This window comes from Pipistrellus hanaki (assembly GCF_964339955.1).
Source record: "Pipistrellus hanaki genome assembly, chromosome: 7".
In the NCBI taxonomy this organism is placed as follows: domain Eukaryota; kingdom Metazoa; phylum Chordata; class Mammalia; order Chiroptera; family Vespertilionidae; genus Pipistrellus; species Pipistrellus hanaki.
In genome coordinates this window covers 38,331,513-38,475,691 of record NC_140509.1, presented here as the reverse complement: position 1 = coordinate 38,475,691, position 144,179 = coordinate 38,331,513, and the positions used below count along the sequence as shown (strand labels likewise).

The 144,179-nt window shown below is 38.1% G+C and overlaps 1 protein-coding gene across 13 annotated transcripts; it reads left to right on the top strand.

Annotated features, from left to right (window-relative positions):
* The first annotated feature begins 23,094 nt into the window (after nt 1-23,094).
* On the top strand, nt 23,095-140,556 carry SNAP91 (synaptosome associated protein 91). Of its 13 annotated transcripts, XM_084890616.1 has the most exons (30): nt 23,474-23,648; nt 23,710-23,729; nt 24,660-24,819; nt 54,479-54,621; nt 55,330-55,405; nt 56,308-56,410; nt 58,086-58,179; nt 59,747-59,858; nt 69,214-69,320; nt 79,861-79,902; nt 85,150-85,220; nt 90,838-90,865; nt 92,412-92,521; nt 94,792-94,910; nt 100,623-100,637; nt 100,786-100,953; nt 106,614-106,715; nt 107,367-107,636; nt 107,879-107,962; nt 108,126-108,197; nt 108,660-108,743; nt 109,959-110,042; nt 116,465-116,599; nt 118,286-118,435; nt 122,014-122,044; nt 123,622-123,733; nt 132,653-132,736; nt 133,329-133,433; nt 137,205-137,307; nt 139,172-140,556. In XM_084890616.1, exons 3-29 carry the CDS (start codon nt 24,690-24,692, stop codon nt 137,295-137,297), a joined length of 2,724 nt encoding a protein of 907 aa, XP_084746742.1. In that variant the 5' UTR covers nt 23,474-23,648; nt 23,710-23,729; nt 24,660-24,689; the 3' UTR covers nt 137,298-137,307; nt 139,172-140,556. The 13 variants fall into 13 exon arrangements, with proteins under 13 accessions (XP_084746743.1, XP_084746746.1, XP_084746747.1 ...); XM_084890617.1 differs by lacking the exons at nt 23,474-23,648; nt 23,710-23,729 and adding an exon at nt 23,095-23,197; XM_084890620.1 differs by lacking the exons at nt 23,474-23,648; nt 23,710-23,729 and adding an exon at nt 23,126-23,197 and having other exon boundaries at nt 24,663-24,819.
* The last annotated feature ends 3,623 nt before the right edge of the window (nt 140,557-144,179 follow it).

Sequence of the window (144,179 nt, the reverse complement as noted above, 5' to 3'; positions counted from 1 at the left end):
GACTGTACCTGCCACGGAGAACTTCCCACTGCTTTGTCCCAACTACCAGACAAAACCCTTAGTGACAATAAAAGGTTTCCTTCGGGCCTGAGTCCACCTCACTTTTGGAGTGTCATGATCTTAAACTGGTGCTTCTGCCCACAGAAGCATTCCTCAGAGTGTTAATGAGGACCCCCACTCTCCAAAGCACGGCACAGGTGGATACAAGCTTATGCTCCCAGTCAGGGTCCTGGGACACCCTCTGGCTTAGTTTTCATTGCCCAAAGATCCCCTGTGGGATTCCAGTCTGCCTGGCTGTATGAGAGAATCTATGGTCTTTTTTCTTCATTGTTTTGTTTTCTTATTTCAAAGTTTAGGAAGCTGTCAAAACCTTGAAAGACATTGGGACTGGAAGGCAAGTATCATGCTCTTTCTTTAAAGTTTGATCTCATTAACGTTGACCCATTAATCTACCTTTTAGAAGTCTTCTGAATATGAATTATTTTTCTCAATATATTCACGTTGGAAAATTCATCATCTAAAACTTGATTTAAAAAAAGAAGACAGATGTCATACTTTCAACAATAAAGGATTGAAAAATAATAATATAGAACTTGATAAAAATGTCTCTTGTATTTTCATTAAAACTGTTGTCAAATACAAGACTATTTATATACTAGAGGCCCAGTGCATGAAAATTCATGCACTAGAAGTGGGGGTCCCTCAGCCCGGCCTGCCCCCTCTCACAGTCTGGGAACCCTCAGGAGCGGGAGGCAACACAGCGATCAGGGGAAGGTGATGCCCCCATTACACCTCTGCTGCTGTCACTATTGGCAGCGCAAGCCTTGGCTGGCCCTGGTTACCTGAGCCTCAGGTGGCCCTGGGCAGCTGGACAGCCACCATCCGAGGCTGGCCTGCACCTTGGGCCAGCCCTGGGAGGCTGGGGGCAGAGGGGACTGGGTGCTGCCATCTTGTGGCTACAGGCACTGCCATCTTTGAGGGTCAATTAGCATATTCCCTCCTTATTGGCTGTGGGCACAGCCATCTTTGTGAGGGTGTGACAGTCAGTTAGCATATTCACTCTTTATTACATAGGATACTCAGAGTCTCCTGTCTCATTTGAATACCTAAGGATCCATACAGCTGTACTCTAACCCCAGTCCACATTTCTCTCTCTTGACCTTGAGACTGCCTGAAGAGACTGGAAAATGCAGTCCAGAAACCCACATAAGATTTTAGGCCAATCTTATAATCTTTAGGCCATAAGATTTTTCAGGCCAATCTTATAATTGTTTATAAGATTGGCCTGAAAAAATCCCACACACAATGTATTTGTGTTAAGAAAGGAAAATACATCCCTAGAGATTCTATGGTATCTCTCTCTCTCTCTCTCTCTCTCTCTCTCTCTCTCTCTCTCTCTCTCTCTCTTTTAACATTAATTGTAGACCCTCCATTCTTAGAAGTTGTAGAGTTGATGTGAGAGATCTCTAAATGGCTATTAATATTCATTCCATCCAAATAGTCCCTGCAGTTTTCAGAAGTAAGGCTATCTTCTCTTATGGTTCCTAGTTTTATAGTTTCCCTAAGTCTGGTAAATTTTTTAGGAGAACCATAAATATTTCAGAAGGTAGAATTGACTCTTACTTTATTTGGCTCATCAGATATTTCTTGATCACTAGATTTGCAAAAAAAAAAAAAAAAAAAAAAATTGCTTCCCAGTAAGTATGATAAGTAAGCAGATTATTTCTTTAAAGTCATCAAGATATTATAGGTATTATTTTGAGGAAAATACAATGTAGGCTATTCTTTTTTATTTAAAAAAAATACCTTTGCTGTTTTTATAATTAACTATTTTCTTTATCTGTAATGATATATCTCTTTCCACTTTATCAGAATCTGACTTCCATCTTCACATGAATGACCCTAAACACGTCTAGTCTATCATTTCATTGACCTGTTTAAAATCAATTTCAGGTGAAACTGGAAGCACAAAGTTCCAGATACATTTATGTAACTAACAGTTCAGTGATCTAATCATTTACAGAATTCAACTTCTGCCTCAGATGTTACTTTGTAATTACAAAATAATTTTTCAATAGCTCAGATATAAGAAAGCGGTTTCACAGCTATGATCATAAAGCTGGCAATGGAAGTCCTAAGGGATTGTGTGTCATAAATTCCATCCTGTCTAATGTTAGCCCTAACAACAGGGCAAGCATAATAGCAATAAAAATCTTTTACCTCCCCTCTGAAATTCTTGACATTTTCCCATTGTTATGGGGATTTTCTTAGTTGAAAAACACACAACTTTAAATTAGTACTTGTCCTTAGCAAGCTCTCATGATATTTTTCTCTAGTGTTCCAGAGCTAGAATTATTAGTTTAACCCCTCACCATTCAGAAAGCAGAATCTAATAGATTTGTGTTTTCAGGTTTATGTGTTGCTAGGGCAATGTTTATCCTATTCATCCTGACTTTCGGTAATCTTTCATTCCAGAGAACAAGACTGAGAAGAATGAAAATCTTATAATTAGAAAATTCAGTAACTACCCCATTGAATACTAGAAAGCATAAAATGAGAAAAGCTAGCACTGGCTTTAGTTCCCTACATGCAGTGTTTTCTTTGGTGTCTTTTAAATGCTTCACTGGCAACACCACGCACGCAACTGTCTCCTGGGATGAGAGGTATCTTTTTACTTTAACATGTCATCAGGAGTGACATGTGCAAAACCTCCTCCTCAGTTTGTGTCTTTTAGCCTACTGTGTGGAATCTTGGCCACTTTCCCTCAAAATCCAATCACACACATAAACTAGCAACATCTATGACTACGCCTGTAGTCACACAAATTTAAGTTCAGTTTAGTAATGCTTATAAATGGGCAATTAGCACCTTTGCAAACTCAGCCAAAGAGCCAGTTTGTGATGTTAATCATCTATCTTTTGTCATGATTAATTTTATTTCAATCTAGGCAGAAAGCAATAAAATGAGAACATGTTGTCAAAAATATATTTATGGGCACTAGAGAACATTAATGGTTTCATTTATATGTATTACAGAATAATGAGAGCAATGGAAAATCTTAAACCCCCATGTGGCAGTGGTGAGTAAATTTTGCCCTGTGGCAATGCAAATAACTGAATAAAACAAATTTGCCCTTTGCTGTGTGCTAACAGAATCACCGCGGTCATACACCATAATTAGTGACACTTTACATTCTCAGGAATCTTTGGAGTGTATAAAGCAAGTGGACAAAAGAATATTATCTAATACACCAACAATTCAAATGCGCATGTGATAAAAGGGTTCCTTTTAGCATAGCATGCATGGAATGAGATCTTCAGAATTTCTCAGTAGCAGGTGTCAGATATATAAATATACAGGGTGTCCCCAAACAGCTGATTGCTAAATTTTGAAAATGGAATGTATTTTTAAAAACACTGCCTTTATAATTATTCAAAGTGTGTGTATATATTTTTGGGGGGACACCCTATGTATCTAGAGCTGTCCATCGGGCCTCTCTCTGTTTCTCCTTCTCTGTTACTCCTCTTTTTCATGCCACTGACCTTATTGCTTATTCAAGAACAAGTTACCTCAAGTGACTATGCTCTCCGGATTAGAATAACAAATGTATATTATTTTATGTTACTCTGAAATCCACTTGGGTGCCTTTCAAGATGGATGAATTGTTTATTCTAAAATAGATGGCTTCTCAGTTGTAAGAGCTTTATCTATGTGATTATTTTTTATATAGAATTCATTGCCTCCTACACAATCTTCTGATTAAAAACTATAAAAAATATGTCTTGTGCAGTGCACTTTTTATAAGATTGCTTATTGAATCCTGAGGGTCATCAGCTGCTCATAAGTAGGATATATTTTGCAAGGTTTTAGAAATGACATATGACATACAATCAAATAAACATGTCCTCATTTGTTTCATTATGAAGATTAGGAGTATTACTTTATAATCTGTCCTGTCATATGGCATGTCTAGTGTTGGTAAGATTCACTCCAATAATTTAACACTGCATAGAAACTTCCAGTAAATGTTGGTTCACATGCTCCAGGAAAGCTGTCCATAGTTGGACAGGAGTTCTATGTAACTGCTTTAGCCTACCTGCAAGATCACCTTAGGACTTTTCCAGCTGCATCGCGTGGAGCCTTTTGCCTACAAACAAAAGGTGCAAGTAGGAAATAGGGTGTCACCACACTCAGCCAGTGCCCCAGGAGCCATAAGGGCTTGTCAGGCTCCAAGGAGCTTCCCCAAACTACCCAGCACATAAAGTCTACAGAGAGGTTGCTTCTTTGCAAGACCACTTTTGGTACAACAAAACAGAGAGAGACTATCGGGAGAAGACTGGAGAATCCAAGGAGCTCTTGGCGAGCTCCTGTGGACTACAGGAATTCTCCAGAGTCCGAGGGGCCCCATTGTTTATGTCCTCCTCTACCTCTATATCCATCTGCTTTGGCCTACCTGCAAGGTTGCTGCAGAGCATTCCTGAATACATCCTGTAAGCCCATTTTCACCCAAAGAAAGGGAGCAAACAGGAGCAACACTCAGAGCTACTCCAGCTTGGTAGACCAGTGCCCCTCACACCTTAGGCAAAGGCTCAGCTCCTACCAACTTGCCAAAATTACCCAACACACATAGCCTATGCAGAGGCCACTTATACATAAGACCACTTTTTTAAGATTGGGAAAGATAGCTAGTTTGTCTAATTCATATAAATTAATATAGAGCCTCTAATAAAAGAAAAAGACCAAAGAATAGCTCTCAAATGAAGGAACCAGAAAAATCCTCAGAGGGGAAAATAAATTCTAAGGTTAAGGACAAAAGTAATTTGGTTATTAAAGAATTCAAATAAGGGTCATAAGGATGCTCACCAAACTTGATAGTGGAATAGAGGAACCTAGGGAGAACTTTTTTTAACAAAGAGTTAGAAAGTAGCCCAGCCAGAGTAGTTCAGTGGTTGAGCACCAACCTATAAACTAGGAGGTCACTGTTCAATTCCCAGTCAGGACACATTCCTGGGTTGTGAGCTTCATTCCCAGTAGGGTATGTACAGGAAGTAGCCGATCAATGATTCTCTCTCATCACTGATGTTTCTTTCTCTCTCTCTATCCTTGCCTCTCTAAAATAAATAAAAACTTATTTTTTTTAAAAGGGTTATTATGTATAATAAAGAGCCAAGCAGACCTGAATAATACAATTACTTACATGAAAAACACATTAGAAGGAATCAACAATAGATTAACTAACACAAATCACAAGAATGGATCAGTGACCTGAAAGACAGATATTGGAAATCAACCAATCAGAACAGCAAAAAGAATAAAGAATTTTTAAAAAAATGAGAATTGCTTAAAGGACCTCTGGGATAACATCAAGTACTCAAACATTTGCATTGTTGGATCGCAGAAGGAGAAAAAAAAGAAAAAGAAACAGAAACTTTATTTAAAGAAATAATGACTGAAAACTTTTCTAATCTGGGAAAGAAAAGAGGCACCAAGGTCTAGGAAGCACAGGGAATTTCAAACAAGGTGAACCCAAAAAGAGCCAAGACATAATTCTACCTAATAAAAGAATAATATGCAAATAAACCATCACTCCGCTAAACCCACCAGCCACGCCCACCAGCCATGTCCACCAGTCAATCAGAGCAAGTAAGCAAATAAACCCAACCAAGATGGCTACAGAGAGCAGGAGGGAGGCCTGGGTTTCCAAGGCAATGGAAGAAGTCAAGCTTTCCACCTGCCCTTGCTGGCCTAGGTCTCTACTCAAGACTATAAAGTTTCAATTATAGAAGGTAAACAAATCTAAACAGAAATGGCTGCTGGCCATGGAGCAATCAGGAGGCTTGGCTCCACTCAAGGCTACAAAGTTTCAATTATAGAAGGTAAATAAATTTCAGATACCAAGGCCTCCATTTGGGTCACCAGGGGACATGGCTGGCCTGCAAACCAACACATGCCCCTCACTCAGGCCACCCCATGCCACAAGGGAACCCCCACCCTGATTTGGGACATCCTTTAGGGCAAACCAGCTGGCCCCCACCCGTGCACCAGGCCTCTATCCTATCTAATAAAAGAGTAATATGCAGATTGACCATCACTCCAACACACAAGATGACTGCCCCCATGTGATCAAAGATGGCTGCCCCCATGTGGACATAAGATGGCCACCACAAGATGGCCAGCAGGGGAGGGCAGTTAGGAGGGACCAGACCTGGAAGGGAGTGCAGTTGGGGGTGATCAACCTGCAGGGTAGGTCAGTTAGGGGTGACCAGGCCAGCAGAAGAGGGACATTGGGGGCAAACAGGCTGGCAGGGGAGCAGTTAGACATCAATCAGACTGGCATGGGTGTAGTTAGGGGGTGATCAGGCTGGTAGGCAGAAGCGGATAGGGGCAATCAGGAAGGCAGGCAGGCGAGCAGTTGGGAGTCAGCAGTCCTGGATTGTCAGAGGGATGTTTGACTGCTTGTTTAGGCCAGATCCCATGGGCAGTTGGACATCCCTTGAGGGGTCCCATATTGGGAGAGTGCAGGCTGGGCTGAGGAACACCATTACCCCCTCCCCTCAACCCCCGTGCATGAATTTCAGGCACCGGGCCTCTAGCTGTAATTAAAATGGCAAAAGTTAAAGATAAAGAGAGAATATTGAAGTAAGCAAAAGGAAAACAGCTAGTTACATACAAAGGAAACCCCATAAAGCTATCAGCTGATTTCTCACAGCAACTTTATAAGACAGAAGGGAGTGGCAGGACATCTTTAAACTGCTGAAAGAAAGGTATCTACAATCTAGAATGATTTACACAGCAAGGTTATCATTCAAAAATGGAGAGGAAAGAGTTTTCCCAAATAAGCAAAAATTAAGGGAGTTCATACCCTGGCCTGTTTGGCTCAGTGGATAGAGGTGTCCTGGGTTCGATTCTGGTCAAGGGCACATGCCCGGGTTGCAGGCTTGAACCTCAGTGTGGGGCATGTAGGAGGCAGCTGGTTAATGATTCTCTCATAGGTGTTTCTCTCTCTTTCTCACTCTCCCTTCCTCTCTAAATCAATAAGAAAATTTATATATATATATATATATATATATATATATATATATATATATATATATATATAAACCAAGGGAGTTCATCACCATTAAATCAACTTTACAATAAATGTTAAAGGGTCTTCTTTAAGTAGGAAAGAAGAATAGAGTGTAAAAAAAGGGAAGAGTGAAAATGTAGTACTAATAAATTATATTTCAAGTTAAACATATATCAGCTTAAAATAGATTGCTATAAATTGCTATATATATAGAATTATATGCATAAACCTCATGCGTATATTATAAAATATATTAAAAAAATAAACAAAGAGAAAGGAACTCAAACAAAACACTAAAGTAAAACAGTAAACCATGAAGGAAGAGATCAAGTGAAGAAGAAAGGAACAGAGAAGTAAGAAATTACAAAAAACAATTAACAAAATGGCAGTAAGTATACACTTACCAATAATTACTTTAAATGTAAATGTATTAAATACTCCAATAAAAAAGACATAGGGTGGCTTAATGGATTAAGAAACATGAACCACCTATACGCTAGTTACAAGAGTCTCACTTCAAACCAAAACATATATAGACTGCAAGTGAAGGGATGGAAAAGATATTTCATGCAAACAGAAATGAAAAGAAAGCTGAAATAGTAATACTCATGTCAGACAAAATAAACTTTAAAACAATACATGTTAAAAAAAAAAAAAGACAAAGAAGAACATTACATTATTATAATGGGATCAATTCAAGAAGAGACTATAACTATGGTAAATATCTATGCACCCAACATAGAAGCATCTATACTAATAAAAGGGTAATAAGTTAATTAGACCAGGTCAACTGGCCATTTTCTGGATGTCCAACTTCCTTCTGGACAAAGCTATGGTGGTAGGGGCTGAGGCAGGGGCAGTTAGGGGCGAGATCAGGCTGGCAGAGGGTTAGGGCCAATCAGGCTGGCAGGGGAGGGCAGTTGGGGGCAATCAGGCCAATAAAGGAGGGCAGCTGGGGCCGAGATCAGGCCAGCAGGGGAGGGCAGTTGGGGGTGAGAACAGGCCAACAAGGGAAGGAAGTTGGGAGTGACCAGGCCGGCAAGGGAGGGCAGTTGGGGGTGACTAGGCAAGCAGGGGAGGGCAGTTGGGGGTGACCAGGTTGGCAGGGGAGGGCAGTTGGGGGCATTAGGCAGGCAGGCAGGTGAGTGGTTAGGAGCCAGTGGTCCTAGATTGCAAGAGGGATGGGATCGGGGCTAAATCAGCAATCAGACATCCTCTAAGCGGGTTCTAAATTGGAGAGGGTGCAGGCCAGGCTGAGGGGCATACCCCCACACACGAATTTCATGCACCAGGTCTCTAGTCTAAATATATAAGGCAACTATTAAAGGACATAAAGGGAGAAATCTACAGTAATAATATTAGGGTATATTAACACCCCATCCGCATCAATGGACAGATCATCTAGACAGAAAATTAATAAGGAAATAATGCCCTCAAGTGCCACATTACAGCAGATTGAATTAATAACATTGATAAAAGACTTCATACAAAAACTGCAGAATACTTTTTTTTCAAATGCACATGGAACATTCTCCAAGATAGATCACATATTAGGTCACAAAAGAAGCTTAAAAAAGAGACTTTGTCTGTTAGAGGAAATCAATGAACTAGTCAATTGTAGTTATGATTGAATCATTTAGCAATCCCATCATTAGATGTCCTTCTAATGATAATCTTTATTGGCCTATAAAAGACATGAACCAAGGGTTCCACCCCATATTCCACCTGAAATGAAAGGCAAACCATATCATTTGCTCTGTAGCTTTAACTGGTTTTTGAAAGATCCAGTCTCCTACTAATGATATAGTAAATCAGAGTGATATAGTAATCAGATTACAATAGAACCTTCAGTTCTGACAAAACTATGTGTTCTATATTGACCTGTACAAACACGGCTTATAACTACCTCAGAAATTAAAAAGGTCACCACAGACTCAATAATAATACTATTTTGTGATAATCAAAATAATATTTATAAATCATTTTTAATGATTCATAGGAAACTGGTTTCATTTTAAACATGAGAAAATTAGGATATTATATGATCATAATCATTTTTTTAATTATTAGAAAAACATACTAGGAAGAAAGATACCAAAATAACAGGTGGTTATCTCTGGGAGGTGGGATTATTGATAAGTATTTTTCTTATTTTTACTTTTCCCTATCTTCTAACAGGTACCAGATATGTAATTTTAAAACTTTTGTGCTTAAAATATTACCAAATCACTATTCACTTTTCACTTATTTCAGCTCTAGATAATTGTTTAAATCGCCTCTGCAGCTTAATTAAGATCTATACTTTCACAAATGCCTGAAATAAGAACATCATTTTATTTGCTTGAATATGTGTCAATACTGTTCTGAAAATAGAAAGGCCTGTCTTAGAACTTGTCACAAAAAGAAAAATAAATATGCATTTAGAATTGTCAATCTATTTCTCTAAGCTTTTTATTTTAAAAAGAATTCTGTGTGTTTTCCCATGTTAACCTGAATTCATGGTGACATCAACTACAACTTAGTGTGTAGTGCCTGGGGAAGGAGCCTAAAAATTACTTTTATTATTATTTATTTATTTTATTTTTTTAGAAAAGGAACTGCCAGTTGAAGTTGCTGAAAATTTCATTTTCTAGGGTCAGAAATATCAATTAAGTTTTGTAACAAAATTCCTTTTTTTGGGGAAATACACCAGGATGGAACTTATAATTCCATAAAAGTACCTACCATTGTTCCTAGAGAGAACTGTGAAGTCACGTAAATCTGAGTGTAGTTGCTATAGAGCAATCCTTGTTCAGTTGGGTAATGCCAATGGTTACATTGTTTGGGCAAACTGTGCCTTTGCAGTTAGAGAACCGTTTTCCAAAAGTATGGATTTATACCAAATGTTAGTGGCCTTCACATATCAAGATCAAATCATATGAAAATTTTGGAAATACAGTGTCAACTGCCGAGATTGTATTATCTGAGTCTTCTGCTAAAGGAATGGGAGTTTCCAACGTGAATCCAGCAATGGCAGGAATGGGTGGGCCGGGGTCTTGGGGAAGGAGGGAAATCTTTTCTGCAATATGGAACTAAAGAAGTGGAGCCCGGAAGTAAAGGAACATGGAGATTTGGTCTTAACTGGAGTCATGAAGTGGCTTCCAGACACACAGGAATCTATGCGGGGCTACACTACAACCCTGACACTGGGTTCAATGTCCAGGGTAAATCACTTGGACATCAGATACTATTTTCCAAAAATTCAGTAAAGCCTTACTAAGCCACATTATTCTTCACCTCAAAGGGACTTCGAAGGGATATGAGAAAACATGTGTAGCATGCACAGGTACAAGTCTTACAAAAAAAAAAAATAAAAAAATTGCAATAGGACGCCCTAGCTGGTTTGCTCAGTGGTTAGAGTGTCGCCCGTGCACCAAAGGGTCTTGGGTTCAATTTCCCAAGGGTATATACCTTGGTTGCAGGTTCGATCCCTGGTCCTGGTTGGGTGCAAGTAGGAAGCAAGCAATCAATGTGTCTCATGTTGATGTCTCTCTCTCTTTCCCCATCCCCTCCTCCCTTCTAAAGTGGCCACCAGGATGGGTGTGGAAGCATTCCCTACCAAGTCCCAGGAATACCTGAGGAGAGGAATCCTAGGGAAAAGACTGCAGTTTTAAACAGCCAGGGAAAGTCAGAGTCACTAATGTTCATGGCTTGAATAGTAAAAATAAATGTGACCCCAAGCTAGAGAAGAAAGATTTATCACCTAGTCATATATAACCTAGTCTTTATAATGTTTTAAAATATAGAGTTTGAGACTTTTAGTCAATCAGATGACCCATTTTGAGTTCTCAGTTTTACTTGTTAAAATATATCTAACAAATGCTTCACTAAAAAGAAAAACATTTTCCACATGTGCTTTCAGTTCTACCTAATTCCTGATATTTTCTGTGAGGTTTCACCAAGAGATTGCCATTCCATTCTTGTAAGTTTCTTACCATTGAAAAGGTTTTTCTTATGCATTCTTCCCCTCCATGCTAATGCTCTCTGCTATTTCTAAAGAGAACATTGTGCCCTCTGCTTCAAGAACACACAAATTGCTTCAAGTAATAAGATAAAGTCAGCCTTAACTTCCTGATGGGCTGTAAGAGTTCATAAATTATCAAAATCCTATTAATACTAGCAGTTTCAGCGAGCACACTTCTGAAGAAAGTGGCCTGAATACGTATTACAGCTCCTTCCACATGATTTCGGTGAAAAACACCCTGGTCACCACCCACAGGAGAGTCTAGCCTTTTATATATATAGATAGGACTGAAATGTGATGGAGATACACTAACTGTAATGAAGATACACTTAAATTTTTATTTTGTTCAGGTTCCCATAGCAATAAATCCTAAGAAGGCAATGTCCAATGATAAAAACAAAAACAAAAAAACAAACAAACAAACAAAACAAAACAAAAAAAAACACTGGGAAAAAGGATTTGTTATTCACAATAGGAAACATACATATCAATAAAGAACAGACTGACTATGTTCAATATAACTAAAATATACAAATATTTTCTCTTATTAAGAGAAGGAGAAAATAAATCAGAGCGCGGAAATATGTGCCTGGCTGTTTCCATTGCCAGCATGGTGCATCGTCTCTTCTGCTCACTCGCTTGTCTGTGAGTACAAACAAATTGCAGGGCTGGGGAGGTGCCACCCTGCAGAGCCACTGCAACCCTTGTGGCCCAATGTGATGCAGCCCCAGAGCTGAGAAGGGGTGGCTGTGAGAGGGCAATATATTGTAAAAGCATGAATGCAGGAGTAGGTGTAGGTCATTGTGGGCATATGGAGGATGGGAATCCAAGTGAGCCTGTGAAGGGACCTGGGCAGGGGCTGAGGATCTCAAATGTTCTGCTTCAATTCATTCTGTTGAAGATTTGGGGTTAATCCTGAAGTTAATGAAAATTTCCCTGCAGAATTTTAAAGAAGAGTATGGTTAGAGCTCTCTTTTAGAAAAACCACTGTAGCAACCACACAGGAGATAAAGGAGAGAGGAGAAAAAGGGGCAACAGGGATAGGAATTGAGAGGCTGTCCAGGAGAGAAGTGGTAAGGCCTGAGATAGAGACAGATGGAAAGTGAAATGTGTGAAGGAGGGACTGTATTCAGTAGGCATTCACCTGGTAGGTTGCCTGTGGGGAGCAAGGGAAGGGCAGGAATCCAGAAATTAGTCATCTGCTCTGCTTTGAACCACTGGTTTCCTTTGGGTCAGTGGTCTTATGGAGACACCAGTTTAGGAGGAGAAATGATGAGTTCAGTTTTCCATCTCAGTACTGGTGCTTGAATTTTTTTTGTACAACTGAGCCCCCAAACCTACTTATGTGTTAGTCGAGACAGACTGGATAATTCTGTGAAAACAAATCACCCAAGTTTCAGAGGACCTGCTACCTGAAGCAAGGCCAGGCAAACAGAAAGAGAAAGGTAGCCATTGTGTGGTGACTCTAAAGCTTCTTGCCAGAGTGACCTATCTTTATCCACTCAGTTCATGAGTCAAAGAAGGTCCAATGGCCACACCCAACTTCAGGGTGGGGAACTGGAATGTTTGGAGAAGAAAAATAATTGCTACACTTCCTAGTTTAGTGGTCGGCAAACTGCAGCTCTCGAGCTGCCGTTTGCTGCTCTGTTGACTAATGAGTTAGCCGACCACTGCTCTAGACTCAGGATTCCAATAATTACATGCTGTTATTGTTCCTTGTGATTAAGCCCCTATTGTCTAAGGAGACTCATTGCTAGCTACATATGGGTCCATAAGAAGAATATACCCTAAAAGAGTTGCCTGAAGCCCTTAATTGTCTTTCCATTTAGGCCATTTAGTGGGAAGAGATAAACCAATGAACTTGTATGCATATGTGGACACAGACAATGGGGTGGTGAGGGCCTAGGGGTTGGGGGAATAGAAGTGGGCTGCAAGAAGCTTAATGGTGAAAAAGGAAGACCTATATAATACTTTCAAGAATCAAGATTTTTAAAAATATAATATATTAAGTTCATTCAAGGAAACAAAACTTTTCATTATTATTTTACTGTCCTAACCTGATACATTCTCTCTCCCTAGCCCAACATAAATCCCTCCATTTCAGGTGTGCTTTATTCATTCAACAAATACTGAGCATTCACCATGTGTCAGGCACTGGCAATATAGTAATGAATAGGGCATCCCTATTATCAATTTACTTAAGTCTGTGAGGAAAATAGAAATTAAATAAATAATTATAGAATGATTATTTACTTATGATTGCAATAAGGGCTAGGAGGGCAAATATGGTATGCAATGAGAATTTAAGAACAGGGGTCAGCTACAGGCAGAGAGAAATGCTTATGGGAGACCGAAAAGTGGAAAAGCCATTGGCACTGCAGAGGGAGCTGAACTAAAACCAGATGGATGAAGCAGGAAAAGCAAGAGGAAGAGGCAGGGGGCTGGAGGATGAGCCAGGGGTGAGATCACAGAGGTTGTCATAGAACAAATTAAGGACACTGCACATTATGCTAAAGCAATAGGGAGTCATCGATGTTTTAGGCAGGAGAATGACATCATCCATACACACGAGGGCTATTCTAAAGGAAATTTGCCAGAGTGATGATCAATGTATTATCTGCAACAGTGGCTCATTCATGTTCTTTAGGTCTTTGTTCAAATGTCCCTTCTCCACAAACCACCCCATATATTTGACCATCCTACCTAATATTACATTGTCACTCTTCCCATACTAGCCTTCTCTACTTTTTTTTCTATAGTACTTGTCACTCTAATATTTTAGCTAATGAATTTATTAATTTATTGTCTGTCTTCTCTTGCTAAAATGTAAGTTCCATTGAGGCAATATATATCCTGTTTCCCTGAAAATAAGACAGTGTCTTATATTAATTTTTGCTCCCTGAGATGCACTAGGTCTTATTTTCAGGGGATGTCTTATTTTTCCATGAAGAAGAATACGGTACACATTTATTGTTAAATGAAAATAAAGGAAATTTATCACCTGTATATGGTACGGTAGTACGGTAGTTGTCAACACAAACCAGACAAACTATGAATCCTACAGTATCAAGAATTTACTCATTCATTCAATGACAATCATGTCATTATCTTCTGGAGCATTATCATAACAATCCAATTCCTGAATTTCCTGGTGAATTTCTTGTGACTCCATTTCTTTCAGAATCAGTGGACCAAATCTCTCATGTTTAGCCTAGGGGGGCCTTATTTTCGGGGGGGGATGCCTTATATTTCACTCAGAAGGAAACTTGTAAGTAGGTCTTATTTTCGGAGGATGTCTTATTTTCGGGATATATATATATATATATATATATATATATATATATATATATGCATTAAACACATCAGGATTTTTTTTTTCCTAGAAAGTGCTTGGCATATGGGTTCTTAACAAAATTTGTGTAATTCTTGTAATATCACATTATTATTTAAAGCTATCTTGTAAGATGGTATACCTATCAATATTTATGATTCAATATACTTAGTTTAAAATAACTATATCCTAACTATGGAGAACCCTAGGCAAAGCATGTACTATGATTTAATTCTTAAGTATGAAAACTGCTGCTCCAGCAGAAATTCATCATCTACTTATTAAAGTTTAAGGGAAATGTTTTTAGCTGATAAAATATGACATATACGTACAATTTAGTTGCTAAGAAAACATTGAACACATTTTAGGAAGAAAAGATGATGAGAGTTGGTCAGAAATCATGAGTCACAGGGACAGCTTAGCTATTTTACAGTGTTGCTACGTGTACCTATCAACATGTACTTCTGTGCTAACAAAATTACAGTATTTCCACAACACAGCAGTGACTAACCCTCTAAACCTACTCTTGAGGGATTGTAGCCTTACTTGAAGGTGTTTTAAGGACTAATACGCAGTTGGCAAGTTGTAGCTTGTGACAATGTCTAGAATTCCTTGGAGAAAAGCCAGTTGATTTGTAAAGAGTGCCAGACAATCTTCTTTTAATTTCTCTGTGTATCTGACCTCATAGGTCTCCAAAAGGACCTTAAGTGTCTATTTTATTTTATAAATTAATTTTTTTCAGAGAAATCAACTCCTATTGCCAATGATTTCCCATTCATCCATTCATTAAACTCATTTATTGAGCATTTATTGGGTACTGTGTGAGAAACTGATGCTTTTATTCATTAGCTCAGTCATCAAACATTTGTTTATTTGTATTGAGGGGAAACACGTTTTAAGAGATAAAATGGGAAATTACATAGGCAGGAAATTAATTTATCTGTAAAAAAGAGAGAAGGCTTAAATCAATGGAGGAAGACACATTTGATTTTTATGAAAAGAAAACATTCACGTGGGTCCAGTTTTAAATGTTATTTTACCTGTTAGTAAGGGTGAAAGTAAGAAGATGCGATTATAAGAGAAAATATTTGCATTAAACACATATGTATATTAAACCAAATAGAAATACCAAAAAGTAATTATGTTACATTGATGATATGTTTAGCACTGTGAGGAAGTGTGTTTGAATCTTATTTATATTCATTTTCTAAACTACTTAAAGTCAACTTACACACGAGACTAGAGTAAAAGATAATACGACTAAAACAGGGCAGTGTTCTTGCTGAGTTTAATCTCTCGTCCCTGCACTCATAATTAGGAATGGGGCTACTTTACCCACATTTACATCATTGGTGTTCCAAGTCTGGACCAAGCCAGGTAGTATTTAAGAATGATTTTTTAATTCCTGTTCTTCATTTTCTTTCTTATCAGCATCCTACCATCGCTGGAGTGCTGCCCCTGGCCCTGGACTCTGCTTCCCATGGCTCCCTCACCTGGATAACCAAGTACTGCCTGCCTGGTCCTCAGCTCACACCATATAAGCAATTTGGATTTAAGCACCTGTGCCTAAATCCCTAGAGATGGGCTGAAGCCCATAACTCCTTTACTTTTTCAAGCTTCTGTTGCTGACCCAGCCTAAAGAAAGCACCAGAATGTATGTGTTTAGTAACAGTTAAAACAATCTATTCTACATAAACTTGCTCATCATTAATTAAAATAGACACAGATTATGGAGGAATAATATTCTTCCACACATGTAAGAAAATCATTCCATTAGCCCAAGGTTATCTTTCAGAATTATGAAAGTAGCTCATGTTATTTTGTTTCTCAAATAATTCTGCTAATGACTGCTCTTCTTGAAGTCTCTATGTAGGAAGATATTTGTTCACCATGGAATGAGCACATCTCTATTGATTTCAGCCATGCCTCTGAAAAGCAGCCCCACACCATCAGGACCTTCCATCTGTGTGTGGGGCTGGAAGACAGTGCACTGTTTGACGATAGGTACTTTGGTTTCCTGAATCGAGGAGGTCCAGGAGAAACTGACAAAGTTTAGAATCAGTACCAAGCTCCAGACATGTGTGTAAACTTCCAGATGACAGTGACACTTACTGGCAAACCTATCAGAAATGTCACATCCAGCCTTTGAGATGGTCACTGTGGGGCACAAAGTGGCACCAGATACTCTAGCAGAGAGTTCCTTGACCGTGGCCAGAACACTGTGGTTAAAATTTCTCCTACACACAGCTGAGTGAAATGAAGCGGATGAAGATGAGGACATGGAAACGCCTCCCTTACAGCCAGCTAAAGCTCAGACAACTACAACTACAAAAAGCACAAAAGGTATTTTAAGGACTTACAAATGCCTAGCGAGTTGCAAAGCTGTGGGCCACTACGGGATCATAGCCCCTGAAAGATGATGTCCTTAAGCAGATGTAACCACCATTAAGGGTTTATAAGCAGGAGACTGTATTTGAGGTAGGTCTAAAACAGAGGCAGCTACACAAAACATTACTATAGTTGGAAATCAATTAACAATATTAATATACACAGTTCAGAAAGGTCTTTGACTTCCAAATAGGAACCATGTGGTAATGGCAATCAATAACATGTCCAAATGCAAAGGGCAGCATCCAACAATAAACCATGTATTGAATAGTTGCCAAACAATGTCCCTCACTGGGTAGCACCAAACAAAGCCCCCAATAAAACGTAAAAGAGGCAAACAACAATATATATTATCTCAGAACTATGAACACCTCCAAATTTTGTATGCTATTAGTGAGAAATATTTTCATATCCCTAGAAAACAATGCTACAAAAATGCTAAGTTTATTGACTTACTTATGTGACCCATCTTTTGTTGCCATGGCCCACAAAATGGAAACTTTAGGGCTTTCTTGTAAAGTCAATGTTTGTTATTTCTTATCAGCAAAATCCTGAGTAAACTTGAAGGGGGCTGTAGAATGAAGTCAGTAACAATGGAAACAAATTGGCTTTCTCTCTACATTTAGATAGTAGAGATGCACCGCTGACACTGATTGAGATATCATGAAGCCAAATGCACATCTCTGATAATGCCCATGTAGAAACATCTGATACAAAGACATAATAGGCACCCAAGTCTATGAGTGACGAGAATTTCTTGAGTTTTGTTTTTATACCTACACGTGTTTCCCCGAAAATAAGACATCCTCCGAAAATAAGACCTAGCGCATGGAAAGATAAGACATGCCCTGAAAATAAGACCTAGCGCAACTTTGGGAGAAAAAATTAATATAAGACACTGTCTTATTTTCGGGGAAACAGGGTACATCTAAAATCAATCCCAATTACAACAGAATTAATCCAGTTTTAGTTTGAGGAAGGCAAAATTTTAAGGTCAAGATAGTAAAACAATCAACTCATTCTTTAGTTTCTCCATGGGGGAAAAAATTGGCACTCTGGCATTATTTTAAAAAAAATCATTTTCCTACTTAAAAATGAAAATGTGATCCTTCATGGAAAACTTGGTTCTCTAACACTTTTAGAAAATAAAAATATATATTTTGTATCATTATACTTTCTAACATGAGGCTAATATGAACATTTGAATAAACATTAAATGTAGAGTTTTCTAATTTTCTAGACCTAGTGTAATAATGCCCTGTCCTATGAAACGACTCCCAAATATCCGAAGCATTTGTTCTTGGACAAAGGAAAGTACTTGAGATGAATGGAAAAGAAACTCAATACTGTTATATGCATTATGCTCTAGGAAGAGTCCATGATCTTACTTGTTTGAGACAAAGTTAATTTACATAGTAACACAGCATTTCATTCTCATCTGGTTGTACTGAATGAGCATTAAATACCCTAAGCTTTCCATTTCTCTTTAAATGAAGAGTTACCTGGTTAACTGGTATAATTATAGCTGATAATTATGTAATTAAAATTATAGTTCATCTCTATAATTAATTTTGCACAAGAACTTTTAAACTAACCAGTACATGTGTATGTTCAGCTGCACAATGTGAGGGAGAGTGAGAATATCAGACCTCCCAGGAACAGCAGACCGCTGCTGTTTGCTGGAGCTGTACGAAGACAAATGCATGCTTTCCCAGAGTACTCAGGCAATGAATTGCCAAGTGGAACCCCATCATTTGCCCTAAGCAACTGAGAATGCAAACTGAGCTGTACACAAATAGAAACAACAGCCAAGAATTGAGGAGAAAGTAAAATGACAAGAGGAAAACTTACAGAGCTACGTACAGGACGGTGAGGCACACCAGCGGAGCCCTCCTATGTGTTTAAGTGAGAAGTTTATTTGGGAAACTTCCTTTTCCAGACAGACTTTCCTAATTAATCCTCTCCTTTCTCAAAGAAAAATCTTCTCGCTCCCAAGAATTTCCTTGAAATCATATCACTGGATTGAAAAAAGAAATGACTGCTATTTGCAACTGCATTTCTGTACAATGACTATTTTTTATATGCATATGTTTTCTACTTCAATTTTCTGGGAATCGCAGGAGCTCAATCCAACCCATGATGATATTGGAAGTTATCTGGTTTTCACACCTCGGAAACTAGGTAATTTATTAGTTTATTTTCTCACTTTAGAAACGAAACTAGTAGAATATTTATCAAATAACTATATAAACTTGAATTGTAGTCCAAATGATAAAATAAAATAGAAAAATAGAATGTAATATAACTTTATGTCAATAAAATAATAAAATCAATTACTCTATAAAATTATCGAGTACTATCACCCACATTCATTGGGATTTTACTGTGTTTCATACACTGTGCTATTGGCTTTATAAGCCATTATCTTATTTGATGGTAATAATAATCCTTCAAAGTGCATATTGTTATCATGCCCATTTTACAGATGAGAAAATTGAGCCTTGGAAGCTACAGAATCTGTCCAGGTCACACAGCTAATGAGGGCCAATGCTAGTGACTCAAACCAGGGTTTGTCCTATTACATAACCTAAGATATTAGCTACCATGCTTTCTAGGCCATGAATTTTTCAAAAGGACTTTTCTAAATAAAGAGCTAGTTGACATTATGAAATGAAATTCTATCCTAATACTATCATATCTTTATCAGAAGCAATAAAAAAAAAGAAGCAATGAGTGCAATAAAAAGAACACTGGGTTGGAAGTTTGACAACTGGAATTTAGGACTGGTTATGCCATAATCTCACTGTGTAATAGAGGAAAATTCACTTAAACTCTCCAGTCTTAAATTTCCTCACCTGTAAAAAGAAGGACTAAAATAGAGGATTTTGGAAATATTCACAGATCATATACAACTGAATTTGGGGTCTCCAAGGATGAGTAAGAGTTTACTTGATATGTGAGAGAGGATATTCAAATCAAGGGAAATAACTCGCCGTAATTTAATTTATCCTCAAGTAAATTTTTGATCAGTTGCCAATTATTTGGGGGATAGTTCCCAATGAATCTTAATTGAATCACTTAATCTCATATTTCTGAGAATACAGGTTTCTCTCTATAGGATCTTCATAAGGGTTTATTTTTGTGTGTCACTGTGGTAGATGGTGCCCCAAAGAATCTGCCATAGTCTCCTCATATTGCATCTGCACCGTCTTTGTAACTGCTTTTTTTTTTTTTTTTTTTTTTCAATAGACTACAACAGAACTGATGCTCTATAACCTTGGAGTTAGGTCACAAGAAACCTCTCAACTTCCACCTATGTTTCTCAGAATACTCCATCTTTTTTAAAAAATATATATTTTATTGATTTTTTACAGAGAGGAAGGGAGAGGGATAGAAAGTTAGAAACATCAATGAGAGAGGAACATCTATCAGCTGCCTCCTACACACCCCCCACTGGGGATGTGCCCGCAACCAAGGGAAATGCCCTTGACTGCAATTGAACCCAGGACCCTTCAGTCCGCAGGCTGACGTTCTATCCACTGATACTCCATCTTAAGATATTCCTGCCACCAGGAAAGGAATGTGACTACCTGGACCACTCTGCCATAAGGAGCCCAAGCCACGTAAAATGCCCTGTATCAGTGCTCTGGTCAAACCTTAGTTGAGCTCTCAGTGAAAGCCAGCATCACTGCCAGACAGGTGGGTGAATAAGCCATCTTGGAAAGCCCAGTAGACACTCCCAATGACTACAGCCCCTGCTTTCATCTGATTGCAACTACATGAAAGATTTCAAAAGAGAACTACCTGAAAGAGTCCTATTAATTCATATAACTATGAGAAAGACTTTTAAAAACGTGTTTATTTTTATTATTATTATTTATTTATTTCAAAGAGGAAGGGAGAGGGAGAGAGAGATAGAAACATCAATGATGAGAGAGAATCATTGATAAGCTGCCTCCAGCAAGTCCCCTACTGGAGATCCAGCCTGCAACCTCGGCAGGTGCCCTGACTGGGAATCCAGTGTCATCTCCTGGTTCCTAGGTCAACACTCAACCATCAAGCCACACTAGTGAGGCTAAATATTGTTGTTGTTTTTTAAGTCAAAGTTTGTTGTATTGTAGGTAGACACATTAGGTTTAAAATAGGGAGGAAAAATTAAAATGTCATATTAAAATCGTTTTTAAGTATTACCATGCATGTAAAACATGCTAGTTGCTATGCAATTAATTTCTAACCTGAATGTTGGGCAGATATGTTTGTCCTGTCTGGGAATATACTTTTTCTCCATTTACTTTCATTCTTGAGTAACTTGAATGGTTTCCTGGATAAAATGTTGTACTTCCCTAAAATGATCTACTCGTTTGAATCTCAATTTTACCAATACTTTGTATAACCTACTATTTTCTTGCTACATTAGAATGATCATCGGTTTTATGGTCTATTTCTATGTCTCTTTATAAAAGTGAAGCAATCTTTTTATGTCTACACAAGTGCTTTTAGATATCAAAATTATCTTTTTTTGTTGCCAGTTGCTTTTGAGTTTGGACAGACATGTCACATTTGTGTGTGTGTGTGGATATATCCCAATACAGTTATTCCTGCACCTCACTTTTTTTTTAGACAGAAAAGCACCTCTGGAATGAAATCATCCTACAGTTTTACCTTAAAAACATTGTAGTTTTTAGAGAAAAATGTGAATTTTTCAAACCCCACCTCAGGTTATTGCCTGCGGTGATTGCCCTTTGCTTTGTTTCTTTAATTACTCATGTGTCTTACAAACAAGCTGAAACCAAGAGCTTAAACACATTTTCCCTCACATAAATTGTCAGTCTACATGTTAATTATTGTTGGTTTGGTTTTCTCTATTAGATCTGATACTCAGAATAAAACATGAAAATTAAATGAGAGACTTAGAAAACACAATGACATACATGTATTTTGGCTCAGAAAAAAGTAGTGTTTTGTTTTTTTTCTCAGCCAATGTTTTGGATGTCTATTGTATATAACCTCTTTTTTGACCATTGAGAGAAATCTAAAGACCCTTCATTTTGTAAACATATGGAAATCAATGTTTGACCCTGGCCAGGTATTTCAGTTGATTAGAGTTTGTCCTGATACCCCAAGGTTGCGGATTTGATCCCCAATCTGGGCATATTCAACCAACGAATACATAAATAAATAAAATAACAAATCAATGTTTCTGTCTCTCTCTCTCTCTCTCTCAAATCAATAAAGAAGGTCAAAGATTTATTGAATACTATTTATTGTGTGCATGAGCCTTCAAGGCCCATATGATCAAGTAATATCACACCTAGGTATTTACCTGAGAGAAATAAAAACTCATCTCTTTGTTATTGCATAGTACAATTCCATTGTGTGGATCCAGCACTTTTTTGTCTGTCTCCTTACCAACAGCACAACATTTGGGTTCTTCCAGTTGGGTCATCCAATAAAGCTACTACAAGATTTGAATACACATTTTTTAATGGTGATGTGTTTTTATTTCTCTTGGATAAGTACTTAGGTGTGATATTGCTAGATCATGTGGTAATACTAGTATTTGAACCCTAACAATATTGGTCTTGGGCAGTCTTTCCTTTAGTCATCAAGCTTCTAATTAATGCTAAAAGTCAGTCAGTCCCAAGAATTATGAAATACTGAACACTGTACCAGGTGAAAGAGAGAACACAACAAAACCTTGATAGTATAGGTAGACATTTTACAACCTCCTGGCCAAACAGAGGCCTCCCATAGCGAGGAAAAAAATATCAAGGAAAATTACAACTCAAGTTCTGATTTTGACTCCACCTTAAAAACTTAAAAATATTTCTTTTAGGTTAAGGTAAATAACAATTTTTGAAAATGTCAACACGTGAAACTATTACTGAGCCCAAAATCCCTGTGTAGATATTCATGCACGCAATTCAAACACCATACTGAATTGACAGACATGACTTTCTAAGGGTACCAAAAGAGTTTTCTCTACACACCCAAATGATTACTGTGACTATGATCTGGGACTCCATCGATGGCTCTGTTACTTATTCGTCCTTGCCGCTGACCTTAATACCCGTTTAAGACCAGAATGGCTAGAATCGCCTGCCCACCCAGGCTCCCGATGGGGAGAGACAAGCAGAGGAGCTCCAGGGAGTGGAGGACGCACAGGTACCGGGTGCGGTGGCAGAATCTGACATTTTCAGCCTTCCATCCCCCTCCGGGCTGAGTCTGCCTTTGACAGGAGGGCGCGTGTGAGGCAGATGCGGGAGGGAAGAGGGGGCTGGGATCTGTCAGACGGAGCGTGACCACGCCCTAGCCGTGGCCTTCCCGGAGGAAACTCCAGAACCACTCGCGGGGCTGCGCGCACCCCGCCCCGGCCCGGGCGCATCCCGCAGGCGGTCGGCGGCAGGTGCGTGCGGCGCGCGCGGAGGGCTTGCGGGTGCGGGTCCCGCGGGCGGGGCTCCGGGCGGGGGCGGAGGAAGGCCGGGCGGACGGCGGCCTCCCGGCATCCCTCCTCCCCCCTCCCGCTCGGCGCTCACCCGCCCGGGATGCTAGCGCGCGGCGCGCCCGGCTCAGGGGGCGGCGTGTGTGAGTAGCCAGGCGGGGGCCGCCGGCGCTCGCGGCGGAGAGCGCGCCGGGTTTGTCCGCCGCCGTCACCTGACTCCGGGCCCCGCCGAGGTGGGGGCGGGGATGGGGACGCAGCGCCGGGAGCTGGGGCGGCAGACGCGGCGGCGCGGCGGCGCTGGCGGCGGAGGCGGCGGGCGGCGGGCACGGGCTCCGGGGCCACCGGCGGCGGCGGGCGCACGGACCGCGGCGCTGCGGGCAGGGGCTGGGCCGGGGCTGCAGGCATCGCGCCCGGGGCACCGGGTCCTCGCGCGGCCGCGCACACCCACCCGGCGCGGCTTCCCTCGGGGGCCCGGGCTCGCTGCTCCCGGGGCGGGGTGAGTACCCGGGGCGGCGGGGCCAGGCCCCCCTCTCCCCCTGGCAGGGCCCCCGGGGACCCGGAGGATCATCCCGGGCGCGGAGCAGTGCAGGGGCCGGTGACAGCGCCGCGGCGGCGGGGAGGGCGGGCGGCGGCGGGGGCTGGGCTGTCACCCATCTCTGCCCCGCGGACGGGAAGGGCGCGGCGCCGGGAGCCTGGGGCGCCTCCGCAGAGCCGCGCGGTCGGTGCAGCGGGGATCCGGGGGGCGCAGGGGGGGAGGCTTCCCGGGCGCAGGGCCCTCGGCCGGGCTTCGGACGCAGAGGAAGGAAGGGAGGGGAGGCGCGGGCATAACATGGCGCAACGTGAGGATAATCTCCTCTGCGGCCGCAGGAGGACGAGCCCATTGCTGCAGCGGCGGCAGCAGCGGCGGCAGCAGCGGCGGCAGCAGCAGGAGGAGGAGGAGGAGGAGGAGGAGGAGGAGGAGGAGGAGGGAGGAAGCGGCCGGGGCTTGGGTATCCAATTCGTTTTCCGAAGCCTGCGGGCTGCAGGGTGGCAGCCCTGCGGCGGGGAGGGGAGGGGAGGGTGGGCACCCGGTGGGCGCAGCGCCCGCCTGGAGGAATCGCCCCGAAGCACGCTGGCCTGGCACCTGGGGATCAGGTTGCAGGCAAAGTGCCGATCCGGAGCGCCGGAGAGGATGGGGACCGGATGCTGGGACCCGGAGCCCGCGCTGGGGTTGCGTGATAGACCTACCCCTGGCTCAAGACCCTCCTAGACCAAAAGCGTTGCCGGAGCGGGCGCGGCGTTTCTGGCCCCCAGAGGTGGCACCAGGGCGGGGACGGCGGCGGAGAGCCCCGCCGTGCGGCTGGAGGCACCAGGCCTGGGCTCTCCGAGGGGAGGGAGGGTCTGTGGCTGAAAGCGAGACCACCTCCTCCCTCTCCTGTCCCCGCAGCAGAGGAGGCGGTCCACGCGGCCAGCGAAGATGTCGGGCCAAACGCTCACGGACCGGATCGCCGCGGCGCAGTACAGCGTGACGGGCTCGGCCGTGGCCAGGGCGGTGTGCAAGGCCACCACGCACGAGGTGATGGGCCCCAAGAAGAAGCACCTGGACTGTAAGCATCTCTTTATATAAGTGGGACATGCGCCCTGGAGGCCGGCGGCGGAGGCCTGGGCTCCCCGCGGTCCAGAACGCTGCAGCCTTTGCAACTCTCAGCGGGGCTGCCCAGAGCTGGACACCTCCGACCCTGGAGGCGTCTGTTTCCTTGGGTTGGGTCAGCTCCCCAAACCTTGTTTTTGAGCCATTTCCCCGCCCCACTCCCCAACCCCCCGCCTCTTTACCACCAAGGTCTTAGTGGAGAAAATATATATATTCATGAATGCTATAAGATAGCAAGAAATTGCACATTCTGTATTAGGCACTTTCTCTCTCTCTCTCTCTCTCTCTCTCTCTCTCTCTCTCTCTCTCTCTCTCTCTCTCTCTCCCTCCCTCCCTCCCTCCCTCCCTCCCTCCCTCCCCCCTTTTTTTTCTCTCTCCTCTCTTCTCTCTCCTTTCCTTTCTTTCTTTTCCATACTCCCTTCCTTCTCCTGGTTAGAGGAAATCAGGGTTGCACAGTCATAACAACAGCAGAAAGAAGATGGATTGAGGGGAGGTCAATCTTGTCACCCCCGTTGTTTCTTAAATACTTTTTGAACAGCTTTTAGATAATGCCGTCTTTTTCAGGGTGGCTGCTGAGATTTTGTGTGTGAGCGATGGGTATACGAGTGTGTGTTGTATATGATCACACCGAACCGAAATGAATTCAAACTACCGAAGGAGGAAATTGCACTTGGTAGATAATGGGGATTTCGTTTTACACTCCCTGGCACACTGCTTTGTCCCAGTCTCAGAAACTGCTGGGCAGCATGACTCTGTGAGGCTGTGGTCACAAAATGGATGTGCTTTTCCAGCATTTGAGGCGGCGGTGTGATTTTAGATGAAAACACTTAATTCGTAGCTTTTTTTTTTTTTTTTCCATATTGGTTATTTGATGGGGGAAAAATTAGTTTGGAACCTATCTATTTGGAACCAATCTACAAATGTTTTCTTCGATTAGCAGGCCATCTTTTGTGATTGAAGGGCAAATAGGGACACTTAGAAAAAGGCGTTCACCTGCGTTGGGTAGTGAGGCACCTAAACAGGCCGCATCAGAATCTATTCTGTAGTTGCCATTCGGTCTCTTGGACCTGCCTAAGACCTGTCCTGGTGTGATATGTGTTGGCAAAGGTCGGTGTTGGCATGAGAGACACAGACACAACCCTACCCGTTTCACACCTGATGCCCTGTGTCCATTTCCTGGTTTCCTCTGCTGCAGGCCTTCCCCAGTGACTTCCATGTGTCACTGGCTGCGGAAATGGCACCAGTGTCAGGATTGGACTCTAGTCCCATCTGTATAAGCTAAACTTGATGAAGCTGACAACGGACTCTGTCAGGGTGTTCCAGCCTACTGAACCTGTTGTCCCATAAAAAAAAAATGAATAATTTTGCTTGTAGAAGCTTGCTTGAAAGGAAAACAGCATTACTCCTTTCCTGGGGGAATTCTTAACAACATTCGTTAATTGTAGTATCGTGTGTTACATATGCAGTACAGGGTGAGGGAGGCCACGCGGGCTGGGGCACCTGACAGAAATTATAAATTCATGACCAGCTCGTTTTGCTGCAGCATGCTGAATCATTTAGCCGTCTTTCCATCAGTTTCCCCAATACTGGAAGGGTGACTCATGTCTTGAGGGTATGTGTCCGTCTAGCAGGTCCTCATAATAAAAAGCTTACAGCTTGTGGATTTGCTAAATGCTATGAAAATAATAGATTAGTATATCAATACCCTTCAGAAAACATTCGCAGGTGTGAGCATTTCATTAAAGCATTTTCAGATAAAGACTGACTTTTCCATATCTAAATATGTCATCAGTCATCTTAACCTTTTAGATGTCAAAGAAGTTCCTTAACATGCTTTAAGGTGGAAGGTTTTCCAGTATTTGCAGCATATGTTAGTCAGTGGGGTGATTTTTGAAGACGTGGAACTTTGGGATAAGGTTCCATGTTTAAAGAAAGCAGCTAAAGCCAGGAATGGGTGTTGAATTATTAATGTGAATAATCATGGGAGCTAAACATTTATTGAGCAGTTACTGCATGCCAGGCAGTGGGCTTTACATTATTTATTTGTCACTACTTAACTGGTTCAGGCAAGATAATTAACTATCACAGCTTTTACCACTGTACTTAACTGCCATCTGCGGTTTATTTAGTAAAATTCTTCGTTGGAGGGGTTGGGGGAAGAAACTATATTATCCTGCATGGTCTAATTTTGAAAATACCAGCAAGGATTTGTGTGAAATTGGGCCTCACAGCTCATGTACTCAGTGCAGTCTCTATGAAATGCATGAAAAAACAACATTTAAATCTGTCTCCCTGCGGCCCCCCCCCCCCCCAAAAAAAAAAAGCAAAAGGCACATACTGAGAAGTATTGTTTTTGGGTTTTTTTTTTACATTTTACTTTTCCACTAAGTCATACATTATTTTCACTTACAACCAATCTTAGGGAGGAATTTGGGTAGATAGATATCACATTACTGATATGTCCTAATTTAAGAAAAGATGATACAGAGAATCTGAATATGCATAATGTTATATTTATATGCATTGTAAGATGGCATCTTCATTCAGGATTCCTGGTGAAGTTTCTTTAAAGAACAGTAAACTACCTTAGAAATTTGTTCACTAAGGTTTTCAGGATTGTACCAGTTATAAAAGTGAGTCACACCTGTCATTAAAACATACAAACACATAACTAAGTTTCCCTGTAGGCCCTGAAGTATTCTTCAATAGTTGGTGTTTTAGTTTGAAAAATAATAAATACTACTTGGGAGGAAAAGAGCATAAAATGTAGAGTTGGGGATTTGAAACAAAAAAAATTTATAATTTCTTGATTTGTGTATAACTTTTTAGTTTAGAGTTTAGATTGGAAGATTATAATAGAATATAGAGCTCTATAATATTTTTAGTTACCTGGTTAATTAAAGAGGCTCAAAATCTTTATAGAAAATATACTTAATTAAAATGCTGATTTTATTAAAGACAATTTTTTCTCTGTAGTTTCATAGGCCAAGAAAATTATTGCTAAGTATGGTGACTTATAAAATGATGCTTAATGTTACATGATTTAAACATTTGAAAAAAATACTTGTTATTTTAAACAAGTAGAGGGAGAGAAGGTGGAGATTTGATTAAAAACCATAAAAATAAATTCTCTGATTTTTTTTACTCTTTTTCAATAACAGTATGTTTCTTAGAGGAAAAATATATTCATAAAAAGCTTTGCTATAATCAGCATCTATATATTAAATGTAAAGGATATAGATACTTCAGTGTCTACAGAGAAACTGTATATACTAGTAAACTAGTTAAGAATTATATATTTTAAGGTAATTTTTGATTATGTAAAACTGTTATTCTATGCTCTACTCTAATAATGTTGCCCTGTGCCTATGACAATTAAACACCTAACCAATGTTAATTTGGTTAGTTTTTCTGGGTCTGTCTATACACCTCCCATTTCCTTTTCCTTGTAACTTTGTGTACAGATTTATTAGTACATAAAACACCCAGGACTCAGTAAGTATTTGCCTTCTTGGTTAGGAATGTTTTACATTGCAGTTGCTTTTCCTTTGTGTTTTGTAATTGATGGACTAAAGGATAGCTCAAGTCAAATAATAAAGTAACAAGATCCAATATGGTACCCAGTACCTACCCAAATGTTGTGTCAAGATAAAACAACCACCACCACAAAAAAAAAAAAAAAAAGAGTTGGATGAAAATAACACCTGCAAGTTAGGCGGGTGTGTGTGTGTATGTGTGTGTGTGTGTGTGTGTGTGTGTGTGTGAAAAGTTTTGTAGCCCTGGTTTAAGATTCATTTTGATTAATAGCTCTTATGAGCAATTTCTATATTTAAACTTAGACATTACTATTAACATCCAACCAAACCTTATGAAAAGCCAAATTGGTTATAAGTAATACTATTTTTTTTTTTTTTTGTATTTTAAGCCTCTTGAGAGTTTTTAATAATGAGTTTATCCCACATAATAGTCAAGTGATTCAAGTTCTGAATATTATGTTTGAGATCTTTTCATTTTTAAGTGATTCTTTTCCTTAAGAAAAAAATGGCCGAAACCGGTTTGGCTCAGTGGATAGAGTGTGGGCCTGCGGACTGAAAGGTCCCGGGTTTGATTCCGGTCAAGAGCATGTACCTTGGTTGCGTTTCCTCTCTGTGTAAAATCAATAAAATATATTTAAAAAAATAAAAAGAAAAAAATGACTGTATTTCTTTTAAGAATATCTGATAAAGGGTAGGGTAAATATGGTCTACATTTTGATTCAAGGCAAATATTGGCAAATTACCACAAAATTCCTGCTGCCTTAATTCTGTTCATAAAATATCTGTTACTAAGTAAGAAATTTTCTGAGTAAGCATAAAATTTAAACCTAAACGTTTATTTGCAGAAGCATGCTTACTATATATAAAATATATTTTAATTTATAGAACTCCTAATTCAGTTAATACCCTATCTATATTTGTTATAACTTACAGATTTCTATGGTGCTACGATCCAAAAAAGTAAGCAAAGTTTATTGAATAAAATTAATTGAAACAATATATAAAAATTTACTGAACACCAGTACAACTTGCAATATGAGAAGTATACTAGCTTGCTATAAATATATTTTACTTTGATTCCAGTTATTCTCATTTAACTATTTATCATTGTCTAAATATCCCCTTCATTTTCCTATGTCAAGACACACTGTTTAATCTTGATTTCTCCAGAAGACCCAGCCCATGAGTGGTAATACCAGTAAAATACTCTGAATTATTTTTAAGGCAGCCAAGAAGGGATGGAGAAAATGTACTCCCAAACAGTGTTTCAGAAATCAGAAATCCAAGGGGTCCGATCTGCCTGGTCCTGTGATGTTTCTCGGATGATGCTCAGCATCCCAGGAGGGAACAAAAGAGAGCATGTGAGATTTAAGGGTTGGCAGGAGCCAGGGAGGAGAGAGGGGTGCCAAGAGTCAGGTGGGAGTAGGGAACCTGCTTCAGAAATGACTCAAAGTTACTACGGAGGCTTTGTAACAAGCTAGTGGAAAAATCGGAATTTCTTTCTGGATCTTTTTACTTCCTCATTTTCAGAGAAATTGTTTTAGATGTTAAATAGATTTGGGTCCATTTTTAATATTTTTTCCACTTTGGCAATCAATGTGGTTAGTAATATTTTCTACTAAAACCAGTATAAAATTGGTAAGTCAAATCAATGTTTTAAAAGTTACCCTAAAAATGATATACATGGGAAAATACATAAAAATTACATATGTAGTAGGTAAATTCGTATCTTAGTTTCAGTATTAGCTTGCAGCATTTTAGATTAAAATCTCAATTTTGGGTACATTGCCATATTAGCTTTAATGTTTAATAAATGGTCACTGAAGTCTTATTTGTAATTTAATCTGGGCACTTAGTTGCCATAGATCTCTCTCTCAGCTTTTCACAAATAAATATCTTACCTCCTCTCTTCAAACTGATCGATGCTATGATAGAGTGTTCTCTGGAGCTTATCTGGGTTTCAATAACTTGGTAAAGAAGGTCAGAAGTGATATACAACCCTGCTCCCTCAGGGCCGAGACGCTTTCTTTATACAGAGTCGTAGGTTAGTTGACTCAGCTCCTGAGCCTGCAGCTACTGAGAGAGCATGCAAATATAATCCTGGTGTAGTTAAATAATTTGAAAAGCCATATTTCTCGCCATTAAAAATATTGTAAATTCCATTCTCTTTGTGGAGAGATATATTGTTTGCTTGTGAAGGGAAATGTTGACTATTTTTTCTTAAGTGTTTATGTAATGTGCTCACTGGTTTCTTTCACATAAAGGGGGCAAGGCGGGGGGGGGGGGGGGGGAGGGATAGCTACTAAATGGCATCCCAGTGTCAAATGTAGATGACCTAAAGTAAGAAGGGATGGACTCTTGGAATATAAACCAGAGAGAGAAGTGTACCCTGAAGCCTTCACCCTTCCATGTGTGTACATAAGGTTTCTCTCTTAGATATTAAAAAATATATTTTTAAGAGAGAGGAAAGGACAAGGGGGGAGAGAGAGAGAGAGAGACAGACAGACAGACAGACATTGGTTGGTTTCCTTCAGTTGAACCTACAAACTGGGCATGTGCCCTAATGGGGAATCAAATCGGTGATGTTTCAGTGTATGGGACGATGCTCAACCAACTGAGCCACACTGGCCAGGGCTCTCTCATGCATTTTTATGGAGGGCCTAGTATTTTCAGAAGGATTTTGTCATGAGCCATTCCTGGCTGCTCAGGAAAGAGAGAAGCAGGATCTGGGCCTGCTTTGTGTGGTTTTGTTTTTTGGCCTTGATTATTTTCCTAGAGTTGGCACTTTTATTTTCAATTATAATTCTCCTTCTTCCTACATCATTTATTTTCTTTGTCATCGGGATGCTTACCTCTCTTTCTCTCTTACAAATATGTTCAAGTATCTCAATTTAAAACAAGCAAAACCCACCTACACACAACCCTCCTTAGACGCTGTGACCTCTGGCATCCTTGCTTTTCTGTCACGACCAAACTTCTTGAAACAATAACTCGCCATTCCAAAGAAAACAAACCCAACTCTACTCCTTTGGATGCTCTGTGTCTTTGGCTTAATTCATGCATGAAAGATTGGAATTGCTATTAGGAACTAGGCATTACACAAGACATGCACCTGAGAGTTATCCCTCGTCTCTCAAATCCAGTGGGTGATTAATTATTAAAAACTCTCTGAAATCTCCTTATTTAGCCATCTACTGCCTCGGTTTAGATCATTAATAAACCTCAACTATAACATGAAGATTAATCATAGTACTGACCTCACTTTTGGTGAGGAACAAATGAAATAATGCCTGTAGAACCCCTGGCCAAGAGGTTAGCACATGAAGGTGGAAAGAACATCAGTTGTTACTATTACTACTATCACTGCTACTACCACCACCATAGCAACTGATATATACTGTACAATCCATAGTGGTTTGCTCTTCCTACTTCTCCAGGCTTGTTCTATGCCCCCTCCTTTCAGTTGCTTCAGTTTTTATTTTAACTTCAACTTTCCCCTTTGATAATTCGGATGTTATATATAGATATATATATATATATATATAATTATTTCTGGTTTTTTTAGTGATTACCCTTAAGATTTTAATATGCATACTTAAAGGCAAAAGTAGGTCAGTGTGTCTTTTTTCCTCCCAAACAAAACAAATTTAGAAACTTTTAACTCCCATCACCCCCTTTTTACTTACATGGTGTAACTGTCCAGTGTTTTAATTTTATCATAGTTTTAAACGCCAAAGCGAGATATTATTATTCAATACAGGCAGTGTTTATTTAAATACATCCACCTTGACTTCTTTGGTCACCATTCTTTCATTATGTCTAAGATTTTCTTGTTTTTACTTTCTTTTTAAAGATATTTTTCAATTATAGTTGACATGCAATATTATATTCATTTCAAGTGTAGAGCATAGTGATTAGACATTTATACACCTTGGGAAGTAATCACCCCAATAAGTCTAGTACCCATCTGGCACCATACAGTTATTATAATATCACTGACTATATTCCCTGTGCTGCACTTTACATCCCAGGGACTATTTTTATGACTGGCAATTTGTACTTTTTAATCCCTTTCACCCATATTCCCTAAGCCCCCTTCCATCTGGTGACCGCTGATTTGTTCTCTGTATCTATAAGTTTGTATAGTTTGTTCATTTATTTTGTTTTTTTAGATTCCACATATAAGTGAAATCATATGATGTTTGTCTTTCTCTGTTTGACTTATTTCACTTAGCACAATATCCTCTGGGTCCATCCATGTTGTCACAGATGGTAAGATTTCATTCTTTTGTATGGCCAAGTAATATTATATTGTATGCATGTACCACTGCTTTTTTTTATCCATTCATTTATTGATGGACACTTAGATTGTTTCCATATCTTGGCTATTGTAAATAGTGCTGTAGTAACCATAGGGGTGCATATATCTTTGCAGATCAGTGTTTTGTATTTCTTCAATACAAATACCCAGAAGAGGAATTGCTGGGTGACATAATAGTTCTATTTTTAATTATTTGAGTAACCTCCATTCTGATCTTCATAGTGGCTACACCAATTTACAATCCCACCAACAGTACATGAGAGTTCCTTTTTCTCCACATCCTCACCAACACTTTTTGTTTGCTGATTCATTGATGATAGCCCTTCTGACAGGTGTGAGGTAATATCTCATTGAGGTTTTAACTTTCATTTCCCTGATTATTAGTAATGTTGAGCATCTTTGCATGTCTGTTGGCCATTTGTATGTCCTCTTTGGAGAAATGTCTATTCAGGTCTTCTGCCCATATTTAAATTGGATTATTATTATTTTTTATGTTGAGTTGTATGAGTTCTTTTTAAATTTTGGCTATTAACCCCTTATCAGTTATATCATTGGCAAATATCTTCTCCATTCAGTAGCTTGTCTTTCTGTTTCGTTGATGGTTTTTTTTTCACTGTGCAAAAACATTTTAGTTTGATGTAGTCCATTTGTTTATTTTTATGCTTTGTTTCCCTAGACTGAGAAGACATATAAAAAAATATTAGTAAGAGTGATGTCAAAGACTTTATTACCCGTGTTTTCATCTAAAAGTTTTATGGTTCCAGGTCTTATATTTAATTCTTTAGTCTATTGTTTATTTTTATATAGGTTTAGTTTATCTGTATATACAGTTTTATATTGGCAGTTATTTTCACTTTGAGGATATTTCACTCTTTTGGTTTCCATTATTGTTCTTAAGAAATCAACTATTAGTCTACCTGACTTTAGGTGATCTCTTTGTATTTGTGGCTGCTTTTAAAGTCTGTTTGCTTTGTCCTTCTGTAGTGTATGTGTGTTTAGATGTAGCCTTCTTTTTATTTATCCTATTTGGAACTTGTTGGATTCCCTGAATCTGAGAATTCATGTCTCTCATCAGTTCTGGAAAATTCTCAGCATTTCAGTCACCATTAATTGTTGCCTACACTCATTCTCTTTTCTCTCCTTCAAATATCATTATTTACTAGACTTCCTCATTATAACCTTACTGGAGACCTGGTGCACAAAATTCGTGCATGGTGTAGGGGGGTGTCCCTTAGCCCAGCCTGCACCCTCTGCAATCTGGGACATCCCTCTCACAATCCAGAACTGTTGGCTTCTAACTTCTCTCCTGCCTGCCTGCCTGATTGCCCCTAACCGCTTCTGCCTGCCAGCCTGATCACCCCCTAATCACTCCCATGCCAGTTTGATTCATGTCTAACTGCTCCCCTGCCAGCCTGTTTGCCCCCAACTTCCCTCCTCTGCTGGCCTAGCCACTCCTAACTGCCCTCCCTACATGGTTGATTGCCTCCAACTGCCCTTCCTTACAGACCTGGTCCCTCTTAACTGCCCTCCCTTGCAGGCCTGGTGCCTCCCAACTGCCCTCCCCTGCTGGCCATCTTGTGGTGGCCATCTTGTGTCCACATGGGGGCAGGATCTTTGACCACACGGGGGCAGCCATATTGTGTGCTGGAGTAATTGCCAATCTGCATATTACCCTTTTATTAGATAGGATAGAGGCCTGGTGCATGGGTGGGGGCCAGCTGGTTTGCCCTGAAGCGTGTCCCAGATCAGGATGGGGGTTCTGTTGGGGTGTGGGGTGGCCTGAGCGAGGGGCCTGTGCTGGCTTGCAGGCCAGCCTCGGCCCCTAGCCCAAGCGCAGGCACTGGTATCTGGAATTTATTAACCTTTTACAATTGAAACTTTGTAGCCTTGAGTGGAGGCCTGGGCCAGCCCGGGCAGGCGGAAAGCTTTGCTTCCTCCATTGCCAGGAGAAACCCAAGCTGTTCTTTCCAGCTCCCTGGATGCCGCCATTTTTCTTGGGATTTACCTTCTATAATTGAAACTTTGTATCCTTGAGTGGAGGCCTCGGCCAGCCAGGGTGTGTGGAAGGCTTGCTTCTGTTGCCAGGGAAACCCAAGCCCCTCAACTGCTCTCTGTGGCTACAGCTATCTTGGATGGGGTTGATTTGCATACTTGCTCTGATTGGCTGGTGGGCATGGCTGGTGGGTGTGACTTGATCAATATGAATGATGGTTAATTTGCATATTACTCTTTTATTAGGTAGGATAGTTTCTAAATATACCTTTTTTAGTTTCTATTTATTTCACTGTTTAGCATGCTTTATTTTTCAGATATCTTCCAGATCATTAATTTTCTCTTTAGCTATATCTTTTTTGCTTTTATTCCTCCTTAGTTTTTAATATTATTTATTTACTCTTTTTCATTTTTAGAGTTTTTCTATTTTGTTTTTTATAACATACATTTCTTGTTCACATATTCGAGTTCCTCTTTTATTTCTCTTTACATTTTGAACACAATTCATTTTATATTTTGTATCTCATAGATTCATTACATGAAGTTCTATTTCTGCTATTATTTTTACCTGATCCTCACTCAAGATTTTTTTTCCTCATGTGTTTTGTAATTTTGGACTCTTACATCATGTTGGCTAGGACTCACTTCATCTGTGGGAATCCTGAGTGCCTAGGATCACCTCTAGAGAATTTATATTTGCTTCTGCGTCGTCTCACAGTGCTACTGTCTTGGGAGTGCTATTGGAGTTTCTGAACTAGTACAAGTCTAGGGTGATATTTGGAAAAAATCAAAAAAGCTCAGAAGACTCCCCCCCCCCCCCCCAATCATTTGGCAGCAAATTTTAACCTGATAATAGTCATTATACTACATGCCATGAATTTTCATGTGTTGAGTCACAGAAATATGCTCATATTATGTGTGTTGTTCAGATTATACTGGGTGTTACTTAATATATGGTGTACTTTAGTATCATATTACTTTTGTAAAATCTGAACAAATCTTAAATTCTGAAACACATATGGCTCTGAGGATCTCCTGCTAGAGGAGTATGAATCATAGTCTTGGACATAGGGAAACTATGGTTATTCTTTTTCTTCATCTACTCAGAACCTAAGCTGGGTGGGACAAGTTTTTCTCTTGTCTTCTTTGTTGGAAGGTGTTCTTTTTGTTTTTCTCTTAATTTTACTAAAGGAGTAATACTATGAGAATTGTAGATTTATACAGAGATCTTAGTTTCAGCTAGCCTTCTTCCTTATTTCCAAAGACATAGTCTCCTGTTCCCCACAGGCCTCTTAAAATCTAAGCCTCACATTAACACATGGCCTCAGGGAGCCTTCTTTTCTGTATCAGTTTACCATGTGGTTTTCTGCATCTTTTTTTTTCTGGCCCTTAGGATTGCTTTTCTTCGCGTTTACCCAAATGGTTGGAAGGATGCTTGTATTATTTATCTGCATTGTCAGATGTTTGGTGGTGTTTTTTACAGTCTGCCTATATGTTAGAAATGGAACCAGCCTGTTTTCCTACCCTCTGTTCTCCACCAATCCCCACCCCCAACACAAACACCACAGTCCTTTCCTGAGCCACTTTGAAATTCAGTAGTTACACTGTACTCTGTACCTTTGGGGCTTTTGCACATGGTCTTTCAGTGTTTAATACATTTTTAAAATCTCATTTCTAAAACCTACATTAGTCATTCCTTTCAGTGCTTATAACCTGTATACATATATCCTTGTCATATCACTCCAAAAGCAGTGGCAGGATCCTGTTCCATGGTTTCTTTCTTCCTCTGGTCTGCAGATGAGGCTGCCTTATCCCTAACACCAGACATAGCATGAGAGAGGTTTTAGTAAATATTTGCTAAATGATATTTTTATTAAACATTTCCCACTTCCCAAAATTTAGACCCTTTTTTCCTTATTTCTATTTTAAAAATTTACCTTTATTTGCTAACCTTTCAGAAGAATGAGTTACATTTGCTTTATTTTGTTCTGAGTTGGATACCATTGGGTAACATTGCTTTTCAGTTTCCATTTTATATTTCATGAATACATACAGTATGAATAGTAAGGATAGTTACAGAAGAAAAGCATTATTTCAGAAGTAGCTACATACTCTTAATTTTCACCAAAATCATACTATTACTGTGTCTATAGTGATATTACTCATTAACATAATAACATTACCATTAAAAACTTAAGAATTTTAAAAAAGCCGTGAGGAAAGGAGACAAGCTTAAGCTAAAACCTTGGATTGTTCTGCCTTTGTAAAGAGAACAATAAGTATTGGCATATTTAATTTAGTTTTTGGTGACCTGTTTGGAAGCATTAGAAATTACTTTCAGTGTTGAGGCTTTCAGTGGCTTATTTAGCACACATCCATTATTTATTCATTTAACAAGTATTTGGGTATTTACAAAATGCCAGGAATTGCTCCAGGAGGCAGGGACAGCATGGTGAACAAGACACACACAGCTTTTGGCATCAGAGAGCTTGGGACTTAGTAGGGGAGACCAAAAATGAAAGAAGTAATTACAGGTGGTTAAAAAGGGACTGCGTTTTAACAGGGAAGGCAAAGACAGTGGAGGTCCATTTTAGAAGCAGTGATGTTTAAGCTCAGATGTAAAGAGTGAGTGGGATTTACTTAGGTGAGGACAAGGACTGCTGGGTTATCTTATCTAGGAAGAGGCTCAGGGTGAGTAAGGCACATTTTAGGAATTTAAAGAACTTAAGGGTGGCTGCAAAACTGCGTTGAGGAGGACTGAAAATGTTAATAGATGAGACCTGAGTTGTGAACAGGAGCCAGAGCAGGGCCTGGGGCCAGGAGGATCTTCTAGGCTGGAGAGAATCTTAGAAGTTGTCCGACCTCTTCATTTTATAGATGAGGAAGCTGAGCCCCAAAGAGGCAAAAACACACATTCTACATGTGTCAGTATTGAACAGTATTGAATAATTCTTGTTTGCCTTCAGCAGATGTCCTATGGGTCTTTGCTTTGTTCACCTAATTTTGATTGCTATATATTCCAGAAAATAGCCTCTGTATAGTTCATGAGGGAAATGTAAAAATATTTAAACGTAGATAGATAGTGTATATGTGTATGTTCACAGATTATATATATATATATATAGACATGCACACACTTATAGATACACAAACACATACATTTTAACAGTCTGATTTAAAATTCACCATAAATGCAAGCATATCCAGGGCTCTTCTGACACAGTGCACAGCATACATTAGTCCCCAATGGTGTTCCAGGACTAGCCCTGTTAGTCTGACCTCATTTTATCTTTTCCCTCTTCTTGTCTGTTGCTCGCTTCTTGGGTCATGATTTTGACACAAGAGAATGCTACTTATGCCATTGGTGACAGTGAAGACTAAAAAGATTACAAACTTGTAGTTAAAAGTCTTCCAAAAAACTGTGTATGAAAGCAAACTTCAATTTAAAGGCCACTTAGTTTGGTCTTATTATTGTGGTGACATAATTTATAACACTTGTTAACTATCCATCACTGAAATTATAGAACTTTATAAATTAGGCTTAACTATTAAAAATCCAAAACAAAACAAAAAAATAACCCCCCAAAATCACCATATACATTAAGTATATCTAAATATGTTCTTCCCACACTTCACTGGATTTGCTTTTAGTCTGAAACACCAACGAAAAAACTAAAAGTTATTAAAGTTTAGGTTAAGTAAATATCCAAGTGAAGAACTTTACCTTTCTCTTATTCTTTGCAAAGCCAATTGTTTTCACATCACTGTGCACTGTAATTCTTTTCCTCAAGATAAATATTAAAACCATGTCACAAGACATGCTATTGATTCTTCCTTTAGAGCTAAAGTAAAATTTCTTAAAAATTCCTATAATCTCACCATCTACTTGATTAATGTCAAATTGTACAGCTTACAAACCATCCATCATCTAGGTAAATAATTCTGTTAGGCTCAGGATTAATGAAATTTTGTTATATTTGTCTCCCTGACCCAACAGGATTGCAGTGCATTCAAGTTTTTCTGGCGTCTTCCTTAAGTACTTTAACACTTCACATTCTGGTTTCGTGTACCTTTGAATGAGCATGACCTTAGCCATGGGAGGTTCCATGGAGGGCTGATTTGAGTCTGTGCTAATGAACAGGCTGAACTGACTATTTAACACCAGCATCTCCTCCTCGCTGGTGGTTCTCTACTTGTTCCTTTTCCCCCACAAGAATTCTCATCATGGTTTCAAACAAGCCACTTTGTTTTTAGTTGTACTGTATTGCGTTTTGTGAATAACTGTGTGCTATAGTAGCATTACTCTGTCAAGAGTGTTCTATAAACATATCTTAGTAGGATGGAGATTTGACTTTGGTTCTTCTGAGGGATTGTTCTAATAATTTCCCTAATGTGCTGTGGACTCAGACAGAAGTGCTTCTTTAATTGAGTTCAGCACTACTTGTTCAGATGGAAAAATAAGAGCACAAATTGGGAGTCATTTGGGGGTGCATATTGGCAGTCTTAATCAAAACTTTTGAAAGTCCTTTGACCCAGCAATTTGACTGCTGCAAATTTATCTCAGATAAATGAAAGGAAAAATAGAAAAACAAAAAACATGCATTCAGGGGTGCCTGTTGCAGCAATGTATTATAGGAACACAAAATTGAATACACCTAAATACTTAAAAGTGATGGTGTATCCAAACAATATAATAGTGGGCAACCTTGAAAAAATGAGATTCTTAAAGTATATTTGACATGGGAAGACAACTGATGATATATGATCTGGTTTTCATTTTTTTAAAGTATGTATATGCCTATACTATATAGTTTAGTAGAATATATATCAAAATATTGTCTGAGGGTTGAAGGATTTTTACTTTCCACCTTGTATACCTTAAATATCCAAATTAATTATGACCACTTTGATTGGGGGGAGGGAGTTTACAGGAATATAGGTCAAACTAGTTTGAGCACAGAGAGGATCACTTTAGCCCTTGTCACTAATCTGAGGGAAAGGCAGGGAGGAAGCTGGGCCTCTCTGGTCCTTGTTCAGGATCCCTCTCCACCTCCTGTTTCTCTTGCCTCCACTTCACACAATAGTGGAGCATCTGCTTCGTTCTCAAGCTCTTTCTCAGTGTGTCTGGAAGCATGGTGGGCTGAAGCTCCCAGGGTCACATCACCACAGCCTCACCCAGAGAAAGGGACTCTCTCCAACTGCTGGAGTTTTACAAAATCAGAGGGAAGAATTCTGATTTGCTTTGCTCAGGGCATGGTTTGCCTGTGTGAGTATGTGGCATCCTATATAATAAAAGGCTAATATGCAAATTGTCCCCTCAACTCTGAGTTCCACCAGGAGTTGAACAGGAGTTTGACCAGGAGTTGGGGTGGCTGGCCAATAGCACATGGATCCCCCTCAACCAGCCCCCCACCCCACCCCCGCAACTCCTAACAGGGGCAGGAACAGCCAGCCAACTGCCTGCAGCCCCTCCCCCAAGCTGGACCCCACCTGTGCACGAATTTGTGCACTGGGCCTCTAGTGATACCATAGTTGTCACTCTCAACCAGAATTCCTTAATTGGAAATTCCAAGAGATAGTGGCCCGACACGATTTTATTTTTTTTCTCACATCACAGACTTCTGTGGGCAGCATGTTCCATCTAGGGCACATGTGTCAAACACAAGGCCCGCGGGCCAAATCCAGCCCGCCAGGCCTTGCAATGTGGCCCGCACCGCGCTGTCATCACTGCACTCTGCTGTCAGTTTATGACATTGTCAGTTTATGACTGTTCAGTAAACCATTCGGCCCGCGATTTAGGCTGGATTTTAGATTTTGGCCCCTTCTCTGATTGAGTTCGACACCCCTAATCTAGGGACTCCATCCCCTCAGGTTTCAGAGTCCTCCACGGATTCTGTGCATCCATCTAACAGAGGAAGGCAGACAGAAAGGGGAGTAAGGTCCAGGCCTGCACCACATTTCACCTGTATTCCATTAGCAAGAGCTCAGTGGCCTCGCCAAAATGTAGGTCTAGCTGTGAGTCCAGAAGGGGAAGGAAATGGGATGTGAACAAACACCATTGACCTCACTCTGTCCAAGGAAAAAGAAATTGGATTACAGCTTGTCACTTCTACCTTAAAAACACTTACTTTATGCCACTCGGACTGCCAGAGATTTCACTACTGTAAGAATGTGGTCGTTATTATCTAGCAATAAGCTAGCTGCTGTTAAGTTTTCTTTCAGCAATGCTGGGGGATTCTGGAAATGGATGACTATCTGGCCAGTAGACTCACTGTATATTCCTCAATCCTTGGCAGACATTGCAGATTGACCCTGGCACTCTTTTCTTCAGAGCTTTGATTTGGTCTCCAAGTGCATCCATATACACTGTTTTGGATTTCTATTGTCAATCATAGGTGATGCTTAAGATGAAACAGATTTGCCATCACTTGTCTAGGCAATTTATTCATACCGGATACTAAGGCAAACTGCTCTCTGATTTTACCTAGACTTCCAGAATTGGCATTCATCTTGGATGGTTCCAAGCCCAGGTTTCACTTGCCAGTGACGTTGACCTTGTCTTTAAAAGCTAGTAATTCAGAGATGTGTTTGGTTAGGCCATGGGAAGTTTTTCTTCCCTGTTCTGATAATAGCAAAAGGTTGACTCTATTTTGCCTTTAACAGAGACAATTACAGCTATTGTGAGGCAGAAAAAGGATGTTTCAAGTTTTTGCATTTAAAACTTAAAACTTTCTCAACACATCAGGTTTGGTATTAATCGATTGCCTTAAAATATAAGTTATGCAAAGCACATTTGAATTTTAGTACCAAAAGATTCTCTTTGAATTGCTACTCAGGTACAAGTACATGGATATGGCTTTTTTTTTTTAAATGTAAGATAATTCTTAATTCACTTGTTTGATGAATAATGCATTAGTAGTTTGTCTTTCCATTAAGATTTAAGGGAATTAAAATCAAGAAATCAATTGCTATTATCCTCATAAACCCCATTTGAGGCAAATAACTCTTATTTCTACTTTATAGAGGGGAGGAAAATGAGGCCCAAAGAAGTTAGAGATCAAAGGTCCCACAGCCTCCGGGACCAGTTTGCTCAGTGGACAGAGCGTCCAGCTGTGGACTTAAAGGTCCCCGGTTCGATTCCAGTCTAGGGCATGTACCTTGGTTGCGGGCACATCCCCAGTAGGGGGTGTGCAGAAAGCAGCTGATCGATGATTCTCTCTCATTGATGTTTTTAACTCTCTATCCCTCTCTCTTCCTCTCTGTAAAAAATTAATAAAATATATTTTTTAAAAAAAGGTCCCACAGCCAATAAGGGGAGGAGTTAGGATTTTATCAAGGGTTCTAACTGCAAGAATTCTTTATTCCTTTGCATCATGTTGTCTGTGTCTCTAGTGTCATTCTCAAGTAGCAATAAACCAAACAAAACCCATTACAACACCATTTAATTGTTACATCCTTGGTTAAATTTATTCCTAGGTATTTTATTCCTTTTGAAGCATTTGTGAATGGGATGGCTTTGTTTTGTTTCCCTTTCTGATAGTGCATTTTTTGGTGTATAAAAATGGAACTGATTTCTGGATATTTATTTTGTATCCTGATATTTTACTGAATTTATTTATCTTTTTTTGGTGGAATCTTTAGGGTTCTCTATATGTACAGTATCATGTCATCTGTAAATAATGTCAGTTTTACTCACCATATGATTGTTTCTAGGAATTGAACACAGGGTGAGATCTGAAGGCAGATTTAAAATATTTAAATTAAATTCATGTTCTGTGTCCATAATCATTTGGAAAACCCGTAGTATATGTATGATGCTCCCTTTTATCCTTATGTTCAAGAAAACTTACCTACCTGAGAGTATTTTTTATACTAATCATAAATACAAAGAAAAATGTAGTTGTGTAGCAATAAGGTAGAGTAGAAGAAAGTTATTATAATTAATAAAAACTTTTAAAATATAAAATGAAAATAAGGTAGATGATGAGAAAGGAAGTAAAAGGGGAAAATGAAGAATATTATAACAAACCACATAAGACAAAATTTATAACCTGAAGAAAATGTGGAGAATTAAATGTCAAAATAGAATGTGTAAAATAGAAAATACTGAAAGATGAGTTAACTGACCTGAAGAAATGGTAGATTTGGAAACCAGTATTTGACATGGCTTAATAGAAAATTAAAAATGTGCTTTTTTTTTTCTTCCATATTTTTTGAGAAATGATGTCAAAGATGATTTTTTTTATTGTTTTCTAAATTTCAGACCTCATTTTTTTCTTTTTTTAAAGTTATCTTTATTGTTGAAAATATCACAAATGTCACCTTTCTCCCCATTGACCCCTTCTAACCCCCACTCACCCCATCCCAGGCCTTCATTGTGTCTATGGGTTATACATATTTCATACAAATTCTTTTCTTCACTATCTTCTTTCTTGGCCTTTATACTTAGATTACAGAGTGAAAGGAACACCATCATACTGAAATGAGTTAATTTTTTTTTTTTTTTTTTTTTACCAGATTTAAAGATTTATCCCCAAAGTATTTGGAAGTTTCCATTGTTAGCACTTGTTTTGTATTTATATTTTCTACTAATTATAATTTTTTACCATTCTCTGGATGAGAAAAACGTATTGAGATTCTTTATTTTTGCTTTATTCAACAAATGTTTACTGAGGACCAGGAACTATCCTGCTAGGTGTTGACTTTCTAGCTCTTATGGTTTGATAATTTGGTATGAGTGCCAAAACAGAAATTTTAATTTCAAGGTTTTTATTGGAGGACTAGAGGTCCGATGTACGAAATTTGTGCAAGAGTAGGCCTTCCTTTCCCCGGCTGCTGGCACCAGCTTCCCTCTGGCACCTGGGACCTGGGCTTCCCTTAGCTCCAGCTTTATCCAGAAGGACGTTCAGAAGGATGTCCAGTCTAATTAGCATATTACGCTTTTATTATTATAGATTATTTGAAAGCTGTGTCATGTAGTTTCATAGGCTTGTTTTAAAGACCTCAATATAAATGAAAGTAAAGGGATGGCAGACAGTGTAGTGACCATGATAGCCCCTCTGCCATCAGGCTGTTTTGGCCTACCCCCAGCTGCCCTTTCTCTGGGTGGTCCTAGATGGTTTAGTAGTCCCTAATGGTGTAGATGGGATGGAAGAGGGTGTTCTAAGCTCTGCCCTGAGCCACAATGAGTGGCAACATCTGGTGCTGAAAGGTCTTGAAGAAGAGGCACCTTTGCTAACTCAGAGAAACACTTGATTTCTTCAGGGGCTAAGTTAAGCAGAGGGTCTTCCATGAACCCACAGCCTCAGGAGATTCTATGAGAAAATAGAGATAAGACACAGGAGCCTAGATGGAGAGCCTCATAGGACAGACATGTAAACAGGCCAATAATACTACTCCATTATAAGCGATACAGTGAAGGTACGCGTGGCGTATTGCGGAAATGGTCAATTTTGCCTGAGAGGAGTCAGGAGAGGCTTTTCTGAAGTGGAGATTTTTGGTTGGATATGGGGAGACATAGGAATTTTCCTGACAAAGAAGCATCATGTGCATGACATAGTGTGTAGGGAATAGAAAAGAGAGGTAGGGTGGGCTGTGTCCTTAAAAATCATGCAGGTGGCCGAAACCGGTTTGGCTCAGTGGATAGAGCGTCGGCCTGTGGACTGAAAGGTCCCGGGTTCGATTCTGGTCAAGGGCATGTACCTTGGTTGCGGGCACATCCCCAGTGGGGGGGGTGCAAGAGGCAGCTGATCAATGATTCTCTCTCATCTATGTTTCTAACTCTCTTCCTCTCTGTAAAAAATCAAAATATATTTTAAAAAAAGAAAAAGAAAGAATGGATAAGACAAAAAAATCATACAGGTGGGCTGTAATTTTATTTTATAAAGCAGCAAGGAGCCAATGCAGAGTTGTTGTTTAATATATTTTTATTGATTTCAGAGAGGAAAGAAGAGAGAGAGAAACATCAATGATGAGATTTGCCACCACTTCCCACCTCCCCTACACCATTCATTCCCAGCCAACATCATTCCTTACCAGGATGACTGCAATTGCCAATTCTGCTCAGGTCCTTCCCCCACCCCCACAGTGCATTTTCAACATGGCAGCTAGAATGATCCTTGTAAATATAATGCCAATCATGGTACTGTTATGCTTAAAGACTCCATATCACTCACTCAAAAAGCTAAAGGCCTAATAATGGTTTTCAAGGCCTTACATGGTCTGGCCTCTGTCTGGCCCACCTCACTGGGCTTCAGATACACTAGCCTCTTACTGTTTCTGGGCAAGTCAGGCAAGCAACCACCTGTGCACCAACGGTTCCCTCTGCCTCGAATGCCCTTTCCTCAGTATCTGCATGGGTAAGAAATGGTCTCAGCCTAAGACGGACTTAGGTAATATAGGAGAAAAAGAAATACTTATAGAAAGAAAATATTACCAATCATATTATTAATTGTATTTAGGTTCTTTGGTGCATTATGATCTAGGTGTGGTTTAGATATTCTAACCACAGTTACAGTTTAGCTGAATGTCAGGTGAACATCACAAGCATATGTCTTCTTTAGGATATTATTTCCTGAAGGGCATGGAATAATTTTCTGTTATTTTTTTTAAACTATGTTTTTTAATATCATGGTATTAGGTAAGAACAACTAAATCCATATGATAAATATGGTCATTTAAAGTTCATGTTCATTTTACCTCAAATCCCCCAGAACCCCTCACTCTGCTAGTGTTACTAAGCTAGCTCATCAAACCCAGCATAAGCTCAGCAAGCTGTGGCGTTAACAGCTAGCTTCAGTGAGCCGTGAGAGTACCAGGCTAACTGCGGTCGAACCAATCACGTTAAATCAAGTGTCATGTCCATTCTTCAGTACCAAAACTTGATACACTTGACCTTTATCAAAAACTTAAGAGTTCATATAAAAACTGTTATCCAAGAAATGCAAAACCTAGTGAACATAACATATTCTTAAAACAAGGCACTAAAAACGCCCAAATGGACTTTCGTGCCCAACACAAAAGGACATGATGTTAATTAGCAAATCGTTGCAGTTTTCAACCCATTGGCAAGAATGGCTCTAGTTATTTCTAATAAGCTCTATAGAAATTGGCTTTCATCTCATCCTTCCTTAGCCTTACCCCCATGTAAAACAGCACTAAAGAAAGTGTGATGAAGCTCTACTAATTGAAATTGGAATTGGTAAATGTAGTGTCAGCCATTGAACCAATCTATTAATCATAATGGATGTGGCCATTGTCCTAAAGGATATTTAGGCTCTAATATATTACACTCAAAATTCAACTAGACTAATAACGCACTGGGTAATATAAAAGTAAAATATGTCAGCGGTTTTATCTCTATATAATGGCCTGGGTCCTAAATTTAAGTAATTTATTTGTTGAATTAGTTACCAAAGACCTATTAGTCACAGTTTAAAGCGCAAAGCTTTGTCCATGCTTTGAACAAAAGAAACTCTTTAATATTTAAACTCTGATGAACTCATTACATGCTACCACTTATTCTCAAATACCTCTTAAACAACTAAATGGTAACTTTTATTATGGGTCATATAAATATGACCAACTTATTCCAAGGGATACTTACTATAGTAAAAATAGTGCTTAATTAAGTAGACAACTTACACCTGAGAGGCTTCATCTAGTTTTGCAGGTCTGGTATAGCAAAGAACCCAAGTGAAAGGTATAAGAAAAAAAAATCAGTGGACTCTAGGATATGGCTGGAATCAGGCAGCTAAAATAAAGGGACAAAGCATTCCAGGGATGAGAACTAGAGAGTGTCGATTGTTCTTGGGCAATTTAGCAGTCACTACTGACTCCAGAGCAGATTCGGTAGTGTGGTGGGGGTGATTGTCATTTTGTAGAGATTCCTAGAGATTCTTTTTCTTTCTGAGATGGCTAGTAATCTTTGTGATATTATATGACTCTTTTGTAGACTTTTGTATATACCAAGATTCATTGTTTTTCTTTATCTTGGAAATTTAAATAAGTGAGAGAAAAGAGGTGAAGACAGACATAGGAAATAGACATCTCTTTCTTTAGACTGCAGGGTCTTAGAAAAGCTATGAGGCTGTGGGTTATCCCACAGCACCTGGAAAGGGAGAAACCTTGGGAACAGTGACTCCTCTTGGTGAAAATGAAAATGCATCAATTGGTTGCCTCCCCAACTGGGGATCAAACCCACAACCTGTGCATGTGCCCTGACCAGGAAACGAACCAGGGACCTTTTGGTGCACACCAGACATCACTCATCACTCTGGCCAGGGCTGAACACTGAAGCTTTATAAATCTTAAAATTCATTTTTCTCTAAAATAGTCTAACAAGTATTTAAATTCTCCAGCTAACTCCCCGGAGTCTGTAGTAACCATAATGTACCTGGAGCATATGACTGAACTACTAATCATTATAATGTTGTTAAAGTCTGAATGAGTTCCATTCTGAAACATCAGGAGGAGCTTTTCTTCCTGACCCCCTGCACTCTAGTGGAACTGGGAACATGATTCTTTTTTCCACCTGCTGGATAGGAGAGTGTAGTGTGGGGTAGGCTGGTGGAGGTTCGAAGCTGGGCAGGGTTTTGGGGGAAAAAGAAGAGATTAGGGAGGGGGTCTGGGGTCTCTGGGGTTGACTTTCTGATTTACCTCTCTGCTTCTACCTGTAATATCTGAATTTCTCACCATTCTTCATTTTCCCCCTGTACTTACTAAGTATTCATCAATAAACTGAGTCTCATAAGCTTCTCTTCAATGTCTCTAAAACATTTTCAGTTCTTTGTTTTATTTTTTTAAGAATTAAGGATATATATGAAGGAAAGAGGTTTATAAAATCTTTTCATTTCACTTAATTCTTTTTATCTCTTTTACTAGGTAAGGATTATATGTGTGTGTTTTTATATATAGTGTACTACAATAGTATATGGTAAGTGTATGTGTGTGTGTATAGTATATATGGTGCATGTGTGTGGATGGATGGATGGATAAATAGATAGGCAGACAGATGGGTATATAGAATATTATGAACTAAAGATGTGCTCCTGGGTATTCCAGAAAGAAAATGAACTTGGGTCTTTTGGGTATTTCCTTCTAGTAAGTTCTGTAGGAAGTTCTGAAGTATAAATACAAGAAGACTTGGGTAAGGCCAAGGAGATGGACTGGTGCTGGTTTTGCCAAGGATTCCTGCCCAGCGGAAGTGCAGGAGTAGAAGGCAGATCAGATCCAGCCCTGGACTACCTTTGGGAGACATCCTAGAGATGAGGCTTGGAAACAGCAAAGGAGAAGAGTCCTGAATTCTGCTACGGAAGTTGCCACTTAGGGATTTGGTTTATTTTTAGGAAGCGTAAGCTTCACATATGTGGAAAGGGGCTTGGTTGGAACAGAACACTGCTGCCTTGCTCCTGCTGCTTGAGTCCTGACTGTGAAGCAGTGCTTCTCTTCCTGGTTCCAGAGCACTCCCGAAGGAGGAATTGGGTATGAAGAGTGAGCTGAAGGTGAAATGGCTGTTCTTTTCTGAGGGGAGTAGGCAGTGAGGGCCCTGGTGTAGAGCCTGAGGATCTTAGGTTAGATATTTCAAAAGACATGCACTGTTGATCAGTGTGGGGATATGGCACACTTCCTAACATGGCAAGTTCTTTTCCAGGGACTTGAAAAATACTGTTTGAGATCATTTAAATTTAAATTTCTTAAACGTATTTTCAGTCCAAGGCTTTGTCAAAACACACACACACACACACACACACACAAAAAACAAAAAACAAAAAACTTAAGGCCATCATGGAGACCAGACATGAGTGACTTTACCTGACACTTGCAGACTAGACATAGGCCATTGGTCATTGTGTGGCAACAGCAGGAAATCAGAAACCCAGGCTGCAGTATCTTCTACAGTCTCCTTGGCAATGAAGTCAGCAAAGGCCGCCCTCCCAGAGGTTCCTGCCAGCTGAGAGGACTGGCTTGAGATTCTTTGTGGATTGCACAGAACACCACAATCTTCTGCTTCTTACAAATGTCGTCTACCTCCCCAGTACTCTACATTTTTAATATATTTTTTAGTTTATTGGGGTAACACTGGCCAACAAAATTATATAGGTTTCAGGTGCACAATTCTACAATACATTATCTGTACACTGTGTTGTGTGTTCACCACCCCAAGTCAAGTCTCTTTCCATCACCACATATTCCTCCTATACCCTCTCGTATCTCCCCTCCTCCCCCAGCAACCACCACACTGTTTTCTGTGTCCTTATGTTTTTCTTTCTTGCTCAATCCCTCCGCCACCCCCCACACACCCGGTTCTGCTCACATCTGTTCCTTAAAGCACAGAGTCCTTTTGAGAACCCCATTTTAATTGTTAAGAAAACTATCGGAAAAGGATAAACTATAAGAGCAATGCAGCGTCATGGCCCGTGGACAGATGTGATTATCTCATGAATGAAGACACTATGCTAAAGAAATGCAGTGATGTGCCTACCAGTGACATTGTCGATGCCAAGGACCAGCTGTGTATGGATCCTAAAAGTAAACCTGTAACTTTTGTCCTAATAATTTTCTACCACCCTGCAGTTAACTGGGGATGCAATGTTTGGCACATAGACGGTGTCCTTGCTCTCTCCCTCCTCATCCCAAGCAATGGTGGGACACGCCTTGGGCCCAGTAGTGCAGGCAGGTGGCTGGGCACCTGTGCTGGCTTCATGAAGCTCTGTGAGTCGTGGCGCTGCATCCAGGAAGCATCTGCATCCAGGAAGCATCGTGGTAGTTTATAGTGTTCATTTTGAAAAGCTGCTGTTGCCTGCATCTCAAACTGGCCATGTTTAGAGCACTTTGAAGGTATAGTTTGCCATGATGCTTAAATGTTGGCATAACTCTGAGGACATCTTTGTAGATGTTTCAGACAACAGAGGTACCTTTATCCCCCTCACTTCACTCCCCCCACCCAGTTCATGCTCCATATAGCCAGGATAGCAATTCTTCAGAGTATAAGTTGGGTTACATCCTTTCCCTGATCAGAACTCTCAGACAACTTCCCATTGCATTTCAATGAAACACCAAGTCCTTCCTGAGCTGTAATGCATTGTTACCTGGTTTGGTGAATTCTCTTTCTGATCGATGACTCATCGATGTTTCTAACTCTGTATCTCTCTCCATTCCTCTCTGTGAAAAATCAATAAAATATATTTAAAAAGAAAAAAAGAAGCTAGACTTATCCCCGTACCCCAAAATATGATTCGCTTTATAGAAAATTTAGAAAACAAAAACTAATAAAAAATGGCTGACAGCAGATTGCTGATTATTAAGGGATACAGGGATGGAGATGGGGAGGGGCAGGAAGGAGGAATTATAAAAAGGCTAGAGGAAACCTTTAGGAGGTGATGGGTATGTTCAGTGTCTAGATTTTGCTGATAGTTTTATGGTGCATATGTTTGTAAAAACTTACCAGATAGTATATTTTAAATATGTGCTGTTTTTAAATATGTGTTTTTGTATGTCAATTATACTTCAATAAAGCTATTTTTAAAACGACTCAAAAGATACTTCATCTCTCTCCCAAAATTCAATTAAGACTTTCAATCCTAAGAATTTCAAATATGACAGAGATATTTCACATTTAGATTCTCAAAATTTTCAACAATGGTGTTTTGTGGTTTTTTTTGTTTTTTGTTTTTGTTTTTTGTTTTTGTTTGTTTTTGCAAGTTTATGTCCATACTTTGTTTTGTTGAATTATTTGAAATTCTTTAAATGAAAACCCTTACTTGGTGGGGAAGTAAAGCAGTAGAAACTCATATAAACTACTGACAAGCATATACTTGGTGCAATTACTGTGTAAAAGCATTTTGTAAAGTATGTGCAGGCCCTACAACCTAGCAATTCCCTTGTTAGGCATATACCCAGAAAAGCAGCTCTCAAGCTGTTTGTTCGCAGGGCTTTTTTGTACTCTTAAATTATTGAGGACTTCAAAGTTTTTGTTTATGTGATTCATGCCTTTAGATAATTACTGTATTCGACATCAAAACAGGAAGTCTTTAAACATTTTTCTTTTCAAAATAACAATAACAAACCAATTGATAAGTTAGCACAAAAATACTTTTAGAGAAAAATAATTATTTACTATAACAAGGACTGTAGTGAGAAGAGTGGTACGTTTTGCTTTATATCTTTACACAACTCTTTAACATCCTGTTCCCAAGAAGATGGTTGCTCCTATCTGTTTCGGTATACAGGTTGTTGGAATATATTGTTTTGGTTGAACTATATGAGGAAAATATGGCCACGCACTGATACCCAATTAGAAAAGAGAGAACCATTTTAATAGCCTTTTCAGGACATTCTTGATACTACACCACAACTCTCTTAAGTGTTAGTTTCTTAAGTTTAAATTGTAATGTTGAATCTGAAACCATGTCAGTGAACATTTATACTGTCACGTTAAAATCCATTGGTCAAATTAGATCTCCAGCAGCTATTTCAAATATATCATGTCCAAAATCTATACCAATATGCTAATTAGACCGGGTCAACCAGATATCTTCCGGACGTCCGACTTCCTTCCAGACAAAGCCACGGTGGCAGGGGCCAAGGCAGGGGCAGTTAGAGGCAAGATCAAGCCAGCAGGAGAGAGCAGTTAGGAGGTGATCAGGCCTGCAGAGGAGGGCAGTTAGGAGGTGATCAGGCCAACAGGAGAGGATAGTTGGAGGCGATCAGGCCAGCAGAAGGGGGCAGTTGGAGGTGATCAGGCCAGCAGGGAAGGGCAGTTGGGGGCAATCAGGCTGGCAGGGGAGGGCAGTTGGAGGTGATCAGGCAGGCAGAAGAGGGCAGTTAGGGGTGATCAGGCACACAGGCAGGCAAGCAGTTAGGAGGTAGTCGTCCCAGGTTATGAGAGGGATCCCAGATTGGAGAGGGTGCAGGCCAGGCTGAGGGACACCTCCCCCCCCCCCCCCCCATACACACACACCCGTGCACGAATTTCATGCACCAGGCCTCTAATAGTTCATATCTCCTTTGAAACAACTGTCTTTCAATTTCAGTGAAAAGCATTAACTGGACTTCAAACCAGAAACCTAAACTTGTTCAGGATTTCTTTTCCCTTCACCTCTTCATATCCATTTACTCACCTGCAAATCCTGTTGGTGGTGCCTCATAAATATCTTTCCCCATTCATTATCTCTCCCTATCTCCACTACTAGTTTAGTTTAAGCTCACCTCATCTGACTCTCAACCGGGCTTTTCAACTTGCCACTTTTATGTCTTCTAGTATCTCCAGGCAAAGATGATCATTCCTCATCCTGTGCTTACCTTTCAGATAGTATTTAGTAGTCGCTGAATAACGTGGTTGACTTGAAAAGTGAAATTTTATTGGTACTTTTCCAAGAGTCCCCTTAGTTCTTAGGGTGAAATCCAAACTCTTTAATGTCATGTGTGAGATCCCTCACCTGTCATTCCCTCACTCTTTAGTTAAGTTTCTCCCCACCACCTGCCCACACCTAGCGCTGAGACCCCCCACATTTGTCCAAGGATAAAGCACCTCTTGTGGCTCCACACTTTGCAAATTTGCTAAAAATGTACTTCTCATTCCTATTGCAGGTCATAGCTGAGTTTAGGGTCCTTCCCATGGGATCTTTTCTACTATCTCACTGCATTTTTATAATGCAGTGTATGTGTAACAATATTTACAAACATTTATTTTGGGCACCTACTTTCTTCAGACCACTTGCCATAGCCCCGAAAAGCAGTAATTATTAACCCAATTTAAAAGATGAGGACCTGAGTCAAAGGGATATTAATTTGCCGAGAGTTACACACCTAGGCCGGGGCTGAGCAGGGCTCTGGCCCGGGGCTCTTTCTGCTCTATTATTTTGCCTCTCTTTACTCATCTCTTAGAGGGGCTCCTCTGTTATCTGATCATGCTTCTGTCTCCTCGGACCAGCAGTGCATTTCTGTATTCCCTGAGCCCAGTTCAGTAAATAAATGAACAGAAAAATTTATGATTGGAACAGAATTTCAATTAGTCCCATGATATTGTCTCAGAAAACAATGTGAGAGCATAGTGATTTTTCTTTTTCAAAGAACTGCTTATATTTATATTTGGAGCTAAAGTATAGCTTTTATACATTTTGTTCAGCAGCTGTTTACCGTGCATTGTGTTCTGTGAAGTGCTGTACAGGAGACAAGATGTTGGCATGACTGTGTCCATCTTCCAGGAGCTTTGATATGGCAGGAACTTGGGACAATTACGCATCAAATCTGAACACCCAGCAAGAACAAAGCACCTCAAGTTTTAAAACAGAGAGAGGTCACAGGGGGCTACATTTACAAGGGACCAGGAAAGATTTCTTGAAGGATGAGTAGAATTCCAATAAAGGAAAATGTTGAGGGGACAGGGATGATGAATGGAATTTAAGTAAGGGGACAGGGATTATGAATGGAATTTAAAATAAAGTCAGAAATAAGCCTGGCTTGCTGCCGAAACCGGTTTGGCTCAGTGGATAGAGCGTCGGTCTGCAGACTGGGGGGTCCTGGGTTTGATTCTGATCAAGGGCATGTGCATTGGTTGCAGGCACATCCCTGGTGGGGGGTGTGTAGGAGGCAGCTGGTTGATGTTTCTCTCTCATCAATGTTTCTAGCTCTCTATCTCTCTCCCTTCCTCTCTGTAAAAAATCAATAAAATATATGTATTTAAAAAAAAAATAAGCCTGGCTTGGTCCACTTGAAACTCAAATCAGTTATCGATACGCTTTAAGAAATTAATAGCTACTTCAGTGATGGAATATCAACTTTTTGAAACTGTACTTATGATAAAATAGAGAAGTGCATAAAACAAATACATAGCTCGATGATTACTGAGTGTGGATTTTAAGTAAAGAAAAGCATGGGTTTGCCTCTGTGTTGGTTGCATGGGATTTCCTAGGAAACAGGAATCATGCAGTTCTCTGAATGGTGCAAAAGAAGTCTAAGGTGTTTCCTCTTCATTTCTCATTGCCCCGGTGTGGCTTAGATTCCTTTTGTAAATCTGTGATCTTGGGTTGCCTCTGCTAGCTTTTTGGCAATACTCACCATGTTTTCTGAATGCTGGGCAGCGCCTCTTGGCCACTGTAAAAAAAAAAAAAAAAAAAAAAAATTCCCCTGAGATTGACCTGGAATCATACTGATAATATTTAGGATAGTGGATTTATTATAAAGTTTTACTCCCTTAGAAACTAGAGTCAAATTATAGAAATTTAATGCATGCATGATGTTCTTTGAAAGCTTAGATGGGCGTAGTAAAATTCTTTCCTTTCACTATTTGCTCTCATTCTGACACTTATGTGACAAATGTATTTATTAACATCCATCAAAATTAAAACCCAAGTGAAATATGCTTTTAGCTCTTGTGTTTCAAAAAATACATTTGTGTTATTGAGTTCAAATGTTGCATAGAGTAAGTGTCCTCATGTCTGAGACAATTATGCTTGGAGGGATAACAAAGATGATTAATAGGAGGCTTAGCTCTTCTGGAGTTTGTACTTTTAAAAAATGACATTGGTCATAGAAAACACATAAAATTTAGAAGAGGATTCAATAGAAAAAAAAATAAGCTCAAGGAAAAAACATATAAATATATGTGTAAAAATAATACAGTTTAACTTTTAAAAATTTTATTAACTATTTTCAAAGCAACTTTGAATTCATTTTAGTGAACAGGTTTAAATGTTTAACATTTGAAATGCATTTTTGTGTGTAATGACAAATATAATTGACTGATATCTTCTCTATGTTCATAGATTTGATCCAGGCTACCAATGAGACCAACGTTAATATTCCTCAGATGGCCGACACGCTCTTTGAGCGAGCCACGAACAGTAGCTGGGTGGTTGTATTTAAAGCTTTAGTCACAACACATCATCTCATGGTGCATGGAAATGAGGTAAACTGAGTCAACGTGTCTGTTTTTGGTGGGGGGTGAGGCGTTTGTGGAAGAGGATGATGATGACTCAAGGCCCTTCGGGTTTTCACTAATTGGCAGAAAAAGAAGAGGAAATCTTGGTTCACATTCTTCTAGAGCACAATTTTAATCTTCCATTTTGCTATTTTTCAAAAAGCAAATGTGCTTAGACATTTTATTAGAGATATCTAAGTATTCAGTATCACTGATATCTAAATGTATTTACCATGTCAATGTATTAGTGGGCAAAAATGTTAGGGAAAAGGAACAATTATTTTTTTCCATAGGAATTATTCCTTTTTGCCTTTAAGTGAAACTTACTTTCATAAACATGTTTAATTTTGGAAAATATTAGAATTAATTATTAGAATTAAAATATTAGAATTTCCAAAATTAAACATGTTTAATTTTGGAAAATATTTCCCACTTTGTATAGGATGCATACTGAATCTTATTAAATTATAGTGTTTCTAATATATATAGAAATGAAAAATCATACAATTTAGTTCTAACTCAGTATTATTCAGGCCTTTCCCTACTTCAGAGAAAGTCAGGAGACTAGGAAGATTTATAACTGAGTGAAAGAAAAGAATGACAATTTGTAAAAGTAAAAATTCCCTTTAGTATCAGAAATTATTTAAAAGTATGATTTGAGAACATTGGTGTTTGATTCTAATTTTTGTTTTTCAGAGATTTATTCAGTATTTGGCCTCTAGAAATACACTATTCAATCTCAGCAATTTTTTGGACAAAAGTGGATCCCATGGTGAGAATATTTATGTCTTATCTTTTTTTTTGCTAATGTTTATTGTGTCTATTTTTATTTTTGAAATGAAATTATTATTACAAAATCATTATAACTGTGTGTTTAAGAAAAAATGAAAAGTATAGGATGTACATACATTTTTTGATAGCTCAATTGGTATTTCTTTCTTTTCACATTTAACCCAAAGTATATGTACATTTTGAGTGAATAATTATGAGACACCCTGAATATAGGTAGTTTATACTAGTTTTTAAATATCTCATTGTTAAAATAACTCAGCATGTAAATTATGTAAATTTTATTTTTGTCTTTCTAGTGTTTACCTTAAATAGTAACAGTGGTTGTGCTAGACGCACAGTTGTTTGTTTATAATGGTGCAAGAAGCAGTGAAATGAAAGGTACTTTCCCCAATTTAAAAAACAGGTAACAGTCCTGAAGGAGTGTTCTTTATAAATGAATAGAACTCAAATTCATCTGTTCATTCATCATACTTGTTGGTTGCTATTACATCTAAGGCAGGGACACCGAGCAAGTGGAGAGTTCTCAGAGAGTTGCACATGTTAAGTCTAAAACATGCTATTATTTGAAACAGTGAACAAAACTGCAAGGAAAAATCAGAATAGACATTCTGTTCAAGGGTGATAGCATAACTAAACTGATTAGTCTTGGAATGTCTCATGGCAAAAGCACTTTTGCCTGCAGTAGTATTTTAGACGAGGTCAGGCACGTTCAGGGTGGTATGGCCATAGACTGCAGTAGTGTTTTAAATGAGGCTTGTCTGATACACTTACTGACCTCATCCTAGAATTATTTACACTGGGGAGTTAAAAGAAATTGGTACTAAGTAAAGCACAATTGAAGGTATTTTATTAATTATTTTATTTTCTCCGCTCCTTCCCCAGGTTATGATATGTCTACCTTCATAAGGCGCTATAGTAGATACTTAAATGAAAAGGCTTTCTCTTACAGACAGATGGCATTTGATTTTGCCAGGGTGAAGAAAGGGTATGTTGTTTCTTTCTCCTATTTATTTGAGCAGAAAAAGTTTTTGAAAGCATGCTTAATTTATTTTAATTAATTTTCATTATGAAGACCCTGTTTACAAATGCTTGAAAAAGAAACTCAATAATATTATAGAAGTTAGCCTTGAGGTTGTAATATGCATTGTTTTGTATATCATGCATAAAATCTGACATGATGCTCTGGCATAACATTTTGTTTATTAAAATCAATTCAAAATTCATATATATATATTTAATTTTAAATGGAGAGAATTTAAAATATATTTAAAAGAGCAGTGACTGAAGTTGACAATACTTATTTCGATGTCTTTTGATTGAGGTTAAACTGAACTGTGTACATGGTGGAGATCTCTTTTTGAGAAGTAATACCGCCCTGGTATTACACATGCGCACGCGTGCACACACACACACACACACACACACACAAACACCATAATTGAACTAGTTATTAATACTAATTTTTGATTAAGAAAGCCTCATTGAAACACAAAAACATTTTAATTCTTAATTAACATTTATTTCCTTCTAAATAGATGTTTGAGTTTAATCCGAAATGTTCAATCAAAAATTTGTGTAAATCTTGTGATATTTTTCTAACCTGAAGAAATGACAAGGTATTGTAGAAGGTTTAATATTTTAGTTTCAGGGAACCACACACAAAAAATTTAAATCTATTCTTCTAATAGCTTGCCCAGCCTTAGCTTCAAACTTTTAAAATCATGGTGATGAACAATAATAAGCTTGCTTATTCAAAATAAGTTAGTTTCTTGTGGGTGAACATTTATAAAATGAAGATTCTTACTTCAACCCCTTCATGTTAGAGATGATTCTAGTCCATGCACCTTCCTGTGCCTGCTAACATGGCCCTGGGCAATCATTGTTGATGTTCTCAGATGAGTCGTGGCCTCTCCACCACAAGTCCACACCTTCTCAGAAACTTTTGCACCCTTTTATGCACATCAGGACACTTTGGGATACTTTTCCTACCATTGAAGTGAGAAAGACCTTGAAAATAATTGCCATCATTGGCCTGTTCACATCACATTTTCCTCACCCATTGCAGGACTGCCACTGCTTGACCATCCCTGGATGCAGGGGCTCCACAGGGGCTCCATCAGCGGTGGGTCCAGGGTTCATTGCCTGCTGTGAGGCACCTCCGGCACTCACCTCCAGTTTCATTCTGCGTGGCGAGTGAAACACTTACCTCTTTTTGGCCAAACTGTGCCTGTCGGCATGCATTTTCTCCACTGATGGTTCATAGTCTAACATCTGGACTCCCAGGCCTACAGGATTTGAAGACTTCCATGACATGTTTTCTCTCTTTCTCAGAAACCAAACAAACTGGCATTTAGGAAACTTATATTTTGAATACTATTATCTAGGTTAAATATTTAAAAGCATCCATTTAGAAATTCAACTGGCTTCTAAATATGCAGACCACATGGCTCTCTTCCTTTGCTGCCTGTGTGGTTGAAGCATAAGAATGGATAAGAGGAAGTAGTACAGAGAGCGGGGTCAACTACAGCCTCTTCATGTCTCAAAAGCATTCCACCTGGTTAACAAGGAAACAGCGGGGGAAGCAGCTTAGAACAACGTCTGGTCTTGAATTTTTCATGTACAAGGAAGTTTTCTCTTTTTCTCTTTTTAAAAACCTGTAGGGCTGATGGTGTAATGAGAACAATGGTTCCAGAAAAGCTACTAAAGAGTATGCCAATACTGCAGGGACAGATCGATGCACTGCTGGAATTTGACGTACGTATCTCACTGGCAGGTGTTTCTCGCACAGTCAGGATTGTCTTTCATTGAAGGTGGGCTGCAGGTAAAGCTGGAAGCAGATTGAGATCTCCCTCATTTACCTTAGCTAAGCCCTTCGTTGAAGCTGTTAGTGCAATGGAGATGATTGTGCAGATCGTCCCAGCAGTTTACCACCTATTTCCTAAGTCTTGGGAAAATGTGAGTGATGCATTCTTGGAACCCCAGGTTTGGAGGAGGATGGCTGTTTCCTGTTGTCTTTGACAGAATGTAGTGCAAAATGTACCTGCAGGCAGCTGGCTCCGCCTGCTGTTAGAAGCCACTTTATACAGACCATCTAAATGACACCACCCACCAAATAATTATCTCTGTTTTGTCCTGGTCCTTCTTCCTGGCTGTTCTCTGAAACCATTCCTATGTATTGGCTGTGGTAAGATTATATAGAACTAAACGTACACACACACTGGAACACAAATAAAATTGGGGAAATCCGGATAAGATTTGTGATTGTATCAATACCAATATCCTAGCTGTGGTATTATGCTGTAGTGTTGTAATGTTACCAGAAACTGGATGAATGGTACCTGGGAATCTCTGTTTTTTACAACTGCATATGGATTTATAGTTATTTCAAAATAAGAAGTTTAATTAAATGAACATTTAATTCATGAAAATAAAGTATTCTAACATGTAGTAAAATTCTTAACTCACGTTGTTAGCTTTTCTTTCTTTTGGTGGTTGTTTAAAACTATTTTCCTCAGATATTAATAATTTAAAATTTATGTTACAACAATATGATTTACTTTACAGTTGCATCCTGGTCACAATACCCAATTTCTGTGACATTTCAGTAAAAGCAGCAAACTATATATTTTTTTTGATAGATTTTTATAGTAAGGACTTAGCTAGGTATTTATGGAATTGCTTATCTTTTTCTCTTTTTGAACATTTATTTTTCTTTGCTTTTCTTCCCTTCGATAATACTGTCCTAAGGAGAAAAGTTATAAAGGTGAAAAACAAACACACACACACACACACACACACACACACACCATAGGATTTGGGAATGAGGAGAAATTATTATTCTTTATTTTGGTGGTTAGAGTATTTGGTGGATGAGTAAATGCTATGATTCTCAAGAATTGCTTTAGGGGTTGCTGATAAGGTATCTATTTCCCACGCTGTGCTTCCTCGCTGAGTTACTGCAGGCCCTGGAACCTGAACCCTTACACAGAGAACATATATAGAGGAGGTGGAAGAATGTAATAAAAAATGTAAAAGCAACAAAAGACCAGATGTGCAAAAGATGGATATGATCCATCTATGGATTACTGATCAAATAGAGTATATGTATGCCTTGTAATTGATAGGACTAACTTCATTGACTCAAAGCAAGAAAAATGTGATCCATCTTTTGATATTGGTAGGGTTACTAAGAGAATTACACAACATTTGTCAAATAGGGATGTGAATTTCTTAGTAATCATTTGAGACACTTTAATATGCTCTGAGAAAAATTGTCAATTGATGATATAATTTAACATATTAACTTCTCATTTTCTTATAGGTGCATCCAAATGAGCTAACAAATGGTGTTATAAATGCTGCATTTATGCTTCTTTTCAAAGATCTTATCAAACTTTTTGCTTGCTACAATGATGGCGTTATTAACCTACTTGGTAAGTAGACTACTGAATGATGTTTGAATAAAGACTGTATCAGATGCAAAGATTTGGATACTACAGACCTCATACATGAAAATCTAAATATGCCATTCATTCTGGTCACATTCCCCTGAGTATTCTTACATCTAAGGATTCAGCTCAGGGAACAGGAAATAGTCTAGATGTTTTAGGCAGGAAGGGATTCCATAAGAGGATTTTGGTGCTTACAAAATTTCAGAATGACGAAGAGAGTAGGTTATAAGCTTTGCCTCTCAGAACAAGTCCCATAATGATAAATAACTGCTCCCTTCTGCTAAAAAACTCCCTGTGATGCCACCTCTGGAGATGTGCAGGAAACAAGCAGCCACTGCCACCTCAGTCGGTACAATAGTGAGAGGGGCCAGTCTAGCACCCAGGTTCCTGGACCTGTGTAGTGATCAAAGGTTCAGAGTGTACATTACAATCCCCAGCTTCTTAAGGTATATTCCTAGAGTAGGTTAGAAATGGATTCTTCTGCCAGCCATCCCATCATTATGTAAGCCCAGCCACTTCTGGATGGATGGGATTCATGTTAAGACTGATGGATTCTGTGGAGTCTGTTGTCTCATTTCGTGTGCAGTAAAAATAGAGGCAGTGTTTGTGAGATACGATGATGGTGAGTAATTCCACAGATGGTGGTGCTGGCAGAGCAATATGGGCAGAGATGATAGATCCATGTACAGGATAAACCGCCTGTGATGATATAGAGGAATTACTGCTCTCATCCCTAGTAATAGGAATCCATGCTTATCCTATTACTTTGTGGATGACTCCATTCTCCCTGGAGTATGGTGCCAAGGGGAAGCCCAGCATTGATCTCGGGTATTGGCAGACTGAAGATTTAGCAGTGGCACTTTGTTCATCAGTCTATGGAGTCCTCTTACCCTCTGATTACTGAGAGTCTTTTGGTTGCCTTTGGCCTGCATGGGATAGAAATAGTCTCATGATCTTCATTCATTCTGAGTGGTCCATCTACTACCTGTTGTCCAGATCTCTTGTCACTAATCTTTCCATTTTATTTTTTTTAAGTCTCTGGCAAAACAGGCCAGCAGTTAGTTACTGCACATATTTTTGTATATTTCCATATGTATCCTCATATTTCCTTTGACATAAAGTAAAAAATCAGATAGATATACTATTTAAAGCTTTCCCTGCAGTAAAAGATTTCTTTCACTGTCAAGGTTATCCCTCTGTGGGGATATAATGATTCAGCAAACTGCTTCCAACTAGTGCCAGCATGAGGAACCATCTGTAAACCAAGCTTAAGTTCTATTGCCCCTCAGTTAGCTTGTCGTAGGCATGGTCTGAGGGAGAAAGGGCAGTGCACAAGAGGAGGTGCACTGGGAATACGAGCTGTGTTCACGCAACCTGCATGGGATCCAGGATCTGCTTGAGGCTGACCTCTGATACACCACTTCCATTTGATGATGGAGTATTCTTGGACTTGTCCAACTTTGTGATTTTGTATATTAGGAAAACGCGTGAGGTGTCATGATTACTCGATATTCTGTGGTCAGAATCTAAGTCTCTAGAAGCAAGCCAAGAGAAATTTTTCCAAAAGATATTAGTTACTATCCAAAGAAGACATGGCTCTGCTCCAAAGCACCAGAGGCTCCTCAAATTCCTAGTGGAGCATGCCAAGGCGTTCTGCAGCATTCAGAGCTGCTGCGGACACTTCGAGTTCCTTTGGATCTGCAGGAGCAAAGGCCCACGTGACTCCAATTTGGAGCTGTTGCAGAGCCTTCCCTTCATCGGGATTCCACTTCATATTTGATACTGTACCAGATATTCTGTTGAGAGCAGCACACATGTTGCATATGCCACCTCCAAAAAAAAAAAAAGACAACTTTTGCCTGTATTTTGGTTATAGGGGATGCAAGGTGAAGCAATCTGTTTTCACAGGGAGAGGACCTGTGGACCTTCAGAAACTTCATTGAGGTAGCAGGTCCCTGAACTTTCATGGATTCTGCCTCTCACCCTTTGATATGCATGTATCTTATCAAGGCACTTAGCATACTTGAAATTCTTGTCCAGTAGATACAATCAGGATGATGTCATCAAAGTGATATTCCCTGGGCTTAAGACAGACAGAGAGGATGATATCCCTGAAATAAGACAGTGAGGGTGTACAGGCAGATGAAACCTAACTACTTATGATGAGCTCTGGTTATTGGCTGGAGATAAAAAGAATTTTCTGCTTTGGTAGTTGCCTGTCAGGTGTCAGGAGCTGTGCTGATTTTACGCCGGTAAGGAGAACACCTCTGGATCTCTGCAAGTTGGCGTCACCACCTGGTTAAGTTTACAGTAACCTACTATTTCTCTCTACCATCCATGCATCTTTTGCACAAACCAGATATGCAAGTTAACTGGGGATATCAAGGAATGCTAGCCCTGTATCTTTGCAGAAATTGGGAAACCATTGTGAGGACTCTGCTAGTTTCAAAGTACTTCTATTCCAACTATATGTTCAGGAAACTGGGGCAATAACTGCAGATGGTTTCATGCATCAACTGGGATATAGTTTTCTTTTATCACCTAATCTCCATAGAGCCTCTACTCAGATTGATAGAACATAAAGTGACATTTTGAGCCCCCAGGGAGTAGCATCAGCTTAGAGTCTGTGTCCCTAAAAAGTCTGGGCATGTTTTTGTTTTTGTTTTCTCCCTTATGCACATTCTGATAACAGTCCCTTTGCAGGAGATGAGAAAAAAGTGCTTTGGATGTGTTTTTAAGACCTTCCTTAAGAATACATGTAAAGCTTATTGAAATTCAGCTTGCTTGACTCTAACACAGAGTTTCTAACTCTGTAGGTCTGGGGAAGGGCCTGAGAATTGCATTTCTACTAAGGTCTGAGCAGTGCTGTTGCTGCCCATCTGGGGACTTCAGTTTGAGAGCCACTGTGTTTGAGTCCCTCCCAGATGTTCAGGCTAGCATTTTTTTAAAAAATTTCTTTATTGATTAAGATATCACATATTTGTCCTCATTCCCCTATTTCCATCCCAAACCCCTCCCCACACATGTCCCACCCCACTGTTGTCCATGACCACTGGTTAGGCTTATATGCATGCATACAAGTCCTTTGGTTGATCTCTCCTTCTTACCCCCACCCTCTACCACCTTCCCTCTGAGGTTTGACAGTCTGATCAATGCTTCCCTGTCTCTGGGTCTGTTTTTGTTCATCAGTTTATGTTGTTCATTATTTCCCATAGATGAATGAGATCATGTGATACTAGGAATACACTTATAAGAACCGAAAATGAGACAAGCAATAATGGCTTTGCTGAGAGGCAAATGAATCAGTCTGTAGTGAGTTTTTTTCTGGGCCAACAGTTCTTTTGAGTCCCCATTTCAATGTCAAACAGTTCCTTATGTGTACATGTCAGCAATCATATTTCAGTTCTGGATGGTAGACAAATGGTGGTAATGCAGGTTCAACCCTCTCTGGTTTGGTCCTGGGCTACCTGCAGCAACACACAGCTGCTGACTGCTAGTATGGCAAGGCATCATCAGTGTCTTCCATCTCTGGACTGCTTCTCTTCTGTCTTCATGGCTGGAGCAGTCCTGTCATTCCTCTCTTTTGCAGGAATCTACATGATCTTGGAGTTGTTTTCTGAAAATATACAAATATATTCTTGACCAAAAGTTAATAAAGGAATCTTTTCTATAAATTTGACTTGGGATCCTTTTTCATGTTTTGTCCAAATGATTTTCCTTTGGCTTGTTTTGACACCATGTGTGTTTTTCATGGATGTCTTTCTGTTAGCATTACAAATGAAAGTTAATTTTCTAAAGTAAAAATTTTCTAGATGTAATTTACTTACAGGATATTTCTCCTTACATGATATTCTTCTATTATCCCCCTTTTTAAAATTTAAATATTAGGAGTCTTTTGGAAGTGAGAGAGCAGCTGCTGTCGGCCAAGTCTCTGTCTGTTACCTGGGTCCCGGTTTGAGCTGGGCATGGGAAGGGAAGCAGCCATAGGGGTAGGAGTCCTCCCTCAGAAGGGGTGAGGGTTCAGGCTCTGCAAAGTTGGAGGGGTGAGGGTCTGTGCCCCACCTCTGTTGACCCCCAAGTTCTCTCCTGATGGTCCCTCTGTGACTGTGCCTGTCTTAGGTTGTTCCTCCCCTGAGGACTCTTTCCTGACTCTGGCTAACCAGCCATCCTCCAGGGCCAAGCAGAGTGATGCAAGATTCAGTTCTGTCTCTCTGTTAGCCTATGCCCCCATGGCCTCCATGCCCAGCACCTGCCTTGGGATCCCCTCACCTGCTGGTGGGACCCGGCACTGATCACATATCTTAGGGAACCCAGGTTTCTTCTCCAGGGAGGGCCCAGCTCACTCCACTGGGTGAGAGACAGGTCCATGGTACCAGCCACATGAGGCTTCAACCTCGACATGAACAGAAAGCTCAGGCAACAGCTATGGGCAATTGGATTGTGAGAAGAGGGTCCTTCTCGGCCAAAAGGGCAAGAGGGGCCAATATAGAATGTTCAGGTCAGGCTAGCATTTTGAATCCACGCGTTTTGTATGCTCACCCAAATCAGTGTTATCAATGATGTTATTCACTCTAATGTAATATGCCTTCTTTCCTGCTCAGACCTTTAGAATTCATTCCAGTTCTCTCAATTTTTATCAGTTAGGATTGACAGATTCAGGAGGGGGGGAAATGCAAGATGCTTCATTAAATTTGTATTCAGATCAACATGAATGACTCTTTTTGTACTAATAAGTACCATGCAATATTTGGGACATGCTCATGCTAAACATTATGTTATTTACCATTTAAATTTAAGTCAGTATCTTTCATTTTGTTTGGCAATCATCCTGCCAACATAAATCTACAAACTCTTGTCCTTCTTGGAGCATGTGTGTTTTTGCCTCCTGGGTCCAACTTTGTGCTTGTCTCCCTGGGACACGCAGGATTTGCTGGATTCTAATTTCATTTTATCAAGGTAGTTGACAAAAGAAAAGGGATAAGAAGTAAAAGGATAGGGTATGAGGAGAATCTTCATTCTCTGATGAAAGGGGTTGATTATAGGATCTCTAAGCAAGGCAGGACCAGCTTCTTCTGACTCAGAGGGAAAAGCTTTTTCCAGCAAGAATAGATTCATTTTGGGATGAATCTACCCAAGTGCTTTGTTTTGTTTTCACTTTTCTAATAAAATCCCTCATTTTCACAAAGGACACCATGATAAGGCTGGAAATTTAGCTTACCCACATACGTTATAATTCAGCAACTCACAGAATTAGACACTCATCTGACGTTCAGCTCTGACAGCCCTGTGTCTGCAAGAGATAAGGTTATTTTAGGCCAGCTTGAAGTACCACGGTCTGAATGGAACCTTGCATCCATAATTTAAAATCCTGAGCTGTCATTTTCCTTTGTAAGCTCTTTAGGGGAGTCAGAAGCAGCCCCTCACCCCACAGTTGTGTTTGCCTTGTTCCCATCATGGTGGTCTCTATCCCAGCAGCTGCTCGCTCTGATAAGCTTAATTCTGGGTGCTCATTTCAGAAAACCATAGGTGATCATTTAAGTAATAATTTTTCTCCTATGCAGCCCAGCCTATAAGAATCTAATTTTTCAATAGTTGCCGGTGGACATTGCTGCCATTAAAGCCAATCAAGTTGCATATCTAATCCAAGATTCCCATCTTTAACATTTTTGAGGGTCTGATTTCTACAGCCACTTCATTTATTAAACACTATACCTATTCTAGAAACAGAAAGTACCCTACATACTGTAAATAAAAAGAGATTCAATTCAGGGAGTTTGGTAGTTATGTAATTGTTGGAAGCCTGCAGGAACTGGTTTTAGCCTCATGAGATGACTACTGAATCTAGGTGAGCTCCTACTAAGGCCACCACTTTAAGGTGTGCTCAAAGAAAGTCGCTGCTGCTACCACCCCAACTGCCTTGCAGCCCTAGAAAGCAGAAGAATGGACGCCTGAAGCTATACGGAGTCATGTCCAGTGGCTGCAATCATAACAATTACTCCTCAAAACCCCTAAGGTGGATGGCAGACAGTGCAATGCTGCTGAAAGATAAACTCATACTTCCAGGGTTTTATCACTTGTAAGAAACAGGTGTAAAGGTACAATAAATATGGCTCTGCCTCAATTTCACCTTCTAGGCCTCCCACAGGTCTAATTTGCAGAACCCTGGCTTCTTATCAGTCTAGAAAACAAAAGAATGAGGGCTGGATGAGCCAATCCCAACATCGAATACAGGGCTCTTGGATATTTTGCCTTTAGTATGGAAAGATTCCTGCCCATGATTGCAGTTCAAAACCATACTGCCTTTATTTCAGGTGGGACAATTTATCAGTAAACCAAATAAGATATGTTTTTCCATTTCTCTTTTGCTAGCGGATCTTACTCTTCCTTACTACTCATAGATGTGAGCTTTTGCTAAAGTTCCTTTCTAGCTATCTACCATTCTGCTGTTTCTGTGTGTTCTTCGTTGGAAAAGCTATTATCTCCATTATGATGAGTCCAAAATCTAGTACGTTGGTTCTTACCTTTATTCTAAGCTTTAGTTTTACATGTCTTCTTATTTGTAGACACTTAAATTTAGATATTGTGTTCTTACCTAACACTCAGCAAGATCTAAAACTGAACTCTTGAATTTACCCTTCCTAATCTCCTTGTTCCTGTTTATTTATAATTAGACTTTTAAATATAAAACCTCAGTTGCTCATCTTACTCAAATCCACAACCCAGTTGGTTCATTCTCATCCTCTCTCACCAGCGGACGCGTGTTTCACTCCCACTTCTGCTTGAAGAACATTCGATATAATGCCTCTTACAATTCATGTGACAATTAAACATGTTAAGTTGTGATCCTCCTCTATTGTTGTCTTAAACAGCTACTTAAATATTGCTCTACTTTCCCTTTATGTTGAATTCACTGATTGATTATAGTAAGAATGCATTTTTTCCTTTTTATTAAAATAATAACCATTTGGTACATATTTTTATTTCATCTAATTTGAAAAAGACAGTCTATTGGCCATAATTAGGAGCAGAAAAGGAGGAGAGTTACACCTTTTCATATTCAAGACCTGACTCTTCCAAAGTGGTAGGGGAGTATACTAGTATTCTTGCCCAACAACATTCTGGTGTGAGTGGTCTTCGTTCGGCCTTGACAAATGGCTCTTGTGAAAATAATACTTTAGAATATAGGCATGTTTAGAATCCTAAGCACTTCCAGACAGGTATGTTTTCTGTTTACTATGTAATGCTAGGAATTAACTTAAATATATTATGGGTTCGTTTTAATCAAGGACCTCATGACCAATTCTCGGCATCTAATGTTGAAATCAATATTGGTGCCAGAAACCTTCACAAACATTCGATCTATATTGACACTCTGATGTTCAAGTTAGAAGATGCTTTCCTTCCTGACTGATGTCCACGTCCACAGCCTTGGTTTGTCTTTCAGGGGTGAGATTCCTTTTCATGTGGCTTCTTTCCTAGGACAGTTACTTGTGAAAGGGAATACTAACATGACAGGGGATTTATCAGTACTTTATTTACAAATATTTATGTGATGAATGTAGAATTTGATCATTTCAAATACTGAAAACAAATATATGTTAGCTTTAATATGAAAGAAAGACAGAGGCTCATTTCTGGGTGACGCATACCTTCTGTTAAACGTGTTAATTTCTCTGGAGCCTGTCCTGGTTTCTAAGGGGACAGGGAACCCTCACAATTTTGCATATGTCAGTGCACGTTGCCTTTCATTGTCATTACCGTGGTTATAGAAATAGTTGTGGGCTTATGACCTAAAGCCGTGATGATTGAATCTCTTTTGTTGATGAATCCTAAATTACCATGATAGAGGCAATTTTAAAAGGATCCAAAGGAAGCAGAGAAAATTTGCTTAAAATTTTGAGGCATTGGTTTTAAAAGGAAATCGAGATTATTTTGTTTTCTTTTTCTTTTTGTGTTATTGCTAAAGACCCAATGCAAAGAAGTAAACAGATTATAATAAACAAAAGTAATTTAGATATTTTGAAGGAATTGTTTATATGAAGATTGTATAACAAGAAAAAAGGAAAGTATAGTTTCTCAGAATAAGTCCTTTTTTTTCAAAAATTACTTGTTTCCTAATAGCACCATGATCCTATCTAAAAAGAGGACAGCATGGATAAAGAAAATATCCCTAGCTTTGACCATTTATTTGAAAAGCTTGCTTCCTTCTCAAATCCTAACAAGTAGGAAACAGTATGTGTTTATTTTCTCAACCCCTTTGCTTCTCTTGAATAGCCTGCAGGGGTGGTCTATGCTAAAAGTAAAATTACGAAAAGACTGTCAACAGAAGGTAATGAGTAGCTACCCTTAATAATTAGTTCTTTGTGTAATTATATATTATTAAACCTTTCTTGAGAAAATTAAAAATACTTTGAGGTAGTAAAATTACATGCTGAATGAAATCAAGAACTTTAAAGGGTGAGAGAATATAAAAATAGCATGTGTTTAACCAAGTGCAGATATAAAATGATGATGACACCAAGCCATTGGTTATGATCCAGAGTTGCCCCGGAGCTGTTGTAGACAATGGCCTACCATGTCTGCATCTGCAGTGTCAGTAATTATGGACTGAAAGACTGGCGGGCAAAAACACTGATAAAGAGCGAGTTTTCCTCAAAACGGTGTGGAGAAAGCATGCTATCATGCTGCAGTTGTAATGGAGTGATGGTACCATAATGACTGTGATGTCCAATCTTGGGAGGACACAAGAGAACAGCAAACTTCCTCTGTTTTTCTGTTTAGAAAGCTACAAGTTGAGAAAGGGGACGTGATTATAGAGTCATGAAGTGTTTGGTAAACCATATGTTTTTCCACAAAAGTTCACAATCTTATAACTAAAACATACATTGTTTGAAAGAAATGATTTATAACCAATAAAGGAAGTATCTATTTATGCAGAGTGTAGACATCTAGAGAATTATTTAATTCATGGAAGTTTATAGGTTATTGCTTTATGATATATAAATTATTGGTTAAGAGTGAGCTAGTAAGGAAATAAGGATACAGTTCAATGCAGTCATTCATTACTTTTGAGATTGTTGTCACAAAGAATTTGATGCTATTTTCCAAAACAGAAAGCTGGTAGGTATGGATCATGAATTTAACCTGTTTGATAATTCACATGTTACTGTATTTTTATTGTTTTCTGTGAGACACCGTAGAACAAGAACCATTTTAAATCCCTGCGGTCCCCTTGCTTACGTGCATTAATACTTCTTACAGATTTTAGTGCCATGTTGATTCAAACACTAATTTCAATTTTAATACTCTTTTAAAAATGCTTGTCTGTCTGTTCTAGAAAAGTTTTTTGAAATGAAGAAAGGACAATGTAAAGATGCTCTAGAAATTTACAAACGATTTCTAACGAGAATGACACGCGTGTCTGAATTTCTCAAAGTTGCGGAGGTAAGTAATATAAAACTTTGTTGGGAATGTAATTGTACAATATTAGCTCATGTATCTGGAGTGAATAATAACATTTATAATCTATCCAGACACTCTGCCACAGATAACAGAGTGTTAGGGTGGGAAGCGACCTTAGAAGTCATCTATCCACCTTTTCACTCAGACCTGCACACTGCACTCCTGTATCCCAGTCAGATGACCATTGTCTTAAATAAAGGTTTTGTGGATGTGAGCTCACTTACTGCTTTGTAAGGTAGTCCGTTTCTCCATTCCACCTAATGCTATCTTTGATTGTAAGAAAGTGCTTCCTTTTTATTGGACCCTAGGGAAAAATCCTTAGAAAAGCCCATCTGTTGTTCTTTGTGTGTGAATATAGAACATAAAATCTGACCTTTCTTACTGTGTCAGTGATTTAAACACAATGAAAAATAAAACAAAGTATAATTAATTTTAAAAGTTTGTAGTTTCTTAAGGGCTTTTTAAACATATTTAGTCAAAATAAATTTGTAACTGTATAGTTGATGTTTCTGAGGTTCTCTGTAAGTTGGTCTTTCATCTTATAAGATCCAGTTATTGGTTCATACTGATATTAGAAATTATAACAATGTTATCCTTTAGCAAGATGGGTTTTTATCTTACGTGTCAACTAACTGATTGCTAGGACTGGCAGGAGCGCTGTGTGCAAAAGGTTCTGAAGCCCAATGGCAAAGCTCACAATGCCATGAACATGGGACATTCGTGCCATGCTTTTGTATTTTTAACCACTTTGAGAATATATAGCACAGAACAAGCATTTTATATACACAGTTTTAAAAGCACTCTAGTCCATGTTCTAGTCCATATTTCAAGACTCATATATCACAGAAGTAGTAACTGTCAAATTCAAATGATGAGACCAAAATAATATTGCAAACACCCTTGTTAAAGGGTGTCTTCAGCTTTGATCCTTACGGTTTGTAATCAGAGTAAAAATAATTTGTGTATAACATGAGAAACAAAAGGTAAAGATTGGCTTATGTAAATTGCATGTACCTGGAAGCATGTTCATGTGCATTTCCTCATGGGTTTATTGATGTCGGTGGTCTTTAAGAAAGGGTAGAATTGTTTGACGCTTTTGCTTTTACTGCTGCGCAGGTTTTATGTTTTGTATTTCATATGATTTTCCCATGGTTTAACCATAATTATCAATATAATCTAGTAAATGTACCTGATTTCTTTCTGTGAAAATACAATTTTGCCTAAGTCCAGAGAGCAGGAGATTATTTCATTATTCTGCTAATTCCCGGTACATATGCTTCCAGTGTTCCCATTTGTCACTGTTTATATCAGATAAGGAGCTGACATGTGGCCGTCTGGAGTATACACTTATCTAATCAGCTTCCTATGGCTCAGCTCAAGGTCTCCATGAGAAGAGGGTGCTTACTTATCAATTCCTTCTGTTTTCACATGCAAAAGTTTGCTTTGTGTCTGTCCAAGTTAGCACAGGCTCAGTTCAGGCTACTGTTAATGACAGTTACAGAAATCAGACATCACTCTGAGAGCCTGTCTTTAAATAACTGAATAATAAGTATTTTACTTTTATTTGAACATTATGATTGCTTTATTAGAATGTATACTAATTTACAAAATTATTTTTAATAGAATGAACATTAAACCACAGTAGATAAAACCTAACCATTTGTGCTTTCTTTCCCATTTAAATTATATTGTTCATGATTTCAACACTAATTGTTGAATATCAGTGTTTAATGGAATGCTTTTGATTGCTTAATACTGAAATATTTTGACAAATGTATATAGCTTTCTCTTCCAATTAGTACTCATATGGTGTATCTACCTATAGATTCATATTCAATAGCTGTCCTATGGTTAATACCACCTGCCTAATATAGACTTCCAGAATGTCATTTAACAAATACAACTATATTGACTATTTGGCAAATATTACCACCACATTGTTTATCATATTAAAAGAAATGTAGAGTGGTAGACTAATTTCGATGGAAATAGTCAAATTTCTCAGAGGAGCTGCTCAAAGTGCAGAAAACACCATGTTTTGTTTTCTCATACAGTCAGCCCTTGACTTCTGCAGGGGATTGATTCCAGGACCCCCTGTGGATGCCAAAATCCACAGATGCTCAAGTCCCCACATATAAAATAGCATTGTATTTGCATACAAACTATACACATCCGCTCATATACTTTAAATCATCTCTAGGTCACGTATAATATCTGATACAATGTAAATGCTATGTAAATAGCTGTTATAGTATATTGTTCAGGAAATAATGACAAGAAACAAGAGTTTGTGTATGCTCAGTACAGATACCACAATCATACGCCTAACTACATTGTACACGTCACCAACACCACAGCATTTCCCCAGGTATTTTTGGTCTATGTTTAGTTGAATCCATGGATGTGGAACCCATGGATACAGATGGTTAACTGTACTGAAGATTCCTAAAGTTGACAACTGAAACTTTGCAAAAATGGTGGTTTCACATGTAAGAGAAATTTCTGCTAACCACTGCCTTTTTATAGAACCAAGTTATTCTTAGTTTGCTAGCCCAAGGTAAATACCAAGTCGTAGGAGTATGTCTTCCAGAATATTTGCAGACAGGAAGTAATAAGATTTCTGTAGTGCAATCACACTTCACCTCAATCTTCCAAGGTCAGGGCAGTAAAAGTAGCAATGTTAAGGATGAATTTCTAAATTGTGTCTTTATCAGAATTATTCATTTCATAGGAACACATCATCTTTTGGCAAAGTGATTCCAATATTAGGCATCCATAATACTTTACTTTCAAAAACACTGACTTCATTCATATTAATATTTAATGGCTCATCTAAATAGATATTAAATATGAGAATAAAGGGGATGAAGTTGCCTTAGTTTATAATTTCCATAACTTGTAATAACATAAGTGAGTTTAGGGAGGCATCAGTGGCTTCTCTAAAGCCAGAGTCTAGTCATTCGCAGTTAAAATCTATATTTCAGGGAGGTCTCTCCAGCTTAAGCTGATCTAGAGGGATGAGGGTCAGTGCCCTGTACACCAGTGGTACTCCAAAGTAGGCTTTTTGCTTTCCCTTCCTCCCCAGCGGACAACGTCTGGAGACATTTTTTATTTTTACAGCCAAGTATAGAACAATGCAATAATAGCAGGGGATCCTAAAGCCCCACTTACATTTATGTGTAGACAGAGGAAGAGGGGGAGGCCTACTGACATCCAGTGGGTAGAGACCAATGATACTGCTAACATCCTACAGTGTACCGGACAACCCCCAACAAAGCATCATCCCAGAATGTCAATAGTGCAAAAGCTAATCTAGACACAGAAAAGGCACCTGACACTCTAGATTTTCCAATCTCCGGTTTGCCTTCTTGTCTTTGTAGGAACGCAACATTTTTGCCTCATGTATTTGTTTTTGCATTCCATTAACATAATCAAGACACTTAATTTATCAAAGAGAGAGACTTTGGTTAAACTCACTTTGTTTCTTTGAGAGTCAATTCTATCATTTATATAAAATGAGATCATTGAAGTTATAATTTGAATTTTTTTGCCAACTTTTTATTTTGAATAATCTTCAAATCTGTGCAAGAGTTGATAAAGTAGTATCAGTAAGCACTTACTCTCTTCATTGATTTAGCTTTATTAATATATTTCTATATTTGTGCTCTTTCTTTTGTTTGTTTTTTGTTTTTAACACCCTTCTTTTTCTATCTAACACCCTTCTTTCTTTGTGCTTCTTTTTCTCTTACTTCCTTCCCCAACCTATTAATAAAAATTCCTGTATGCTTTTACCTAGTAATTCCACTTCTACAAATGTATTCTACAGATTTTAGTCCACACAGGTGCAAAACATTGTGTGCAGCATTGCTTGCAATGACAATTGAGATTGGACTCAACTTCAATGCCTGTTAATAGATGACTTCCTAAGTAAATTACAGGACAAGGCAGCTGTTTAAAAAATTAGGGAACTCTGTGTATTAATTTAGATATAGAGCTAAGATAAATTATTAAATGAAAACCATAAGCTCAGTGTCTATAACACAATGTTATTGTGTAATGATGGGGGATATAAATATTTATATAGTTCACATTTCCTTGGATGTACATAAAGAAATTCTGGAAGGATACATAACAAACTAACAAAATGGTTCTCTCTGGGAATAGATTGAAAATACATCCTGGGAAGTTATGAAAGTTAAATGTACATTCTGTTGCTTTTGGATGGAATGTTTATAAAAATGTGTTAAGTTCATTTGATATAACATGTGTTAAGTTCATTTGATATAACATGTCCTTTAAGGCTGATGTTTCTTTATTGTTCTGTCTGAATGACCTTCATTCATTGATATAGTGGGGTATTAAGGTCCCTATTAATATTGTATTGCTGTCTATTTCTCCCTTTTACCTTTTAATGTTTGCCTTACATAAATTTAAGTGCTCTTATTTAGGTGAATAAATATTTACAAATATTATATCCTCCTGTTAGATAGACTTTTTTTTTCATTATATAGCACCCTTCTTTTCTTTTTGTTTTGTTTTTGTTGTTTGTTTTTTGTTTTTAACACCCTTCTTTTTCTATTACAGTCTTTGCTTTAAAGTTTGTCTAGTATAACTACTCTTGATTTCTTTTCATTTCCATTTGTGAGGAGTATCTTTTTCCCTCCCTTCACTTTGAATTTGTGTGTGTATTTACATCTAAAGTGTGTCTCTTGCCTTGGCTGGTATGGCTCAGTTAGTTGGATTATAGTTCTATACACCAAAAGTGGTAGATTGGATTCCAAGTCAGGGCACATACTCAGGTTGCAGGTTTGATCTCTGGTTGAGGTACATGCAGGAGGCAACTGAATGATGTTTCACTTTCACATCAATGTCCTTTCTCTTTCTAAAAAATTAGTAAAAGCATGTCTTTGGGTAAGAATTAAAAACCAAAATAAAAATTACTTTAAAACTAAATTTTATATAATAAAAGCCTAACATGCAAATCAACCGAATGGTGGAATGACTGATTGTTATGACATGCACAGACCACCAGGGAGCAGACGCTCAATAAAAAGCTGCCACCAGCCTGCAGGCTTCAGGCCAGCCAAGATGGGTGCCAGCAGGGGTTCCCCAATCACCCCACTGGTTGCCTCACATATTGGCCCTGATCACCAGTCAGGCCTAGGGACCCTGCCTGTGCACTAATATCATGCACTGGGCCTCTAGTGAAGAGATAGATAGATAGATGATAGGTAGATAGATAGATAGATAGATAGATGATAGATAGATAGATAGTCTCTTATAGTCAGCATATAAGTGGATTTTATTTTTTAGTCATTCTGTGTATTTTGATTGGAGAATTTAGTCCATTTACATATAAAGTAATTGTCCATAGGTTTGAGCTTATTGCCATTTGTTAAATGTTTTCTAGCTGTGTTCATAGTTCTCTCTTCCTTTCTTCTCTTGTCCTCTTTCTCTGTGCTTTGCTCACTTTCTTTAGTGGTATGGTTAGATTTCTTTATCTTTTAAGTATTTACTATAGGTTCTTGTTTTGGGGTTACTATGAGCCTTAACATATACTGGTAACAGCTTATATCTATCACAGTCTATTTTAAATTGATAACAATGTTATGAACATTCCACCAAAAGAAATAGGATACACATTCTTCTCAACTATATACATGACATTTTACAAGATAAAGCACATGTTAGGCCACAAAACGAGTTTTAATAAATTCAAGAGAATTGAAATCATATCAAGCATATTTTCTGACCACAATGGTATGAAACTGGAAATAAACTACATGAAGAAAACTGGAATATTCACAAATAGGTGGTGACAACCGAAGATTTTACTGACAACCAAAGAAAAAAATCAAAAGAGAATCAAAAAATACCTTGAGACAAGCGAAAATGGAAATGTAACATACAAGAATTTATGGAATGCAGAAAACGCAGTGCATAGTTATAAATACCTACTTCAAGAAATGAGAAAAGTCTCAAAAAATCTAACTTTACACCTCAAGGAACTAAAAAAAAGTAAAACAAAGCCCAAAGCTAGAAGGAAGAAAATAAAGATTCAAGCAGAAATAAGTGAAGTAGAGACTTAAAAAACAATAGAAAAAGATCAGTGAGACTAAAAGCTCAATCTTTGAAAACATAAAATTGACAAAATGCTAGCTAGACTCGCCAAGAGAAAAAAGAGAAGAGACTTAAATAAGTAAACAGACATGAAAAAGATGTTATAACTGATACTACAGAAATACCAAGGTCCATAGGAGAGTATTATGAACAATTATATGCCAGTAAATAGGACATCCTAGGAGAAATAGATAAATTACTAGAAATATACAACTTACCAATACTGAATTATATTCTGAAATGGAACATCTGAACAAATTTACTACTAACAAGAATATTGAATCAGTAATCAAAACTTCCAACAAACAAAATTTATATCATACTCCATGGTGAAAAGCTGAAAGGTTTTTTCTAAGAGAAGGGATGAGACAAGGATTGGACACTCTCTCCACATTTATTCAACATAGTTTTGTAAGTCCTAGCAAGAACATTTATGCAATAAAAAGAAATTAAAGGCACCCAAATTGGAAAGGTAGAAGTAGAACTTTCACTACTTGCAGATGATGTTATATATAGAAAAACCTAAAGACACCATAAAAAATTATTAAAACTAACAAATTCAATAATGCTGCAGGATACAAAATCAATACATAAAAATTTGTTGCATTTATTTATACAAACAATGAACTGAGAAATTAAGAAAACAATCATATTTGCAATTGCATCAAAAAGAATGGAATACCTAGGAATAAATTTAACCAAGGAGGTGAAAGATATGAATGTTGAAAACTAAGATATTAATGAAAGAAATTGAAGAAAACACAAGTAAATCAGTAATCCATGCTCATGGTTGGAAGAATTAAAATGTTCATACTACCCAGAGCTATATACGGATTCATAATCCCTATTAAAATTTCAGTAGTATTTTCACAGAAATAGAAAGCAATTCTAAAATTTATATGGAACCAAAAAAGACACCAAATAGCCAAAGCAATCTTCAGGAAAGATCAATAGAACAGAACAGAGAGCCCAAAAATACAACCACACATACTAGGTGTACCGGTTCATAATGGTGGATTTTGTAATCAAAGAAAAGAGAAACATCGAAAGTGCTTTATTCAAATTAATGTCCATTGCTAGCTACACGTTTCCCCCATCTTTCAGGTAATTTGTGAATACCGTCCCAATAGAACTTTTCTTGTTTTGAGGCAAATCATACAGAGGCCCAATTTTCCACTTCTTCGTATGTTTTGAAATGCTGCTCAGAAAGTGCATGTGCCATCAATTGGAACAAGTGGTAATCTGAAGGAGCAAGGTCTGGTGAATACAGCGGGTGGGTTAGTATTTCTTAAGCAAGATATTTTAACATGTCTTTAACTGGTTTTGAAGTGTATGATGGTATGTTATCATGAAGCAAAATTACTTTGCCATGTCTTCTGGAAAATTCTGGTCATTTTACGATCAAAGCATGGTTCAAATTGATTATTTGTTGTTGATAGCAATCAGTATTAATGGTTTCACCTGGTTTTAGAAGCACATAATATACTATACCTTTCTGATCCCACCAAACACAGAGCATTGTCTTCTTTCTGAAGTGATTTGGCCTTGCAGTCGATGTTGACGGTTGACCTGGATCAACCCAGTTGATGTGGCACCCGATTTCCTTCTTTTAAAATATTTCCCATTGCTTGTAAACGATCAGAAAGTGTTTGCTGAGCAACATTTAATCTTTCTTCAAGTTGTTTTTGAGTTTGACATGCATCTTAGTCTAATAATGCTTGTAATTGTTGGTCTTCAAATTTTTTCAGTTGACCTAGTATGTTCTCAATTACTACAAAGGAGCTAAGAATACACAATGTAAAAAGGACAATTTTTCTTTGCTTTCACGTCAAAATCATTACTCTTAAAGCATTTAAACCAGCGGTCACAAGTATATGAAGATGGAGCATGTTCACTATAAGCTTCCCAAAGTATATGATAACTTTTTCTTCAAAATAAAGTAGTGAATTAAAACTTCCCACAAATGCTCTTTTTTTTTTTTTTGGCATGAAATTCAACATTTTTAAGTATAAAAATATCTATGATGTTTAGCACCTTCAACAAATTTGACATGTGAAGTTTTGAAGCTTGCTGTCAGTACAACAAAATAGCATACATATCAAATCATATATATATACCAACATATGTGTAACTCCATCTATTGAAAAAAATCTACATTATTAACTGGTACACCTAGTATATTCTCAATTACTACAAAGGAGCTAAGAATACACAATGTAGAAAGGACAATTTTAATAAATGGTGTTGGGAAAATTGGACAGCCATATGCAAAAGAATGAAACTGGGCCACTACCTTACACTATACACACACACACACACACACACACACACACACACACGCACACACAAAAAAAACACAAAACAAAACAAAACAAAAAAAAACCAACAACAAAAAAAACACCTCAAAATGAATTGAAGATTTGAACATATAAGCTGAAACCATAAAACATCTAGAATAAAGCATAAGTGATAATCTTTCTGAAATAAGTCTTGATGATTTTTTAAATCTGACCTCAAAAGAAAAGGGGGGAAAAAAAAAAACAAGTGGGACTACATCGAACTAATAAGCTTCTTCAAGCAAAGGAAACCATCAACAAAACAAAAAGGCAACCTACCAAATTGGAGAAAATAATGGCAAATCATATCTCTGATAAGGGGTTAATATCCACAAATAGAAAGACCTCAGGCAGCCATGGCCTGTTTGGCTCAGTGGATAGAGCATTGGTCTGAAGATGGGGGGTTCTATTCCGGTCAAGGGCATATATCTATTTAGATTGAAGGCTCCATCCTGGCTCTGGTTGGTGCCCATGTGGGAGGCGACCAGTCCATGTTTATCTCTCACATGGGTATTTCTGTCTGTTCTCTCTAAAAATCGATGGAAAAATATCTTCAGGTGAGGATTGACAAAACAAACAAAAACCTCAGACAAATCAATAGCAAAAAAGCAAGTAGTTCAATTAAAAATGGACAGAAGATCTGAATAGACATTTTTCCAAAAAAGACATACTGATGGCCAACAGGTACATAAAATGATGCTCAATATCATTAATTACTAGGAAATGCAAATCAAATCCACAATGGAATATCACCTCACACATGTTAGTTAGAATGGCTGTTTTTCAAAAGACAAGAAATAACAAGTATTGGCAAGGATGTGGGGGAAAGGGTATCCTGTTTACTGTTACTGGGAATGTAAATTGGTGCAACCAGCATAGAATAAAGAATGCAAATTCCTCAAAAAATTAAAAATAGAACTGCAGTTGTTTGGAACATTGTCCCATATGCCAAAAAGTCATGGATTTGATTCCCAGTCAGGCACATATATATAGGTTGCAGGTTCGGTTTAGTTAAGGCAAGTAAGAGATCTTTCTTTCTCTATATTCTCTCTCTCTCTCTCTCTCTCTCTCTCTCTCTCTCTCTCTCTCTCTCTCTCAGATATCAGTAAGAATGTTCTGGGGTGAAAATTTAAAAGAAAAATGGAACTACTGTATAATCCAGAAATTCCACACATGGATATTTATCCAAAGTAAATGAAAACTCAAGTGACATATATGCACCCCATGTTCTTCATTATTTATATTGGTCAAGATATGGAAACAACCTCAGTGTCCATCAATAGATGAATAAAGAAAATGTTATACACACACACACACACACACACACACATTATACACACACCCAGTGGACACACACACACACACACACACACACATTATACACACACCCAGTGGACTATTATTCAGCCATAAAAGAAAATGAAATCTTGCCACTGGTAAAATCATGGATGGATCTCGAGAGCACTATGCAAAGTGAAATAAGTTAGAGAAAGCAAAAACATAAGAATGTAGAATCTTAAAAAAAGAATAAGAGAAATCCAAGCTCATGGGTACAAAAAACAGATTGGTGGTTGCAAGCGATGGGTGGTAGGGTGGGAGAAATGGCTGAACTATTTGTTTGTTTGTTTTTTGATTGGGGAAAGGTTTGTTTAAATTAAATTTAAAAAATTTTAACTAAAATATATTTTTAAAAATAAACATTTTTCTGTACAAAGGATTTACTGGGCATAATTAACTATTTAAATTTAGTCTATGCAATTTTTTTAGATTTTTTTATGGAGGAAACCTTAAATTTTATACTTCAATTTCTTAAGTTTTATTTTTGGATTTTAACATAATTCTTTATACTTGTTATATCTAATTATATTAATGAAATAATTGCTATATTATACTGAGTGGAAAACTACACAAAGAGCATATGCTCAAAGTAAGATTAATATACTTAACAATTCTATACCATGTTTGACATATAGTTTTAACTAATTGTGTGGTGATCTTCAATTAAATTCAAAGAAATTAATTTTTAAAATTCCCATTAAGTTACTTTTTATTTTCTTAATCCACAGCAAGTTGGCATTGATAAAGGTGATATTCCTGACCTCACACAGGTAAGTGATTCTTTGAGTGGAAAATTCAGTGTACATGAAATTATTTTTCTGTAGTTTTTCATAAAAGGTCTTACCTGGATCATTGATGAAGTCTTGTAAGTATTTATAAGCATTTAACGTATTTTAAATGTAGGCAAATGGATTTTCTTGGAAATTATTCTAGCTTATTTTTTCTAGCTATTAAATATATTTCTAGAGGTAATATGAATACTTTTCTACCCTTATAAACATAGTTTTTTTTCTTAAAAGGCAACTGAATTTACTTACTGAGGTCATATGTTCATTCTTGAACTTGAATCAAAAGGGAGCTTTGAATATTGTTTAAAAATATTTTATCTATGAAAAGATATTTGTAGGCATGATAATCAAGACATTTGAATTTGTCTTCCTGCTTGTTCTTCTAGATTTCAGCATGTCCCAGGTGAGAAGAAGGGGCATGAGTGGGCAAACTCTGATACAGTTCTAGCACGCTGATTTTTGTCTTTATTTGTAAAATAGTCCAAATAGATAATGCACGTTAGCCTAGAAAGTTGGATATGAAAATATTCAGCTCAATGAATAACTTTTAGAAATGATAAATCATCTTTATTCAGTTCTATGAGCAGCTCACTGTAGAAAAAAGAAAAACTGGATGTATTGTTAGAAGTGCTCTCAGTTAATAAGAAAATAGGTTCTCCTTTATTTTACTTAGGACAGAGCCTAAAGGAAGACAAGGAAAGGTTTAAAGGAATATTTAATACTGTTTTGTTTTTAAAATTATAGTAAATCATCAAAAGAAGAAATCACATACTTGCATTTAATTTAAATGATACTATAAAATTTATTATAATTTACATAATCTCTCTAGAGTTCAGATACATACTATTTTAAAATATATATATTTCTATTGATTTCAGAGAGAAAGGGAGAAGGAAAGAGAGATAAAAACGTCATTCATTAGAGAGAATCATTGGTTGGCTGCCTCCTGCATGCCCCCTACTGGGGATCAAGCCCGCAACCTGAGCATATGCCCTTGACCAGAATCGAACCCAGAACCCTTCAGTTCACAGGCCAGTTCACAGGCCAACACTATCAACTGAGCCAAACAGGCTATGCTGACATACTTTATATAATGTTGTGTGTTATCACAATTTGGTGAACAGAGATAAAATCCTTAAGATATAGTCTTGCCCTGGGCCTAATAAAAAGTTATCCTTTGGTAGAGATCCATTAGACTCTGGTATTTCACATCCCCTACTTTTGTTATGATTTTAAGAGCCACATAAACTTCACTATTAATGTTTAATTTGTAAATCACCTCCTCATTAAAAAACAATTTGTATCTTATTTTTCCAGTATATATTTACATGTCAGTGCAAGAGTATTGTGTGCTTCTGAAATTTCTTAAGCTCCCTCGTTGTGATTTCTGTTGGGATTATAAGTAACAGAGCTACTGCTTATTTAGAGCCCTTTCCACAGGTCCACAGCAGGCTTCTAATAGAACTGGGGATTTAGATCCACTGGGACAGTATCGTCAAGTCCTCGCTGGAATGTGAACTGCTCTAGATAGGGTTAATCCTTTAAACCATGTTAGACCAGAATTAATCTGCAGATGGGTCAGAAATGCTACTTTTTGTGTGCTCAGTTTAACTCCTTTGAGATTAGATTCTTTTCTTTGCCAGCCACCATGGCACTCAATCTAGCTGTAACAGTAAATAAAAATACCAGACCTGGGAGAGGGTTAGAGAGGAGATGGACCAGAAGAGTTACCTATTGACTGGGAGAAGGTGTAAGCTGCTTAGTAACTCAAAAAAGATTAGAATTCCTCTTGCTGCAAGATGGAGCAGAGGAATTTACTGGCTATCCTTTAGGTTAGAAATTGCACAGTAACTATCAGAGTGGACATCGGTAGCCCTTTTTAAACTGTGCGTCTGATGCCATCCTCAGTGCATTCAAATGATTTACATGTATCAGTGACATTTCCTTTAAAAGCATTCAACAGTTTGTTTTGGGTAAGAAGTGAAGATATCAGACCTGATATATTTCTCAGCACTTTTCAAATGGTTTCTTAGATCTAATGATCAAAAATTTGAATGATCTTTTGGCTGCTTTTTTCCCATTTTTTTTAATTGTATTTATTGGGGTGACATTGGTTAATAAAATTATATAGGAGTCAGGGGAATACTTCTATAATTCATCATCTGTATATTGTATGGTGTGTTCAGCACCCCAAGTCCTTTAGTCCCCTTTACCCTCTTCTATGTCCCCTCCAACCCCCTTTCCTTCTGGTAATCACCATGCTGTTGTCTGTGTCAATGATTTTGGTTTTGTTTGTTTTTTGTCTTACCTCACCTTTTTCATCCAGCCCCCTCACCCTCCCCTTAATGATGCTTTATAATCTAAAGCCTCTGAATTTTAGATGGATGCTTCCGTTTTTATTCTAGACTCAAAATTATTTATGAATTTGTTCCAAGAAAATTATTTTCAAAATAGTATTTCCTGTTTGGTGTGTGTGTGTGTGTGTGTGTGTGTGTGTGTGTGTGTGTGTGCGCGCGCATTCCAAATTTAAATTATCTCCATTTATGAAAAACGTCTTAGGTTTTGGTGGCAGGAATTCTGGTTGACCTGAAAACTACTGGTAAAGAAAAGTCTCCTTTTAAAGACTGTACCGTTGATGAATCGGTAACCATAATATATTGCTGTTATCTATTGGCTTCTCACAGGCTGGCTTATTCTTGGGTTGGTGTTTCCGTCTAAATGGTCTATTGACTTTGGCATTTTAAAAATAAGTAACTAATTCTACTTTGTGAATCTCAAATTTCTTTACAATAGCAAAGGCATTCTCAGAGTTTTGCTCCTTGGAAATTTTAGTTTTGCTTTATTGCCTACTATACACCAGGATACGCTCAGCACCATAGATACAATTGAGAAGGCCGGTATTGCTGCACTCCTGAGCATTACTATCAAACAGGTTTTTTTCGGTCTGCATACATTTGAAAACTTTATTTCTGTTATATTTCACAGTACTTACAAGTAATATAGATGATGAAGCATTTTAAACCTCTTAGAGAAAATGCTCCAAACTTAATGTTATGTGCCACATATTGCAAAATATCTCCCCTTAAAGACAAAAGTCGATTTTGTAGTCTGTGTTCTTGATCAGATTTCCATTATGGCTATTAATTTGTTTTCTAAAAATTCTTCCTAAAATTGCTAAAGAACTTTGCAAAAAAAAAAAAAAAGAAGAAGAAGAAGAAGACGAAGAAGGAAGGAAGGAAGGAAGGAAGGAAGGAAGGAAGGAAGGAAGGAAGGAAGGAAGGAAGGAAGGAAGGAAAGGAAAGGAATATTGAAACTCTGTTCCTGGTTTTGATTTTTGTTGATTAGCTACCTGAGAAATGTAATAGGAGAATATACTACCTCTTTTTTATGCTGTCCTATATTGTTCTCTATCTGTGTCTGCAAGTAGCATTTGTTGTTTTTAACAGGTTTAGCACAGAATCACATTGTCTTTACATTGTACTTGCCATTCAGAGGACCTGAGTCTTCTAAATGGAGAATGGTTCTAGCACTTGACCGTTTTTTCCTTTCTGTGATCCCAGTAGAAAATAAAAAAATAAAGTATGCCTCCTGGGTTCCATTATTATGAAAATTGTAATTATTATTATAATTTTTAAGTTATCAGGTATGGATACACCTAAAAATTATGAAGTCACTACTATTTTCTTCCCTGTAAGGTTACAATGTACATTTTGTTTTTAAAATTAGTACAACTTTATAGTTGGCTATTTCTTCTATACAGCAAAATTTCCTTTATTTTTAAAAACTTTTTTTATATATTCAGAGGCATACTTGTTACAGTAGTTTACTGGAATTTGTTGATTAAGTCCACTTTCACCTGAGTTATATTATAAACTTTTAATTTTTATAATTTTTTAGATTTATTATAATCCCTGCTAGTCCTTATTCTTTCTACGCTATAGTCATTAACTTTTTAGATAATGCTTATAGGGTTGCTTCTTTCTACCTTACTTCCATCACTTTGCTCACATTAATACTTTGTTCACTTAGTAATTTATGTTTATAAACTTATCTTTGCTTCACTTAGTAATTTATACTTATAATAGTCACATGCTTATGGAGACCATTTATGATTCTATTTGTAAAATTTAAATGAATATTAAATAAATATCCTGAAGTTTCAAAATCACAAATTTTTAATAAATTTTATTTTAAATTGTCACTCTAGGTACCATATAAAATTACAGTGATATGAATTTTTTTGAGTTATGTAAACTATTTCAACAGTTAGCATAGTTAGTCCTAAAATTTCATATTAATTTAAATATAATTATTAAAATTCAGTGTATCTATAAATGTAGTTATATATTTTATTCATTAAATGCTATTCTTTGAATGCCTTTGCTGCTAAGGCCAAATTTGGGTTAAAATTATCTGAGAAAGAGGAAATTAAATTTTTGATGCTTGAGGAATAGAGTGGAATATTGTTTGAATCTCTTATTTCTCTTTCTAATATACAGTAAAATGCCATCACTTTATATTGCCTAAAATGTTATGAAAACAGTTACTTTTCAATAAAATTGTTGAAATATATTTAATCTGCCAATACACATAGTCCATTATAACATTATTATATTTGCTAGTTATTTTATTATAGAAATGAATTAAATGCCTCAATAATAAGAAAATCTTAATTGTTATTAGCTACTACAGGTGTATTCTTTTCCCCACAACTATCACTTACCCCTCCATTTTTTTTCAGTATAGTAGCAATTTTTCCTAATATTTCAGTCAAACATGGATAAGTGAGATTTTACTGTATTTCAAATTTCTGTTACTTTGTATTTGAGCACGTGGGATACAAATACCTATTTGTATTTTTGACTTGGATATAAATACCTATTCTTTTTTCACTGTGGTGTTATGGAAACATATGGTGAATTGGATTAAACTTAGTTTACTGCATATAAGTAATATGTTAGAAAAAAGTTTATCCAATGTATACTCTACACTGAAACCACACTGTAACACTGTTTGTTATGCAGTGGAGTTAAGTATATGTAGGATTGGCTGTCTCAGATTGCAGGGAACTTAAAGATTTTTAACTCTAAAAGACCTAGAATGTAATTATCTCACATATATGTCGGGGTCCACTCACAGGCCTCCACCCTGTAAGGTTACAGTGACGTTCCAGTGTGTTTACTTTGCAAGCGAGCAACCCAGACATTTATTCTTACTTTCTTATTGTAGGCTCCCAGCAGTCTCATGGAGACCCTTGAACAGCATCTAAATACATTAGAAGGAAAGAAACCTGGAAACAAGTACGCATTAGTTGTATATTATAACTAAGATGGAAAAATGTTAGAATTGTTCTTTATAAGAATGAGATTTATCACAGTGCAACTTATACTACTACAGTTTTATTGTAATTCCTGGGTTTCCTCAAACCCCCCCACCTCCATCTCATTAACATATGACAGGGCAACCCCGCCCACAATAATCTGTCTTCAGGAGAATGCAGCAAATGAGTAGGTGGCATCTATGTTAACTGAACATGCTGATTTAGGTATTTGCCCTTAGAAGGGATTCACAATAATCAGAAAAAGAGTTGCTTATGTTTAAAAATTGAGGCTGTCATCATTGGGCATTCATAGAATAAGTGCAGTTTCACAAGCAGCCTTGAACAGCGTTGTGTTACCAACCTCACTGTTAAAAAAAAAAAGGCATAGCCCTTTCTTGGACTCCAGACTCTTCCCACTTGAACCATTCAGCATGGCATGCTGCTGACATTTCACTAAGAGATCTTTTTAGAGAGTGGCAATGAAGCAGGGGTAAGTGCGATTTTACTCGATTTTTATACCTGTGTTTGGCACTTACATGTTTTACTATTTTTCCTCAGTACATGCAAAAATGTCCAGGTGCCATTCCTTTTTTTTTTTTTTTTTTGGTCTGGCAGGTGTCAAACTTGTGCATTCACAAGACCCAATGCTTTCCACTCTTTGTGCCTTGCTGGTCCTGGATGTGTCCCCCTTATCTCTGTCTGTGTAAACCTCACACATCCCGGGAGGGACATTTCACCAAACCTTCCTTAGCCATGCTCTGCCCTGTGTTGTTCCATTCTGTTTCACACGTGTGGTTTAAGTAGATTTTCTAATCCTAAAGATCAGGGATGATTTTATACTTCGTTATCTCACCCGTAACACTTGGTGTAGCTCTCTCCGCAGAGTCAGCCTGAAAGGTCTTGGTGGGTTGTCCTGGCTTTATGTCTAGTTCGCTGAGATGGACAGCAGACGTTAGCAGAGACAGCTTAATAGCTGATCATGACAGATCTGTGGGCTGATCAGAGGTTTTCCCTGTGGGACAGCCATCAGAAGGCAATTCCTAAATATGTACACAGATAATAATTTAATTTAAAAAAAATTTTTAAATATAAAATAAAATAAATTAATAAAAAAGAAGGCAATTCCTTTCTGCTCTCTTCTCCCAGAATCTAGACTAGTGTCCCCACCTTACTTTTGTTGTTTTATTAGCTACGTGTTATTTCTGTCATTTTTCCCCAAGTTAGTATAAAAAGTATTGCCTGTTTTAAGTTCTCAGTGACAAACAGTAGCGTAGGGATCTCTCGGGCGGTTATGGCAGAGCTGCTGGGATGATGGACCTCTCTGGGGCTCTAGCGGGTTTGCTACCACAGCCCAGGGTGTGGCTGTGGGTGGTCACCTTTTGTGGATAGATGGATGTCAAATAGAAAACCAGAGAGTATACTCAGTCACAACAGGAGATGCCCACTTCCAGCTGCTGCTGGGGCCATCCTCTACTACGGGATCTAGGAAGCCAAGGAGTTAGTTCCTTGGATTTAAGGAAAAGGAGGCAGGAAGCCTGAGAAAAGGCCCTGTTCCTGTGGCAAAGGAACCTTGTTAGCGAAGGAAATGCAGTATGCATGCCCCCAAGAGTTAGAGCCTCTTTCTTGGGCAGTTTCTTTGCCTTCTTTCCCTCTCAAGTTTCCCCCACCACATACTGCACCCACCCACACTGTCCTCTTGTTCTGTCTGTCAGGGCTGCTGTCGAGGCTGCCGCAGCCTGCTGGAGTGCATTTCCTTGGTCCTAACTTCAGATCTAAATTCGCCCCCTGGTGGCTGCTGCAAATTCTTTGGAGAACTTGGCTATATATACTTAAGTACATTTCCAAAAGCAGTGAAATAGTAACTTCTATTTTGAATTATCTTTAGCTAAGCATACTTTTTCTCTCTGCTTTAAAATCATTTTATGCTTGTCATATTTCTTTTCTGAATTGGCTAAGACAGCATATGAACTTGTCTTTTATTCCGTGTTTTTAAAATAAATGAACTATAGTGGTTAACTATTTTCTTCTTTGTATATTTGTGCTTACCTGGGAACTTAAGTGAAGGGTGAGTACTATATCGAGTGACTCTTTTTTTTTTTTTGCATTTGGTTATTACTAAAAATGCAACAAAAAAAACCACTCTTAAGAGTCCACATTTGGTATTTAGAACATTTAAAATTGATTTCTGTCCATTTTACACATCTGTGTTTTTCATTATACTTTTTCATTTGTCTCACAAGTTGACTGGCATAAATGGTTTTACTTTGGTTTGGTCTTCTTGGATCAAGACTAACAGTCTCTTTCTCTCTTAGATACTAGCATATATGTATGTATATTTACAAATATATATATATTTCTTTTAGATTTTAGAAATCAAAGGTTTTTTTTCCCATTTATTTAGTAACCAAAAGATTTTCCCATGTCATATAACAAAAGACAATTTTATAAAGAAAATTAATTATTAAAGTTGTCTCCTGGTTAGCTAAATGTATAATACAAAACATTTTTAAATTTTTTCTATAAAAATATGTATGCCCTTTATATTTAGTACCTTAAAGAAACTAATGTTTGGAACATTTATGCAATACTTTATGGTGCACCTTTGAATATTGTTTGCTTCTATGACTCCATAGACCAAAGAGAGAATTTTATTTTATAAATGGGTTTCTAACTGTTGAGGGTGCAAGAAATGCAAGATAAACCTATTGTAAGTAAAGTTATTTGGAAGACAGATTTTTCACATCTGTGTTTTATTTTTGTTGTTGTTTATTTTTATAACTAGCACTTATAACCAGAACTATGTAGGGGTTATTGTTGTAAATAAGAAATAATAAAATGTCCTCTTTGGATACCTTACTATTAACATTGTGGAAGTAAATCTTGGCACTTACTCTGTGCATCAGAAAAACCCACATATTGGTTTGTAGCATTTTACAAGATTTAGGGTAGATTACTTTAAAGTCATTTATTCTCTTCTGAAATTGTATTCGTGTTTTATTTTCCCCAATACAGTTCACTAAGTGCTAAGTTTCTCTAGCTAAAATAAATATAGGTCTGTAATAAATGTCATTACTTATATATAAAGCACTGTAGCCTTTTCTTTTATAAAGGAGAAATGATCAATGGTAGGAAAGAAAATCAACAAAGGAACAAGTAAAAGGAAGCAGTCAATGTATTATGTACGGGAGGAACAACTGTGCTGGGCTGTGTGTGTTTCCGGCAGGACCCGCTGGAATGTGAAATGAGCACAGGCTCTGGGCATCAGACAGACTTTGACTGGAGTCTTAAATCCACCACTAACTCGTAGAGAGACTTGGCAAGTTACTTACCTCTCTGAACTCAGAGCCTCGGATTTTAACCCGTGATTAATGATCCTTTTTAAGTCATGTCCCAAGGGAGCAACTCTTCTCACCTTCCTGATGAAATCTTGTTAAAGGCTGGATCTGGTCCATGGGAACGGAGGTCACACATCCTAACAGTTTAGTTTCACACAAAATAATGTTTGAGACTTTTGGTTAATTTACATTCTTATACAAAGAGTACGTAAATGTATTCTCATTCAAAAATCCAGATAATACAAAAATATATTTCACTGCCTACACAATGCAAGCTGCTGTGTAAAGTGCCAGGAATATAATGAGGTGGGTCCCCTCATTGCTAAGAACTTAGCATCTAATGGAGGATACAGGCCTTTACACAGTTAAGATACAGAGCAGTAGGTGGCATGATAGCTCTGCAGGGACAATAGGGAATTTTCATTTGTTGATCTAATCTATGGGATAACTACACGTGTCATTTAGTAATGGCATTTGTGTAGGAGCTTGGCAAAATAATTCTTGTGCCAATTATGATGTCTTATGCTTATATTTGAGCATGATATCCTTTAATGGCAGATAGAGCAATTCTCTCATGTTTATTATATCTTTAGTATTGCTATGGAGTATACAGTATGTTAGAAATGTTTATGTATTAGCTTGGTAACATATTTCAAAAGGCGCTTGCATATCCTCAGTTCTCTTTTCTGTAATAGTATTCCTCATGTGTCAGGACCACTGAGCACTCCTTCATGAAATTGCTAGAGAGATCATTTAATTTCAATTAATTCATTCTTAGAAAGTGGCGATGTCTATGGCTTCTATGTTTTCTTTGCCAAGTTCTTGGATTTTTACTTAGACTTAGTTCCCTTCCTTTTCCACATAGATAAAGGAAAGAATGGTGGGAGCGGAGAAATTAGTCAAAAACGCATTAAGGAGTTTTTGAATTCCTGCTATATAAGATTTTTAGGTGCCTAAGTAGCTTTTTATAGATGTAGAGTGCACTAAGATTCACTTGTTTCAGTAGGCCCTTTTAAATAAGCAATATAGATAAATGTATATCCTTTTCTTTATAGGATATGTCATTCTTAAGATTATATTTAGCCAAACTACACATAACCAAATTAAATGTTACATTTATGCTTCTACCTTCATAATATAGTAGAAATTTCTATGAGCCCTTTCTTTATATTAATTTTAAGGAAAAATTAAGTTTAAATAGAAAATGGCAGGCACATATTTGCAAATGAAGTTGAACATAAAGGGTATTAACCAGGCATATACTACTACGAGATTTGTTTTGCTATATCCAATAACAAAAATTCATGATAGTGTATAAAATTCAGTTACTAACTCTGCTAATTTTTTCTGCTACTACGATATGTGATATTTTCTCTAAGATAAGTAGCAAGACATCCCTGACATCCTATAAGACCCTGACAATAGGCTTCTTATTGCAATGTATTTTTAATTCCTTTTGTTTTATTGTTATTTTCCACCAACTCAGGTTGGTGAAATGTAAGCTGTTTAAGCAGATGTTTCTGAAGCACTTTCTAGAAGTGATGTGCAGTAGTCACTGCTATTTATAACTTAAAAAAAATTCTTCCTAATTTTCCTTCGCTGCTTTAGAAATAAACATTGAGATTACTGTTCATTTTTAAGCTAGTCCTTATAGGATAATAGGAATATTTTTATAGATTTTATTATAACCATTAAAAACACTTAAGGAAGTTGAGGCATATTTCAGGCACAGGGCTCATAGGATTTTTTTTTAATTTTAGTGTTTATTTTATACCTCACAATTATGATTAATTAATCACAGTATACTTTAAACTTAATGAGTTTTGTAATTTTTAAAATAATAAATCAGATTTTTTAATTCTATTGTATAAAACGTATTTTTCCCAAGTTTTGGAGAAAAAATATTAAATTCCAATTCAGACAGCTTACTTTTGATGGACATGGGCAATAATGATCAACTTGAAGAATTAAATTGCTAGAGATATAGGGGGAAATTCTTAATTTAAGAATTTCTAATACTAGAAATTTAGTGGGTGTGAGACATTAGAAAAGGATGTCAAAAAAGAGACATATGTACTACTATTTGTAATATTTTAAACAATAATTTTTTTAAAAAAAATGCCATAACTGAGTAAAAGATAGAAAGTATTAAATAGTATGTACATTACTAAAAAAAAAAAATGTATATTGACCAAGTGATAGTATCAAATTTAAATGCTTCTACATGTATATTCAGTTTTAATTTTTTTTGTTGCCTTTTAGATCTGGTGCTCCCTCTCCATTAAGTAAGGTAAGTTTATTTTTTGTTGGGTTTTAACAATTTTAACCATTTTTCGAGGTGCAGTTTAGTGGATTACATTCACATTGTTTAGCAACATTGCTATCATTCATTTTATAATGTTTTTTATCTTCTAAAACAGAAATTCTGTACCTTTGAAACATTAGCTTTCCACTTCCCCAATTCTATTTTACTTTCTGTCTCTGTTTTACTTTCTGTCTCTATTTTACTTTCTGTCTCTGTTTTACTTTCTGTTTCTATTTTACTTTCTGTCTCTCTGATTTTAAGTACTCCGGGTACCTCATATAAATAGAATCATCCAGGAACTATCATTTTGTGACTGGCTTATTTTTCTTAGCATAATATCTTCAAGGTTCATCCATGTTGTAGCATGTCAGAATTCCTTTCCTTTTCAAGACTGTATAATATTTCATTATATGAATATACCACATTTTGTTCATTTATTCATCTTCAATGAACACTCTGAGTTGCTTCCACCTTTTGGCTATTTTAAATAATGCTGCTATGATCATGAGTGTATAAATACCCCTTCGAGTCCCTGCTTCCAATTCTTTTGGGTGTACATATGCAGAAGAGGAATTACTGGATCAGGTGTAATTTTTTTTAAATATATATTTTATTGAATTTTTACAGAGAGGAAGGAAGAGGGTTAGAGAGCTAGAAACATCAATGAAAAACATCGATCAGCTGCCTCCTGCACACCCCCCACTGGGGATGTGCCCGCAACCAAGGTACATGCCCTTGACCGGAATCGAACCTGGGACCTTTCAGTCCACAGGCCGACGCTCTATCCACGGAGCCAAACCGGTTTCGGCTGTAATTTTATTTTTAAATTTTTGAGAAAAGGTAAGATAAGTTTTTATGCATTCTTTATATTTCCTAAGTCCAGTGTATTATCATAATGTGAACTAGTCCTTTACAACTGAGACCAAGTGTATCTGTAACATTTTATTAGTTGAAAAGCACTTTCACATGCTCTAAATCACAGCCCCATGAAACAGGTAAGGCACATGATATTATGTGTGTTTTAATGGTAAAGAAACCAATTGTAGGTGGGAATCTTTCCACAGTGTGTCTTTGTGGGTTTGTTTGTTTTTTCTATTTTGGTTAATTCTTATCTGAGTATATTTTTTCCATCAATTTTTTAGAGAGAATGGAAGGGAGGGAGGGAGAGGGGGAGAGAAAAAGAAACAGAGAACCACCGAGGTGAGAGACTAAATAGTTGCCTCCTGCACGTGCCCCAACTAGGGGATCGAACCTGCAACCTTTTGGTGTGTGGGCCAACACCCTTACCACTGAGAAACCCCAGCCAGGGCCACAAGCATGCTTTTTAGACAGTCTACTTGAATAAATGTAGCTACTCCCTTACCTCCCTATCTCTCTTTAGCGTGTTTAAGGACAGGATTGGCGTTCTCAGTGGCAGGAGTGTTTCCTCCTGTAGATCTGTGGTTCATGGGTCTGCAGAGCGGAAGTGCCGTTGCTCTGTGTCCTGCAGATTCGGGTTTGACTAGAGTGTGCTGTGCATCTTCGCTTTCAGTCTTCTCCAGCCACAACTGTGACGTCTCCTAGCTCCACACCAGCGAAAACTATTGACACGTCCCCACCGGTTGATTTATTTGCAACTCCATCCTCGGCTGCCCCTGTCAGGTGAGTCAATGAGTATTCCGGGAAGGCTTATTAGTATGTTGATGTTGACAAGTTATTGTTGTTGTTTTTTTATGTACTGAATCCAAATGATTTCGGGAAATGAAAGCTAATCCTAACATGTATTACTGAGGTTATTTTTAGGTACACAAAGTAAGTTATTTCATACCTGATACAGTTACTGAGGCCTGTACCTCTAAAAGCATAAGAAGGACCTAAGCTGTGGAAATCACCTTGCTGCCCACACATTTGGGGAAGGAAGTGGAAAAACCATGCACACGTTGCAAGTTCTTCTGAAATTGGCTGACACAGAAAATGTTTTCTAAAAAGTGTTTATTCTTGTGGGAAATTTAAATGTTGTCTTAAAATGCCTTTTTTTTTTTTTTTTTTTTTTAAAGCTTGCAGCTGGAGGTCGATTAGCTGGTGTATCAGAGGGACTCAAACCCAGGTGTTAGGAAGGGACCACGGTGGTGTTTTTCATGAGCTTTAATAGCACGTAGAGGTCAGAACGGTGGCGAGAAAGGCAGAGATGACTGTGCGTTCTGTGAAATCTCAGGGCTGCCTACAGCGAAGCCCCAACTCGCAGGGGCTTCCTCAACTAATAACTTTAGGGCAACTCTTCGTTTGGCTATTTTGCCTTAGGATTCTGGTCTCATTTTGTACTATCTGTGGCTCTGGTTGTGAATGCCCTATATTTAGAGACTTAAATTTTGAACTAAGCAGTAAATCTAAATAATGCACCCACGTTAACAATGTATGTTATCCTCTATTGCTTAGTTTGGCTTTTTATAATCTCCAACTTGGTAAAACCAAGACCTTTCTGTCTCTATACTAAGATAAGTTACTTCTTATAAAAGCTCTGATATGAATATTAATAAATATACTTTCCTATTCTGGCAGTTATACCTGTTGTATTTATTAAGTGGACATCAAAAGTAGGCAAATTTCAAGGGTTTAGAAACTGTTTTTAAGTAGCAGAATCTATTCTTCTTGGAATTCTAATCTGTAAAAAAGAAAAGATGTATTGCTGATTATGAAGAGTGGATGGGGAGCCTGGGATTCTGATGGCTTGGTACCTGGTCTGATGACCTTTAGGCCAGGGCGCTTTAAACCTGGATGCACATGTGAAACACTCAGGGTCTTGTTAAAGTAAAGTTTCTGATGTAGGGGATAATGAAGTAAGCCTGAGATGTCGAATTTTTTAACAAGGTCCCAGGATGTTACTAGTTCGGGGTCTACACTTTGAATAGCAAAGCTCTAGATTCCTTCTTAGAACTTCTGCAAATGGAGGAGCTTTGAAAATCAAAGCCCCAATGAGTAAAAATATATATATGTATTTTCAGGTGAGTCCTCTTTATAGCCAAAACTGATACGTTGTACTTTTATTTAGAAAACAAGGTACATTAGTAATTATTCATTTTACTATCTTTGGTTTATAAATAAAGTATTCTTCTCAAAACAAGAATGTTTTTCATTAAAAAATTTTTAAATAGAGAAAAGAAATTACCCATAACCCTCTTACCCTAATACCTTTAATATTTGGATGATGGTTCCTTTTGTCACAGTCCTCCTAACAAGCATTTCGTAACATGATTAAGCTAATTCCACCTTACATTGAGGCATTTAGGTTTTCCCTTTTAATTTCTGCTCTGGTGAGTGACTTATAGCTTGAAATATGACTTAACTTTATTGTTGTCTATAGAGCAAGAGTTGGCAAACTATGGCCCAGGAATCAAATCTATCCCACTGGCTGTTTGTTATCATTAAAGTTTTACGGGAACAAGGGCACACATACTTATTCATGTGTCATCTATGTCTTCTTTCACTTTTACGGTGGCAGAGGCAAGCAGTGATGGAGATTATCTAGCCCACAAGCTTGAAATACATAGCCTCTAGCCCTTTACAAATCGCATTTGCCAACCCTTGGTGTAGAACAGGGGTCTTCAAACTACGGCCCGCGGGCCACATGCGGCCCGCAGAGGAGTCTGATCCGGCCCGCCAGGTTTTTTGGGCAGTGAGCGCAGCCGAGGTGTTACAGTAGGAATTAGTAGTTCATATAGTCCGGCCCTCCAGCTCTCTGAGGGACCGTGATCTGGCCCCCACTTTAAAAAGTTTGAGGACCCCTGGTGTAGAAGAACTACTACTGTATTTTCCAAGATATTGTTCTCTTATTTGATTTAAAATCTGCATAATTTTTTCTACATAATTCTAGTAAGAATATCTTTACATTATAAAGCTTCAAAGTCTGACTTTAAAATCATATTTCCATTCAGTACTTCTAAACCATCGAGCGATCTCCTGGACCTCCAGCCAGACTTCTCCTCTGGAGGGGCGGCAGCAGCCGCGGCACCAGCACCAGCACCGCCTTCTGGAGGAGCCACTGCGTGGGGAGGTGAGTGAAACCGGACAGTCAGGCCATCTCTCCACTTAGTTGCTTTTACGCAGGCTATAATTGTTATGCTTACCTTCTGAGGCTCCAAAATGGCGCTAGAAACTTGGAGAGAAATGTCCACAATGCCATCTATTAATTGAAAATATATATTGAGTGGGACAGAGACAGAAGAAGTACACATCATACAGTTAAAATGTTCATGTAGCCATCTAGTTTTTATTTTAAAGGTTGGAACAAAGGCAGTACTTTCCTTTGCTGTTCTAAAATTCTGGTTACAGTTAGTCTTGTTTTCTAGAGATTCGGGCTTTAGAAGTCTGGGTATTGCTGAACATTTATGAGATTATGCAAAGACAGCATTTCTAATTTGGTTTTTTTCCATGGAAAACCTTCCTTCATGGATTCCTGACAGGAATTTATTTTATTCACATTGTATTTGACTTAAATGCAGTTAAAATCTGGGATAGCTTTGTCGCTGGAGATTCAAACTTCTCGATTTCTCGCAGGCGCGGGATTCTTGCGAGATCTTTAGAAATGAGTTTTCTAAGACTTGCACGGGAGAACAAGATACGGTAAAAGGCTTTATTTGCATGGAGTTACATCTCTCAGGTTGCAAAGTCCCATGCCCCTTAACCCCGTCCTGAAAAGAGGGGCAGCTGGGAGTCCAGTAGAGCCAAAAGGGGGCCGGTGTCCAGAGCTTCTGCCCCACGTTGCAACCAGATCCAGCTCAGCATTCAGGTGGATTAAAGTCCATTAGTCCACTGCGTGGGCACAGGGCAGTGCACCTCCTGCAACAGGAGAGCCAGGAACCCGGCACATCAGAGAGAGGGAGAGGGGCTCTGTAATAAACCAGTGACCCAAAATAACAGCATAGGCGATCTGATCCTGATTCCCTCCTGGGGGGTCATGGAGAGGAGTCATGCTCCAGGCCTCTGTCTTCTTTAGTGAAAGGAGTATCTTTGCTTTAAGTCAGCCTTTTCCATTGTTCTTGTGCATAGAGTTTACCACACCTTTGGAATTCTGGGTTAATTCTCTTTTTTAGAGGCATAACCACTCTCAAGGGAGCACATAATCTTGTTAACTATCCTATGGTACCGTCATTGTGATTTCCCCACCTTCACATATGTTCCTTACGTCCCCTTCTTCGTTCCAAATGTACAAAAAGAACTACAAAGCTACCATGCTCTGGAGCATTTGAGATCTTGCTTCTTGTCATGTCATCCAGGCAGCTCAAATAAACTCAAACAGGCTCTTACCAAATTCTTTACAAGTTTGGACATTTCTTACATTGACGCTCTAAAAAAAATTGTTTTGGTGCCAAAAGTTAAAAAATATTGTAAAATAAAACACACACACCAAAGAAAAATGTAGGTGAAATCTTTTTCAATTTCAATATGACATTTTAATTCACACTCATCTCCAAGGAGTTTTTGCTAAGACACATAGTATCGTGAAGAACACGTTTTAATAACTAATTTCATTATAACACTTTTCAGTCTTTACTTGTTAGAAATAATAACTATTGGTGACAGACACTGAGATGTCAGTAGGTCTAGTCGTGTGGTTTCAGCCTGGACTGTCTGGCCTGGTCAGCCAGTTTGTGTGAGACTCCAGAGAGCCGCTGGTATCCAGTCTGCTTTCTGCCAGCGAAGCTATAACTCTTTCTTGTCCTTGAGAGAAAGGTGCTTTTTTTTTTTTTTTTTAATCTTTATTGTTCATATTATTACAGATGTTCCTCTCCCCCCCCCACCCCCATTGCTCCCCTGCTTTTTAATAGTTATGCAGAGGGCTTTCTGGGCAAGCAGAAGCCTTGAGTTAGGTCCTGCTGGCCACTTTTTGATGGTTAGACAGCATTAGTCTTCTATCTCAGCAAAATGCCTACAGCCACAGTACTGTATATCAGAGGAAAAGTCAGCTGGGGAGAAAAATGCTAATAAATAAATTTCCTAAGCAAAATAATAAAAATCATAAGCCTTAAGAAATTGAAGTAGTATAATATGAAGTTGAGAAGTCATAGTCACCCACCTTCAGTTTGCATTTATTCTACAGATACCCAGTGATGGTTGAAGATTTGAAGATGATGCTAAATTGTAACAAATACATTTTGGCTTATGTGGCTAAAGAAAAAAAATCACTTTTTCAATCTTGTTTGATAAGATTAGGCTGATTTTATTATTGAAGCATATTTTAATTTGTTTAACTAGACAGTACAATACGAACTTTAAAAGCTAATTAGACATATTTGGATATTCTTATCTGACCATAACACAGTAAGAGGATTTCATTTTCAAATTACCATCACTGCTTCAGGCGTTTATAAATATTGCCATTTTAGGAGGAATATTGTAAATGATACTATTTTTTCCCTGTTGGCGTAAAGCAACCAAATTTTAGCAAATTTATATTTTGGTAAATTTAATTTAAATAGTGCTTACAATATTTGGCATCCTGTGAGCTAATAATGAACATGTTTCACTGAAAAGAATACAGAGCATTTTTTAAATTCCTACTTTTGGCCCCATAATCGGGAGAGTTTTTTTTTTTCTTATAATAAATTCATCTCTCAGCACAAACAAGTGAGCTTTGTATGTTATATTTCTGTGTACTTTAGAACTGGAAAAACAGATTATTTCTTATTACAAATTCTTGAAGACAGATTTCTGCTTTTTGAGAGGCATGGAATTACTGCTAGGGTTTTAATTAGAATTAATGGACCTAATAAGAATTAATTATCAACATGTATTTGAAAGCTCATCAATATTATGTCATTATATGACTTTAATAATTTCCATGTAGAATATTATCTTCAGTAAAAGCAGTTTTTAATGACTCATATTACCATTTTCTTGTTAATTAAATCTGGGGGGGGCATATCTTTAGGCTATTTTCATACACATACATTTAGACAGAAGCACACACACAGAAAGATTAGAAGCTTTGATATTCACAGATCAATAATGAAAATTATAATTTAACCTAAATGTTAGCTATAGCTAGCATTTAATGTAAGCATTTATATGTAACAGATATGGATAAGCACTTAAATATATTAACACATTTAATCTTTATAATAACCTAAAAGGTTAGCCATAGCTCACTGTAGGATATAGATTTCATTGTTAATTTAGTTGTAGGTCTGTTTTCTTGGTTACAGAGAATATTTTTAGTGATTTCTATTATTTAAAAAATCTGATTATATACCATTTGCAAGTGGATTAACTCTGCTATTGTAGCTTTTTTGGATAGATTAATTCTTTACAACAAGTGGTAGTTTTGAGAATCTTTAAAACTGTTCTTAGCATCCCAAATTAGAGACTTTAGGAGAGAAAATTTTGCATAAAGCAAGATATAAGTAGCATAAATTTTGTTTTATCTAGAAAATGAAGAGTTTGGAGACTAAAACCTGTGGTTTCCAGGAATGGAAAAATTTTTCATCACCAATTATTCAACAATATGATTAATTACCTCAGACATTTTCTTAGGAAGTTTTACTTTCTTCTTCCATTTTATCACTGCTGGAAGTTTCATCATCTCTCTCCCCCCCCCCCCCCCAGTTGAACAAAATACTAGTCAAAGGCAAGGAATTAATATTTTAATCTTATAAATATATGGCTTCTCTTGACATCTTTTATATTTTTAAAATCTTTTTATTTCTCTCACCTTCTAGTATATGCAAATAAGTTTTCTCCTCCTTAACAAATGTATGAAATCAGTTGCTCATTCCCCATCATAGGTCTGGAAACTGTGCTGTCACCTGGCTTTTCATTCTTCTGCTAAGTCTCATTGAAGCTTGAGATATCCGTGTTGAAAAGGGCAGGCGAGGGAGAGTCCCACCAATGCCTGGAAAAGAGAGAGGCCAAGTCTGTCTGGCTTCTGATGATCCACTTTGGTCATCCTAAAATACTTTTAGGCCTTGTGACTGGAGTGACGCTTATATTGGGCCAGGTATTGTTGGTATAAGAAATTTCTTATTGGAAGAACCTTCTGTTTCTTGGGGTTGTGGACCTGGCCACCTAACAGCAGAATATACTTTAGCTCCAACATACTAGTAGGTCCTTTTTGCATGCTATTTATTAAGTATACATTCTAAAATTTTAAGAGGGTTTCTAATGTCAATTCCATGTGCTATAATTTTCTAAAATTCGTTATGAAATATATGGGATTTGGTTAGGAAGAGTCTGATTATCTCAGTGTAGCTGTAGAGTGCTTTGCAAAATATTCATTGGGTTTGCAAAATGTGTAAATGAATGTGATTATTTTAATGTCAAATTTATCTTTTTCAGTATATATATATATATATATATATATATATATATATATATATATATATTTATAATGTCCTCTAGAACTTTTGGGTTACAGGTTCTTACTTGTTTTAAAGCTCTGGGGGGGGGGGAATCTTCCTAATGAGTTCTGATAAAAAATTATCATTAAAGTAAATTTAACGGAACATTCATGAATTTAAATATGAGGTGTTTCATGTGACTGAGAATAGAAAAATGCCATTGAACAATCCAAATGTTTGACATGGAGTCATAGTAAAGTAAAGAATAACTCCTTGTAGGCTTCTTATTCAGGATGCCAACTCTAATCCCACTATTGAAAACAGAAAGTATGAACCTCCCAATGAAATGCTGTGTTTTAATGTAATATATATATATATATATATATATATATATATATATATACACACACACACACACACACACACACACACACACACATAAAGATTATATTGAATTGAAAAATATCTGATAATGTGAAACCTATGAAGAAGAAAAAAAAATTAGGTTGGCGTTTCTTTTTCTAACCCCTAAACTTGCATTTATTTATTTGACTGTTTTAATACATTCTACAACCAAATTACGGCTTTTATAAAGCTCAAATTTATTCTCTGGTATTCCAGACTACAGTAGTTTCACCTATGATCAAATAAAGAAGATCAGTAAAGTTAGCTATAATTTCATCAGAATGGATATTTATGGTATATGGAAATCAATCAAAGTAGTTAAAATGGTAAATCTGGTAAAAAAAAAAAAATGAGTTTTTCAAAATTGTTTAGAACTGACTTAGATAAGTGTCTTGACCCCACTTGCTCTTCAGTTTTCCCATCTATGAAGTTGGAAACTTGATCTAAATTATTTAACAGCACGTTAATTAAGTACCCTTCCAGCTCAAAGGTTCCATAATGATAACAGCTCATAGAGTCATCTCTCAGTATCCACAAGGCATTGGGTGCAGGACCCCCTCAGATACCAAAATCTGCAGATGCTCAGGACTTACATATAAAAAGGCGAGTATTTGCATATAACACATATCCTCTTTAAGCCATCTCTAGATTAGTTATAACCCCAATGTAATATAAATGCTATGTAAATAGTTGTTTACTATATTGTTTATGGAATGATGACAAGAAAAACAGACTGTACATGTTCAGTAGAGATGTAACGATCGCAGGTGAAACTACATAGTACACATCAGCACAACGTAACGTTTTCCCCAAAAAGTATTTTGGATTCTCGGTTGGTTGAACCAAGGATGGAGAACACACAGATACAGAGGGCTGACTGTACATTTATGTTTTTTATTACAAATGGTCCAGAAAGCTAGAGTTTCTTCAGTTAGTGCCTCACCCTGCTTGGACACTGGTGTGGTTGAATATTTCAGCTTTATCTCTTATTTCTTCATATGCTGACCCATAATGGACATCGACAGACCTTTTGGGAGAGGGTGAGTAAAGCTTTATTTTAAACTTCTGTTTTGAGAGACTTCTGGGTCTTACTAACTGCCTTCATTTTGGTCGTTTGGAACCTGGTGTATTTTTTCGTCCTCTCCTTTCCTTCTCTTCCATCTGTTCTCTATCTCTGGTGCAACACAGACTCTCTGGCTACACTTGCCTCTGCTCCCTCTGAAGCACAGATTTCAGATCCATTTGCAACAGAACCCACCCCTCCTCCTACAGCTGCTGAAACTGCAACTGCTTCAGCTTCTGCCTCAACTACTACAACTGTTACCGCTGTCACTGCTGAAGTGGATCTCTTCGGAGGTTAGTCAGTCACCTCACTGTTCCTTCATTTTCCTTCCAGGGTTGCTGAGATTTAAAAGTCCGCACATTATTTAACAGCATGTCAGAGGGCTTAAATATTTTTAAACGTTTTTTCATGTCTGTTTATCTTAGCTAAATTTATCAACTTTATCTTCATTTAATTGAATTTCATTTAATTGAATTTCATTTAATTTAGAGCAGAGGTTGACTTTCCGTTTCTCAAAGTGGCAATTGCCACTAGAATTCTTGGCCCATATGTGTTTCTGCCCTGCAGTATCTATGTAAAAGTGGTACCAGACCTAATACTTTTGATTTTGTCTTTTAGGCCAGATTCACTCTAGCAGGGAGAAAAATATTTGGGGAATTTTGGAGGGGAAATCCTGGCTCAGTTAATTTTTAAGATTTAGGACCAAAAAATATCATCTACCAGTAAGAGAGTTCAGATTTGGAGGACTCTGAAGAGAGTTTGGGGATATGCCCAGTTTTGCAACTTTAAGCATATTCTATCTCAGCAAAAACTTGGACCATCTTTGGCTCTGGGACTTTGAGAGATCATCTGAATGAACTCTTGACATAGATTAAAAACAGGTGGAGGTGAGACTTGAAAGAATTGAAAATATGCAAATGTAAATTCTGACACAGAGTTGATTTAGAGCTATGGGCGTGGGCCATATATCCTGGACTCTGCCAGCATCATATGCCTGACCCGTTGAGCCATCTGAAGCCAGTTTGTGTATGTGTTTCCATCTGGGTGGTGCTAATGTCCAGGCCTGGGGAGGTGCTCCTATCAAATGCACAAGCCGAGTAGTGTTATATTCATCATTGTTTTGTGTTTCTTCATTATAATATGACATCTTTCCCAGGGCATTTTGAGAATATGGTAAAGACTTTGGAGGAAACAAATGGTGGGGAAAGCAGGAGAGTTCTGGCAGGCCCCGGTTTATCCGGATCCTCCCCGGGCCCTTATGACTCTGACACGCTGTGTCACATACCACTGTTCTGCATGTCGGGCCCCAGTCTCAGAGGCTTGCCAGCATTGTCTGAGACAAGGAGCATTCACGAGACAGCATCATTGTCACTGTTTCAAGAAAGGAATCTGCACCCCCATTCCTACAGGAGGAATCTGTTTTAAAACGGAGGAGGGAGGGGTTTGCAGATTCTTGAAGCGTGTATTATAAAGCATCGTCCACTAGAGAAAGTTTTTCAGTTATGCCTGTATAAATTTGGAGACCAAACATTTGTGTTCGCTTAAACGTATAAAGTAAACGTTGTCACGCCCTCCTTTTCCCTGCCCCATGATTGATGTTGGGTATGGCAGTTTCTCACAGGTTAATGTTAACAGAAAAACTTCAAGGAAAAGAGGGACGGGATGGATAGCAATGTAGTGCTTAAGCATTTAGTGCCTTTTGTGATTAGGATTTTTGTTTTCCAGGCGATGTGTAAGGAGCTATTTGCCTCTAAGAAATCAACTCCATCTTGCTTCTCTCATGACTCTCTAGAATAATAGAGCTAAAGATATTTCTTTGAAATAATCTTTGTTTCATTATGCCATTTGTATTGATCCATTTCTTCTGCTTTAACTACATTTGTCAGGCAGAGAAATATATATGTTTGAAAATATTTTTATAATGCCATTATGTCTACCCTAGAATATAAATTTAAAGGACTAGTACAAACAAATAGTAAGTAAATGACCAGTATTACCAAAAATTATACAAATTAATGCCAAAGAATGGGGCTCTCCCTTGATTTCACCTTTATTCTTTCTAGTCATCTGGCTAGAGGCTAATTAAAGGTGGGTACATCTGCAGATCTCATCAGTTATTTTTACTGATCTGCATAGTAAGTAAAACTGGCTTCTATCAGCTATAAAATCTCTATGTGTCAGGAGTCTGTGTGTCACTGTTTTGCAGTTTTCAGTGATATTCCTTAATTTCTTTCATAAGGAATCATTTAGGAATAGGATTTTAAATAAAAATGTAAATGATAGTCTCTCTCTGGCCATGATATGTAGCCATTTAAAAAAAAAAAATCTTGTCACTCTAAAATGGGCAAGTGGTAGAACTTTTGAATGGTAGACACCAGTTATTTGGTTTATACAACTTTAAAACATGCCATTTTGAGATTTTAGGTAGCATGCACAGCAGTATAAGTAGATTTCTTTAAAAATAACTTTAAAGAATTTTAATTTCTGAAAAATGGCCAATTATTTAATTTCTTGGATATGAAATATTGAAGCATTACATTTTCTATGTGTTTTATTTCAAATTTGAAAAGTAGGAAATGTCTATTATTTTTAAACATTCAGATCATACCCACATGATATTTTAGTCATCTCAGGATAAGTTATTAAACAAGTTTCTCAGAAACAGTTTTACTAAATGTTGTTTGTTTGTTTTTTATGAACTTAAACAAAAATCTTCTTTCTGTGGTCATGCATAAGAGCACTGAGAGTCTATGTTTAAAAATTTCAGTAAAACTTAAAAGATATTGATAAAACTAAAAGACAGCACCCTTAAAAACATTCATTTTTATTTATGAAGACCTCACTAACAGCACCACGTTAGTTTGTAATAACAGGGTTTTCCTAAACACTAGAATGCCTTATTGATGCTCATTCCTCTGCACAAGCACCAGGGTACCCTGTCAATCACCTGTATCAAATTATAAGCAAGCCTTCACGAGGATGGTAGTCTGGGAGCACAAAACCAGTGGCTGGGAACCCAAGGAACCTACCCCACACGGCTGCTTTCATTTGGTGCACGTTGGTTAACAAGCTGGCCTTAGAGCAGAAGAGGCACTGGAGTGATGACTCTGGGGCTGTTGAGAAGGATTATATGATTTAAAGGTGGCTTATGTGGCAGGGGAAGATGGGGAGAGGAGTTCAGGATGGGGAAAACGACAGCTGTTAGACATATTTGGGGAGGTCGTTACAGGAAGCTTGAGAGAAAATGTTTCCTAGATTGCTAGAAGGAAAAAAAAGACGAGCCTACAGCCATGTCAGCGAGGAGCTTGCTGGGTAAGGCTTGGCAGAATTAGATGTAAACTGCTGATAGGTTACATGGGAGAGCGAATTGCATTGGAAATCGCTTTAGTTTCCAATACTGGAAGAATAATGTTGCCATTAATCATGAAAGAGAGCTAAGTATTAAAAGAAGTTTTTAAAAAAAAAAAAAAAAAAAAAAAACAACCAATGTTGAAATGTTATCTCTCACAGTTCTGCGGCTGACGGGGCTCAGCTGCACAGTTCTTGCCCAGAGTCCTGGGTGGCTACAGGCAGACAGTGGCTGGGCAGTCTTCCTCACCTATCTCCTTCTCCTTCTCCTGGGCCAGGAGACTGAGCAGCCAGGGGCTGGAGCGGCTGGGCTCCTGTCTTTAAGAGAAGTTTGGATGGGAGTGAATTAAGTTTATAATATTAAGTTTTACCAAATAAAAGAAGCATTAAAAGGAGATGTGTTGCTCCCAGGAAAACAAACTAAAAAAAAACCTTTCTCTCCTGTGGACAGAGCTATAAATATGGGTTCCACCTACTGACACATAAGTGATCATTAAAGAGGCCAGCAAGTCACACAGATATTTATTTGGCCCCTAACACTAATATAACTGCTGTTTATTCCATTTTACAGGAGGAAATTGTATATAGTGGGATGCGGCTTAGCTCATAGCAGTGTGCATAGTGGTTAGACACACACCACAGTCAGACAGTTCATGGCCAAATCCTGACTCCGTCATTTGCTGGTTGAGTGACCTTGGTCCAGTCATTGAGCCTCTAAACTTCCATTCTCTTATCTGCAAAGTAGAGATAGTAGAACCTGTATCACAAGACAGGTAGGAATTAAATTTAATAATGCACATAAAATATTTGCACAGTGACTGGCACATAAATATCACTGGATAGTGACTGCTGTTACGGTTTCTACTATTCCCATTTTATTAGCCTGAGTTCCAAGTTTTATAGGGAAAAAAAACAAAACAAGAAAGAAGATAGACCTGACTCATGACAAAATGTTTTCAGCCCTTCCAACGTCCTCTTAGACTTTCCTTATGCTCTTCTGCCCTGTCTTAGGGTTTCATGTTGCTCTACGTTCTCTGTTATCCTTCACGTGGCACCCGGAGAAGGTGTGCCCTGTCTCCTCATGTATCTTTCATACTCACTCCGTTATTGTTGTTTGGCCTCTCCTTCATTGATCTCCGTGTGGCTGAGTGAAGCAACCAGATCCCACAGATCAATAAGACGTGAATAACTGATTGTCCTGTTGTCCCTCCTAGGGATGTTTGTGTGTTTGTAAAGGACCTCTTAAGCCAAGTGAGTCTCTAATTGAATGTTCATTCGAGGACTTAATCTAATGCTGAGCCTCAAGAGATTGCTAATGGGTTTCACAATCAGGTCATTTTGGAACATGCTGGGATAGACAGAGAAACAGGGGCCTTGACTGTAGGATCCCCTATAGCCTAATACACTGCACAAACCTCTGTGCAGTGTTTCCCAAGGGTAACTGACAAACCCTCTTCGTGGCCAGAAGAGCGGTGTCTGGGGAACTCTGGTCAGTGGGGAAGGCAGTGTGTTAAGCTGGGAAGGTAGCCTGTAAGAAACAGGTTCTACGAGGGTGTTGGTGCCCTTTTTTTTTTTTTTTTTTTTTTTTTTTTACTATAACTAACATCATCTGTTGGCAAAAAAAAAAAAAAAAAAAAAGGAAGGAAGGAAGGAGGGAAGGAAAGAGGGAAGGTAGGAAAAGAAAAGAAAGAAAGAAAGAAAGAAAGAAAGAAAGAAAGAAAGAAGCAACACACATTGGGAGCCATCAACAATTTATAAATTGGGCATTTATAAACTGGGTCTGCCTGTGTTTTAATGGATTTTCTAACTCTAAATAGTAAGAACACATATTCTTAAAACCTGAAACTATATTTTAATCTATTAAATGTAGATTATTTTCCAAACAACTAGAGCAATACAATATTTGAAAACAACAATAAATTTAAGTGAAAATAAAGGCATTATGGTGCCATCCCCTAATTTTATTATTTCCTTATTTCTTTAAAACAAGTCCTTGGTTGTATCTGAAAATGCTTTTCAGTAGTTATGAAGACCTAACTTAAATGAATACTTTGTAAACTTTTTATAGTAACAGTATAATGTCTCCTTAACTAGACTATAAAAAAAAAAAAAACTTTTTAAACTAGAACTGCTTCACATTACCGCTGTGTATTTCAATTTATTGGCATTAAAGAAGACATCCACATTGCTAGAAACCACTAAAGACCTCACAGGGATGTATTGAATAAGTAGCCCCTGGACATCCAAGTGTAATGTCTTAAGTTACAGAATAAAGTTATTTTTGTTTTAATTTTCACATCCATTGATTTCTAGTGATTCATAAAACATGCTTCTCCGAGCCCTTATACAATGAGAATGCTGTGACCTGCTGGGTCCTCGTAGGCCTCACAGTATCGGTTAACTGTACCACTTGCATGTAAACCAACATGAAGGGGCGCAAAGAGTTGTTTTGTGACCACCCACCGAGCATGGGCCGTGAAAACGCGTTTTAAGAAATTCATGTTGTATAAGGGAGCCTTCTTCGCAATGTAACGTGGTTCTTTTACTATATTTCTTCTCTTTTTTTGTTCCTTTAATTTCCGCTGTTTTAAACGCTGCACCCAAGATGCCTTTGCAGCTTCTCCCGGGGAGGCCCCTGCAGCATCCGAGGGGGCCGCAGCCACCCCCACCCCGGTAGCCGCGGCACTTGATGCATGTTCAGGAAATGGTGGGTTTCCAGTCCGAGCCCGTCTGTTGTTTTTCTGTCCTCATGGGAAACTGCCGTAGTTAGGTGGGGCCATATGGGTTCCTGAGTTTACTTCTTTCCGAGTAAAAAGTGTCATTCATCGAAGCTGACCAGATTAATGCCGGCACTTAAAACATTAAGACAATGAAGGGCATACTTATCAAAATTGACAATTTCTCAAGATTGACAATTTTTATCAGGGCAAGTATGCTCTCTTAATGTTTGTGTGTTTTTTTTTAATTCTCTAATGCTATATTGCGACTCTTCTGCAACAGAGAGTTCAAATATATAGGCATGTTTTCATGTATTTTTCAAAGCTACCGGGTTAAGTATGGATTTGAAGAATAACCATCTCTGATGCTAGACCGTAGGCCAATCTTACAAGCACCTTGATGTGTTTCAGTTTCTTAACTTGCAGTACCTGCTAAATGTTCTTTTTTTTTTCTTTAGAAAAACACCTAATCACTGACCCCTGCTAATTAGGGCAGTAGTTTAGTCCAAGCAGCCTAATGAATGCCTAGCTAGTGGGTACATATCCGTGTCAGGTGTCTCTGACCATAGCTGTGATGCCAGTCTCTCGTCTCTGTCCTTATAACTGATGCTGTATGTGTCTCCACTTTCCTTCCCCGAAAGACCCCTTTGCCCCATCGGAAGGTAGTGCAGAGGCTGCGCCCGAGCTGGACCTCTTTGCCATGAAGCCACCTGAGACCAGTGTTCCTGTAGTTACCCCTACAGCTAGCACAGCCCCTCCGGTTCCTGCCACTGCTCCTTCTCCTGCTCCCGCCATCGCAGCGGCCACGGCTTCTCCCGCCGCTGCTACCACCACCGCCACCGCCGCCACCGCCACCACCTCCGCCACCACCACCACCACCACCGCTCCTCCTGCTCTAGATATCTTTGGTGGTAATTTTTTTGTTCTTGTCATTGAACCCATTACATCTGGTGGAGTGAATGCTGGTACTTGCGATAGACTTGCATCCACAACTGTATCACTGCATGAACACTTGGTACCCGCATGGTTCTCTAAGAAACCATGCGCTGCTTATGTCAGAATCCCCCAGCCTGCTAACGTCAGAACTGGACAGGGATGCTGTTCCAGGCTGGCCCCTCCAGCTGAGTGAAGGCATGTGTGTTCTTGGTCTTAGATCTATTTGAGTCTGCTCCCGACGTCGCTGCAGCAGCAGCGCCCAAGCCGGATGCTGCTCCTAGCATAGACCTGTTCGGTACAGGTAAAGCCTCAGCACCCCTCTCTTCCCCGTGCGTCTTCCCAAATGTGTGGGTGACTGAGCCCCTTGTCCTCGCCTGTGGGAATGCATTTGTTAGATGTTTGGCTTCGATTGCAGCCTTCTACTTACTTCTGCTTGGTTTTGGTTTGTTTCCCTCTCTCGGAAGATGCTTTCTCCTCTCCACCACAAGGGGCCTCTCCTGTGCCTGAGAGCTCTCTCACCGCTGACCTCTTATCCGGTGAGTCCTCCTTGTGCCCACGTCCCGCCGTCAGCCGTCCTGTGGGGGTCCTGTGTGGAGGGGCCATAGGAAAGAGTGCAGTTTGTCTTGGTCCTCTTCACCAAAAAATAAAAAAAATAAAAAAAATAAAAAAAATTAAAAAATCGCTATTTAAAATCTCATTCTTTGGCCCGCCACCAACTGAGGAAGGCTAATATTTCAAATGTAAGGCAATGAAAAGACAAAACGTTGTTTGTTTGTTTTTTACACTGTGACCTCTGACCTCAAGATGTCCAATTTTATTTTATTTGGGAAAGTGTGTATTGTTAGATCCATTTGCTTTCCCTTAACTGTCAAGACTGTCCACATTGTGCCGCCTGCTGTTAAACGTGAAATCTCCAGAAGCCATTTGTTTGTCTGGGCTCCTGGTTTCATTTTCCTCTCGGTGACGTGCACTGTTTCCTGTTGTGTGCTTCACTGCAGTGGACACATTTGCATCACCGGCTCCTGCAACCACTGCCTCTCCAGCAAAGGTGGACTCCTCAGGTGTGATAGACCTTTTCGGGGGTGCGTATCTCTCCTCCTTCCACGCTGAACAGAGTCTTGTTTTCTCCTCATCATAGTCTGTAGATTCTCTCTTTCATTTTTTTGTTTTTTTTACCATGTGACGTCATCGCCATCTCTTGAATGTAAACTCCAGTTTTTAAGATCTTTGCATTTCTTTGCATCGTCTTCAACCTCATCAGTTCATAATTTCCCGTGCATGGCCTAACTACTCTAGATGATTGTTTTTTGACTTTTCGTTCATCCTTATGTAGAATCAGCTCATTTGAATTTCTTTCTACTGTTCTTCCCTGGCAATCCTGATCTGTTGGCTAAAGCAACATTTCTAAGTTCTTAAAGGCAATATAAAAATGAGTGAAATTAGAATTGAAAACACAAATAAGCCAGTCAAAATTGAACATAGAAGTTCTAGCTGTTATACGTTATTTTGTAGAGTTTACTTATATTGAGCTTAATGTTTTAAAATCCTTCCAAAGAATTGGAAGGTATTTCACTGATTTAAATGTATTTTCCTCTTCCTGTATATGCTATTTAAAGCAGGAAAATGTGCTGGATTAATCCTGAATTACTTCCTTGGATGATATATTTAAAGTCTCTGTTAGCAGTAAATTTACAAGGGGAAAAAAATGCAGGATAGAAGTGATTTCTTCATGAATATTCATTAGTGTGTATTTACTGTCTGAAACATTATCCGTAGCAAGTTGAGCCCACACTGAGTACTCTGCGGGCCATGGTGGGTAGGGTACATGAGGGTGCAAGGATGTCACAGTTTCTGACATTCAGAGGCTCAAAAATTGTGGCAAATAAACATGAAATCTTGACATATGTGTATAAGAGGGCTGTTGTTTGAACTGTTTGTTTAAATTTTTTTTAAGTTTAATAGAGTTATAAATGGAAATTTTGTATTTTATTACCTTTGGACAAAATTCTTAACACTTTGATCCTATTTTGATAAATGACAGGATTTAGTCTAAAAGTTTTATCCTTTAAAAAGTTATCTTACTCTTACAAAGGTGTTAATTCTTAACTATTATAAACTTCTTTTTTGAGAGAGAGAATAAAATTATCAGAGCATAATTCATTTCACATATTCATAGGCAACTAGCTCACAGTACAAAGCTCCATATCTATGCATTTATCTGCAAAACACTTCAATTACTCACTGTACTTACCGTTTACACTCTTTTACTTTTTTGCTGCATAATGGATAATGGGTAGATGCATTTGGAACTAGTGCTTCTGAACCCCAACCTGCACCTCAGGCTGCTTCTAGTTCATCAGCATCGGCAGACCTACTAGCTGGTAATTAAATTAAAATAAAATCGTATTTTGTGGAAGTTAAGATATATTTTTATAAGTAATAGCTATTATATAAATTTTAAGGTGCATGTTTTCTTTGAGACATGAAATTGAAAAACAAGACATTATGTAATTGAAGGTTATTTCCCAGAATTTTATGAATTTAGTCTTAAAATCACATTTGTATACCAGCCACCACTGTGGCTCCATGGATACTTCTAATCTGCCTTACTTTTAGTTAGCACATTTTATTTTGCTTACTTTAGAGGTAATGGGGTATGTTTTAAGCTCTGGCTAGATAGCTCAGTTGGTCAGAGCATCATCCTGATAGGCCAAGACTGTGGGTTCCATCCCCTGGCAGGGCGCAGACAAAAGTCAACCAATGAGTGCATAAATAAGTGGAACAAAAAATCAATGTCTCTCTCCCTCTCCCTCATCCTCTCTTTCTCTCCATTCCTTTCTAAAATCAATAAAAATATTTTTAATTATGCTTATTTTGATCATTGATTCTATAATATATGAATCACACTAGGAGAAACAAATTTCTACCATTGGGTTGAAGCTGTTTCCACCTTTTAACAAGTGGATCATTTTTTTTTTTTATCTGTAAACCCCTGGAGTAATCCCAGTTCAACAGGACTATGTTGTAGAATAGATTAGTACAAGGTGCCTAGAATTATTGCTTATTGCTACAATGGGACAGATAGACTAAAAGGAAACATATTAAGGACTCCAAGACAGTAAAAACACTGTTGTCTTTCTTTGGGGCAAGGCAAAGTGTGCTTGATGATAGCCAGACCTACACATTATGATTTTTACAGGCAAAGCACTTGCCAGTTACAAGACCACAAAAGTGAGTTTGGGTTCTGGTCATCAACTCACAGGACACTGCTGTTTTACCTCACTCTGACTTCACTTAGAAGGGTACATATAGGAAGCACAGCAGCAGCATCATAAAGGACTCAGATACCAAGATGCAACTTCCTCTGTCCCTCCCCAGTCACCAAAAGGGATGCATTTTGGTCATAATGTTGGTGAGGAGCTGGTGAGAATATAGGTCCCATAAGCACAGGGAAGCCACCATGTCCAGAGTCTCTCAGCTTAAATTCTCTGCTAGCCATGTAGCCTTTGATAGGGTAGTGACTGGCTCTCATTTTAGAGTGTAAGAGGAATCCTAACACCGATATACCAGGAACATTCATTCTAGGATTAGTCGAATATTTCCTCAAGAGGCAGCATGGGTTATTGCAGCCCCACTCTTGACCTTCCCTTCCATCAGTGATTCAAACTGGACATTCAATCATCTTTCCCAGGGGCAATGGCATTCTTTATGTCTTTCCCATCTTTCCCTGCAAACAAGACATTCCTATTTGCCGATTCCACTTGGAAAGTTGAAGATATGACAAGAGGCCATGCATTTAACACAAACCACAACTGGTTTCTTGGTAGGGGGGAAAAAATACTAGCTTATCTGACTTTTCTCCTGGTCCAGATATTCTTCATAGCAGCTGCAAATTGGTCACAGAAACTTTAAGCTCTAGCTAAACCAGTACACTTAATTCAGATATTTAACAGGCTGTAAATGGAATAATATGTTTTTAGTTAGCACAAGCTATACTGTAGCAATAAGATTTTAACAGGCTGCAGAAACAGCATAATTTTAAATGCTATTTGAGGGGAAATGGCCTTGTTCATTTTAAAATGAGATCAGTAATTACAAATGTTTGCTTTGAAGTTATAATTAAGATTGAAATGCATGAATAAAATCAAATGTTCTGGATTTTTGCAGAATTGCAGGAAGTCCTTCTTTCTCTCTGGATATTCTCTTCAAGTCATTGAGATTACTGATAGGATGCCGATATTATGCATATCTCATATGGAGTTTGGCTGGAAACTTGAGAGTTAAATTTATAACAAATAAAGGTTATTATTTTACACAGTGAAGAATAAAGCTGGCAAACTTCTCTCAGTATAGACCAGCTGAAAATATAGAGATTTGAAAGATACAGACAGATTCCTGGATGATGGATGTAAAAATGAATTATTAAGGGAGGTTAGGTGTGTTAGAGGATATGCCTAACTTCTGAGGTTGACATCAAGCAGGAAAACCATACTCTCCCCTAACAGACACCATTCTGAGGTGACTGCACCGTAAGTCTGTGCTAATAAAGGAATGTGTCACAGCCTATCTTTAATTCCAAAAGTGGGGAAGATAGGAACCAGCCTAATGAGGCTCTTTGTAGTTTTACATTCTCTGCTAACCACAAGACACAAATTACTTTTTTAGCAAAGTCATAGAAGTCCTTGAATGGATTAAAAATATAAAAATGTCCAGTGTTGAATTAATAACAACAATTTTCACTAAATGGGAAGGTCTACAGAGAGCCAATACTTTCATCCTCTGTGGGGCTGGAAAACAGTCTGAAAGTGTCAGACAGAATGTCTCAGGCTATTATTCTTAGCAATATTGACTAGCTCAGATTGATCTTCATAAGTGGGATATGTTAAGAACTGGATGTACCACTGAGAATAATTGAAATGATACCATCTTTAACATAATGGAGCAAATGTGGGTGAGGAGATTATGTGTGAGAGTGTGTTGAACTACCAATAGTTTTAAATTTTCACTTGACCCAAATAATATGATGACTTTGGATATGTCTGTATTAATAAACCTTCATTAAGTGCATAGGCTGTTTCCTTTGAGAAAGACACATTTGTAAGACTAATCATTTGAGATAAAAGGCAAATGAGTCTATAGATGGTTGAGCAATCCAGTTATAGTGCAGGAAAGTTCAAATATGCCTGCAGGACATTCAGAAGCCTACTGATTACTACCTTATTTTCAATTCCATATAATACCTATATTCTTAATGTAATTTATAACCACATTGAAAGAAATATTAGTGGTTTCAGTTTATTTATTATTTGCTTCTATTCCTGGGCTCTAAAACTTTTCACTTAACAGAAGTTCTCCAAACTTCTTACTAATGTCTATAATTTTCTTTTTTAGCTCTTTATTAAGAGTATAGCAATAGATTTTTTTCTTTTAGATAATCAGTTCATTATTTTATGTCACTCTGTACTTTTTTAATTAATCTAGGTCGGTGAGGCCACCTACTTCATAAGAACTGAGTATGATGGAGAAAGTCATCTTTCCAGATCTTTGTCAAATTTATAAATCTGTAGGAAGGTACAAGTCTGGCATTACTCCTGGCTGTCGGAAAGAGGCTGTGTGGTATTATTATGAATGAGTATCTGGAAGAGTCCTGTGTGGAATTCTGGCTCTGCATTTGCCATCATTTGCCCTTGGGCAAATTACTTAACCTCTCTGGCCTCAGTTCCCTCATCTGTGGAACTTCCTGGGGTTGGTGTTAGGATTGAATTAGCCAAAGTATGTTTTAGGTTGAACAACATAAAATTTCTGCTGTTGTAGGACCTACATGGTCAACTATAGAAAATGCATGTGGTTCAACCTAATTAATGCATAAAACAGTGGCCGGCACTTGGTGAGCCTCATGGCATTTTGGCTGTACCCGTCAATGTCTTAGAGAAGGCACTGTTACTTTTGTTGTTGTTGAATAGTGTTATTTATTTACCAATGGAGAAAACCTAATTATCTTACAAAGTTTAGTAGTACTAAGCAGACGAGCCCTGTGTCAAAGCACACATTTTTTCTCTTTCTACTACTTAATCCCGGGTAGTTGTGTTAACTTCTCTTGCACCGTTTCTTCCAGCCATGGAACGATAGGATTGAATCAGATGATACTAAGCCCCTTCCCAGCACTAAAATGATGTGATTCTAGAATATATTGTCTTTCCTTGGCCATGTTTTAAGAAGCTGGGCATCCAGTACAATTGTCTCTGCATTCACCTGTCATAAGAAGAAGCACCTCATAGAAAAAGTGCCTAATAAGCACAGCCATATTCCAACTTTGAGGTGGGCGATGTTTCTAAAAAGTCAGCATTAACACAGCCTACCTTCCTAAAACCAAAATGGTCACATCCATAAAAACAATTCCCATTGGCCTATCTTTGCTTCAGACTGATATTAGTTCTTAAAAATATAAAGAATGTCTTTTCTTCAGTTAGGAAAGTTCCATGATGCTTATGTCACTCATATACTAAAATTACTTAAAGTGAACTTTAAAAACACCTTCTAATAGGTAATAATTTTCCAAATTACAATTTTTTATACATATACAAGGAAAGCTTAAGCCCAAATCCATATCAATTTCCAGGAGCAACATGACTTGCACATTATTGCCTGCTTTAGAAAACAGTAACCAAAGAATTTCAATGGGAACCATTTTCAAACTTATAAGTTGATTTTATGGAGTGCAAGCTTAAGGATTTATTTATTTATTTATTTATTTATTACCATAAATAGTTTCTGAAGAAGAGCAGATATAGCTAGATTGGAAAGGAATATATATATATTCCTTTCCAATCTAGCTATATCTGCTCTTCTTCAGAAACTACTTATATATATATCTCCAAACTGAGTATTAAAAAAACTCCTGGTAGTGCCAAAACTGGTTTGGCTCAGTGGATAGAGCGTCGGTCTGTGGACTGAAAGGTCCCAGGTTCGATTCCGGTGAAGGGCATGTACATTGGTTGCGGGCACATCCCCGGTGGGCAGTGTGCAGGAGGCAGCTGATCGATGTTTCTCTCTCATCGATGTTTCTAGCTCTCTATCCCTCTCTCTTCCTCTCTGTAAAAAATCAATAAAATATATTAAAAAAAAAAAAAAAACTCCTGGTAGTAATAAATTCTTTGATAATAGGGATCGACTCAGCTCTTACTAAGAAATCACTTCTTTCACAGGTTGCATATTTTTGTACAGATAAGCTCTGCTTCTGCTTTTGTCTGGGGTGGAGAGAAATGACTTGCTTCTATTAGTCAAAAGATAAAATATTTAATTTGAGGTTTCCTTATTTTATAATAGTCTGATTTCTCCTCACCTTTTATATTCAGAAGTTTTTCCTGCACTCCATAAACATTAATACAGTGTTTCAGGCATTGTCTGACTATTAATAGAAAAGGTGAGAAAAGAAGACTCAGTTCTTGACATCAAAAGGCCATCCCTGGGGTGGGTGGGTGGGTCTGGGGGTGAGAATAAAGAATTATGATGGGGCTTGGGGAGGGCACATATGTACGAGGGGTGGGCAGGATGGGGGTAGTTGTGGCTGATAACAGTTTAAGGCCAGGAAGCCCTCCCAGAGCAGGCATCTGACTCACAATGATGATGCAAAAAGCAGCAACTTAGTTTGCGGAGATGGAGAGGGAACCAGAGCCAGAAGAGCTTGATTGCTATGCAAAGGAATCTGCACTCTATGAATCTGAAAGTTATGCGACTCCAGGGAAAGATTTTAGGCAAGTAACTTTGTCAACATTTTCCACTCAGAAAAAATCACCCAGGCTGCACTGCTGAGACTAGACTGGAGGAAGCCCAACTGAGAAGCCCCCCTGGGCGACTTTATGAATCCTGAGAGCAGTGTTGGGAGAGCCTTCACTTGGCAGTAGGAACAAGGGGACTAGCACATATGAAAGATATTAGAACGGATTTGGTGGCAGAAAGAATGCACGCATATTTTTCTGATTTTATTTTATTACTAGTAGCCCTGCGCACGAATCCGTGCACCAGTAGCTCGCCAGTAGTTCACTGCCACCCTCCAGTAGCTTTCCTCACCTTCACCCCCTCCTCCCCCACTCTTCATAGCTTGCTGCCTGCTCCCTCCTGTAGCTCTCCACCACTTGCTTGTAGCCAGTAGCTCACTGCTGCCCACCTATAGCTCTCCACCTGCTTCCTCCTGTGGCTTCCCTCACTCCCCGTCTCTCTCCCCCCACCCCACCATAGCTTGCTGCCCTGCCTGCTCCTGTAGCTCTCCACTGCCTGCCTGCTTGTAGTTCCCTGCTCCACCCTCCTGCAGATCCGTGATCAAGGTCGTTATGCCTCTCAGCGTAAGGGATAATTAGCATATTCCTCTCTTATTATATAGGATTATACTGGTTCAATGTGTACAACTAAGCATTTTCCAACTACCTAGTGTTGTGATTTGAAGAACCAAAGTTTAAATATAATGAAAATAATTACCTGAATTTTAAATTTGGTGAGACCCTCTTAGCTGTATGTGCTCTACTGTAATCATAGATTTAGTTGCTGTGGATTCTCTTAACAAAGGTATATATTCTTACATGCTATCTTGTTTCCAGTTAACTTAAACCTCTCATTAATACATAGCAGGTGTCAAAATACTTGAAATACTTATAAAAACCTATAACTTCCCAGGTGTCATTGACTTCTCTCATCTACATGCGTTCAATTCCTTTCAGTCTTCTATAACCTTTTCTGACTCTGTTTTTATGGCCTTTGCCCATGTTTAGTTGCTTCTGCTTATATTTTTTCTGGAACTTTTTCCTAGGATTCGGGGGTTCTTTCATGGCCCCTTCTCCGACACCAGTGACCCCAGCCCAGAGCAACCTGCTGCAGCCCAACTTTGATGCAGCTTTTGGAACAACGCCTTCAACTTCTAGCAGCAGCTCCTTTGACCCATCAGGTGAGACAGTGGTTTTCAAACATTCTCTTAGTTCGTTCTGATTATTAAAATAAACCACCTAAGGTTCATATGATAATCAGGAAATGTCTACCCAGTACTGAGTGGTGACCTTATTTTAAAAAAACTGTTCAATAAAGAAATTCAGTAACTCAAGTAAATATTTTCAGTACATTTTGGTGGCTTTAAGAATAATCTTTAATTCCTTTCTGTGTTTATTGTTTTTAATTTTTTTGCAGAAATCTAACTTAACACGCACACCCTCTATTGCATGAGCTTACAGGCACACCGTTTAGAGACGGTTAAAGGAAAACAAGTACTCTGTACTAGATCTTTGTACAGTATAGAATGTGTGGACACTCCCCCTGCTGTTGCTTACCCTCTCTGAAGCTTTCATAGTTCTTGGTTTTTTGAAGTTGAGACAGTATTCTTTGCCTGCCTTTAACCTTTCATCCTGCTGTCATTTTGTTTGTATTCTCTTCCATTCTACTCTTCCCATGCTGGGTCCTTACTACAAATTTTCAATTGGTGAGTTTTTGGCAATTAAATGTGTTTCAGAAACACCCTAAATATATGCCCTGCCTGACAATTTGGTTGCTTCCATTGCCAGTGCCTAGTTGAATGCTCTTCTTTTTTAATTTAGAATCATTGTATAGTAATATGTATCGTAAATATGCATAGTGTTTTTATAAAAAAGTAACCACAAAATCTTTGACATGGATATTAGCAATAACTTATGCAAATCCTATGAGTCTGCATTTAAGTCTTCTTGTATTCTAGGAACTAGACAAGTAGTAATTAGTTACATGGTAATCAGGAACCATCAATAATGGCATCGTTTCTATTACTGATATAGTGTTTACTTTAAATATTCCCTTAAAGTTAGAACCAAAAGTGATTGCTACACTGGAGAAAAAAATTAAAATTCTTACTTCTAAAATATGGTCAACTGTTTTTCAGATACTTATTAGTAGGTATTGACCATTAGATCAGGTTTTATTTTGACACGGATTTCATAGGGAACTAAGAGATTCAGCCTTCTTTTCTCATTTAAGAATTGTTTTTAGTTGTTTATGTAATACTTTCAACAAATATGTAAAAAAAAAAAAAAGTAAACATTGTAGAACTTTAGAGTAAACCAATTAGGCTTTGGTAAATCACTACCATTTTTAATAAAACATGTTTTATTGATAGCTTTTAATGAGTAACCGTAGCTACCAATTACTGAGTGTACAGCAAACGTTATAATGAAGACATGACATATATCATCTAATTTAATCTTCACAACAAAGCCATGTAGTAGTAGTGGTACTCTCCCCACTTACAGATGAGAAAACCAAAGCTCAGACAGTAACTTTCTCAAAGGCATACAGCTAGTGAGGCATGTAGCTGAGTGTGAGCTCAGTTCTGACTCCAAAGTCTGTGCTCTTTCGTGTACATTACACAGATTGTTTTCCATCTTTGTTCATGTCCATTAGTATTTCCATACTTTATGAGTAGACTTATGTAGAGATGTTCCTTTTGGCGTTATGGTCATGATAAGTGTGAATTACAAGTCTTCTTTTATAAGATTGTATATTCACTTGTTTCCATAGTTTTGTGTGTTTTTTTAAGACAGTTTTTCCTTTAATTTTCTATATGACGTATTTTTTTCCCAATTATTCTGAACCTGGTCCATTTGATTTTCAGTGTTTGATGGTCTAGGTGACCTTCTGATGCCAACCATGGCACCAACGGGGCAGCCCGCACCCATCTCGATGGCACCTCCTAGTCCCGCAGTGGCAGCAAGCAAACCCCTTGGGAGCGATCTTGACTCATCTCTTGCCAGCTTAGTAGGCAGTGAGTAATATAGTTTTATTTAACTGAATCATGTGTGATTTCCCCCTCTGTCTTTCCCTGTGTGTTTTTTTCTGGATTCACTTGTGGGTGAGTGTATTAAGGAGTGGGAAGAAATTCTTAGTGCTTTACCCAGTACAGTTTCTGGGAAGGTCAGTTCTTCATTCAACAAACACTATTTATTGAATACTGGGCGTTCTTCCATGCCCTAGGTATAAAATTAGTGATCAAAACAGGTATAAATTTCTGTTTTTATGGTGCTCTGAAAGGGCAGACAAACATTAAACATTTTCAAATTAATAAATTCTATAGTGTGTTAGGTCATAGGTGCCATGGGGGAAAAACAGAACAGACAAAGAGGGATAAGGAGTGCCACAGAGTGGGGTGAGAAGTAGGCCTCACTGAGAATGTAAAATCTGATGAAAGATTTGAAGGTAGAGGGACGAGCCATATGGCTATCTGAAAAGAGAACATGTACAGGCTAAGAAGACAAACAGTGCCAAAACCTTGGGCAGAAGATTACCTGGCATATTTAAGGAACATCAAGGAGACTGTGGCTGGAGCAAGGTACGTGAAAGAGTCTTAGGAGGTGAGGGAAGCTCTGATAAAATAAAGAATGGCCTTTTATTTCAATTCTGAATTTGATTTTTTTATTACGGTGAATGAGGTTAGCATTGCAAATACCTTTTATTTCACTTGAAGCTATATCAGAAGTTTAGCATATCATTTATACACAGTTTTTTCTATCCATTACTCTATGGATATACTTTGGTTTTCCATTCATAATCCTCGGTCTGGGCATCCATGAAAATGCTTTGATGACAGCCATGGAGAAATTACTTTAGTATTTCTTCCTACTCTAAAATATTATCTCACTGATGGATAGTCTGCAGTGGTAACTGCTTTTGCTGGACACTATAATGTACTACCCAGACCCTCCTTCAGAAATAGAGGATTTTTACGTCAGCACACAGCCCATAGATGCTACCACCTTTGATATTTATCTCAGCTGAAGAAAGCTGACCAATAGCCAAACAATCTTGATAAAGAACAAATTTGAAGCACATTTTTTACTATTAGAACTTCTACAAAGCTATAATAATCAGGACAAGTGGTACAATATAGACATAGAAAAATAGACCAATAGCATAGAAGTAAAAGCCCAGAAATAAACTTCACATACAACATTAAATGATTTTCTAGGTTTGCAGGACCATTCAGATTAGGAAAAAATACTCTATTCAAACAACGTGCAAGTCAAATGGATAGCCACATGCAAAAGACTGAAGTTAGGCCTCTTCATTATACCATCCATAAAAATCAATTCAAAATGAATCAAAGACCTAAATATAAGAGATAAAACTCTTAGAGAAAAAATATAGGTATATTAGGATTAGGCAGTGACTTCTTTAGATATAATACCAAAAATAATCAATCAAATAAAAACAAATTAATAAGAATGCATCAAAATTAAAAACTTTTGTTATGAATGATACCATTAAGAAAGTGAAAAAACAACCCACATAATGAAAGTATTTCCAAGTTATATATCTTATATGGTACTTGTATCTATAACATTAAAGAATTCTTACAATTCAGTAATAAGACAAATAAGTTTTAAATTGGCAAAGGATTTGAATAAACATTTCTTCAAAAATGATAGACAGTGGCCCACAAGTATATGAATAGATGTTGAACATCATTAGTCATCAGGGAAATACAAATCAAAACCACACTGACAGACCACTTCACACTCACTGGGAATGCTATAATCAAAAAGAGAGTAGTAAGTGTCAGCTAGGATGTAGGGAAATTAGAACTCTCAGCCATTGATGGTAGGGATATACATGATGCAGCCACTTTGGAAACAGTCTTGTAGTTCTTAATAAGTAATTCAAAATGGATCATAGATTACATGTAGGAGCCAAAACTGTAAAATCTTTATAAGAGCATGTATGAATAAATCTTTATAACCTTGTTCTTAGATATGACACCAGCAGCACAAGCAACAACAGAAAAAAAAAATAGATAGCTAGGGCTACATGTGATAACATCAATAAAGTGAAAAACAATCAATAGAATGGGAGAAAACATCTCATAAGGGACTTTTATTCAGAATGAATAAAGAACTCTACACCTCAACATTGTAAAGACAAATAACCCAATTTAAAAAGAGTCAAATGACTTAAACATTTATCCGAAAAGTATATGGCCACTTGGTACATGAAAAGATGTTCAACATCAGCCATCTATGGAACGCATATCAATACCACAATGAGATATCACTTCACACCCATCAGATTGTCTATAATAAAAGAGACATGATAACGAGTGCCTATGAGGATGTGGAGAACTTGAAACTCTAGCATGGCTGGTGAGAAAGCAACATTGGGCAGCTGCTGTGGAAAGAAGTTTGGCAGTTTCTCGAAACGTTAAACCTCGAGTAACCACTAGGCAGTCAGTGCACCATGTGACAGCCTAGAAAGCTCCTCCCCGGATCTCTGCTCAGCATTGCCCAAGTCTCACCTTCTCCACGAGGCCTTCCCTGAGCATCCTGTTTCACACTGCCTGCCCTCACTCTCATCCTTGCCACCAGATCCCACTCTTCCTTCTCATGTTTCTATCAGCTTTCCATTTTACCTTCTGACCGCCTCCATGATTTACTTTTTTATTCTTTTATGTATGTTTTTTTTGTCATCCATCTCACCCCATTATAATGTAAGTTCTCCAGGATTGGGATTTATTTTTTCCCTTCACCAACATAACCCAAAGCACTTAGAACAGTGCCTGATGTATAGATAGGGGCTGACGTAATAAATGAACTGAGATAGAGCAGAACAAGGAAGCTGGTTGTGTCAGGATCCTCAAGACGACCCTCACATTCACTGATTCACTGGAAGGACTCGGGAGACTCAGCACATGTCTGTTCTCACAGTTAAGATTTATTACAAGAGCTCGTAAGGATGCACAGCTAGATCATTGGGGAAAAGACACAGGCAGAGTCTGGAGGAATCCATGCTCAGACTTCCTTATGCTCTCATTCCCAGGAGGGGAAAGGCATACAGAAATGTGTGTGATGTTTTTGCCCAAGGAAGCCCTCCATTGACTCAGCACCCAGGATTTTTCTTGGATGCTGATCATGTGCTAGAGTTTCAGTCTCCAAGAAGGAAAGCAGGTGTTCAGCATGAACCACGTTGTTTGTATGGTTTAGGCACAGCAAGCCACTCTTATCATTAGGCAAAGTTTTATCTCAGTTTCGAGAATAATTTACTAGCGAGGTTCGCAGATGCCAGCCACATAGACCTTTCTAAGAGAGCAGACTCACGCCTGCTGTGTTTACTCTTTTTTCTGAACACGAATTGACATTAAAATACGACCCTTAAGTATAATGTAAAGTAAAAGAAAATGTTAGATTTGTGAATGTTTCCTGACATAGTTTCTCCTTTGCAAAACTGAATGTAGTCATTCCTAGGCAAAATATGGACGTTTTCTAGACCTCTGAGTCTTTGATCTTTTAAATGTCATATCATTTAAGCTGAGTATAGAGTTTTAAATTCTTTTTTTCTTTTATCCATTTACAGATCTTGGGATTTCTGGCACCACATCCAAAAAGTAAGTGCTTTTTAAACTATCTGGTTTTGTTGAGACAGTGTATTTGTACCTATTTGAGACTATCAAATGTTGTTCTCATTAAAGTAATTACTCATTCTCAGGCTAGGTAATTTCAGAATTGGTTTTTATTTTATTCTGGGTTTTTGTTTTTGTTGTTTTCTGCTGGAACATCCAAACTGTTAGCTATGACAATGAAAAGGAATAATATATTTTAGCCTTCAATGTTGTCATGAACTTTTATCCAATATAATAAAAGCATAATATACAAATTGTCCCTTCCACCAGGAGTTTGTCCAGGAATTCGACCAGGGGGCAGGGCCAGCCAGGGGAAGGGAAGGAGACCCAGGCCAGCATTCAGCAGCCTCTGGGGACCCTAGCAGTACACAAATTTCGTGCACAGGACTTCTAGTCTAGAAATACTGGGGAATTGTGGTTTGAATACTTTCATAGCTTTAAATTCTAGACTCATTACAATATTCCTAGCTAACATTGATTTTTAAGTCTCTCATGGAGGATCAATTTTAAGGGAGGATAGTAAGAATGATAGTGTACCCTTTTTTAGATGCATATTTCAACATCTGAAATTGGGATCCATTTTACAATATACTAGAGGCCCGGTGCATGAAATTTGTGCATAGGTATGGTCCCTAGGCCTGGCCTGTGATCAGCGCCATCTTCCCCTGTTGCCCACAGCTGGCCCCGCCCCCCACCACCCCCTCCTTTTGTTCCCCATTTGCCATCAGGTGATCAGTGCCTGATGGATAGGGGAAGGGACCGAGAGGTAGGCTGTTCCTGCCCACTCACTGGCCCCGCCCCTGCTGCAGTTTACCCCCTGTGTGTGGAACACCGGCAAGGCAGGGGCCTTGGCCTGGCACTGCCCATGTCCCCCACCACCCACCCCCGGTTCCCCATTCACTGTCAGGTGATCAGAGTCTGCCAGCCAGGGAAAGGGACCAAGAGGTGGTCAGTGCACCTCATAGTGACTGGTCCAGCGGTCATTCTGATTGTTCTGCCGTTAGGGTTAACTTGCATATTACCCTTTTATTATATAGGATGGTATCTTACACTCATTGTAATGCAGGTTGTAGTTATGATATAGTTGTGTGAAATCTTCTGTTGATCCAGAAAGGGACATCATAGACGCACCTCAAATTCAACAAAGTGTTGGCATATAGCATTTATGATACAGTTATTTAGTATTTTTTTTATAACCAGTGAAGGATACAGTTAAATCTGTGGCATGTTTTTCTATTAGAAGTGATAGGGGAGTGGAGAAAAAAATGGAGACTTATGTAATACTTTCAAGAATAAAGAATTTAAATTTAAAAAAAAAAAAAGAAGTAATAGAAAATTCCTGTTATCATTGAGGTCCAAACTCTAAATTATTTTTGTCAAATGCTTTTAAGCTTTCTTAGATACAATATGTTAAGCATCTTCTACCAGTTTTAACCTGTGTTCTTGGTTATCACTGGACTCAAACCGACTGCTTTTAACCGCAAATAAAAGTATCTCAGGAATCACACACCATTCTTTTCTGATTAGTGTGTTTTTTGTGTATTTTGCATGCTTGATTTTAGGGGAGATCTTCAGTGGAATGCTGGAGAGAAAAAGCTGACCGGTGGTGCCAACTGGCAGCCAAAAGTGGCCCCAGCAACCTGGTCCACAGGAGTTCCATCAAGTGCACCTTTGGTACGTAGCCCCTGGAGGCCTGGGCCGTGTGGGCAGTTTGCCAGTTCCCAGTGTGTACAGCACAGTGCATTTTGCTTAATTTTGCTACTGACAATGTACTTTTCCATGCACTCCGAATAAATACAAGCAAGTTGCAATATTTATCAAAATGCAAACTTTATTGACTTTATACTTGATAAAGATTATGACCTATTTTTTAATTTTAATTATTTCTAAATAGTATATGTGCTTCTTGAGATATTTGTTTTATATTTGTATAATTATGGAAATAATTTTTCAAAATCATTTAATAACATTGGTCATTATCTATATTTTATCATATTTCTTGCCCAGATTTCTTGATTGTCTTAAGTAATGACAATTTTTTTCTTACCAGAAAGATTGGGCAATTTTCCACTGTGTAAGTGAACTTCCATTTTAAATCACTATCAATTCTCCTCACCATTTCAAAAATCAAAACTACTAACACCATCTTTTCTATAAAATTTAAATAGGTTTTATTTCGGTATATTAAATTTCTATTAATACCACCATTTGCTCTATGAAATAGCGTATCACTGGTAATAAAGACTAATTATTATTTTATGAAATTTGCTACCATAAAAAAGACTTTTCCAAAGGTAGCAAAACTTACTGTTTTCCTAAATATGCTCCACAATTAGCAAAACTAGGCTAGTTGCTATTTCCCAAGTTCACTCACAAATTTTCAACTTTACTTACCACCTTCATCTGTCTATATCACACCCATCTCAAAGGCTTTCTTGATGTCATACTCTCCTTATTGCCTGCATTAATTCTAACTATCACCCACCAATCCCAGCCAAACAAACATGCATGGAAGTGAAGTCATATAAATAGAATGTAAACATTTTAGATAGACTCTACTAAAGCTATTGTGTTTCCAAAATTAATTTGAATACCTAAGTTTTGGAATTTAGAACATATTGTCTTTTAAATAATTTTATAAATAGTAATGTTTTTAAATATAAGCAGTTTTATAAATAAAAATAAGTTCAAACCAATCTAAATAATGCCTTTTGAGTCAAAATTCACCATTAAACAAAATTCACCATTCACCATTCATACAGAACTAACAGTATTCACTAAATTACAATTTATACCATAGTTTCTATAGGAAAATACTTTTTTTTTTCTGGAAACCTACTTTCTCTTATCTCCTCACCTCCGCCAGTGGTGGTAGTGAGAGAGAAAATTCAAGGGCTAATATTTTCTTTGGTGACTTCAATTTCTGAAAAATCTTAACTTTAAGTGATTTCCTAACTGATAACAATGAAAAAATTGCCCATTGTATCTAAGAATCTATTTCTTTAAATCTATCTTTGCATTATTTAAAAACAATGCTTAAGAAGACCATTTTTTGTATTTTAAATTTTACAAAGGATACTTAGTAGAAAACTAAATTTCTCTTTAAAATTGATGTATGACTAAGATGGCCATTTAATTTATTGTTTAAACTAGGGCTCATTTATGGGAGAATAGGAATATATTTCTTACCCTGGGATCCCAGGCATTTACCTCTGGTTAGTGACTCCAATAGAAGCTGAGACCAAAGGGAGCTGCACTCCATTCTTCAATACAAAAACATTTGAGAGTCACTGTCTTGTTTGGGGTACAGGGAAAGTGGGTCAATAAATGTATAAAATCCCTAATGGGAGAAAAAGCTTCTTTAGAAGAAAAGAAAAAGATCAGTGCTAAAGAAGCTTTTTAAAGGAACTAATTTCCTACTCTATTCTATGCAAAATTAAAGAGGCCCCTTGGGTGCTATTCTGAGAAGTTAATACATTAATGGTGGTACCCTTTACAGCAGAATCAAGTTGTTGTTTTTGTGTATGTTTTTTTTCCCCAAATATATTTTATTGGTTTCAAAGAGGAACAGAGAGAGACAGATAGACATATGAGAGGGAATCATTGATTGGCTGCCTCCATCCCATGAGGGACCAAGCCCACCACCAGGGCATGTGTCTTGACCACGAATGGACCCGTGACCTCCTGGTTCATAGGTCGAAGCTCAACCATTGCGACACTTCAGCCCAGGAAGGATCAGGTTTTTAATTGGTTTTTAACAAGTAAATTTCAGGACAGTCAAGGTGATAGCAGTATCTAAGAAGGAATGAGGGGCCTGGAGAAAGGGTGGTAAAGTACTGATATTTGGCAGATCAGCTGTAGGTTAAAAAAAGGGGGAGGGGGAGGTTTCAGAGCTTGAAGTGAGGGGGAAGGAAGACAAGAAAGAAAACTCTCTGGTAGAATCCACACAATTGTGGGCTGTTGTGAATGAAGCCACCAAGACAGTGGTTGCCCAAGTTTCTATCCAGGACAGTTTGCTAAACAAAGAGAGGCCATTAACCAAGAAGGAGAATAAGAGAGAAGTGCTTTAAAAATAGCATAAGGTTGGAGACCTTCCCTGGCAACTACCTCCCCTGAGATCAAGATTTGAACCATACAGGTGGTGAGTACATCAAATACTTAACAACTGCTTTGCTTCTCCAAGGCAGCAAGGCTGCCATTTATCTGATTGGCAGGCACCATCACTAAGACTGAAATTAATAGTCTAATTTTTTTAAAACCTTAAAACTCCATATTTTTTTTATGAAGCAGAAAGTTTTAAATTTTTAGTAAGCTCCAGAATCTTAGGGACAGTAGGTTTGAGCATAAAATAGCTGCATCAGCTCTGGGAAGGGAAATTAGAACAGAAATAATTTATTACAAGGGCAGAGTTACCTGTCGTTCTCTTTCCTTTGTTTATTTTCCTTAACACTCAGGCCACACTATAAAGGCTCTTGCATGCAGAGTGATTTTATCTTTATTAACTCTCAGCCTTATTTGTAGTCTATACAAATCCACTCCCATTTACTGCAGTCACCGCAAAGCTCTTCTTTCTTAACAAAGCTTTGGCTTTGCTTTTACCTCAGAAATCACTCCAAGGCCTCTGGCTTCCCTCCATCCTGTTCTCCCCTTTTTCTATTCCTTAAAATATGTTTACATTTCTTTTCCTAAGAATGTCCAAGAAAAGGAAAAGAGATGGCCAAGACTTGTGCTTCAGAAGTGTTACCAAATTTCCCTGGCCTTCTGCAGGCCTTTACTTTGGAGTAGGAAATTGAGGGGACAAAAGAGAGTGTGCCTTTTAAAGTTTTTATCCGTTAACAAGAGCTAAGGTTGCTTTTCCAAATTTGTTTCGAATTTCCCTCAGTTGTGGCATGGAGGTGCAGCTATAAAGTTTTTCAGATCAGAGAACTGAAATTAGAACTAGAAACCTTAACAGGACTTGACTGCTTGGAATCTGTCTGCTGGCCGGGCTCTGTCATCGTGGCCACCGAGAGCCCTGCATTTCCTCTTGGTCCTGCTTTCCAATGCACAACAGACCTCTCAGGTTTCCATCACACAAAGTGAGAAGGTACTTGCAATTCAGAAATATGTGCATTCTACAGGAAATCACAGAATCTGCAGTTCTCTCCCTAAATACAACCAACCTTTATACGCCAATAGATAAAATATTCACTTGAGGTTGAAAAAGAAAACAATTTAAAACCTTAGGAAAAATAATATCTGGAGTGGAAATTTTTTTTAGTTAATCTACCATTTGAGCAAAATGACAGATTGAGACTCTCTTGAAATTATTTGACCCGAGCTCATTTTGTTTTGATAACTAATAAAAACCTTTTTTTTTCTCTCTTTTATTTCCTTAAGTCCCAATGATATAATTCAGGTACATAATACAATTATTATTTACAATTCTGATAAATGGCATGGTTCCAATAAATTATATAATTCTGGGTCTGGTGAATAGCTTACCAAGCCTATCCTGTTGAAATGATGAGTAAAGAGTAAATCAGAAATATAATACTTGTAGGGGGAGCAAAATAGCTTTCCCTCTACCCTGCCAGCCCATGAACACAGCATACTTTCTATTTAACTAAATCTTCTTTAATCTCTTTCTACAATGCTTTATAGTTGTCAGTGTATAAGTGTTGTACTTCTCTTCGTAAATTTATTGCTTAGTACTTTATTATTTTTAATGCTACTCTAAATGAAATTGTTTTTGTAATTTTGTTTTTTATTGTTCATTGCTAGTGTACAGAGAACTGATTTTTGTATATTGATTTTATATCCTATGACTTTGCTAAGCTTATTAATGCTGAAAGTTTTTTTGTGTATGGATTCCTTAGGACTTTCTATCTATAAAATCATGTCACCTACAAATAGAGATAGTTTGATTTCTTTCTTTCTTTTCCCTTTTTATTTATGTTTTATTCCATCCTCCCATCCCCTCCTCTGTGGCCACCATCAGTTTATTCTCTGTATCTGTGAGTCTGTTTCTTTTTTGTTCTATTTATTAATTTGCTTTGCTTTTTTAGGTTCCACATATAAATGAAATCATACGATAATTGTCTTTCTCTGTCTGACTTACTTCACTTAGCATAATGCCTTCTAGGTCCACACATGTTGCCACAAATGACAAGATTTCATTCCATTTTATTTCTGAATAATATTTCATTATATCTATCTATCTATACAATGAAATATTATTCAGCAACAAAAAAATTTTATATATATATATATATATATATATATATATATATATATATATATTTACACACACACACACACTAGAGGCCTGGTGCACAAAATTTGTACACTCAGGAGGTGGGGTCCCTCAGTCCAGGTTGCAAGAGGGCACAGGCCAGACCGAGGGACCCCACCAGTGCACAATCAGGGCAGGGGAGGGATGCAGGAGCTTGGCCAGCCAGAGAGGGAACATGGGAGGGCTCCAAGGTATGTCCAGCCCCTCTCACTCAGCCCCAATCGACCCAATCCCAGCAGCAAGCTAACCTACCAGTCGGAGCATCTCCCTCCTGGTGGTCAATGCACATCATAGCAACTGGTCAACTGGTCGATTGTCTGTCCCCTGATGGTTAGTGTGTGTCATAGCAAACGGTTGAGAGGCCTTAGCATATCATTAGCATATTACGCTTTAATTGCTTGAACGGATGACTGGACTCTTAGCATATTAGGCTTTTATTATATATTTGATGAACATCTAGTTTACTTCCATATCTTGGCTATAACTACTGAATTTGCAGTGAGCATGGGGGCCATATGGCTTTGCAAATTAGTGTTTTGGTTTCTTCAGATAAATACCCAGAAGTAGAATGGCTGGTTCATGTGGAAGCTTTATTTTAAATTTTAAAGGAGCCTCTATACTCTTTTCCAGTTTACAGTCCCACCAACAGTGCACACGTTTCCTTTTCTTCACATCCTCACCCACACTTTTTGTTTGTTGATTTATTGATGATAACATTTCTGACAGGTGGTAGGTGATATCCCATTGTGGTTTTAATTTGCACTTCCCTGATGATTAGTGATGCTGAGCATCTTTGCATATATCTATTGACCATTTGTATGTCCTCTTTAGAGAAATGAGCATTCATGTCTCTTGCTCTTTTATCATATGTATCATTGGGAAATATATTCTCTCATTCAATAGCTTGTCTCTTTGTTTTGTTAGTGGTTTCCTTTGCTGTGCAAAACCCTTTTAGCTTGAGTCACATTTGTTTTTCCTTTGTTCAAGGAGACTTATCCAAAAAGATATTTCCAAGAGTAAAGTCAAGGAGTTTAATGTCTATATTTTCTTCAAGGAGTTTTATGATTTCAGGTCTTATATTTAAGGATTTAATCCATTCTGTGTTTATTTTTGTATGTGGTATAATAAAGTGGTTCACTTTAATTTTTTACATGTATCTGTCCAATTTTTCCAGCACCACTTACTGAAGTGACTGTCTTTATTCCATTATATATCCTTGCCTCCTTTGTCATAGATTAACTGACCATATAAGTATGTTTCTTCCATTCTTCCCTGGTTGATATTTATTTCTTTTTCTTACCTAATTGCCCTAATTAGAACATCCAATATATCTTTGTCACTCAATATTAAGTATGATGTTAAGCATAGTTTCTTCTTAGGTGCCTTTTATCAGGTTGAGGAATTTTGCTTCTACTCCTAGTTTGTTGAGTGTTTTCTTGTGTCTATGAAAGGGTGTTGGATTTTGTCATATGCCTTTTTTGCATCTCCTGAGATGATCATGTGGGATTTTTTTTTCTTAAATTTATTAATATAACATATTATATTGGTTGAACCTACCTTGAATTCCTTGGTTAAACCTCATGTGGCCATGGTATGTAATATGTTGCTGGATTCAGTATGCTAGTATTTTGTTGAGAATTTTTGCATTAGTGTTCATAAAATATAATTATTTGTAGTTTTCTTTTTCTATGATGTTCTTGTCTGGCTTAGGTATCAGGGTAATAAATTAGCATCAAAGAATGATTAAGAAATATTCTTTTTTAGAGAGAGAGAAAGCTTGAGAAGGATTGCTATCAATTCTTCTTCATACATTTAAAAGCATTCACCAGTGAAGCTATCTGGTTCTGGGCTTCTCTATGGTGAAAGTTTTTGATTACTGACTCAGTCTCTTCACTTGCTATACATCTACTTAAATTTCCTATTTCTTCTTTTAGTTTGTGTATTTCTAAGAATTTTATAATTTTACCTGGGTTATCTAATGTTTTAGTATATAATTTCTCATAATATTTCCTTACAGTCATTTTTATTTCTTCAAGGTTGGTAGTAATGTCCCCACTTCCATTCCTCATTCTGATAAATAAGTTTTGCTCTTTTTTTTGGTTTGTCTACTGCAAGTTTATCTATTTCATTGATCTTTTCAAAGAATCGGCTTTTTATTTCTTCTGTTTTCTACTTTTTTTTCTATTCTCTTTCATGTATCTCTAGTCTAATATTTATTACTTACTTCCTTTGCTTACTTTGGATTTAGTTTGTTCTTAAGATGGAAGTTTAATTGATTTGAGATGTCTCTCCTGCATATGAATTATACATTCCTATTTGTATGCCTCACAAATTTCTGTTGAAACCTGGGAATTTTGAATATCATAATGTGGCAACTCAAAATCAGATTCCCCAAAGGTTTGTTGTTGCTACTTTTTTAGTTGTTTGTTTTGGTTGTTTTTGTTGTTGTTGTTTGTTTGTTTAGTGACCATTCTGAATTAATTCTGTAGTGAGTGTTCTTTGTCAAGTGTGACCATTGAAGTCTCTGTTTCTTTATCTAAGTTTAGATCAGCTGATAATTATATAAAACTCCCAGAATGTAAATTATCTCCTAGCTTTTATAGAGAAGCTCTGAGTGTGTGTTGCATCATGTCTTCAAACTCAACCAGGCAGTTTGCAACTCTACCTTAGCAACCACCTGCTGCTTGCTCAAAGCATCAAGGTGAACCAGAGGACTTCTCAAGTCTTTCCTAGGCATGTACGTGGCCTTCTAAATCTCCAGGAGTATGTCTAAGCTCTTCAAAGTCTAAACCCCCAAAGCATCTCATTCTCCAGCCTTTCCTCCCAAGCTTTTTGCTTAGTCTACTATTTGCCCTAACTGTCATCTGTTGCCTCAGTCAGCAACATCTGAACTATTTGCTTGTAAATATTTTCCACAACTGAGTTAAGACGGCAGCTTTAACACTAGGTGCATTCCCAGTTTGGCAAGGCAAAGACAAACTTTTGAGGCAACCTTTCCAGGGATCCACCCAGACAAAACAAAAACAAATAATTAAATATATTCTGCTTCCCTCTAGTACTATTACTGGGAATGTGTGCTGTTATTTTCTAGACTACAGCTTAAGTAGAAAACAGTGGATGGAACAAGATTAAGTTAAAATGTCTCAAAGTTCACTATTCTTATTAAGATTCAACTAATACTCTTGAATAAGTACCTTCTAGGTTGCTTAAACTGTTATTTAGTTTCCAGAGTTCCAAATAGTTGATTATCACTTTTTTGCTTATTTAGCCTTTTTTTTTTTTTTGGGGGGGGGGGGTTCGGGGGGAGATGGAGATGGCTTTTAAAGTTCCTTACTTCACCATTTTTGCTGACATCACTGTAATATTTCCTTTTTTAATTAGAGTTTTACTCTAATTGTTAACTTTAAATTTAAGGCATTGCAGTATGGTTAATTTTAAACATAAGGGAAATATTAGAGGGTTTGACTGTATGACTGAAAACTACCAGACCTGTATCTGAAATGGGATATATGTGTGCAGTCTTTTAAATGTTTCTTAAAACTAAGAATTTTGGCCATTGTGCAAATGTACAACGCTCAAGTCAGAGAAAAGCAAGTACAACACAAAAAAAGAATAGTTTAAAAATGGGGAGCCCTGGTTAGGTGGTCCAGTTGGTTGGAGCAGCAGTCTATACACCAAAAGGTTGCAGGTTCAATTTCTGGTCAAGACACATAGGTTATGGGTTTGATGCCCAATAAGGGCATGTATGAGAGGCAACTGATGAATGTTTCACTCTTACATTGATCTCTCTCTCTCTTACTCTCTCTCCTTTTTCTAAAATCAAATATATATATATATATATATATATATATATATAAACACTGCCTTTATAATTATTCAAAGTGTGTGTATACATTTTTGGGAAAGTGTGTATCCTTAGGTGAGAAAAGTGTGTATCCTTAGATAAATTTGACTCATTTATCATGAGGGTGGAAGAGAGATATATATGGAGGTAGAGGGGAAACCCTATGTTATAACTAATCAACTAGCCAATGAGCCCAAAAAGCACTAAAACAGTGAACATCAATTTGGTAAGTATGTTCATATAATTGTCATGGTGCTAGACACGTTTTGTTTTGTTTTTTAATTTAAAACTGAAATTTGAAAATTCTTTGCATATCTACATATACCTAAGGAGTATGCATTTTAAAATTATACTGTCATTTTAAACAAAATCACGTGGTTCTTTCTTTTTGGTTGTTATTTTGTGTGTATGTTTGTCTTGTGTTTTTTTTTTTTTTTTTTTTTTGTTTTGTTTTGTTTTTTGTTTTTTTTGGCAGCAAGGAGCTGTACCTCCAACCAGTTCAGTTCCTCCTGGTGCTGGGGCCCCATCTGTTGGACAACCAGGAGCAGGGTTTGGAATGGTGAGTGACAACCTGCACTAAAAAGTGTGATTGACATTTCTAAGGCCTTTGCCAAATTGCCCAATCCCAGATTAAAAAATACTGCTATGGAATATAATTCTTCCCAGAATGCAGTAAGGTAAAACTTTAAAAGTTACCTCATCTGCTTTAGACATAGGTAGTCTACACATGACATGATAAGGTCACATACAAAATAGTTAAAATTATTCCTATCAAAATAATTTCGATAGTGCATTGTTATGTCATTTTTTGGAGTAATATTTATCAAACATTCTTAGCTCAATCATCAAAATATACTCTTACTCTCTCATCTTAGGACTTTTCACTTACCACTTTCATCACTAGCAAATGGTAGGGCCATCATCCACAAAGAAATAGGGTGTTTTACCACTTTAAGAATTATGCCTACCGAAGGCAAATAAACAGCAACAAAGCCTGGTTGGGATGAGGCTGCTCTGTGGCCAGCCCCGCTTCCGCAGTGCCTCCATGATTCTCTGCCACCCTCTCGCGTGGAAGCACACAATGTACTTCCTCATGGTCCTGGAGTCCATGGTGGCGTCCACTCACACTGTGAACCGCTGTTCCTTCTCAGCCTCCGGCGGGGACGGGCATGCCCATGATGCCGCAGCAGCCAGTCATGTTTGCACAGCCCATGATGAGGCCACCCTTTGGAGCGGCGGCTGGCCCCGGCACACAGGTCCGTGTACACGTCCACAGAATGGTGACGCTCGTTGCTAAGTATTAACCTGTCGTGTGGAACACTGTTGAAATGTTGTTGCCTACTATCCTGTCTGTTGCTCCAGGAGTAAAGGGAGCATGGGAGACAGACTAGCAATACTGTGAGGTTTCGAGGGAAATAACTACCTTTCTTGAAGTCCCACCATTCCTCTCCTACGTCATGTAGGATGGTTCCTGAGGACAACCAGGCATTTAAAGTATCTATGCATGTATTCCAGGGAAGAAAAAAAAAATGAGTACTTCTGACCCACAGTTTTATTGTGTGTTTCCAGAGTTAGCCAAACTCAAGGTTAGGGACACAGTCCTCCAGACTGCCAAGTTTGCCCTAGATGTGTAACACTAACCTGAGGGAGTTTGCCAAACTGTAACGTCTAAGGGAGCAGTCCCCACAAGACGACCCTCACTTCCAGCACCAGCCACAAGTCTGGGAGTCCAGGGGATCTCACGTTCACTTCAGGTCAGCTGCCTACAAATTAGATCCGGCCAAAAGAAGAGATACATAGGGTGAATTCTGGGAGGGTTCTCAGCAATGAAGCTTCTCTGTCCTCAGGGATGGGTTTACCCACCTGGCATCAATGGGTGTCAGTACTCATGCAGGATGGCCAACCCAGGAAGCTCAGTGTGCAGAGTTTTTATTGAGGTCTCATTATATAGGAAAGATTAATAGAATTATTGCCAGGGTGGTTGAACTTAATCTATCCACCCCTCACTCCTCCCTAAAATTCAGAGTGATATCATGTGGCCCAAAGACCCAACTCTCAAATCGCATGGTTGGTTTTTCTGTCATTGCTAGCCCCCGCGTTGTTATCTTGTTAGCAAAACCGTTCAGGTGTGCTTTCAAAAATCCAACCTTACTAACAAAGTCACTTGGGAAACTCCAAAGGTTTAGAGGGTACCCAGAAGAAAAGGCTAACCTCTCTTTAGGTGAGGTCCAACTTCTTACTCAACATTGTGCTACCTTCATTAACAAAGGCGCTAAAACATGTGCACTTGGTAGAACTGCTTTTGATGCTTGTAGTGGTAGTCATGCTGATGAGTCACCCTTTCTTGAGTTCTCTTAGAAATTGTCTGGTGGAGGTATAGTATGTAGAACCAAGGATGTTTTCACCATGAGAAACTGACTTAGATATAGTCAGAACACCAAGATATAACTTCACGAGCACCATGCTGAGCAAACTAAAGTGAATCAGTCAGATACCTTTGAACAATATCAGTAAACATTTTTACTTCTATATTTTTAGCGTACCAAAGGGTATTTATATTGCATTATCTATAGGATTCCTTTTGAGAACTTTCTGAATGTACATGAACCCCCTTTGTTTCTTAAATCATCTCTAAATCCATTTTCTGCCTGTTCCCAAAACATACTTTCAACTTTTTTACTTTAATCCCTCAAAGCCACAGTGACCAGGAGAGAGAATGGTGTTAGGTGTTCAAAGAGATAAATTTAAAATGTGAGGACCCCTGGCCTTCAATGCCATAACTAAAGCATTGTCTTCATGAAATGTCCTAGTCTCATCCGAAACGATGAACCCTTCCTAGAGTTGCTTTTTGGGGAGTGTGAGGAAAGTGTGGGGGATAAAAATAAGGTTAAATCCAGTCTAGATATTTTTAATTTCTAAGAAGGATCTCACTTATCAGGTGTGGTTGAATATATCCATGACTATTTACCACTTTCTGAAAAAAGGAAAATGCTTCTATTTTAATGAACTTGGTGTGCTGAAAACTTTACAAATAAGTTAATACAACTTTATTATTTAAGGTAGTGTTTTTTTAGCATACTGCCAGTGTTACGTAGTATCAATTTGTTTACTTAATTCAAAGAATAAACTTGAGAAGTAGAGTATATGATGAAAATAATGTTTTAATCATTTAAACAAATTTATAGTAATTTAGGAAGTGGCATGTCATACTTATACAATTTTTAGATGTATATCCTATATTAGAGATGAAGCATAGCTGATTATACTACCGTGTTTCCCTGAAAATAAGACATCTTCCGAAAATAAGACCTACTTACAGGTTTCCTTCTGAGTGAAATATAAGGCATCCCCCAAAAATAAGCCACCCCCCCAGGCTCTGTCTCGAATGAAAATTAATTTATCTTACTGTATACAGGTAATAAGTTTCCTTTATTTTTATTTAACAATAAATGTGTACCATATTCTTCTTCATGGAAAAATAAGACATCCCCTGAAAATAAGACCTAGTGCATCTTTGGGAGCAAAATTTAATATAAGACACTGTCTTATTTTGGGGGAAACAGGGTAGATATGACTTGTAGCTTCAGAGAACAGATTAGCTTTTCATAACTGATGAGATGCCTGGACAATCCCATTATTCCTCCATTGGTTGGTATTATGATGTTGTTATCATCTCAACTAATTAATTATGAATCTTAATTGTGAATCAGTCCTTGAGTTTCTTATCTTCCAAACAACTCCAACCATTATACTCATTTTTTTCTTGATCTTCCTATGAAGTATGAATCAAGTTTTTTAAATGGAAACTCGACTGACAGATTCTCCAATCAGTCAATAGTTTTTGGACATAGGAACACACCTGAAAATGCTTATTTCTGGGGCTGTTTACTGAACCAATAAACACATCCCTGCCCTGAAATCCCAGATTCCTGAGGTTTATATCAAATGAACATTGGAGATTAATTAGGTTCAAAAGTTACTATTCTACATAGATTACAATAACCAAATTAAGGCCTTGTACCCTAGCATTCCTGCAGAAGCCTGATCCCAGAACCTATTTCCGTCACACAATGAAATAATTTAGGTGTCAAACAGAAACCAGGTAAAGCAATTCTTTGCTGCCTTTACTACAAGTTCAGTATGATTATTTCCTATAGTGTTGAATAATTAGTCTTTTCTGCAAGTTGGACAGGCGTTGTTGGAATTTAGTGACTTTTGTAACTAGGAAACTGTTTGCTCATCTGAGACAGACAGTGCCCCAAACTGGACTGGTTCTCACTTTAAATGCTTTATATCACATATGTCAAACACAAGGCCCGCGGGCCAAATCCAGTCCGCCAGGCCTTGCAATGTGGCCCGCACCGCGCTGTCATCACTGCACTCCACTGTCAGTTTATGACATTGTCAGTTTATGACTGTTCAGTAAACCATTCGGCCCGCGATTTAGGCTGGATTTTAGATTTTGGCCCCTTCTCTGATTGAGTTCGACACCCCTACTTTATATAAAATCCTAGTATATTTAGCTAATAATTTTAAGTAATTTCTTCTGTGGCTTTCTGCAAACTGTTACTCTTCAATGTTTCCTTCAAACTCACTCTCCCTATAAAAGTTCTTTAAATTTCCTTCATTAGTTTAGTAGCACTAATAACCCAAAGTCAAAATGCTTGTGTTCAGAGAAATCGTTTATTTTGTTTTGCTCACTGTGTATTCATAATATCTTTATGTGACTAGTCTTTCACATCTTCTCTAACTCATATCCATATTGTTCTACCAGAGTCCTCCAATTTTTTGGCTGCATCTGATATGAAAGAATTTCAGAAAAGCCAAATATCATCTGAAGTGTATTTTACAAGTTGCAAAACTAAGCACAACACTGTGACTAAGTAGAACAAAGTAGATTTTGTAAACCCTTAGCCATCTAATCTCCCGCATGTGTGTTTTCGGTGGTGCGTGCTCTGCCTAATGCTTATCTATCTTTCTTGTTTGCTTTCTATTTCTCCTCTCTGGGGCTGGCTTTTCCCCATTAGCTTTCTCCAAGCCCTACACCTGCCACTCAGAGTCCCAAGAAACCTCCAGCAAAGGACCCATTAGCGGATCTTAACATCAAGGATTTCTTGTAAACAATTTAAGGTATCTAATATTGAGCTTTTCCTGTGGGCTTGTAATAATTACCTGTGCAATGTTTAACTACTTTAGGTATGATATTTGTACTTCTGTGTTTTTGGTACGTGTATATGATCATTATAATTTGAGTGTTTATGTGTTTTAATCAATATTAAAAGCTACTAATGAATTATCAATGATTTTTTTTATCTTAATTTGTAAAACAAAGAGAAAGACAAATCTCCAAATTGTCCTTAGACTGGAAAGATAGATATTATACTGATAAAGCAGAAAACTGTTCAAGCTACTTGGTAAATTGTGACTGGAATTTATAAAAAGGTAACATTTATGATATTGTATTTAGAAATCAGCTAAGAATATACTGTATTTTTATCTTCTTCGGCCTTCCTTAGCCTCATCAAATGAAACTTAGATTATTACCTTTTGCTTTTCTACATTCAAGTAGAATTTTTAAATTTTAACATTCTAGTTTTAAATTCCCAACATAATACGGAGTGATTAATAGTGAGTTTACGATGAAGGGAAAAGTTGACTGTTCACCCCAACACCTTACCCAGTGGGGAGGTTCTCAACAAATACTTGCTGAGTGTGATGAGCAGTAATAATGCTGCTTTTCATTATTTTCAGTACTTTCCCTACCCACCTCTCAGTCATTGACTTCTTTGATCTTCTCTGTAGGAGATCAAACCCAGTGAGATAGACTAGCCAGATAGTCTCCACTTCACAGCGATAGGAACTGACACTTGGCATCAGACGATTAGCCCAGGCTCACGCTGGAGGAGCAGAGTGTTGAACTTTTGGAGCACTCCCCGCTGTTATTTTTATTTATGCCTGTACATGTTTAAACTTTCTCTAATGCCACTAAGATTTTTTTTAATTACTGCTTTATTTTTTTTTTCTTATACAAAGTTAATAATTTAAAACTTTGACATCTCAGCCAAGTATAAGGTGACCAGACGTCCTGCTTTTGGTGGGACAGTCCCGATTTTCAACAATTTGTGGAAACATTGGGACTTTTTGAAAATGCCGTGGGACAAATTGTTGAAAATTGGGACGTCTGGTCACCTTAGCCAAGTACTTTCTCTTGTGCCTTTTATATTCCACTTTGGGTTGACTTGGGCTGATGTAGGCATCAGCAATTGAAATTCCAAGAGCAGCCTTTTGTCAGCCTGTTACTCGGTGAATATTGCTCTTATCCTATGTCAGGGATGCTGTTAAGTACCCAAAACAGAGATCCTTGAAACAGTCCCTCAGGGATTCGCAGTCAAGAGGAAGACACACACTGAGTGTTTTGTGAAGAGTTGCCCACAGGGCCAAGCTTTAAAGACCCAGGAAAGGTTTCTTGGCAAAGAGGACTGGTGAAGTGCGGGTGGGAGCAGAGTAAAAATGAAGGCATTGAGTTACCAAAACTATCTCCTTTCTTTTCTATTCTGTCACTTGTTTAACTGTTTGGTGACACATTGAGCATCATAACTAAAAATAAATTAATAATAACAACAATAATAACAAGAGAAGTCCCTGCCATTCCCCTTTTTTTCACTGCTCTTTTCTAAATGTTAGCTGTTCTTAATTGAAACTGAATGTCTTACTATTAAGATTCTTAAGTATCCAAATTCCAAAATTCTGCTAATACAGTTTTTTCCTAAAACAAAACTATACGTTAAAATGTTGTTTTTTAATTTCCTGGCTGAAATTTTAAGCTCATTTTAGAGATTGACTAAAGGTATATGAAGGTGAATCTTGTAACATAGAAACCTTTTGCATAAAGATTCTTCATGCTACCTATGAAGTAACATTGCAAGGGAAATAAATAAATGCTTGATGAGTATGTCATATTGTTTTCTAATTCAAGTGCTTTTTATCTTTACAGCTGCAATTTTTGTGACTGACTAGGAAAAAAAAATAATGAGTTTGGAGACTTCAGATAAGATTGATGCTCAGACTTTCAAAGTGAGCCACCAGTACCAAACCCAATGCTTACTCATACCTTCTCTCCTGAAACGTGTAGCACAGCTGTGAAAGTGAACCTTAGGAATGTGTACTCCCCTAGCTGTTATCCCTACTCTCAGACTTGTAGCGTATTTGGGTTCTTTGTGTGTTGTATGATGTAAACAATGAGTGGATGTTTCTCATGCCCGTAGTGCTTTTCTGACCTCGCCCACGGACGGATGATGCAGCTGTTGTGTGATGAGCCATTTGGAAAGATGTGTCTGTGTTTTTGAAGGTTTCAATGTACATATGACTTTTGGACAAACCTAAACTCTCCATAAGTTCTCTTTTCTTCTGCATCTCTGTTACAGGAATAGTGTGATAATTTCAAATAGTAAGGAAAACACATAAATATACAAAACTTTTTTCGGTGTGGAATACATTTTTCCAATCACAGGAACTTCAACTGTTGTGAGAAATGTTTATTTTTGTGGCACTGTATATGTTAAGAAATTTTATTTTAAAAAAATATAAAGGTTAAAGTCCATAATAAATATTTCTCCTTGAAGCTACCTTATCAAGAATGAAAAAAAAAAGTGAGAATTCCCTGCTATATTAAAATCTATATTTTAATTATATTTGACAGGTTTTGCATCCAAATTGGCCTATTTATTCATTCTTGATTAAATGCACTGAAAAGTCAAGGGTCTGTTTCTATCATGTCTATACAAATGCAATTGGAGATGTGCTATTCAAGTGATAATTATGAAGGCACCCCAAGGTATATATGTAATTGAAAAATTGCTGCAAATAATTTATTTTATTGTGAATTTTATGTACACCTATTAATTTAGTATTTCTCTGTGTGTTCTGTAGACTAGTGTTCTGCCATCCCTCAACCGAGCTCAAAGTAGGTTTTGTTGTACCATTGTGATTAGAGTTTAAACTAATTCAAAAAATTGTATCCTTTACTGTACATACTGTATTCTTTACTTTTTAATTTGTTGTCACACTGTGCTGATGGCTTGGCTTAAGATTTTGATGCATAAATGAGGTCACTGTTGATCAGTGTTGCTAGTGGCTTGGCAGCTCTTTGTAAAAGCATATTGGGTTGGAAAGGTGTTTGCCTATTTTTCAAATTATTTAATAGATGTATGGTACCATTTTAAAGTGGTTGTATCTGAATTTATTGTGGGGATAACATACACTGTAATGGGGAAAAATTACCTAAAACCAATTTCAAAATGGCTTTCTTTGTATTTCAGTTTAAAAACCCAATGCATGTATGCCCTCTGAGATGCAATAAACATCTTGAACAAAGAAAAATGCAAACATACTCTTTTTCTCACTTTTTTTTTTTTTAGGGGTGGAAAAAGTCTGTTTCCAATGACACACACATAACAAAATATTATAAATTTTAAAACATTCAGGATGAGAAATGCTGTCCATGCGAATATAGTTTTGATAATTTTATAATAAATTAAAAATAGGGGGGGAAAGAATAATTTTAACAAGCTATCATTAAATTTGGGACTCTGGCTGCTTCTCCCTAGCCTGAAATTTCATGTTCCAAAACAGAAGAGAATGAACTTTTCTTTTAAAATATGCAATTAAATCCATAATGGTTTTGTGAGAATTCCCATGGAAGTTGGAGAATGATGTGACTTTACTCACATACTGGCATGCATAGTCACTCAGACACAAAATGTAGATTAGCCGGTTTTAACAAAATTGGGGGCTTTATGCCTGCAACTAGGTGTTCCAACTAGGTGGGTTTTTTTTAGGGTTTTTTTTTGTTTGTTTGCTTGTTTGTTTCAAAAAGTAACCCATTCTCAATGGAAATATTTCTCAAATGGAAGCATAGACTATTTCTAAAACTAACTTTCTCTTAGTTAACTAGTTTTTCATCTTAGGAAGTAACTTGCAGAAGCTAGTATCTGATGACATAATATATCATATAATATAGACTCTTTATAGATTACATTTGATCGTGTATTCCTTTGTGGGCATATTGTAATAGAAATGTTGTGTTAGATTGTAAATCATTTTAAGTTTAATACTGAATTTTTTAAAAAAGAAGCTTTTCTTCCATTGGACAAGAGTCCTCCATTGGTGAGCGTCATGGTGTCCTTGTAGGGGAGTTGTCTCACAGCTGAGATGCTGGGTGAGGCCTAGGGACCCTACCTGTGCATGAATTCCGTGCACTGGACCTCTAGATGTGTTATAATCAGCTGTGAAGATGGCATCTGCTTTGGCTGACTGTGAGCCTCAAAGGCAGGAAATGTCTCCCCCTGTTCATCTCCTCAGCAATGAGCAGCTGAGAAAGTGCCAGGTAAGTGTCTGAAGGATGAACACAGTACGTTAGTGCTTAAAGGTCTCTTCACCTGCCTAGGTACTGCTGGGCTACTATTGTATTTCTGATTACCGAAGAATAACCTGCATAGTGCTTTTATTGTCAAACAAGAGGCCCAGTGCACAAATTCATGCACGGTGAGGTCTGGCCAGCCCAGCCCAAATTGGGGCAGATCAGGGCTAGGCCTATTGGAAGGAGAAGATGGCAGCCAATCGGGGCCCTATCAAAGCCAGGCCAGCTCTAGGGAAGAGCTGCAGGCGATTGGCTGCCCCCAACTCGGGGGGCCAATTGGAGCCAGAGCCAGCCATGGGGAGGGGCTGTGGATGGTGAACCGGTTGGCCCTGCCCCCCAAATGGTGTGGGGGGATGATTAGGTGCAGAGCTGGCTTGGGGGAGAGGCCAAGGGCTGATTGGGGTGGTGGGGGCCAGCCAGGGATAGGGCCCATCAGGAGGTTGGCTGACTGGCCCTGCCCCCTACTAGTGTACAGGAGGTGATCAGGGGTGGAGCCAGCCAAGGAGAGGGTCCAGCCAGGGGGAGGGGCTGCAGGCTGACTAGGGTGGCAGGGGCCCATCGGGGTAGGGCCAGCCCAGGGAAGGGGCTGCAGGAGGTTGGCCAGCTGTCCCCACCTCTGATCAGACCAGTTTGCTGAGCACAGTGGGTGTCATAGTGACCAGTCATTCCGGTCATTAAGGTGTGCTGGCCGCTGGCTTTTTATATATATAGATGGTATTAGAGTTTTAATAATTCTTGTCAGCTTACTGTAATAAAAGAACTAACACCAATTAAAACCCATTTTGGCGACACCATCTTAAAGTGAAGATTTGAATCACTTTCTATATGGTGTAATGATTGCTAGTGGTTCTTGGTGTCTCCTTTGATCTCTAGCTTTCATGTTATTTATTGTAATTTTTTTTAAAATGAAGAAAGGCAAAAGATTTTTGTGGACATACACAATCATCAGTAGCTATTAGAACATATAATAAACAAAGCTTTTGATCAGCAGTCTCCCTTTAGGAATCTTTTGTAGAAATGCTAAGACAAGTGAGGGCATTAAAAATATTACTAAAAAGAATCCCACCTATGTATTTGATAGTTTTGTCACCATTTTCCTCACCAACATACGGAAGGAGTTTAGAAGGAAAAACATGAAGGCAGGTAAAACTGAGAAAACACTTAACCTGGAAGAAAAAAATATATATATTGTGCAGAAATAGAGAACTGTGTAAGGTGGAAGAACCATCAGTTTAGGAAAGATAGATTATGATAGTGGTTCCCAAACCTGGGTGAGCGTTATCAAATATAGATTTCTGGGCTTCACACTGAGAGACTCCAGGGAAGATCTCGGTGAAGCCCTGGAAACAGGCTTTCTGAAACAATTCCCTAAGTTATTTCAATGAGCAGCCAAATTCAGAAGCCACTAGGCTAAGGGAAACCACTGAAATATGAATCCAGTGGACTCTGAATATGTGGCTCTATTGGAAAGTCACAGATGATTCCAGCAAAAGAGAACATTTCCATTTAAAATAGGAAAGCCACTGAGAGTATTTTGTTTGACCTAGCCTAAAAATTGACACATTTAGTTACGGGTTATAAAAAGGTGGTCCATGTAGCATAATGGTACACTAGTTTTCTCCAAAACCCAAGCTTTCATCTGGGAGCATGTGCACGAGAGACAAGCTGTTATATGCGGGCGGATGGCTGCCCAGGACATCCGCTTGGAGAACCACATCAGTCACGGACCATCCACATGAAGTGGCACCACTGCCCATTTGGTGGGCATCATATTGTCACTTATTTTCCCAGGCCACAAAAAGAGCCTTTTAAAGTAAATGTTTCAAGTACAGTGGCAAAAGACTAAATCGAGTTGTCTCAAAAATAACACACTTTTATTTTCAGGCAATTGCTTGATAAAGTGGTACTTTAGCTTGGCAGTAGGACCTTTGCATCAAGCCAATCCTGATTTTTTAAAGGGGAGGGGGGAAGGGGGACAAGAAAAAAAAAAAAAAAACAGCACTAGTGTAGGTATGGCAAAGAAATGTTTTTGAGGAATTTAGAAGTTGTATCTTCTAAGTTGTTGGCTACAAATCTGTCTAACAACTGATCCATTGAAAGTAGTCTTAAGGAAAAAAATTCTCCCATCCTCCCAGAACTCTCAACTGTGTATTAGTATGTTCTTTTCTCTCATATCCTGAGATTTGTGGTGTCTTATGATCTGGTATCTGAGTCAGGAGCATCAGTTAAAATTCTGAGGAGAACAAAATTGCAAAGTTTTGATTCCTGTCAATTAATGGTAAGGGAAAGACGGGTGAGGGGCGGGTGTGTGGACCAGGAAGGGGCCTCTCCTCATCTTCCAGGGGCCTCAGTATTCTAGGGATTGTTCTTGGGAAGTCCCTGAATGGTTCATCCAGCTGAGAAGAGATAAACTCCTAAAGGGCAGGTCTTAGAAAAGCACTGCATTGTTTGCTAGCTACACACCTGGAGCTGGACGTTTAGGGGTAACATTGGTGGAGAGGGGAAGATGACTATGCTGAGAAAACAAGAGTTGTATCACCCCAAACCTCCCAAGAGGCCAGCAGCACACATACTCGCACATACT

Coding starts and splice junctions, on each gene's coding strand:
- SNAP91 (XM_084890617.1), top strand. CDS start 24,690: ATGTCGGGCCAAACGCTCACGGACCGGATCGCCGCGGCGCAGTACAGC. Junction 108,198..108,659: donor CACCGCTGACCTCTTATCCG/GTGAGTCCTCCT, acceptor GCTTCACTGCAG/TGGACACATTTGCATCACCG. Junction 123,734..132,652: donor TTCCATCAAGTGCACCTTTG/GTACGTAGCCCC, acceptor TTTTTTTGGCAG/CAAGGAGCTGTACCTCCAAC.